Below are 144179 nucleotides of genomic sequence, written 5' to 3'. Positions count from 1 at the left end.
TAGTGCACTTGTTACTACATTTTTGTTTATACTCCTCGTTCCACTTGTGTTCTAAGGAGTTTTTAATTTCTCTTAAGGCTTCTTTCACACTAAATTGAATGTAAATGGTTTCCCCTTCTCGTATGGCGTCTTTTGCTGCCATATCAGCCTTTTCGTTTATCGTTACCCCTTTGTGCCCTGGAATCCATAGAATATCCAGTTTTTGCATGTCTGATGTGTCGATAATATTGTGAATGTCTCTTACTATGTATGAGTCTGTTTGTTTATTGTTTACTAGTTTTATCGCTCCTAGACCATCACAACAAATAACAGCTTTCTTATATCCATTATTGGCACATATCTCACTCGCTTTTTTAATACCTATCAGTTCGGCCCCTACAGATGAAAGCCTGTTTACTGTTCTATATTTATATATATTTCCACTGGGTAACTCTACAATTCCTATACCACACCTGTCCTGCATGACCGATGCATCTGTGGACAGAATATTCCAGCCTTCTTTTGAATATTTTTCCAAGATTTCAGAGAATCTGGCTCTGATTTCCTCCCCCGAGTATTCTTCTTTGTTCTTTGTCATTTCTTTTTCTCTTACATTAATCTTTTTACAGTGTTTATAATTATCACAGCTTTGTGAATTGTCGAAGAAAGTTTTAAATTCTTCTAAGGTACAAGTGTAACTCGTCTTTGCTTTTGATAGTCTTATGTTATCGAACATCCTGGGATTCAGCTTCTTGACCTTGAAAAGTTCTTTGGCTGTAAGCCACTTAGCCCTGAAACTTGGAGGCATTATTCCCGCCAACACAAAGATTTCGTGCTTGCTTGTATCAGGAGGCACGCCTACACATCTTCTCAGCACTCCTGCCTGTGCAATTTCCATGTCTTTATTGGACCCAACTCCCATGTCAGAGAAGCTGGTAATTGCATATTCTTGCTTGCTTCTTATAAACGATTTGAAGATATTAACGCTAGTCTTAGGTATCAGTCCCGACTTGATAGTTGTCGCTAATTGTATAAGCCTACTGCTTTTCCTAGTTACTTCTTTTACCATTTTTATATGACTGGTATTGGACATGTTAGAACTTATAAGCCTGCCTAAAAACAAAAAGCTTTTTTTCACTGGTATTAGAACATTTTTAACTTCTATGTTCAGAGACCTTCCACCTTCCCTTCCCATGTTCATAATCACAGATTTGCTAGGATTGAAACTGAAACCCAGATCGCCACATAATAGGCTAAAATCGTTTAATTTGTTTTTCAGATTTGCAACTACAGCCGCATAGTTATACCCATGTGACACCAATATAAAGTCGTCGGCAAATTGCATGATTTGTGTGTTGCAGTCCCCTACCTGATGTAGTCTTTTGGTGTAGATATTAAAAAGTAGTGGTGAAAGACATGATCCCTGGGGTAATCCTCCTTGCACCACTTCTACTGCATCTCCCAGTCTTAGCAACCTAATGGACATGAAACTTATAATCCAGTCCACATACATTTTCGGAAAACTTTCATTTTCCATTAACATCTTTAAAAAATTCAAGTTTACACAGTTGTAAGCGTTGTTTAGGTCAACAGCCGCTACTATCACATGCTCCTTGCTTTTTTTCCTTGCAGCTACCTCATTGATCACATCATTAATGCACATTGCAGCTGACTTATACTTCTGATACGCATAAGACCTATAGGGTAGAATTTCGTTGTCCTATATATATTTTTCAAGCTTGATTTTGATAATACTGTTAACTGTTTTGGCCAGGACCGATATTAAGGATATTGGTCGAAAATTTTTTATGTCTGATAGATCTTTATTTTTTTTTGGGATTGGCGTGATTTTAATTCTAATTCTGCCTTAGTGTCCCTGTTTAATGCGTTGAGCATCTCATAAGTGATCTTGTCAAAGCCTCCTGATGTTTTTTTGTTTCGACCTAGGACCATTTCTAGATCTTCAAGAGCAAATATCGGATTCTCGTTTTCTTTTGATGCATGCAATGTGGCATCAATGCTTCTGGCTTCAGCAGGTACTTGTTCTTTTAGCCATTCTAAGTACGACCCAGCTTTCTTTCTATTTTTTTCTTCACACCTAACCTCAAAATTTTTTGTTTCTTGTTCAACATAATTATTTTTTCCAGATTCCTGTTTTGATCCAGTCGTATCGGCCTCAGTCACTTCCATTTCTTCATATTCGCTACTGAACTCACTGTGATCATCAGAGTTTCCTCTTTTAGAAGTTAATCTTGCTTTTTTCGCTTTTGCATATTTTGAATCCGTGGCCAGGAGTTTCTCATTGGCCAGGGAGGCCATCTTGAGTTTTGGTTTGTAACTTATGTTATATTTGTTGATTGTTATCACTTTAAAAAATAAATATTTGCCAAAAATAAATTTATTCTATATTCAGAACCAGAAAAATATTTGACGCACCAGACTGTTCACCTTGAAGGTTTGATTCCGACTCTTACTTAATTTTATTTTTTATATTTTCGCCTACTCTAAAATCGCTCTATCAATACATTCTCTCTCTGTAAAGCAACATTTCCTTGACGAACTGGCGTTCGTGCCAGCCCGTTCCGTTGAGCAGGGCAGTCAAGCCCTGCCTGACAGTCCTTAGAGATGAACTACCTCAGTATTTTACCCTAATCTCCTTTAGGATGGGACATGTCTCCAGAAAGTGCATCGTATCCTCCGGTGCGCGCATATTGCACAGCGTGCACTCTGCTGCAGCGGGACTTCTGTATGGGGACGCGTTAAGTGGTAGAGTTTCTGTGCGCTTCGCTTCCCAACTCGCGATGAAATCGGTTTTGTTGTTTGTCACATATTAAAGTACCTTTTTTGGGAGTCGATCGTCAGGCATATCCATTACTTTAGATGCATAGCTGAAATGTTTTTGCAGCGTATATATAAATACTACAAAGAGACCAGTTTCCAGATGGATTGCGTACGTCGGCGGGAGTGGGAGTCAAAAGATTTTTGTAATATAAAATCGCAGGAGTTTTTCTGCTGCTTCATAGCGCTCGTGTCGCCACACCTCCGCTGCATAACAGCTTGCGCTTTTGCCATATATAGTGTATATTTTATGCTCGGAGAAACCTTACTTTTGCCAAGAAGCTTGTAATGTTCTATCTCAGGCTGAGGTATGCTTCAGTCTGTCCAGGGTTCTGAATTACAAGTTATTTATAATTCGCAGGACTTTATTTGGAAAACCAGAAACTTTGCCAGCAACTGAAAGTGGGTTAGCAAAATCACAGCACTCTTAATTACTTGACTTTTAAAAGATATCTTTATTCTTCCGTATTATTATGCTACCCGGTTATGTTATATATTATGTTATTTTTATTTGTCTACGATGGCTGGTGGACTGCCTGCCTGCGATGGCTGATTGACTGCCTTTTTCTTCATGCAAGGCAGTCCCTTTTATAGATCGGCCGGCCTTCGATTTTCCCATGAATGTCTTACAGATATCTTAGTTCTACTTCAGGGGAAGGGTTCTTACATAAATATATATTGCCGAATTATAGTCTGCGCGTGCAGACGGGCTGATCGGTAACAGAAGGTTACCTAATCATTAGCCCTGCAGTTAGTGTCCAATATTCCCGGTAAGGAAAGTCGGAGACTACTGACTGGCTCGCGCATGTGGGGGGTTTGCCCGGTAATCGAAGGTTACCTAAGCAATCGCCTCCCAATAAGTGTCCAATGTCCCAGGTAAGGTGATCGGTGTGCACCGGTACCGTGGGAAAGGAATTTCGTTGGCACTTCGGGAATATATATGTAAAGTGGTAGTATTGGCGTGAGTCGATAGTCCTCACTCTGATCGCCCACCACCAAGGATTGGGCCATCTCAAAGTCGTCGTGGTTGGTATGTCAGTAGTGGAGTTGGTCGGCAGATGTCAGAAAGTAAAGTTGAATAAGTTGTTTCTAAAGTCGTCAAAATCAGCAGTTCTGTTAATTACATATAATCAAAACCTTTAAACATTATACATTCATATATCCTACTTGTGTACAATACTCAATAAAATAGAGAGGCTGATGAAGGAAGAGTAAAAACGGACGAAGAGAAGACACCAGAGGCGAAAACAGGAGAAGCTGTCAAAATGGACATAAACAAAACTTTTTTTGTCCCATTTGACGAAATAGAAGAACCAGAAGAAAAAACAGAGAGCGAACAACATGTTGGGCTTCGTGGCGCACCAACAGAAGTCACGATCCACCACGACGCAAAATACTCAAATATCAGCGCGGAGATGAGCAACAACAACGAATTGAGTGAGGTGCTCAAACTGCTGGCAACAAAAATTACACAAAACGATTCCAGTAAAAATAATATCCCAATCGAGAGCTTTTCTAAGGTTGTTCCTGAGTTTGATGGAGTGTCAATTCCAATTAAGCAGTGGATAAAATGTTTTGATGAAAATGCCGACGCCTACGAATTGACTGACAAGCAGAAATATGTGAACGCTCGTATAAAAATTAAGGGAACAGCAAAGTTATTCCTGGAGACCACCACTGTGTCGGATTATCATACGTTGATTGGATTGCTGTTGGATGAATTTGACAAGACCCTGACCAGCGCTGAGGTACATAAGCAGCTAAGCGAACGAAAGAAACACGAAAACGAGAATTTTCACGAATACGTCTTAAATATGCGAAAGATAGCTGCTCTTGGATGTGTAGATGATGAGTCGGTGATCCGTTATATAGCCGAGGGAGTAAAGCTGCGTGACGATCTAAAATATCCCTTATACAGTGCTTCAACATTCAAGGAACTACGAAGCCGATTCGAAACAATCGAAATTATGACAAAATCAGCAGTGGACCGCAAACAAGCAGCGAAAAAGTATGACGTCGGTAAAGCAGGAACTCTGGGAAAACGATTTGACCAGAATCAAAGGCATTGTTTCAACTGTGGATCAACGCAACATATGAGAGCCGAATGCAAGGAAGATACTAAGTGCTTTAAATGCAACGGCAGTGGACATACATCCCGTGATTGTCTGGGCTTAAAACCAAGCGTCAATATAATCAGCGAGACAAGGGAAAAGGTGCTGTTCATCAATAATAAAACTGTGTCATGTCTAGTCGATACAGGAGCTGACGTGTCTCTTATGCGAATGAAAATATACAAGGAGAAATTTGCTGAATATCCACTGCAGAAAAGTTTTGCTAAATTGTACGGCCTAGGAAACATTGTCACATCTGTGCTGGGTGCGTTAGATGTGCAAGTGCTGGTTGATGGAATTCGTACGGAACATAAATTTCTCATCGTTCCCGATACAAAACTCAATGTCAACATAATTATTGGCTACGACTTTCTCAAAAAATTTATTGTTGTTTTGGAAAATGGAAAGTATGCTTTTACAGAAGGAGATAGCGGCGTTTTCGGGCAGGACGGTAGACGTTCCTCAAAAATACCAAGCAGCAGTCAAGCAGTTAATTGATAATTACAAGCCGTCTAAAGTTGAGCGAACCTGTCCTATAAAGATGACAATTATCCCTAATTGTAAGAATATGGCATTCAGAGAGCAACCAAGTCGATATGCAGCAGCAGAGAGAGAGATAATTCGCAACCAAGTAGAGGAATGGTTGGAACAGGGCATTATACGAGAATCCTACTCTGACGTGGCGAGTAAAGTTGTTTTAACCAAAAAGAAAGATAAAACGTTGAGGCTATGCATAGACTACCGTGTCTTAAATACGATGGTACTGAAAGATCGATTTCCGGTCCCACTTATAGACGAAATTCTCGATAAGATGCAAAGCGCGAAATATTTTTCTGTCTTCGACTTGAGGAATGGATTTTTTCATGTCGAAATCGATGAGCCCAGCCGCAAATATACAGCTTTCGTGACAAAAGAGGGACTGTTCGAATTTAATAGAGCTCCATTTGGCTATTGTAATTCGCCTGCAGTATTCGTAAGGTTTGTCACATATATTTTCCAACAGCTGATAAATGAAGGTATTATGGAAATGTATATCGACGACATAGTTGTTTTTGGGCGAACAGCCGAAGAGTGTCTAAGCAACATCCAGCGCGTATTGAAACAGGCGCAGCAGTATGGACTCGACATAAAATGGTCAAAATGTCACTTTTTGAAGGAGCGTATCACTTTCCTTGGTTACGAGATAGAAAATGGGAAGATATGGCCTGGGAAAGAAAAGGTAAAAGCTGTAAAAAAACTTCCGATGCCAATTAATATCAGAGGTATTCAGGCGTTTCTTGGACTTACTGGCTATTTTCGCAAATTCGTAAAAGACTACGCTTTTATTGCCAAGCCATTAACGGAACTGCTGAAGAAAGATGCCGTTTTTAAGATAGAAGGAGCACAAAAACAAGCAGTAGAACAACTAAAATCAGCACTAATAGAAGAGCCAGTGTTGAAGATTTGGAGTCAAAGCGCCAAAACACAGTTGCATGTGGATGCATCAAAACATGGCTTTGGTGGAACATTGCTGCAGCAGCACGATGGTAAATGGCACCCCGTTTTCTACTGGAGTAAGAAAACAACACCACAAGAGGAAAAACTTACCAGCTATGTACTTGAGGTAAAGGCAGCATACCTAGCAACAAAGAGACTCCGCCATTACCTGTTAGGAATAGAGTTCGACTTGGTAACAGATTGTGCGGCTTTTAAACAAACGATCTCCAAAAGAGATATTCCCCGAGAAGTAACGCCGTGGCTGATGTACTTGCAGGATTTCACCTTTAAAGCAGAGCATCGTGCTGGAAGCAGAATGCAGCATGTTGACAGCCTGAGTCGTTTTCCGGTGATGATCGTGACTTCCGAAGTTAATGCACGGATCAAAAGAGCACAACAGAGTGATGAACACTTAATGGCAGTTAGCGAAATTCTAAAGCAGAGACCCTATGCAGATTATGTTCTCAGAAATAACCTTATCTTTAAGCAGGTAAAGGGCCAAGATCTGTTGGCAGTACCAAAATGTATGGAAAAGGAGATAATAACAAACTCACACAATTTTGGCCACATGGGAGCGCAGAAAACAATTCACGCAATTCAGCAGGACTTTCATATACCACACTTGGAGAAGAAAACTAAGCAGGTAATTTCCAATTGTATCGAGTGTATCACCCATAATCAGAAATTGGGGAAACAAGAGGATTATTTGCACGCTATCGACAAAGGCGACACACCCCTCTCAACGTTGCATGTGGATCATTTGAGTTCATTGGACAATACATCGAAGAACTACAAGTATATATTTGCTGTCGTAGATGGTTTTTCAAAATATACTTGGCTATTTCCTACAAAGTCGACAAATGCGGAAGAAGCTATCAAACACCTGGAATCATGGGTTTCAATATTTGGCAGCCCGCAGAGAATTATCAGCGATAAGGGAGCGGCGTTCACATCGCATTCATTCAAGGAATTTTGCGCAACGAACAATATTGATCACGTCGAAACAACAGCTGGCGTACCAAGGGGTAACGGACAGATTGAACGGGTTAACAGGGTTATCATTTCAGTACTCTCAAAAATGTCAGCAGCGGAACCAGCAAAATGGTATAAATACACATCGCAGGTGCAACAGGCCATAAACTCTCACATACATGCATCAACTAGATACACGCCGTTCGAAGTCATGTTTGGTGTACGTATGAGAAACAACTCCAGTGCTGAGCTTCTGAGGATCCTTCAAGAGGAGATGCTGTCGAACCTGCAAGAAGAACGTAAGGAAATTTGGCAAGAAACCAGGCGCCAAATCGAAAAAGCCCAAGCTGCTTACAAGGAGAGTCACGACAAGAAGAGAAAGGGGCATCATGGTTATCAGCTAGGCGACCTAGTAGCCATTAAGGTGACGCAGTTTATAACTGGAAGGAAGTTATCCAACAAATATATCGGCCCGTATGAAGTCATTCGAGTGAAACGGAACGGCAGATATGATGTTAAGAAGGCAGCTGAATTTGAGGGTGTACTACAGACCTCTACAAGCGCTGACTTTATGAAGCTGTGGCGCTATGCTTACTGCGAGGAAGAAAATGAAGAGCAGAGTGAAGAGGAGGAGACATCTGGGACAGATGTTTTGCAGGATGGCCGAATGTAAAGTGGTAGTATTGGCGTGAGTCGATAGTCCTCACTCTGATCGCCCACCACCAAGGATTGGGCCATCTCAAAGTCGTCGTGGTTGGTATGTCAGTAGTGGAGTTGGTCGGCAGATGTCAGAAAGTAAAGTTGAATAAGTTGTTTCTAAAGTCGTCAAAATCAGCAGTTCTGTTAATTACATATAATCAAAACCTTTAAACATTATACATTCATATATCCTACTTGTGTACAATACTCAATAAAACACTGATAATATAAAATTATCTTACATATATTGTTAGGAATATTTATTTATTTAATATTATTTTAAGTACTTATTGCGTAAGCCCCTTGTGCTGGTCTCCTGTCTTTTGGCGTGTGCTGAGTTTGCATTTTTGCTGGGTGTTGATCGCTTCACCTGGGAGTAGCGTTGGCTGCGTTGTCTCCTTTGACGAACCATGGGATCCATGGTTCGTTACACCCCCCCATTCTTCGGGGTGGGTGATGGAGAGATTTGTGGCGTCGCTTGGCGGGTGCTGAGGTTCGCCTTTTTCCGGATTATCCTGTCCTTTTGCTTGTGCCGAGTCTCCGGATTCGTCGCTGTTAATCTCGTCACTTTAGCGTGGCGTCGGTAACGTTATATTTTCTACTGCTGCTGTGATCGTGGCCTTTCTGCTGTTCTGGGTGCTTTGTAGTTGGTGTCTGCTTGGTGGGTCGATTATCCCATATGACGATGGTTTTCTCGGCAGTTTTCTTTGGTAGTTATTTGTCCAGGCATTCTCGAATCTGCGGTGCTATGTCGGGTGGCCAAGGATCCGTCGGTAGTTCTGGGTCGTCTTCGGTGGGTTCGGTGGCTCCGGGGTCAAAGGTTTGATTCGGGTCTTTCGGAAGGATGAGTTGGTCGAGTGTGCTGGACGGTTCGATCCTCCGTTGGTAGTCGCTTATGTGGGCGACGATCGGGGTGGTGTTGGCCGTGGGTAGATATGTTTCATATCTCTGATGCAATACTTAGGTGGTATTGGCGGTCGTTTGGCGCATGAACAGGTGAGTCTAGGTGATGCCTCTTGTGTCGGACCAACAGCTAGTTCGGGCGACGAAGGTCTCGGACCTGGCTCTAGGCATGGCTCGGTGCATGGCACTAGCAGTCAAGTCGGTACGCTGAAGGTACTCCATTGTGTTGGCGAGGATCGGTGTGGCGTCGGCCGTGGGTACGACAGGGCGGCGGTCGGTGCATTGTGGGGGTATCGTCCTGGTTTCCGGGCCCGCGTTGAGGGGCTCTGTGGATATCAGTTCGATTATGGGCCCCGACCAGCGTGGGGTTAGCGTGGCTGTTTCCCGTGTTGCTGGGCTGTCGGATGGTGGCTTCCGTTGTTTTTCTTCGATGCTGGTCGGCTTTGAGGGTGTCCGTGTGTTCAATTCTTCCGTTACGGATTCTGTGCGTGCTTGTTCTGTTGCTTGTCTTGGATCTGGGCATCCTGTGTCGAGTGCAGGGTCCAAGTGTGTTTGTCTCGTGTGGAAGACCTTCGTTTGGTTTATTTGGGAGGCGTGTTCCCTGTTCTTGGCCTAGGACGCGGTTGCTCCGTAGTGGCCGTGGGACTCGTTCTCCCGATTGCTTGCTTGCGGTTTGCTGGTGTTGGCTTTGGATTCGTGTTCTCCGTTGCGGGCCGGCGTTTTGTTTAGATGCCATTGGTTTGGGTGTCAAGTGCTGCGTTGCGTTATTGGGTGTCGTGAGCGTTGTGGTAGGTCGTGGACGTAGGTTCGTTGCGATTTGTTGGGGTTTCTGGTATCGAGGTCGGCGTCTTGTACGTAGATGGTTGTAAACATGGGTTCAGTGGGCATGGGGCGATGGTCTCGTAGCTGTAACAGCATGGAGCCGCATTGGATCGTCGTTTCGGTGGCACCTAGGAAGTCCATGCCGACAATGACTTGTCCCAACATGTTTGGCAGGACCAGGAGCGGGATTTGAACCTCTCGTTGATCCAGCTTGATGTGCGTGAACTTGTGAGATCTCTCTGACCGAGCCATCGGCCAGGCGTATGCATCTTGCAGGTTGGTGTTGTTGTCTAGTTGTCGTGCGAGGTTTGCGCTGATGAGGCTTTTGGATGCCCCTGTGTCGACGGTGGCTTCCGTTGCCTGTCCTCCTATGGTTACCATTGCCACTATCCGGTTCTCGTTCATGTGTGGCGGGGTTTTTATTCGTGGGTCGGGCAGACGTCGTTCCCGGCTGATCCCGTGTTAGTCGAGGACGCGAGTCGTTTCCCAACGTGTTCTGGCGACAGCAATCGATGGTCCGGGTGCTGCGCTTGCCACATTCCCAGCAGAATAGGATCGAGGGATTTTGGCATTCGTATGCCACATGCCCTGCTTCACCACACCGGCGACAGGCTGCGCGTGGGTTGGCGATGGGGGTCGTGATCATGCGATGTGCTACCTCGGGCTTTGCCGTACTCACTGGGTTGGATGGCTGTCTCCTTGGTGAGTCTGCCGAGTCCCAATGCGGCTTCCGGAATGGTGTCCGATTGGCGTCGCCGCTTCTCTGTTCTGTAGCCGGCCGTGCGTATCTGGGCGTGTGTCGTTGGGGTGCGAGAGTGCTCGGAGTGGTCCGCTCTTGAAAACTCTCAAACTCCGTGGCCAGCAGTGTTAGCTGTGACAAGTCTCGCAGTTCGTGGCGGCGTACGTACATCTGGTATGCTGGGAGGGCGTTGTCGTAGATCCTGGTTAGCTCCTTGGTTGCGTCGTACCCAGCGTGGTGCATGAGTAGACGTATCTCGATGAGGAAATATTTGAACAGTTCCCCGCCACTTGCTTGCGGGCTCGGATCCGGTCTTCCAATTGTTCAAAATACCGTGGTGGCAAGAAGAACGTTAAGAATTCCTGGCGGAAATTTTCCCATGAGGAATTTTGTAGGCGGCTGGTGCGGAACCAACGACTGGCACGGTCTGTGAGAAGTTCGGCCATGGCCCGCGGCAGCTGGTTTGTGTCCACCCCATACGAAAGCGCGCGTTCTTCGAGCAGTTCGATGAATGATAGAGGGTCATCTTGGCTGTCAAACTGGATTCCCCACTTTCGGATGCGTTCCGCCATTGGTGCAGCGTGGTTGTAGTGGTGCCCTTCCATGGGTCGGTCGATCGCTGGCAAGACCCTCGGTACGGGCGCTGGGTGAGTCTCTGCAGCTAGGGGCCTTGGAAACGGGGCTGCAGGAGTGCGGTATTCGGTGGCTGCGGGGACTCGTAATCCGGTCTTAGGATCCATTTGGCGAGTGTCGGATGGTCCAGGAGTAGTGGGCAGTGGTGACTTGGAACGAGAGCGTGAGGCTGGTTTGGCATAGTGCCTCTCGAACTCTCCTAGGCGGACCCAGGCTTCTTGCGCGAGTGGCCCGGCGACTAGAGCGGCAAATTTCCTTCGGCGTTCATCGACCGTTCCTTCGCTGCCGAATCCGAATTCTTCGGCGAGGACTTCTAGTTCGTCCCGACGGAGTTTGTGGATCCAGCCGGTGCTGACCCCTGAATTGGAAAAGTGTCCCGCAGGGTATGCCTCCTCTGGTTGTTCATCGTCGTGATGTTCCATGTTGATTTCTGTTGATTTTTGGCACTGAGTCACTGTTGAACGGCACTTTAAGGATCGGCACTGCGTATACTTTCGCGTTTGTTTTTGCGCCCGGATTATGTAAGTGCGCGGACTCTGGCTGCAGGGCTAATGATAAGGTAACCTTCTGTTACCGATCAGCACGTCTGCACGCGCAGACTATAATTCGGCAATATATATTTATGTAAGAACCCTTCTCCTGAAGTAGAACTAAGATATCTGTAAGACATTCATGGGAAAATCGAAGGCCGGCCGATCTATAAAAGGCACTGCCTTGCATGAAGAAAAAGGCAGTCAATCAGCCATCGCAGGCAGGCAGTCCACCAGCCATCGTAGGCGGAGAGTCAACCAGCCGTAGCAGTCAGGAAAATAACAAACACGCAAGTAAAACCAACATACGCGTCGTAGAACAAATAAAAATAACATAATATATAACATAACCGGGTAGCATAATAATACGGAAGAATAAAGATATCTTTTAAAAGTCAAGTAACCAAGAGTGTTGTGATTTTGGAAACTCATTTTCAGTTGCTGGCAAAGTTTCTGGTTTTCCAAATAAAGTCCTGCGAATTATAAATAACTTGTAATTCAGGACCCTGGACAGACTGAAGCATACCTCAGCCTGAGATAGGACATTACAAGCTGTTTCCATGTGCAATTTAAAGCCACCTTTGCGTCCGCTAGCTTTTTTTGCACATGCTTCTCAAAGCTCTTAGATTGAGTTAGCGTGACTCCAAGGTACTTAAACTCACGGACCGTTTCTCTCCATTAAGCGTCCACGTTTTGTTCTGTAACCTACGCCCCCTGCCATCTTTTATCACCATGACTTTTGTTTTTTCGGCGTTAATTCTTAGGCCCCAAGCTTGGCAATAATTTTGCATGGTATCGATCATCCAGCTCTTACTGCGTTCGGACGTGTTTTCGCTATGTCGCTTTATCACTGTTCAGAATGCAATTCGGACGTCACTGCCGCTCAGCTTTGTTGCTTTGAAGCTGTTCGGTGTTATTCTATATGCCGCCGTGCGTTTCATTTGACGTGCATTGCTCTGCACTAAGATGTGGTAAAACTGTTAACAGATCTGCCTAACCTGTAATGACTCGCATTCGAAAATCGATGGAATTAATGATAAGGTTCTGAAGCATGAAAGCATTAATCGGGATTTTAAGTCGGACTTACAGGGCCTTTCCGTCAATCCTAAGCGGGTGAAGGAGGAACTAGGAAGAAGGCTAATAAGCCCATGCCAGCGGCTGATTTAATGTCTTCGCAACTAGTGGCCGCAATTGCATTTTCTAATTAAAAAATACCGATAAAACTGTTGGTGGCGTTTAAAGTTTATTAAAAGGCGGGACGAAAATAAATTATGTGTGCGCTCGATCAAATTCCAATTTTACGATTAAATTCTAGCACTTCATACAAATTGTTCTAGGCCTAGCTAACCTACGGTGGCAAAGCGGGGCGAATTCGCCTTGAGCGAAAGAGCAAGCTTTTATTGCGCTCCCGCCGTGCCCTAACCTACTTACTTCTAGACTTCAAACAATTCAAAATATTCTTAACATACAACATTTACTCCGACGATGACATGACGAAACACCAGCCCCGTTGAAGGCCTGCTCGGCTTCAACACATGGGTAGCGGGTAGTGGCCCGCCGAAAAACACCCCCATGCCGTCCTCTCCGGCGTGCGTGGCGGTGACTCTCGCGAGGAGCCACTCCTGTGGAGGCAAGTTGTCCTCGGCCACGAGGACGAGGTCTCCCTCCTGGACGTCGGGCTTCCTCTGGTGGCACTTGCCCCGAATTTGCAGTCCCAGGACATTGTCTCGGTATCATCGCCGCCAGAACGCTTGCCTAACTAACGAGGCAAGTCGCCATCGCCGCAAGCAGCTGAGACCCTCCTGGTCCAGAGTCCGCATTGCTGGGGGGGGCGATGAGGGACCCGCCTATCAGCAGGTGCCCGGGCGTGAGCGCCTCGCCGTCACTGGGGTCCTGGCTGAGGGCTCCCAGCGGCTTGGAGTTCAGGACGGCTTCGATCCCGACGAGGACTGTAGCGAGCTCTTCGGCGGTCAATAGCGCGCTGCCTACCGCCCCTAGGAGTAGGTTCTTCGCAGACTTAACACCTGCCTCCCAGAATCCTCCCTCGTGGCGGTATGAACGCAAATTCGCATCCGCTTTTTGACGCGAATCCGCGAACTGCGACCGCCCCGTCCTCGAGCGCCTTCTGCAGAGCGCTGAGGTGGCGGCTCGCTCCGACGAAGTTCGTCGAGTTGTCGCAATGGACGATCTGGGGATATCCTCAGCGCCCAACGAACCTTTGGAAAGCCAATAAAAGAGAGTCAGTAGTCAGGTCAGATACAAGTTCTAAGTGAACTGCTTTGGACGCAAAACAAACAAAAAGCGCGATATGGGACTTGTATGGCGGCCTTACTCGAATTTTCAATGTCTTCGAGACGGGTCCACAAAAAGCCGGTCTGCATGTAAATTTCCCATATGTTGCGTCAGCAGTCGAGGCTTACATATAAAGCAGCGGTTACACGATCGAACTGTCTGACTGTAGACCTCCTGAGCGTTTACGATCCAAACATTCTGTCGAAGGATGCTCACAAGTGCTCGTGGGCCGACATGAAAATTAGTTTGGTGCAGATGACGAACATAGCTCCGCACGAATTGTGAGCGCTTCGTCAAAAGCAACGGAAACTTGGAAACTTATGATATAGAAGCTTTAGCTAGTTGCCCCCTACTCTCAACAACGAAAAAGTACCAAGTACCAGTGTCTTCACGGATAAATGGGTTCAACCGCTGAAGACTAGGACCAACTCTGGATCCTTTCCGAACTTTTTCGATTTCCCTTGATACTCGTGATGTTGGACAATTTCAACAACTTTGCGAAAGGCTTCATCATACTCGGTCGGTGAGACCGTTTTTTCAAACGTTATGCTCGGGCTCTTACATTTTCTTATAAAGCGGAACATATAACAAAACACTCTAAGCAGCTTGAGGTGTGACCAGAATCCCTCGATGACATCCACCAAATCCGAAATTTCCACCGCAGCAGTCAGCCCGACCGCGTTCTTCCCCTTCTCCAGCTCAACATCTTCTGAAGGCTCGAAATGAGGGTTTTTAGGCCAGTTTTCTTCTTCATCCTTTAGAAATGCGGGTCCTTCAAACCAGATTGACTGGACAAATTCCTTGACGTCACAACCTCTTGACACAATATCTGCTGAGTTTTGTTTTGTAGGGACATGCCGCCACGTAGCTTCATCTGACCACTCCTGAATCTCAGCCACCCTATTCGAACGAACGTCGACAACGAAGATGGATGCGACCGAATCCAGTGAAGAGTTACTTGAGAGTCTGACCAATAAACAGCTCGTTCGATAGGAACCTTTAATAGGGGCTTGATTCTGTGACAGAGATCCGCGAGAAGGTGAGCGGCACATAACTCAAGCCGTGGGAGCGTTTTGGTTTTGAGCGGCGCTACTTTGGACTTTGAAGTCAACAATGATATTTTTAAACCTTCTACAGTTCTGCTACGGACATAGGCGCACGCTCCATAAGCTCTCATGGAGGCGTCAGCGAAGGCATGTATCTGGACCGGTGACATCGGATCGGAATACACAAACCGAGGTATGGAGATCTCTTCCAATTGAGACAGTGTATTTTTCAACATATTCCATGCTGTTTCCAAATGCATCGGAATCGACTCATCCCAATCAAGTTTGTTAAGCCAAAGTTCCTGCAATAGGATCATGACCTTTATGACGATAGGACTTAACAATCCAAGGGGGTCGAACAGCTTCGATGTCACCGACAGTATGGTCCGTTTTGTCGCTTGGAGACCCATGACTTCATTGTCAATTTCTAACTGAAAGGCATCTTCCTTGGGCAACCATGATATTCCTAACGCCTTAGTCGATTCTGAGTCCGAGATCGTTATGGGCTTTGCTGTGCTCGCAGATGCGGTGATCTCAGGTGAGTTCAAAAACCACTTCGCTACCTCAAACCCTCCGGTCTGAAGAACCTGAGATACTTCGGACTTAATTGCCCTTAGCTCCTCTACGCATGCAGCACCAGTCAACATGTCATCAACGTAAAAGTCGGACCCAATAACGTGAGCAGCTTTAGGGAATGATAGTTTCACAGACTCACTCAACCTTTTTAAACACCGGATAGCCAAAAAAGGGGCTGGTCCAGTCCCATAAGTTACGGTGCTAAGCTTGTATAATCTCAAGGACTCAGATGGGTCTCTTCTCCACACTATCATATGAAACTGCCTATCCGCTTCATTCACCATCACTTGGCGATACATCTTTTTTACATCGGCAGTTAGGGCGAACCTGTGCAGACGGAAGCGGAGCAGCGTTGAGTATAACTCTTCTTGAATAGTCGGTCCGACCATCAGAATGTCATTCAAGGCCACCTGAGAGGACGTCCTCGACGACGCATCGAACACGACGCGAAGCCTTGTGGACATACTTTGGGGCCGAAGGACACACTGATGTGGAATTACGTAGTGTGGAGTAGAAGGAACCGTATTGTCAGTCGGCGACATATGACCTAAGGAGAGGTACTCTTCCATGAATTCCAAGTACATTTTCTTCAACTCAGGGTCACGAGACAATCTTCTTCTCCTCAAAGGAGTTGCCCAAACAATTTGGATCTGATTTAAACGGCAGCCTTACTTCAAACCGACCTGATGGCAATGCCTGAGTATTCTTCCGAAAGTGCTTTTCACATAACGTGTGCTCAGGCGAAATAATTTGCTTTGGAGATGGCATTTCTTCCAGTGACCAGAATTTTTGCAAGGTCCTATCAATGGAAACTAACAAACTTCACAAACTTCACTGCAACTAAAACTGCTTGCAGTTTGGGGGGTAGAACTTTTGGAAACATATTTTCCCGAAACAACCCAGACAAGAAGGGTCTTCTGAAGAGTTGGAAAGTCAGGACCTTGCTTTATTTGACCAACAGCTAATAACTCAAAGAACGATTCAGCTCCAATCAGCATGTCTATTCTTTGTGGCTCGTATAAATAGGGATCTGCCAGTGGTAGGTTCTCTGGGATTTTCCAATCAGTTACATTAACTGACTGGTCAGGGTGATAGCCTGCAATTGATTTCAGGATCCAAAAATCAAAAGAGAATTCACTACCATTTATGCGCGACTTCACCACAGTGTGTATTTTATTCTTAACTCGAGAATTGGATTCACCAATACCAAGCAAGGAAATACACGACTCTCTACGGATCTGTAAGCGGTGGGCGAGGTCTTCCGTGATGAAGCTTGTTTGGGATCCAGAGTCCAGGAGACCTCTGGCCGTTTTTTGTTCTGACGCTTACGATCGACGTAGCCAAAATCACCCTGTCCAACGAAGTCGCATGCAGAGCATGAGAGGTGGAAGGGTAATCCTGATTTAAAGGAGGAGACGAACTCTCTAGGGGTGGCGGCAACGCGAGACTATTATCAGTCACTGTGTTTTGATGCAACAATGTGTGATGTGAGCGGCCACAAACTCGACATATGGCGATCTTGCATCTTACTACAGTGTGACCCTTTTGCAGATAATTAATACATAAAGACGCAGACTTGGTGAACTCGAACCTTTGCATAACCGAGAGACGTGAAAATGGCGTGCAGTTGGCCACTACATGGTCTCCCGAATTGCAATAGCTGCATGTTCGCTGAGCTCTACTGTTGGGGGGAGTGGAAGAACAAGCAAATGAACTGCGATTGTGCGACTTGCTTGGCATGACTTTTTCGTGCCTTAGCTTTGTCGACTCTTCCGCAGGCAAATGCTGGTATCGACGATTTAAAACCTTTTTAAAGTCGGACCAAAGCGGCAACTTTTCGAAGTCAAGCTGTTCTTCCCACTTCTGTCTTAGTCACTGGGTCGACTCTGTTCAAAACGAGATGAATGAGCATTGCATTCGAAATCTTCGTATCGTCTCCTATCGATAGTAATGAACCATAGATCGATGACACTGTATCGATCAGGCTCCTTAGGGACGATGCGGACTGTTGTGAGATTTTTGGCAGATTAAACAGTGCGGAGACTTGGTTCGAAAATATTATACACTCATTGTCGTATACTCGCTTTAGGCTGGCCATGGCCTTTGCATAATTGTCCTCGGTGACTTGGAACGCCTTTATTGTTCCTAATGCTTCATTAGAGAGGCATGAAATTAAATGATTAAATTTTTCAATCACCGGTATACTATCATCATTATGAACAAGAGTCTCAAAAAGGCTAATAAAATTTGTAAACTCCAAATATTTACCACTAAATTTTGGTAGGGACAATTTCGGAAGTCGAGCACGAGTTGGGGCCGTAGAAGCTGATACCGAGGGCTGCGTATCGCTTGTTAGCTTCAAGGCATCGATAAGCGACATTATCTTTGCCTTGGTTACAATGGCCATTTCTTCCAGCTCGGCTCCAAATTCATCGTTGCTATCAATTTCTTATATTTGCTCCTGCAATAGGTTGGCCTTGTTAATAGCAGTATTCAGAACATCGAGTCTGCATTGTAGCAATGGAATCGACACACCCTCTAATCGATCCTCTAAGCGACGAATGCTTTTGACTCGGTTCTTGAGCTTACTTTTTAAGTCATCGAAAACAGACTTATTTTCTTGTGCCATTTTACTATTTATAATCTACGCGACGACAACCAATATTTTTGAGTAGATAAATAAATAATAAATGTTCAACAAGAACGAAAATAATTGAATGTCGAGGTACGAGGTGTTTAGTTGGTTGCAAGTGACAGCCAAAAACGATATACCCTACCACTGTAGGGTAGCGCGTCACTTTCCAAGTGAGAGACGAAAACAATATACCCTAAGAATATAGGGTAACGCGTAACTTGCAAAGTCAGTGCCGAAACAATATTAAAACTGGGTAGCGCACTTGGCGCTCCTTTTGATCAAGCGCGCAACGAAACTCCCACCAAATACACACAAGCAACGGCGGATAAGCGGCGAGAGCAGAAGCACCGAGCGCAAGGGATGGAAGTAAGTTATACACCGCGGTGGAGAACCAAGGAAACGAGGGGGGGGGACGGATGGAACGAAGGCGGCAAAGGGCAAATAAGTATGGGTTGTAGTGTTATGTGGGTTATATATGTATGTATGTGCTAATAATAAAAGCAAACAAACCACTAACAACGACGCCTAAAGCAGGGCAATTTCCAGCACAAAACAATTTATATATGTATTTATGTATGTCTTCGGCTCTAGCTTTCAATTTTTTGCACAAATACCTCAGGCTCTGCGTTTGGATCTTTAAGTGCAGCTTCCACTTTCCTCTTGCAGTCCGTGCAATCACAAGGGGCCATTCGTCTTCTAGGTTGCAGCAACGGGGTCTGTTCGGGAAGCAGCTGGTAACCAGTAACCAGCAACTGTGAAGCATCAAGTATATCGGCAGGGCAACAGCAACGGTGAAGCAGTAGGTATGGCGGCAGGGTAGCAGCCACGATCAGCAACAGGCGGTGAGGGTATTGCGCGGCCGACACGATGGTTTTGGCAAGGCTTTTATATTTGGATACACAAACACGACACTTTTATTCTATAATAGAATAAACTAGTTATATTTATTATAACTTTCTGTATGTATTTTTGTTACACTCTTTAGGCAAACTGTGTCACTGTCACTTTTATTTGTTGCCTTTTTAATTTATTCTTTACGTCCACCCGGGGGCGCCATGAAAATTTAGAATAGTTTTTCCAAATGCGAAAGACCTTGGGGGGCGTAAAGTTTTATTAAAAAATGCGGGACGAACGAAGTTCTCTCAAGGATTATATTCTAAAATTCATTACAATTCGTTCTATGCCTAGCTAACCTACGTTGGCAAAGCGGGGCGAATTCGCCTTGCGCTCCCGCCTTGCCCTAACCTACTTATACTAGACTTCAAGAATTCAAAAATAATCTTAACATAAAACATTGACTAAGACGATGACATAAACAGATCTCTTTCCTCATGAAGTCGTACATTAGCGCAAATCAGCATGGTTTTATGCCGGGTAAATCAACGACCACTAATTTGATTGCCTTCAGTAATTTTTGCACACAGGCCTTTGAAGGGCACTCTCAGATCGATGTGGTGTACACTGACTTTACTAAGGCTTTTGACAAAGTCTCCCACTGTGCCTTAGTAGCCAAGCAGCATCGGTTGGGGATTCATTCAAGCCTGCTTAGTTGGTTCATGTCATATCTTGAGCAGCGAGAGTATGTTGTTTTGGTAAACGGAAAGCAGTCGGACCCATATTTGGCTACTTCCGGCCTTCCACAGGGAAGCGCTTTTGGGCAGTTGCTGTTTGCTATTTTCATCAATGACATATGTCTCAGCATTTAAGCTTCTGAATATTTGCTTTATGCTGATGATCTGAAAATCTTCCGTCCTATCAAAACTTTAGGCGACATTATCCGTCTTCAGCGAGACCTGGATGCAGTCGTTCGTTGGTGCACACGTAATTATAATTTAGTAAGTGTATATTCAATGTTCAGGTTCATATTCGATAGATGGCCTTCCGCTCTTGAAGCAGACGGAGACACTCGACCTAGGGGTCTTGTTCGATTCTAAATTTCTTTTTATCGAGCATTTTAACTTCATTTTGCCAAAAGCCTATGCTATGTTCGGATTTGTTACGCATAATTCATCCCGGCTTTGGGACCCATATACGAGGCTAAGTCTTTATTTATTTCTAGTGCGCTCGCTCCTTGAGTATGCTTCAGTGGTTTGGAACCCCACTGGGGTTGTTAAAATTGCGCGTACCGAGAGATTGCTAAGGAAACTGTTGTCCTATGAGTGCAGATGTCGCCTCGTGCATCTCTCCTCTCTCGAGGATCGAAGGACCATTGCAGCTCAGGTATTTTTGTACAATATATTGGCGGGTAACATCGATTGCCCTGTCCTGCTTGCAAGGAGTGGCTTCAACACGCCTGCCAGGAGCCTTAGGGACCAATTACGGAAGTAATGAGCCAATATGTAGGGCTCTTCGGCAGTATAATTCGCTGCCTGCTGGGATGCGATTTGACTTTTGCCTTGGGAAAGGAGCCGTCAGACGGTTTCTTTCTGATTTTTTCTTGTTTAATGTTGTAAGGAAGCGATCTAGGCCGGGGTACAACTCTCAGTCACGCCAGGGTCGAAATTACAGAAATATTTATAATTTGCCGGGACTCCGAGTCTTGAGCCACCAATGGGGCGGAGAGTGGGTCTCGTGGCGGGGAATCGTGGAATTGTTCCCAGGAGCCACCTGGGCAGTCGCCGGGCGGCACCTCTGGGAAGCTACGGGCGGGAAATCGGGAAAATTATTCCCAGAAGGCACCTGGGCAGTCGCCGGGCGGCACCTCTGGGAAGCTACGGGCGGGAATCAGGAACATTATTCCCAGAAGGCACCTGGGCAGTCGCCGGGCGGCCCCTCTGGGAAACTACGGGCGGGCTACGGGGAACATTATTCCCAGAGGGCACCTGGGCAGTCGCCGGGCGGCACCTCTGGGAAGCTACAGGCGGGAAATCGGGAAAATTATTCCCAGAAGGCACCTGGGCAGTCGCCGGGCGGCACCTCTGGGAAGCTACGGGCGGGAAATCGGGAAAATTATTCCCAGAAGGCACCTGGGCAGTCGCCGGGCGGCGCCTCTGGGAACTCGGGGGGCCGGAAACTACGGGCGGATACGGGGAACATTATTCCTAGAGGACACCTGGGCAGTCGCCGGGCGGCCCCCTCTGGGAAACTACGAACGGGAAATCAGGAGCGGGGGGGGGGGGGGGGGGGACTTATTCCCAGAGGACACCTGGGCAGTCGCCGGGCGGCACCTCTGGGAAGCTACGGGGCGGCGGGAACGGGTTATTCCCAGAAGGCACCTGGGCAGTCGCCGGGCGGCACCTCTGGGAAACTACGGGAAACTGGGAAAATTATTCCCAGAAGGCACCTGGGCAGTCGCCGGGCGGCACCTCTGGGAAGCTACGGGCGGGAACATTATTCCTAGAGGACACCTGGGCAGTCGCCGGGCGTCACCTCTGGGAAGCTACGGGCGGGAATCAGGAACATTATTCCCAGAAGGCACCTGGGCAGTCGCCGGGCGGCCCCTCTGGGAAACTACGGGCGGACTACGGGGAACATTATTCCTAGAAGGCACCTGGGCAGTCGCCGGGCGGCCCCCTCTGGGAAACTACGAACGGGAAATAGGGAACTTTATTCCCAGAGGACACCTGGGCAGTCGCCGGGCGGCACCTCTGGGAAGCTACGGGCGGGAAATCGGGAAAATTATTCCCAGAAGGCACCTGGGCAGTCGCCGGGCGGCACCTCTGGGAAACTACGAACGGGAAAGAGGGAACATTATTCCTAGAGGGCACCTGGGCAGTCGCCGGGCGGCCCCTCTGCGAAACTACGAGCGGGAAATGTGGAGGAACCATCTGTTGCGCGTATTCCCTGCTTGCTCAACAGAAATCCCACACGACTTCACAAAATAATCCCACAAAAGAAGTCAAGACGGCGATTTTGACGTTTGATTAATCCTTTATTCCTGGCCTTTTCCTGGCTCGTGGACCCTGCCTACCGCACCGCTCAGCTGCCCGCCTACTCACGACGGTGAGACTCGCTTACCCTCAATCCTTGCGTTCGAGTTCTTCCTTGTTGTGTCCCCGGGCGGGAGATCGTCGTCCTCTCCTCTGGCCGATGCACGCGTGGAGCCGTGCGTGTCGCCGTTTGCCTTCCGTGCGCGCCGTTTTTTTCCTTGCGCTAACTTTTCGCGCACGTCTGCCCTGTTTTGCACTCTAACACCGACTCTCCCACGATCTCTTACGCTCGCCATCTCGAACCTCGTTGCCGGTCTCTCGACTTCGTTTTCCTCTTCGCTATACGCCCACGCTCTCTCTCTCTGTGGGGCTCGTCGCTGATATTTGTTGCGGCCGCCGTTGTTCTCACGCTCTCTTGTCGTTTTACGTTGGTATTGGTGGCCGAGCTTTGGTTTCGTCTGCTTCGTTCGGGCTCTCTCTCTCTTGTGGGCTCGTTGCTGATATTCGTTGCGGCTGCTGTTTTCTCGCGCTCTCTTGTCGGTTTCACGTTGGTATGGGTGGCCGAGCTTTGGTTTTCGTCTGCTTCGTTCGGGCTCTCTCTCTCTCTGTGGGCTCGTTGCTGATATTCGTTGCGGCTGCTGTTTTCTCGCGCTCTCTTGTCGGTTCCACGTTGGTATGGGTGGCCGAGCTTTGCCCTCTCTGCTGTTGGAGCTTTTGGTTCGCGGCTTGGCTTACCTCGGTTGTGGGAGCTTTCCGTTGATGACGCGTTTTAGAGATGCCGTCCGATCACGGTTCCCCCCCCTTTCCTGAAATCACGAGAATGCAGGTGCTTATGGGCCCTTAGGGTCATATAATTAAATTTAAATTGCGGAGTCCCTCCTGGGGTGTCTCCTTGTAGGAACAGAATGTTGTCCCTCCAGTGGGAATGGCAAGAAAGTAAGTCCGTCTGTGGTTCCCTTCATGGGAGAAAATTGTGATGGAGCCGTTTGCTCCTTCACACGCCCTCCTGACTTCGGGGGGTCCGAAGAGTTACCGTGACTGCTCGGCTTCGCGTGATTTTAATGCGAAAGCATCGTCCATCATGTATTTCCAACCGCCTTACCCCTGGTCGGGCCATCTCTTGGCAGGGGTAGACCGTGATTTTGCTTATCAGGTCGATGGGCAGCTGACGGTCAGGCCAGTCCTGCGAAATGGATTCCGCCGTTGACCAATGGCCGCGTCGGCCAATGGTAATAGCTTGTAGCCCATTCGGGGGGTTTGTTCCGGGTAGTTCCTCTCGATCTGTCCGTCATGGGCTGGTGCAATGCTGGTGTCTTAATGTGCTCTCGGCGTTGTCCGGGTAGAGCAGCTGGGTCTTTCGTCGTCGGGGCTTGAGTGCGTTGTCCTGGTAGAGCAGCTGGGTTTTCCGTCGTCGGGGCGTGAATGGGTTGTCCTGGTCGAGTGGCTGGATCTTTCGTCGTCGGGGCTTGATGGTATGATTCCTGGGGCGTTGCTGCAGAGTCTGTTATGGTTGAGGCTGGTATGCGTTGTCCGGGTAGGGTCACTTTGCGTTGCCTTCAGTGTAGGTCGACTGGCCCTGGTAGTATCCAGCGGTGTCGCAGCCTCCTTCACTGAAGTTTCGGGGTTCCTGGCGTTGTCTAAGTTGGACTGGCGAGGGCATTAACTGGCTCTGGGGGTATCCAGCGGTGTCGCAGTTGCCTTCGCCGTAGTCCCGTTGCTTCTGTGTGCGTCCGGCGTTGAGTCGTCGGCAGACGGACTGGCCCTGGGTGCATCCAGCGGTGTCGCAGTCGTCTCCGTCGAGGTTCCATTGCTGTCGTTGGCGTCTGGCGTTGAGTTGTCGATAGAAAGACTGGCCCTGGGTGTATCCAGCGGTGTCGCAGTCGTCTCCGTCGAGGTTCCATTGCTGTCGTTGGCGTCTGGCGTTGAGTTGTCGATAGAAAGACTGGCCCTGGGTGTATCCAGCGGTGTCGCAGTCGTCTCCGTCGAGGTTCCATTGCTGTCGTTGGTGTGATCGTGTCCTGATGTCATGATGGCCGTGCTTCGGGGTCTGGCTCGTTCGTGGTTTCAATTCGTTGTTCCGTGGGCGGCGTTGGGTCTAGCTGGGTCCAATCGTGTCGTAAGTGTTGTCGTAGTGGTTGCCGTTGGGTCGGTTCGGTAGTCGTTATCCGGGTATTTGCGTGGGGAAGGGTCTTCACGGAAGGTCACTGTGCGAGGCGTCGTCAGCATGAACGGGCTGATTTCCCGGGTCAGCTGCAGGTACGCTCGTCCGCATTGAATTATGGCTTTGATGCCGCATAGGAAGTCAAGTCCGAGGATGACATCGTCGACCACCATAGGTAGCACTAACAATGTTACCTGCGTTTCTTGTTGGTCTAGTCTTACCTGGACTGTTACTGCTTGGGTCACCTCCTTCATAGTTCCGTCTGCCAGGCGGACCCGCGTCCTTACGTTCCGTAATTTTCTTTCCGTGCTGAGAATCGGCACTGTCCGCTGGCTGATGAATGAGCGAGTCGCCCCTGTGTCGAGGGTCGCTGACAATGGTATCCCAGCCATGGTTACCCGTGCGGCGATCCTACCCCCCTCCAAGCTTAGCGGGTGCGTTACTCCTGGGGTTCCTGGATGGGTGGATGGGTGACTCAGTCCGTTTCCCGACCCAGATTGGCGGCAGCAGTCCATTGTCCGGATACTGCGGCGGCCGCACTCCCAGCAAAACACGACTCGTCGGTTCCTGCAGGCGCTGCTGAAATGGCCTTCCACAGTTCCGGCAGGCTCGGCGTACGTCCACCAGCTTGTCTCCATCTTGGGTGGTCACGCGGTTGGCTGTCTCAGCTTTTCGGGCGGGTCCTATTTCGTCTGAAGAGGTGCGATTCGGGGCCGGGGATCCGTGTCCCTGGTGGTTGCTAGCCGGTTGGGTTTGTTTGCGGTCCCGCGTCGTCTCATATGCCACTATCAACTGCGAGAGCTCCTCCAGGGTCTCGAACTCGTGTCTCCGGGTGAAGAGTTGATATTCGGGGTTAAGGTTTTCGTATATCCTGTCCAGCTCCCTGTCCAGAGTATATTGGGCTCGTTGCATCATGAGTCGAAGGTCGATCATGTAATCCTGGAATGTCTCATTGGGTCTTTGGTACCTGCTTCGAATCGTATCTTCTAGTCGCTGAAAATACCTAGGGGGCAAAAAGAAATCGAGAAACTCCTTTCGGAATTCGTTCCAGGGTTTTCCTTGCATCTGGAAGGTTCTAAACCATCCTTCCGCCTTGTGGGTTAGCAATCCGGAGATGGCTCGAGGCAGCTTTTCCGGGCTCCCTCCATACGATTCCACGCGTTCCTCTAGCCGTTCAATAAAGGCTAATGCGTCCGAATGTCAGTCGAATTTCAGTCCCCAGCTGCGCAGTTTGTCGGCCAACATGACGTAGGAGATTTCTTCCCTTCCGGGTCGCGAATCTCGGAATCCTTGGGCCGAGTGCTGCTCGTAGTTGTCGGCCCTGGGGCGTCGTTCGGCCGTGGCTTCTGGGTGGTTCGAATCCTTCGGTCCGGGTCCTCGGGTTACTTTGGGCAACTCTGGGATGAGTATTTGTAAGGGCTGCTGCAGATGGGCTCCCTCCTTCTCTTCTCGGCCGCTTGGTCCGGGTGACGAGGTAGGAGTCCTCTGAGTCCTTGGACTGGGTGCACTGTTGTATCTGGTTCCTAGCTCCTCTATCCGCTGTTTGACCGTCGCCGAGTGTTCACCGCGCGAGATAAAAGTCGAGATCCGACTACGTAACTCCTCTACGGTGCCGTTTTCTACGAGGCCCAGATCGATGGCAATGGCCTGCAGCTCGTCCTTTCGCCGATACGAAACCCACTGTACACCCATAGGATATCGAGGGGACTATCACTTGGGGAAACTGGGTCACTACACTGGACACGAAGGGCACTACGGATTAGTCCAATTCGGGGTCGCGACTGATAGGCAGGAATTTCAGTTGGATTCACGATCCTCAGCTCGTTTGGTTATTCCGGTTGGTCGTTGATCCCTGGGGTCGGTGCTGCTGGGTATCCTGGTCGTTGGTCCTTGCGATCGTTGATCCTTGGGGTCGGTGCTGCTGGTTATCCTGGTCGTTGGTCCTTGCGATCGTTGATCCTTGGGGTCGGTGCTGCTGGTTATCCTGGTCGTTGGTCCTTGCGATCGTTGATCCTTGGGGTCGGTGCTGCTGGTTATCCTGGTCGTTGGTCCTTGCGATCGTTGATCCTTGGGGTCGGTGCTGCTGGTTATCCTGGTCGTTGGTCCTTGCGATCGTTGATCCTTGGGGTCGGTGCTGCTGGTTATCCTGGTCGTTGGTCCTTAGTCGTTGGCGTGGTGTCTGCGTGTTCACTGTCCCGGTTTTAAGCTGAATGCCTACTGTCTTGGTTCGGAGCTGAGTGCATACTGTCTTGGTTCGGAGCTGAGTGCATTCTCTCTTGGTTCGGAGCTGAGTGCATTCTGTCTTGGTTCGGAGCTGAGTGCATACTGTCTTGGTTCGGAGCTGAGTGCATACTGTCTTGGTTCGGAGCTGAGTGCATACTGTCCTCCTTCTGGCTCGGGGTCGGAAATTTATAGTCCCAGCGTCTGATGCCGCTCCTGCCGGCTGCGTCTCTGCTACGGCCTGCGTCTCTGCTGCTACTGCCTCTCTTCTGATCGCTGCTTCCCTGCTGCGTCTCTGCTGCTGCTGACGGCATCTCTGCTGCTGCTGCGTCTCTGCTGCTGCTGATTCCCTGCTGCGTCTCTGCTGCTGCCGGCTGTGTCTCTGCTGCTGCCGACGGCGTCTCTGCTGCTGCCGGCGGCGTCTCTGCTGCTGCTGACGGCGTCTCTGCTGCTGCTGACGGCGTCTCTGCTGCTGCTTTTTATTGCTAGGGAGGTTAGGGAAGCCAGCCTCGGCTGTACGTGAAAATTGGGCGACTTTGCGTGCGGTTTGCAAAATCAATTCACCGTTACTCCTACTGCTGCTGACCGACCACGACTATGCGCGGGTGGGTACAGTCCCGCCGCACGCTGCTGCGTTATGCTTTTGGTCTCCCTAACAATGCTGCATGCCTGCATGTTATTTCTTTTTTTTTCTATCACTGCCACGTGGGCCACTGGGAAGATTTTTGGGTCAATCCTGGCCGTAAACTATGTTTTCGCACTTCTTCTCCCCATGATTTTCACTAAACGCCCCCCCGGGCCACTCAAACTATATCGGAATCTCGGAGTCCCTGCTCGGGCGCCATCTGTAAGGAAGCGATCTAGGCCGGGGTACAACTCTCAGTCACGCCAGGGTCGAAATTACAGAAATATTTATAATTTGCCGGGACTCCGAGTCTTGAGCCACCAATGGGGCGGAGAGTGGGTCTCGTGGCGGGGAATCGTGGAATTGTTCCCAGGAGCCACCTGGGCAGTCGCCGGGCGGCACCTCTGGGAAGCTACGGGCGGGAAATCGGGAAAATTATTCCCAGAAGGCACCTGGGCAGCGCCGGGCGGCACCCGGGCGGGCCCGGGGCGGGGGCACTCTGGGAAACTACGAACGGGAAAGAGGGAACATTATTCCTAGAGGGTACCTGGGCAGTCGCCGGGCGGCCCCTCTGCGAAACTACGAGCGGGAAATGTGGAGGAACCATCTGTTGCGCGTATTCCCTGCTTGCTCAACAGAAATCCCACACGACTTCACAAAATAATCCCACAAAAGAAGTCAAGACGGCGATTTTGACGTTTGATTAATCCTTTATTCCTGGCCTTTTCCTGGCTCGTGGACCCTGCCTACCGCACCGCTCAGCTGCCCGCCTACTCACGACGGTGAGACTCGCTTACCCTCAATCCTTGCGTTCGAGTTCTTCCTTGTTGTGTCCCCGGGCGGGAGATCGTCGTCCTCTCCTCTGGCCGATGCACGCGTGGAGCCGTGCGTGTTTGCCGTTTGCCTTCGTGCGCGCCGTTTTTTTCCTTGCGCTAACTTTTCGCGCACGTCTGCCCTGTTTTGCACTCTAACACCGACTCTCCCACGATCTCTTACGCTCGCCATCTCGAACCTCGTTGCCGGTCTCTCGACTTCGTTTTCCTCTTCGCTATACGCCCACGCTCTCTCTCTCTCTGTGGGCTCGTCGCTGATATTTGTTGCGGCCGCCGTTGTTCTCACGCTCTCTTGTCGTTTTACGTTGGTATTGGTGGCCGAGCTTTGGTTTCGTCTGCTTCGTTCGGGCTCTCTCTCTCTCTGTGGGCTCGTTGCTGATATTCGTTGCGGCTGCTGTTTTCTCGCGCTCTCTTGTCGGTTTCACGTTGGTATGGGTGGCCGAGCTTTGGTTTTCGTCTGCTTCGTTCGGGCTCTCTCTCTCTCTGTGGGCTCGTTGCTGATATTCGTTGCGGCTGCTGTTTTCTCGCGCTCTCTTGTCGGTTCCACGTTGGTATGGGTGGCCGAGCTTTGCCCTCTCTGCTGTTGGAGCTTTTGGTTCGCGGCTTGGCTTACCTCGGTTGTGGGAGCTTTCCGTTGATGACGCGTTTTAGAGATGCCGTCCGATCACGGTTCCCCCCCCCTTTCCTGAAATCACGAGAATGCAGGTGCTTATGGGCCCTTAGGGTCGTATAATTAAATTTAAATTGCGGAGTCCCTCCTGGGGTGTCTCCTTGTAGGAACAGAATGTTGTCCCTCCAGTGGGAATGGCAAGAAAGTAAGTCCGTCTGTGGTTCCCTTCATGGGAGAAAATTGTGATGGAGCCGTTTGCTCCTTCACAATGTTTAGTTTGCATTCTTGTTTATTGTTTATTTTTTAAGATAGAAATAAGTTAGTTTAGCGAGGTTTATCCGTTGGCGAATAAATAAATAAATAATGCTTTGCCGAAAACTTTCTGGGAAATTTTCTGTATTCCAAATTGCATTGAATACCTTCGTAAGCCAACAAATAGAATTTTCTGGTGCGTTTTTTAGGAATGCTGTTGGTACCCGGTCGATTCCGAGGGGCTTTACAGTTTTTGCTCTTGTTCAGTGCTGCCTTGACTTCCCACTGCGATATTTCCTGGTTTAGCTCTCTATTTACGGTGTATGACAAAGCAAAATAGTGCTGTATCGCTTGGCTGTCCTGCAGGAGTAGATGTTTAAAATGCTGCGCTATGCTGTCCGATTAAACTCTCATTTGCATGCTCCTGTTGGTCCCATTCAACCTCCTGACAAACTCCAAGAATCCCTTGATATCTTTAATATTATTGACTTGAGCTTGAAGTATCCTGAATTTTCCTGTAGTGGTCGTATTTTTTTTTCCTGCACATTGTTTTGAAGGCTGTGTTGGCGTCTTGGTACTCCCGCTTCTCATCCCCATTGCCTATGTGAAGTGACCGCTTCAATGTGATCATTGATTTTTGTCTCGCCCGATGGCATTCAGAGTTGAACCATGGCTGTTTTCCTGTATGTTGGGCGGGTTTTTGCATGCAGGCTGTCGCTATCTTTATCCAGTTTGTTAGGGTCTCAATATTAGGTGCTTCGGGTTGGCAGTCTTGCCATTCGCTTTTCTGCTCGAGTTGGGCTCTGTACTGCTGGCGGTACCTATCTTTCCATTTTAAGTTCTGGCAGCAGGTTGTTGTCGTGTGGATTGGGTTGTGCGCGAAGGTCGATTTGTATCGCTGCGGTAAGTGGTCCGAGAAAGTTTACGGCACTACTTGCATATCTTCAATGCGATTATGCCAAATGCCTTTTATAAGACAGTAGTCGATTGTGGACACCTATGAAGGTGTAACTTTCGTCCCCGTCGCTTTGCGTTCTGTCGTTAATGACCGTGAAGCTGTTGTCCTCGCACATCTCTATTACTTTCTTGACATTGGTGTCTACTTTAAGTTCCTTTGCTGCCCTGATTAGTGTTTCGAATTGTCCTGCGTGACCTTTACTCACAGGGGAGCACTACTCCTATTCTAGCAGTAATGTCTCCCAGGACCATTACACTAGAACTCGTGGACTCTTGGATCATATCGCTTAGTTGATCATAATATCCGTTTTAGCCATTGCAGTTGAAGTAGGTTGGGATTACTATGAGATGTTCGTAATCGTTTACGATTAGGTATTATGGATTCTGCGCCACCGATGCACAGTGGTCGATTCTGACAATCTGGCAGGCAATAATTAATAACTCAAAAAATAAATGAGTAACATTTTTAAAAATATTTTTGTATTTTGGAATATAAATCCGCGGAGTATTTAAATAAATTTTTAATTTTTATTTTTTAGCTTAAAAACTTAAAAAAAAAAAATCATTTTTTTTGTATTTCAAAATATTATAAAATGTTTTTATAAGCACTTTATATTAATACAAAAAAGGTATAAGTCAAAATTAAAATTTTTGGTCTCTTATTTGAAGTATTTTAAATTTCTGCTGTACACTTCACTCAGAGGCAAAATTACTTAATTTTTTTTTTTATTCGCTAGCAATCATTTTCGCTGCGTTTGTTTTTATCAATTACCTACTCAACACGATTTTTCCTCAAGGAACAAGACCAACTCTTTTTAAGCTTTGGGCTTAGAAATGCTTTGATGATATTTTTTTTCTTCAATGGCAAAAACTTTTTTTTGACACTGTAAATCTGGTATTTTTTTTTTAGCTTTTTTCAGAGGTAGCGATAGTTTTTTTCACATACTTTAGTATCTTACATAAGGTTCAAAAAAGACTGGATTCATTAAAACAGAGAAGATTGAAGGCCAAATTGGGGATGTACACTGGGAAATATTATCATTGAAGTGCAAGAATGATATTTTTAGCACACTAAAGGAAATGTTAAGTTCGACAACGATTTAGCACAGGAACAACACATATATTTTTTATTGAATACTTACCAACTATGATCAAAATGGATGGTAATTTAGTATACTCATCGCAAAACATTAAGATTAATTTTGCTTACAAAGCCATAAAAAGGCGTAAAATGTGGAAAAAATGGACAGAAAAGTTTTTTGAAGGCAACGGGCCCATACTGCACTATCGATAGGAACAAACATACAAAGGTATCGTCAATAAATATCAGATGGGATGCTTACTTCCCAAAAGTTGGACGTTAACAAGATTCGACATTTTAATTTTTCATTTATTGCCTGCCAGATTGGCAGAATCGACCACTGTGAGATGTCGTGAAAGCTGTAACATCCAGATGCGACTAAGTTTTGTTTCGATGCCTCTATGTTGGCCAGCACTTGCTCTTCCTCTTGCTGCTGTTTTATACGGCTGGTTCCCATGACAAAGATTTGGGAAGTATGGTTCGTACTGCTGCATGATTTTCGTATGGAAAAAATTTGATAAGTAAAAAGTAAACTTTGAAAATTCTTCAAAAAAATCTGCCTAAAAAAAAACCATTTGCTTTAAAAAAATTTTAAATACCCCATATCTATCAGAAAAAGTCGGTTTTGAGTGCTTAAAAAAAAATTCCGTTTATGTCGTTGATATCACTAGTTTGAGTGAAAACATGGATCCAACTCGGTTTAGCTTTTTTTCCTTACTCCCGAACATCGCAAAAGCGTGCTTTTTGACCTGCAATTTTCCCTATAGAATCAAATAAATTAACGTGTTGCACGTAGTTGCAATTTGTTTCAGCACAGAAGATTCAAAAAAGACTGGATTCATTAAGAGAAAAAGATTGAAGGCGAATGGGGGCGGATGTCAAAATATCTATTCCATGCAAGTGTCGGGTATGATATTAATAGCACACTAAAGGAAATGTTAAGTTCTACAACGATTTAAGCACAGGACCAACACATATATTTTTTATTGAATACTTACCAACTATGATCAAAATGGATGGTAATTTATATACAAATCGCAAAACATTAAGATTAATTTTGCTTTACCAAAGCCATAAAAAGGCGATAAAATGTACTTAGGTATGGACAGAAAAGTTTTCTGCGATTCAACCGCGTGCAGATACTGGACTATCGATAGGAAAAATATATAAATATCGCAATAAATATCAGTGGGATGTTTACTTTCCAAAAAGTAAAAAAAATTAACAAGATTCGACATTTTAATTTTTCATTTATTGCCTGCCAGATTGGCAGAATCGACCACTGTGAGATGTCGTGAAAGCTGTAACATCCAGATGCGACTAAGTCTGTGTGGATGCCTCTATGTTGGCCAGCACTTGATCTTCCTCTAGCTGCCGTTCTTACGGCTGGTTCCCATAACAGAATATGATTTGGGAAGTATGGTTCGTACTGCTGCATGTTTTGGTCGACAAATTTTTCGTATAGGAAAAATATTTGATAAGTATTTATAAATTAAAAAAATTGACTAAAGATTAGCTTATTTGCTTAACCTGCAATGTTGTATGACAATATATTAATGTGTATGCTGTTTTGAGTGCGTATTTGCCGTTCTAATTTTTTGATTCCCTGGCTTTGGTGAGAAGTCGCGTGTGAGTAAGGTTGGTTTCATCCAATGCAGCGCAATAGAGTTCCTTTAATATCGGGTTAGCTGGCTTTCCTTTGCAAGTGAGCTTATGAGCATTGTTAAAGGACACTTATTTGCCCTCTACACAGATCTGGTCATTTTTGACGAATGACTTATAGTTCTTTTTTATGGATACCAGCTCCTTTTTCAACTGCATTAGGGCCAGCTTGTTTTTTAATACATCATTTATGGTCAAAGCATTCTCCATTTCTCTCCATTAGCAATCCCATCTTATTTTTTCGTTGGTAGAGCACTCGGGTTTCTCGTACTGATGCGTTCGGGATCGCCATTTTACCCCGTAGCAATTTTTCCACTCCCTCCTTTGTGGCATCTTCCTTTTCTAGGCTTTTGAAAATAAGGTTCCGGGCCTTGCTGCTTTGCTCCAGTCTGCTAAGCTCCGTTCGGTCCTGCTCTCTGTTGCTTTTTAATTGCTGGAAATCGCGCTTTAAAGTCACATTCTCCGCTTTAAGAGTTTCGATCTGGTCGGACACGGCGTCTAATTGGGACTTTAACATCCCTATATCCTCCTTTGTTGCCAATTTCTCGAACCGTTGGCCCATTTGGTTGATGGCCTGCATCACGTCTCCCAGCGATATATCGGGTGATAGCGCACGCCTCTTTCCTGCCGTCCTGCTACATTAAGAGGCGTACCTGAGGGCATATTATGAAGTGCGGTACTTATTTGCGTCTGCCTTGCACCTGAAGAAGTCCAGTTTAGTGACATTTTTGTGGTTTCTACTCTTTTTTATATGATAAGCTTTTATATTTTCACAATTTATTATTTTGTTGACGCCTGAAAATATGCTGTGTATAGTTTCGCTCGTTACGGCATGCAGGTTCCGATCCGTATTGTGTTGAAGCTTTGACAAGCAGTTGGTGCAGTTGCGTTGCGTGTCTGGTCCACTCACGTCGCTGTAGCAGCTGATCAGTCTCACCTCTGACTTTTTTTTGGTTGCTGACTTGTGTTTTCTCCCGTGTCAATTTTCACTCACGAGGCACTTTTACCCACATTCCACGAGAATTTCCAGTTTTTAGCGTTTGCAACCTGTGTTTTTTTTCTGATATACCGCCATGGCCCTTCCGTATCGGTCTGGTATCAAATGCCTGGTTAGTGAGCCTCTTTCTTTATCTGTTGCGTATCAGCTGGCGTTCCATATTGTTGCAGGTGTCTCACAATCTGATCATGGGCCGGAGCACGTCACGAAGCACGTCTGAACGGTAGGCGGTACGTATATATTTTATAAATATTTTTCTTAACTCGTGTCACTGTAAATTTCTACTTATTAATTTGCTAGTCCACCATGAAATCTTAGAAAAGTTTTTCTACATTAAATAAACAACGAAAAAACGAGTTTGTTGGCTGCAAATTGGTATATAAGTTAACACTCGGTAGCGGAGATGTGCAACTGGGCGCTGGGTTCTTGCAATTAGGCAAGAACTTATTCAGCTGACTAACTTCGTCGCCACCGAGAGACGATCGCGCCGCTGCCGCCGGGCTAGTAGGCTGGGCCAAAATTGGACCAAACAATTTTTATTTTTTCAAGGGGACACCACCGAACTCTGTTCTTTGTTATTCAATAAAATTATACAATTTTTTTCAAATTTTTAGTTTAATGTTTGGGGGTTGCTACCATGAAAAGAAAATACACTTTTTTGGTTAAATATACATTAAAAAAATTTAATTCGTCGGTTTTTTCAAATAACATTGAAACTATTTCATATTGATAATAAGGTACTTTTATTTTTTTTTTTAGTTACTGTTAAAAAATTAACGATTGGTGAAAATCAAGAAGTTCAGATGAGGTTGATATATTTAGTTAACTAGATCGCAAAAACTTGAGCAGGTTTTTTACTGCTAACAACTGATTAATGATGATATATGTAAATGGTATCAATATACATGCATATATGTATATATGCATATAGATTTCACCAATTCATTCAGCAAAAAAATGTTGTTTGAATTTTCTTGATACAAATTTTTTTTAAGATTCGGTAGCAACCTCTAAAAAATTAAAAACAAAATAAAAATGAAAATATGTAAATTACTATTAAATCTAAGGTAACAAAACTAGGGGGTGTCCCGTTGGAATTAAAAAAAAAAAATGTTTGGCCCAGCCTACTGGATAGTAAGTTTTAGGGCTTAGCTTGATCTTTCTGATATTAAGTATTTTAGTCTTAACAGATCTTACGAACCAACGTCGAATAAATGACTAAGCTCCGGCCATAGCCGTAAATAACTGTTTGTTTTATTGTTGAGCTGATCGGCCAACAACAATTCATTAATGGAAAGCTCGTCATATTACGTCTCTCCTACTTCGCCTATCGACGAATACCTTATGGCATAATTCGTCGTGGTCCTATCTCTAAGCCCCCACTGGAACACTTGCTATTACTTATATATTACGACGAAAATTGTTGATAAATAATGGGGACTTCTTTTCCTCTTCGTTATAATATCTTCTTCAGCCTAACTAATCTAGGGCGGCGAAGCGGGTCGAATTCGCCAAGAGCGAGAGAGAGCTTTATTACGCTCTCGCTGCGCTCTAATCTATCTAACACTAAACTTTAAAAAGTAACAAAATAAATAAACTAGCGTGACTCGACAATAACAATAGAACATAAATAGCGGTTGTGGTTCCTCTTTTTATACCCTTACTCAAAAAAGAGTTAAGGGGTATTTTGTATTTGTGGTAAAAGTGTATGTGTGCAACGATTCTTGATCAGCATCAATAGCCGAGTCGATATAGCCATGTCCGTCTGTCCGTCCGTCTGCCCGTCGTGATAAGCGCCTAGATCTCAGAGACTATAAGAGCTAGGGCAACCAAATTTAGTTTCCAGACTCAGTGTGATATCACACTGATACAAGTGTATTTCAAAAATTCGCCCGGCTCCCTTCCGCCATCACAAAATACGAAAATCTGTGGCATGCACAATTATAAAGGTACGATAAAACTAAAAACGCAGTATCGTAGAGAATGCCCATACCTACCAGATTGCCGAATATGAACTATATCGGATCATAATTATAGCCAGAATGAAGAAATAATTTTCTGTTGATTCCCCCTCCTTCTTCAGCGCTGCTGACGCTATTGATTCTCTTTCTCGCTCGCACACTCTGCCGCGTTCAGTGCGCGAGCAACCCCTAGCGGAGGAGATGTAGATTATAAATGGTACATCTATAATCTACATTTTAGACGTAAAATATACATTGTAGATGTAGATAACAGATTTAGCAATGTAATGTAAAATGTAAAATTTTTTTTTAATTTTAAAATTCTACAAAATTATGCTCAAAAATGTATATACTGACTGATTACGGGTATAAGTATTGTCGCGTCCCCAGAAGCGACTCACACGTTCCTTCTCCTTGTTTCTATGTTTTTCTCATTTTCACCCATCGAAGCAATTCGTCTCTTTTGCGAACAGCAATATCAAAAAAGCAAGCCTTTCGTGACAAGCAAGCCGGTCGTGTTTCTGCATCGCTCTCGCCTTTTTCGCCTAATCAAAAAAAGAAACTTATAAACTGTAATTAATTCAATTTGGTTTTAAGTATCGGAGGTGCACACATATTCATATTTTATAAAGCTTGTGTATACTCAGTGTTTTAAATTGATTTATTACTTTTAATTTTTCTGTGGCTGCCGAACAAACATACATACATACATACATCTAACAGTGGATCGTTGCATTGCATTGTTTTTGTTTAGACAATTGTTATTGCTATTCGATCGGTTGCTTTGCTTTGCTTTGACTCATCGACTCATTGCTCTTTGGCACTCACCGTTCTCGCGATAATCCGTTGCACTGCCTACTCACTCTCTGGATTTCACGCGAGCTGCACTCTGGCTCTCACTCTTACCATACGACGCCTGCATTCTTCGTTTATGGTCTAATATCTCGGCGCCTCTGCTTTGCTTTATTGGAGTTCGTCGTTAGCTTTCGTCACTTCGCTGCGCCGTCTGCCCTGTATATATGTACATACATAGGGACATACATAACTGCTGATCATCGTGCTCTTTCTGCTGCTGCTGCTGCTGCCTGGTCTCTCATCTAGCTTGTCCTCTCAGTGCGTCTTTTTTCTCGCTGTGCACAGTGACCCAACAGCTGTTGAACATGGCTCTTATCTGCAGTGCAAAGAAATGCGAATTTGGTGGCACCATTAATGGTGATTCCTACCTCAATTTCCAAATTATTTATTTGAAATTAAAATCAGTTGGGAGCGGCGCAAGATCAAGCAACGAAGACGGATTGCCAATACGCACAGGCATCCCATGCGTAAAAACAGGTAAATTCGAGATTAGTCCCACAGACTTTTAACGATAGCCGGGCATCACGCAAGAGGATATACTCGTTTGATCGTAACTTCGACTGACTGAAACGAATGAAATTGAGAATTGAGAAATTTAGCCATCCTATCCACGACTGGACATCAGTGGGTCTTGAAGTGAATAATTTGACCGATGAGTCTCGTACTCTCGTGGTAATTTGCCACAATCCCGACGATTGAGAAAAATACCGCGTGATTCCACGTTCTCGCCAACAATTACTACTGCGACTTCATTGATAGCACTACCCTACACTATTTTTCTATCAAAAAACGTTGGTTTAGTTCGAAGCGGATTTACAATGTTCAATTTTGTCGAGTAGTGTTATTAAAGACAAATACGTGCAGAGTTCTCTGTACAAAGCAAACAAACATTTAGTCACACTTTCGATAAAATTTTTGGAAAGTACCGTTAAAATCTAAGCAAAATCAGTATGGCATTATAAAGTTAGATATTGTTTCAAAATTTTGCACTGATCGTATTGTCCTCCATTAAAAAAAAAACGAACAAAAGTGCAAAAATGTAGCGTTTACTTTAAACAGCTTAAGCTGTCCTCCGCAAACTTTTTTTAATAAGGTGTTTTCCCAAGCTCCACGGGAATATAAACTTACGATCTCATTTTTGTCTGGACTACAAGGTCCTACTCTACAACTCGATTTCAATCTCAATTTTAACTCAATCTAGACTGTCTCCCAGCCAAAGGTAACGCGAACAGCAGTAACATTGGCATCGTAAAGCGAGCCGCTCGGTACGTTCGAAAGGAGGAACATTAACAGAGATCTAAGCATCTAAGCACAATCCAAACATGAGATAGCACCACAAAAAGCGAACTAACCCATAATGCTGTCTTTGTCGTAACGTTTTCCAGCCTAGCCAATCACCATTAGAGCCATGTAGGAGGATTCCAGTACATATTAATGTATTGCTTTCATCTCAGCACCTTTTACCAAACTGGCCAGTGCACTCACTTAATGATTCCTTAGACTCAATAGCCTGACTTTAAATATCATTGAGAATATTAGAATATTGTTAATATTGGATCAGAACATTATAAAACGTAAAAAAGACTTAAAAACAGCATTCACAGAGGGGTGGGGGAAAATTACTCTATAGATCACAGTAATATTGGTCGAATCGATACAAAAACGAGAAGGAACGTGTGAGTCGCTTCTGGGGACGCGAATCTACTTATACCCGTTATACCCGTTATACTCAGTCAGTATATACATTTTTGAGCATATGATTTTTTAGAATTTAAGAATAAAAAAAAATGTACACTTACATTTGTACCACATTTGAGTGTACCACTTTTAAGTTTTTCTGGTTGTCTGGTTCATTTAAGCTGTAAGCCACTGTAGTTTCTTCATAGATAGGTAAAAAAAAGGTAAAAGTAAACATACATATGTTTGTACCATAGAAAATATAGATCTAGCAGGGTATTTCTTCCAGATGTAAAAACAAATACATGTACATCGTACAGACATCTAGAAAACGAGATTTATTTTTCCCCTTAAAAATTATCGTAAATCTGTTGGGCAGCGAATGTGTTAAAATTGGTACACATGGTGGGTTGCAGCATGGAAATAACGTCCATATATTTATATATATATGTATGTGTCCTCGTAACAATGTAAACCACCCTTTTATTCAAAGAAAGAGCATGCTCCAAGTAGACGAGAAAATCAGAATGTGTCACAGAATAAGTTGACAGTTGTATAGTTTTTTATTTTAGTATGAAATAAAATAAAGCACAAAAATATCACATGTGCATTTTAAAAGTTTAATTATAACTGAATCCGTACAAAAACAAATTAAAAACACGGGAAAAAAATTGTAATTTGGCACCCCTATTTCCATGTTAATACCAATTTACATACATATGTATGTTAATGTGTGTGAAAATAAATTACTGCTGCTTAAAAGTCCACGCAATCACTGGTCAACTATTTTTATTTTTTTCCAACAATTAATATACTGTTATTTAGACCACTTATCAAAAAGACATAAATAAAAAATGAGAGCCTGAGGTATTAATCATATGTACATATGTATCTTACTAAAAAATTTACCCGTATTTATGTATATATGTATAAAGTTAATGTGATGATAAAATATTTTGGAAAACCAAAAAATGTGAAAAAGGAAATAAAGTAAATTCAACTAAAAAATTAATAATATATGAACATATGTATGTACATATTTTCAGATATATGTAAGAGTACGATTTATTTGTATAACTTGTTAAAGAACACATATTTAATTAAATTTTCGGATTAAGAAGTGATTTTCGTCTTCCTAAAATAAATGTACATGCATATGTACACTTTACAATTGCGTACTCCTCTGTTTGGTCAATGGTGTTTGTGCAGTGTTTAACGCGAATATCACCTAGAATACTTCAACTTGGTTGCATATGTACACATATGTACGCATACGATCTACATGCATATAAATACATTAAAAGTAAGTATGCGCATTTATTTGATATACATTTACTATGGTTTTAAGATAAATGTATTCATAATGTACAAAAAGAAGACATTTTTATAGTAATGCATACATGCATATATATTACTTTTCGGGTATACTAAATGTATAAATAAGTATCACGAAATTTGTGGCAAAATCATAATGTAAATGGGCAGTTTTTATACCCATATTAAAAAAGAGTTAAGCATAGTACCGCACCGCGGAAATGCCCCGTAAAACTTCATATAAAAAAACTGCCAGGATTTTTTCTTTTTCGTTTTCCTGGAGTGTGTATCCAGCAACACGAGCGGAATCCACAGATTTATATCGATAGTTGCCTATCGGGATCAGTCCTCGTGGACTGAGAGAAGCAGCTGACACCCAGCTCAGGAATACATGTTCAACAATTATTCCTGAAGTGAATGGTGCAAGATGTAGGCAAAAACTGTCCGCAAAACGAAAAAGAGAGATGCAAATTATTCTTTTTTGTTTTGCAACAATACACCAACACAATCACTTCATCATCAGAGTGCATTTTTTTCCTTTTTTAATTTTAGCAGAACTTAACAGTTGGCACTGTTTACAAAACACAGCTGATTCATCAACCCTGTTTAAGCTATGTTCCACACCCTCACGGAATAACAAGCAAATTCATGGCAGGAATTTTCCGTGGTGCTGGAGACAGGCCTTTAAGGGGTATATTGTATTTGTGGTAAAAGTGGATGTGTGCAACGCAGAGAAGGAAACGTTTCCTAACCCATAAAGTACATATATTCTTGATCGGATCATAAATAGATCTACCTGATTGCCAAATTTGTATCGGATCGTATTATTATTATAGCCAGAATGAAGAAGATGTTCAGTGTCTAACCAAACCCCTTCCAGTGCTGCCGCCGCTACTTATGCTTTTTCTCGCTCGAACACTCTACTTCGTTCAATGTGCGTGCGCCCCCAACCGGAGGACATGTAGAATCTACATATGAAGAAGACCACTCTCACCTCCCTCCACCCATGGGGGACGTACCCAGTGAGGAGGCATCCTTCGAAAATTTTCTTCAGCCATGGTAGTAGCTGCCGGCATGCTACTTGTAGCATGGCTGGTCGGATATCAATCGGTCCCGGTGACTTCTAGGGACTGAATGATTTAATGGCCCAGATAATCTCGTCGGGCAGGATTTGAGAAACGCCATCTGTAGAGCATTAGTAACGTTCTGCGTAGCTTCCTCTAGTGCTCCCGTTTGAAGTATGTCCCCTTCCGGTGGGTCGGGCAGCAGATTTGTGGACAGAATGTACTCGAACAGCGACTCTCTTTTAGAATTTGTTCCCGTACTTCCCCAGAGGGAGTGATGGGTATTCGCGTCTCAGCCTAAGACAATGTCGAGGCCCTCACTCCGCGCTTGGTATATCAGGGCCCTGACATCCTCCGAGGGTGGGTCTCCAGTCTCCAGTCTCCAGTCTGTGCCTTGATCAGAACGAATTTGTCCTCATCCGCCTTGATCTGGGGAGTAACACCTTCATGATCGTTCTCCCGGGAATCTGATCCGTGGGGACCACGCAGAGTGCCGCTCCTGGCCAAAGTTCACCAAAACCTTGGACTGGGGCTTTGAGAAACTCAACAGTTTCTGCATTGCAACAGGCCACTGCCTTTGGCTCCATTATGACACTTGATATCCTTGAACTCGCAAACAAACGGTTTATCTGCGCGCACAATGGCATCCTTCATGGCGGTCAAGATCTCCGATTCTTCCTTCAGCCAACTGGCGTCCGATATCTTCGCCTCTGGGTGACTTCTGTCGATGATGGCTACCTGCAGCTCGGCCGGCGATCCAAGGCTTGCCACAATGTCTTCTGCTTTCGCCTTCTTCGGCTTGGAAGCTTTTGTGGAGTCGTCCGTCCCCTGCCGCTGGAACCTTGGCTCTCGACCAGTCGGTTCCACCGGTGCCCTCTTCATCGGAGGTGTGGTCCTCCCCCTCTGCTTCCCGGACACCTTTTTCCCCTTTCTCCCTCGCGTGTTCGCAGACGATGCCGTTGAGGGTTGGTCCACCTTCGCCTTCGTGCCAGCTGATGCTGACGCTGAAGTCGATGGTTTGGGGTCCCCAGTCGCCGCGTCTGCCCTTGAGAGGGCTTGGTCTCTGCTGGTAGGAGCGACTCCGCTAAACCGCTCGTACCTTCGCTCCTTTTGCTCGTGCTTCTTTTTGAGGCTCCTTTCCCTCGCGGTCAGCATATCGGTGGGTCGTTGGCTAATACCACGAAGGTATTTTGCCGATGCCCTTTATAACGACAGCCGCTTGCGTAGGGTCTCAGCCTGCGTCTTCTCGTCCGTCACGGGTAGTGGACCCGAGTCGACCTGGATGTTGGGAGCCGTGAATTGTGGCTCCGCCTCCTGCGGTTCCTCGTTATATCCGAGTCGAGAGAAAGCCGTAGCCAACTCTGCCTCCGACACTGAGGGACAAGTAAAGACGAAGCTTCCATCTGTGGTTCCCGGTTCCAGATCTCCTATCGTCCCTTTCTGTCTGTGGATCTTTCTGTTGCTTGTGGCATTAAACGATTTGGTAGCCAAGCACTCCACTGCCATATCGGGTTTCCTGCAGTTACAGGATATCGACGCCGGGGGACCTGCGCTCGCACCCCCAATCAACGCCGGTAATGGGTCTCCGACTCCCTGCACCTTAACTGTTAAATCGTTAACTGACATTTCCCCCATAACGGATGCGTCTTATCCCTACCGCCACAGTGAACTACTTTTGTCTTCGGCGCTCCCCCATGACCTGCCCGGCTTGGGTGGCCCTTCTGGCAGCATACGCTACCGCCGGTATAGGGTTCCTTACGCTTACTAGGCCCCTAATCGCGGCAAGATGGTAGTTCTCTATTCTCTATGTTTTCTGAGAAGCGGTTTGGGACATTTTGGGAGAAAGATGTACCCGAAAACAACGAGGCGTTTTTTAAGGAATTTTTTCTATAGCCATAGCATTGTATACTTTGGGCTCTTTTTCTCAGTACAGAATAGTCGGAAGGCTGTCAGCCAAAAGCGAGTGCAATATCCTGCATGAGTTTTGCAGAGCATTCATAAAAGAATTCCCAGAGTCCACAAACCGAGTTTTTGTGCCTGAGACAATTCTGACATATCAGATTTTCTGTTCTTGTTTTTACCATTTTCATGTCTGTCATTGTTTACATTTTCGTAGTGACTTGCACTTTTTTGTTGTTAATTTGAAATATTTAAGGTTGCATTTGAAAATGATAGAAACAATTCCGTGCGAATAAGGAACATCCCAGATGGATGGTGGAATAACTGTGAAATTTTCGAAACGGCAAAACCTTACGGACCATCCCCGAAATGGATGGTGGATGGTCGCCAGTGTGAAAAGGCTCTTACTAAAGCAAATCAGGCACAGAGAGTGCTTTTTTACTTTCTGGTACCCTTGTACCAGTGATAATTCTTTCTACTTTGGACACCCTTTTAATCCATGAGTCCCACGACAAACGTTGCCATTGCTGCTGTCCATTGATGCAGCTAAACTTGCCTTCTTAACCTTACTTCTACCACTGGGTCTGGCTACATTGACTCGTCGAATCTCCTTATTTGCTAAATTGGTTTCTCTGTTTATCAAAAACTGCGATAACAATGACCATGACGGTCCATCGTCACTTCATCAAGCTTTGTACGAATTAAATTAAAAATTATTGCACCCAGAATCTCCTTGTCTTCGCTTAACGACTTGAGCGCTATTGGGAGTTCACATTGTCTACCATTGTCAACCCTTCTGAATCTGGATGCTTCAGACGCTTCACATTAATTAGCTCGTTTATATATGATTGCACAATAATTGACTTATTTTCATAACGATCTTTCAATAATCATATTGCCTTGCGATAGTTGGGACCTGATAATTCCAAACACTCAATCGTACTCAAAGGCGCAGCTCCCAACGATGATATCAAATTAATCAATATTGACAAATCATCCAGTTCCGAATCGGAGTCTATTAGCGTAATTAAAGCATTGTACCAGCTAGTCCATTCGTCCTCGCTGTCGTGCTTAATTTTATCTTGAATATTAAAGAACTGATTAAAGTTTGTCCCAATTAGACTTAACCTGGCTTCTAGCTGCCCAGCTGCCATGCAGTCTCTATTTTCCTCGACATAACTTTTATTTCGGCTAAAGAAATTCACTAACACAGCACAAGATGCGGGGCTTCCGCGTCTTTATTCTTTTTTGGTGGCATTATAGCACCTTCCATTCAACACTTGCTGCCCTTGTAAATTTACAAAAATGGGACCTTAAGCTGAAACCCCAGCTGCGCCACTTTCGTTGTATGAACTGGCACATCTGTATACAGTATGGTTAGTGCTTCTTCTATCCACAGTAGACCTGCAAAAACATCGAGAGACTATCGATAGTATCGATGGCAAAATCACTGATTCGCCTATCGAGGTTTTTGTTTCCGATAGTTCGATACTGGTAAAAGTGAGAAACGCAAGGCTTTAGATGCAAAGCATGCCGACATTCAAAATTTTTACCAAAGAACGAATGGATTTTTTATATATAAGCCACATAATGCATTTTTAAAGCAAAAATATGAAATATTGCTGATATTTTTTTTATATAACCGTACTCGAAGAGTTAATGGGCCCATTACCGGTATATCAGATTTGTGGTAAAAGTAGATGTGTGCATCGCAAAGAAGGAAACGTTCTCCGACCCCATAAAGTATATATATTCTTGATCAGCATCAATAGCCGAGTCGATATAGCCATATCTGTCTGTCCGTCCGCCTAGATCTCAGAGACTATAACAGCTAAAGCAACCAAATTTTGTTAACATACTCATGTGATATCACACTCTGAGATATATTTGTGTGGCCTAACCGAAGCCTAATTAATTTTGTTTGGTCGAGCCTGCTAAGCATTTGTTGGCAGGAACCTAAATAATCGCCAATGTGTGACTGATTCGAATTTATATTTTGGTATCATTGACTACAGAGTATAAGCTTCTGTTTCTGTCTTGTCGTGAACTCTGCTTTTAGGTATTTATTTATGTCTGTCGAACATATGTTTGGTGTAAAAATAAGAGCATTTTTTTTTGTTGATTTTGCTGTTTCATCGGCTTACTCATTTCCTGTTTTTCCTGCATGGCCAGGAATCCACATTATTTTTATTTTAGGAGCTAAGTGGGTTATTAGTGATTGTGTTTTTTATGGAATCTTTTGCTGCTAGGAGTCAGAACAAATGACAAATTTGGCTCGTTTGTTTTTTAAGTGTTCGATCGCTTCTAGGATTGCTATAGTTTCGGCAGAAAGTACTGATGAGTAGGGGGGGCAGAATGCCATATTTTATTATGTGCGTTTCTGTTGTGATGGCGTATGATATAGTGTATTTTGTTTTTGACCCGTCTGTGTATGTTTTTAATTTGTCTTTTTTGCCTTTGTACAGTTTTCGATATGTTTTTGGAAGTGTGATTTGTTTCTTATGAGTACGTAGCGTTTTGTCGACAAGTTTGGGGAGGTCCCAGGGAGTTTTGTATTTAATTAGCTTTTGTGGTTTGTAGGGCAAATTAAGCCCCTTGCATATTGCTATTGTGCGATCTATGATGGGTGGAGTTTTCTTTTCCAGTTTGCATTGTTTAATAAATTTGTGTAATGGTGTGTTTTTTTAATTAATAAGGTGTTTTCAGAGTTTTGCTGTTTGTAAATCTCGTTTTAGTTCAAAGGGGGTAATGTTAGCCTCGTAAAGCAAGTTACTATTGGGGGTGAAGCGGTAGGCTCCAAGAGCTAGACGTATTGCAGTGTTAAATGGAGTTTTTAATTTGTTTAGTATGCTTTTGGGTGAGTATCCGTAAAGCCTAGTACTCAGATCGAAAAACTGTTTGCCAGCAAACGAATGTCATATATTCTTCGAGCAGCCAGTGTGTGACCAGAGGTGTGCACTGCATTCTGAACGGTTACTCTGCTCAGACAGCTGCTTGGTTTTGTTTAAAGTTAATAAAATTCACTTCTTCGGCTAGGGCCGCTAATCCCCAGCCATATCCTGGGCTCCCCAATATTTTATTGGCAAGGTAATGTGTCTGACTATCAGCAGCAGCAAATGGCGACGCATCCCGTGTCGGACACCGATAAAAATAAATGTTTTGAAAACAATGTATGTTTTATATTTATGAAAATTAATAAAAATAATAAATTTTAATATCCATATAATTGTCATTCATATAATACTGCATTAGCTAGATTCTATTTTTCTTCATTATTAAAATATTTCATTTGGTTTTTTTTGTTCTCTTATTGCAATGTTTGCTTCGTGTTTGCTGGCAAATTATATCAAATTGATATATTTTTCGAGGTGGGTCGAAACAAAAAAAAAACAAGTTTCGGATACTTTTCCAGTATATACCGACCTTTTTGTTTTTTGATCTGAGTACAGCCTTCCGTACAGAGCCTAGAAAACAGTTTTAGCCGTAAAACATTTCTTATCGGTTTCATACGAATATCAACCCTGATTCTGTTCGCGAGGTGTTTTTTTCGATCTGAGTACTAGGCTTAAAGGAATAAACCGTATTCTATTTTGGTTATGACGGTTGCTTTCTCAACGTTGAGTAATGTGTTTGTGTCGCAATTGAATTTCAGGCTAAACATTTTATTATGTTTAGTTTTTGGTGAAGTGATGGTATAAGTGTGTTTATGTGTGTATTCGATTTGTATTTGTTGTTTATGGTTACTCCTAAAATTTTCTATGTGGTAACAGTAGGAATTTCGATGTTATTGCAGCTTATGGTGCAAGAGCAATTGTGCTTGTTGCAGATATGAAGATGGTATTTTGGTAGTGATACGGAGGAGGCCCCTGTTGTCTATGTCTATGTTGTTTAGTAGGTTTTCTAGATTGTTATTTTTGTTTTTATTTCTGTTGAAGCTAATTTTCAGGAAGAAGTCGTCGGCATAAGCGTTAAACTTGATTTCTTTATGTAAAGTTATTATGTCTGATAGCTTATTGTAAGAAATGAGGAATAGAATGACAGATATAGGTGACCCCTGGGGGATTCCGTTGGGTAAAGGAAGAGAATTTGATGTGTGCGGACCGACGCGGACGAATATTTTCCAATTGAGCATAAATTTCTTAGCGTAATCTATTATTTTAGGACCTGTTTTCCATTGCTGGAGCTGGTCGATTATGGTATGCACGTCAAGTCGATCAAAAGCTCTCGAAAAGTTAAGAGTGATGAGTGAAGTGTGTCGGTGAGATTTCGCTGTAAGATAGTCTACGTATAGTAGACTGTCCGAAGTCGATTTGCCTTTTTTAAAGCCGAATTGGTAAATATGTTTAAATTTTGTTTAGATTGAATATTAATTGCTAGAGCTTGTAGATCCTTTGGGAGGCTGATGTTAGTGTACTGTATTGACTTATGTACTAAAAGTGCAGCGCCGCCAAATCTGTTGGTGGCAATATGTAGCTGATTGGGACTGGTATGTTGTTGGTGTATTGTATATGTGTTTCTTGGAGTGAAAGAAGTTGGTTATAGTTATATACCTTTGACATTCCATTGTAGTATTGTAAGAGATACTTAAATTAAAATTCGGATTAAAAGGATTCTCTGTCGCTATTGCTAGTGCGTTTGTTTTTGTTTGAGGGCTTGGCTTATTTTTAGGTCTTCAGTGCGTTGCGATCCATATGTTTGTAACGAACCATGGCTCTAGCCATATCTCGTTACAAACAGCTCGGGAACAACAGTCAAACTGATAGCCGCAGAGACACCGAACCCTGGCTCTGGCCACGTCTCTCCTCACAAATAGCGGTGCGTCAGCACCCCGGAAATAAAATCGTCTTAAGCACACAATTAATTAAGAACTCTCGATCAACAACACCCCACCTCTTGGGACATTGCGCAATCGACTTACCACTCAACTTCCGCAATGCAGAGTTAGCAAAAACTCATTTTTTTTAAACCAAATACCCCAATTCCCAACTGCACCTTCCGGGATGCAGCATCAGCAAAACCACCCTGACCCACTAAAAATTGTCAACGAAGCACCAAGCTTCGACCTAGTTACCACACCCTACAATTATTATTATCCAATAACCTTAAGTCAGCCAGAATTAATTATTTCCGGGTCTCAGGTGCGATCGCCAGCTGCATAAAAGGGCCAAGATCGGCCGAAAGAGGCAGGCAGTCCATCAGCCCGAATACAAGACACAGGCAGTCCATCAGCCCAAACACAAGACACTGCACAAGGCAGTCCCTCAGTCACACACCCAAGACACTGCACTAGGCAGTCCATCAGCCCGAACACGAGACACTGACTAAGCAGTCCACCGGCTCACAGGCCAAGTAACAAGATCCGCGAGTCGATGGATTACTCGCGGATCTTGTTACTTGGCCAAACCCACAAAGAATTAAGTCATAAAAATAATAAACACCAGCAAAACCACAAACCACGATTTTCTTGAAGTATTTTTGTCAGCAACACAACGCTCCGCCTGTCACCTACCTGTCTTTCGGTCTTTTGATGCAGAATGTTGTTGTTGAGGGATGGGTCTTGTGTTTGTTGGTTTTTGTGTGTTTGGTGTTTGAAGGGTTGTAATTGTGTTCTGAGGTGTGGCGTTTGTAAGTGTTTTAGAGTAGGACATTTTTTTTTGGTAACCGTGGCGATTGAAATAAATTCCCATAGAAGTTTTATGGTCAACTTTTTCTGTTGTTTTTATGGCTATCAGTTCTTGTTGCTTGAGAAATGTGAGACATTTTCGGTCAAGAGGGCTGTGTTTTGAGTCAGCTTCTGGGTTGTTTTTGCAGTTTAGGCAGTTTTTGTCGTTTTTGCATGATTCTTCTTCATTAGTGTGTTTAACTTCAGAGAAATATAGAACATATTTCTGTACTCTCGCAGACAGGAGCTGGGTGTCCAAAGTGGAAGCATTTTCTACACCGAAGTGGCAGAGGAATGTATGGGCGCACGCGTACCGATTCGTAGCCAATTTTTGAATTTTTCGGGTAATTTTTGAGTTGCAAAAGTTATTGTAATAAGTCCAGTTTCGATCAGTGTGGTGTGGTTATCTTCGGTGTTGGTTGCTTGTTTTTTCATTATTTTGTTAACTTCAGTTACATTTTGTGTTTTTAGTTCATTAAGGATTATTTCTTCTCCAATATATCGCAAATCGTTGGAATAAATTAGTCCTTTTGAGAAGTTAAGTGTTCTATGTTCGGTTGATGTTACTTCCATTTCTGCAATTCGGGTTAGTTTTAGTAATTTCGTAGCTTGTAGATTAGTTTTAGTTTTCACCAAAAGGGTGCCGTCGCTGGTCCTTCCAAGCTTGTTGCTGAGGAGTTCCCGATCTTCCTGAAATTTTGGACATTCGATGAAATAATGTTCCGCGTCTTCGGTTACCCCTGTGCAGAGCACACAGAAGGGGTCATCCTCGTGCTTAAATCTATGCAGGTAGGATTTAAAGCATCCATGTTCTGTCACCAATTGGGTGAGGTGATACTCCACTTGTCCATGGCTACGGCTCAGACAACTCTGTAGGTCCGGTATTAGCCTATGTGTCCAACGCCCTTTGCTGCTGGAGTCCCAGGCGCTTTGCCATTGCCGTCTTGTGCGCTGCCTTGCGTCACCTCTGGTATCCTGGTCACTAGTCCGTAGGTCACGTTCTTTCCTTATTCCTGCGGCTTCTGTTGCCAACAGGTGAATAGGGATCATTCCTGCTACCACTAGTGCGGCGTCTTGCGATACCGTTCTGAATGCACACCATACTCTCAAGGCGTACACTCTCTGGACTGCGCTGCATTCTCGGGCATACGTTTTCTGTTTTAATGCATCGGCCCATACTGGGGCCGCATAAATTAGCGTCGAACTGACCACGCTCGCTAGGAGCTTCAGCCTCGGCTGTTTCGGCCCTCGCGTGTTTGCCACTGCGAGATAGGGCAACTGCCGTCTTGCCAGCTTTGCTGCATACTCCATGTGGTGCTTAAAACTGAGCCTATGCTCAATCATGACACCCAGGTACTTCAGGCTTGGACTGGAGCTAATAGTGACCACCGCCTCTTTCTAACGTTGCTGTCTAATGGTGGATAATGCTAGGCTCGCTCTACGGCGTCATTGCACATTCTTTCTGCCTCTTCTTTATATTTTGCCACTGCGACTATTGCTACGTCGTCGGCAAAACCTATCATCGTGGCACCCATTGGCATATTCATCTTTAGGATTCCATCATAAATGATGTTCCACTGCAGCGGTCCGAGTACCGATCCTTGGGGAATGGATTATGGATTATGCGCTCGAGAATCTTACTCACTGTGTCTAGCATGCAGGGTGGTCTGTAGGATGATGGCTCGTCGGTTGGCTTGTTTCCTTTGGGTATAAGGACAAGCCGTTGTCGCTTCCATGGTCTGGGGAATATTCCTTCGGACATGCACGCGTTGGAGAGTCCCACATATATTTGTGGATTTGTCTCCATCGCAGTGCGGAGTACGGAATTTGGGGCCCACCAGTACTGGTGCTTTGTCGTCCTGGGTCCGAGTTAGAGCTTCGAGGATTTCTGCTTCTGTAGTGGGTTCTATTTCAAGTGGAGGAATTCCTTCCATCACCATCTGGGCTGATGGTTCGTTGGCACTCCCGCCTGGCACTGGCTATATTTGCAGTCCACCAGTATGTTGGGATACGATTGCCAGCGCTCGGCCTTTTCCTTAGCATGGAGGCGTCAGCTAAAATTTCTCGCTGGCATACTTCGCCAAACTACGTTGAAATCCAAGAAATTAACCCACTTCCACCCAGTGGTCGAAAAATCGATCTATGACTTGTAAGGCAACACCTGTAGCATGAGTACCATTATCCATCCCATAGAACCCTTATTGATACCCCAATACCCCGATATGACTTTTTTGCGATAGTCTTATGCGACAGGTCTTATGTGATAGTCTTATGCGATAAGTCTTATGGATATGATCAATAGGAGGAGGCGATAACAGCGAGACGATGGAATTCACGAATTCAAGAGGACGTGCAAATAACAATAAAGAAAAGATAGATATTAAAAGAACAAAAACTTGTGTCACAACTTCAGAAGTGGGATACGCAATCCAAAGCCACTTAAAAACGCCTACGTTTATTCATCTTTTAAGTAAAACCATAATTTATCACGTTGCCATGAAGAAGTAGCAGCTGGCAGACTGGCTGGACATGCAGAATATTGCGCACTCGAGCAATGCAACTTTGCGGCAGCTGCAGAAACTCGTTTACGAGAATGGCTATGTTCCTGTTCATCCAACCAGCCCTGTTGTTCCGACCAAATCTGACGCTTATGGCGACTCCGACATTCCGGTCGACCTTAACCTCAACTTGAAAAGCGGCTCCGACACGCTGGCGCGAACAATTGACGAGGCGCGCACACAAAACGACGCATACCAAAACACGCGTGAAGAAGAGGAGATGATCGACGCCGCCATTAGTTTTATAAAAAAAGTCTTTGCTCACAATTTCTCCGTTCTCGAACCCGAGAGACCAAGATGCTAGATTGTGCATCAACAAATTAGAGCGTGCTTGTTCCACTGTTGATGATGGAGACGCCTAAAAGCTACGATGTGCACGCTTATTAATGGCACCAAATTCAGAGGAAGATACTTTCATGCGGCTCGACATTTCAGAAAATTACGACCAATTTAAAAAATTGTTTTTGAAAATATTGATAAGGCATGTTCGCCAACCGAATTAGTGATCCAACTTCAGAAAACATTATATATTCCGGCAAAAACTTCCTTTATGGGATACATTCTGCAAATGCAAGAGTTGGCGTTGCGTGCAAGAGTAGGTGAGATTGAAGCAGTCCACTTCATCATCGATGGTTTCCGTGACTCTTCGCCAGCCATTGCCATGTTGTACGGAGCGAAAACTTTTAACGAACTTAAGGAATTGTCTCACCGTTATGCTGCCTTACGAGCAAAAAACAAACCAAAATGGAACTCATCGACTGTCTCTTCAGCTTCAACTTCAACAAAATCTTCAATAACCTCCCATGGTGAGATGCGATGCTAAAAGTGTTAGTTGTTTGGACACTACGCTTCAGACTGTAAGGCTCCCAAACGTGAGAAGGGGTCCTGCTTCCGTTGCGGCTCTCTTGGATACACTATAAAGACGTGTCTGGAGAAACCACAAATGTACACCAAATCAGCAATGGAACCAAAAACTCTCCGAGGGGATGAGGACAGCGACGAATACCCATTTGTTCCGATATTTGACCAGGTAGGAGTATATTTTTACACTGATCCAATACGCAAAACTTATAAAAATATTCTTTCCGCTATGTTCGACACGGGCAGCGCCGTTAATATTTTGAAAGCTTCAACATTACCGTTCAAAAACATTAAAAAAAATTCTCTTTTTACCATCGAAGCTGCGTAGTGTCATCGGTTCTCTTCTTTTTACTTACGGGAAAATTTACTTACACATAACCTATCATGACATTGAGATTATGATTTTGTTTTATATTATGCCAGAAGAATACATGTCAGAAGACTTGCTGTTGGGTCGACCTTTCTTGAAGAAATATATGTTAAAATTGTCATTTTATAAACATTACAAACATGAAGATAATAAAATTGAAAATTTGATTTTCAAATTTAGTGATCGGAAAATCAGTGTGCCTAATGTGAATGTTGCAGCCGACATAGATTTAGATCTACATACATTGGCCTACCGATTCTGCTAATACCGCTAACAGTGATGAACCTCTAAGGAACTTAAGACATCAATTGACATTTCAGAAATATTAGACCATAGATTGGACAAAAATGAGAATGATGAAACAAATTCAGATAGCATTGAACAAAATCTTCCGACTAGCAGTGAACTTCCTATAAATGATTCGGTATACGATATAGTTGAGCAAACCTACGATATTCAGAACACTTACAATATAAATAAAATTGATATTGAAGATTATACTATTGATTAAACACTTAGTGAAAACATACGTAGTGAAATCCGAACATTAATTGAATTATATTACTTAGATTTGCCCACATAGCAGTCATTGAACATATGTATGAAATGAAGATAAAAATAATGTCGCAAGCCCCAATATATTCAACCCCAAGGAAGGTGTCATATCACGACAAAAGATTAGTGGACAAATTTATTGAAGAATTGCTATCTGAAGGCCATATTAGACCGAGTGATTCCCCATATACATCTGCAATTGTACTTGTTAAGAAAAAGTTACACTACTCGACACGAGTTTTCCTCAAGGAACAAAACCAACTTTTTCTTAAAGACTTAAGGCTTAGAAATGGTTTAATGATAATTTTTTTTTTCTATGGCAGAAGAGAATTTTTCAAGAATTTTTGAATTCTGGTATTTTTTAAGCTTTTTTCAGAGGTAGCGCTTCTCTTTCACATAACTCTAGTATATTACGTCTGGTTGTAAAGAACTTTGCTATTTTGCAAAGATAATTAAAGCATCCAGAAGCCTAAACGCTTTGTGATTTCAGCTTACCGTCTGGGAAATATAAAGCATAAAAATGCAAAAATTATGATTTTTGTGTGGTATTTTTTACGAAATTTTGACTTTAAAAACTCAGGAAAAGTCGAAAAAAATTATCTTGTGTGTTTTCTATTTTTTTGTGTATAGGTACATTAATTAGACGTCGTTTAAGCTTTAGGCTGTGCATATATGAATAAACAGACATTTCTCTTTCCAAATTTCATTTTTTACAGAGCCAAACATTCACTGAACTACTCAAAATGGGCAAAATTTCCGAAGACGTGTAAAAAAAACAACTGAATAATAACCGTAGTTCGGTGTCGCTTTTTTATTTACATATACCCAGATGTTAAGCATAGTGTATGTGATTATGTAAACCATTCCCTTCTGGCACAATAACTTGACCTTTTAGGGTTTCCGCCTAATCTTTTGAGATGGATTTCTAGCTATCTTCGTTCTGGGTCTCAAAGAGTCTTCTTCAAAAACTCCTTCTCTTCACCTGTTAAGGTTACTTCTGGAGTACCACAGGGCAGCCATCTAGGCCCCCTACTATTTACACTCTTTATTAATGATCTGCCTTCAGTATTAACAAACTTTCGAGTACTCATGTATGCGGATGATGTTAAACTCTGTGTCCAGTATAAGGACATTTCATTTCATTTTCGCTTGTAGTCCGATCTTTTAGTCATGGTGTTGTGCAAATATGTTACACCTAAATTCCTCGAAATGCAAATTAATGACATTTTATCGCTCCAGCCCTTTTTTGCCTCCTCATTAGAGGTGGAGAAACATCGATGTTCGTGGACATCAATATTTTTTCGATGTTTTCAAAATAAACATCGATGTTTTAAAAAATAGAATCAAAATTTTTTTTCTGTAAATTAAATTATTTTAATTGAAAAGATTTGGTTAATTTTATAACAAAATAAAATGCTTTATTCGTAAAAGCAAGAAAAAAAAACAAATTCAATGAGATCAAAATACAAATCTTATTCTATAAGTTTAACAGAAAAAGGTTTGGTTCTTATTGATACATGAGTTTAGCTACGACATCAACTTTAAGTCTGGTGCGACGGTCCGATATGATCTGTCCAGCCATGTTGAAAGACCTTTCGGACTCGCACGATGTTTCCACACATCCACCGACGTTGCCTACACCACAAGTTGAATACCTGAAAACATCTAAATACAGTTAATAATTCAATTTATATATGTATATATTTTTACACATACCTTCTGCGCTTCCCTTACTTTACTTACCTTGCAAAAACATCGATAGTCGCCACAAAACATCGATGTTTCCAAAAAATTTAAAAATATCGATGCATCGATGTTTCTCCACCTCTACTCCTCATAGCCTCAGCGGTGGTTCTCTTAAGAGAATTACCTTGGTTGATGTTATGTAACGATATTCCTAAAATTACCTAACGCATTATTCATATTGTTATAATCTGGCAACTCTATATAATAAATGGTCAGTCTATATCAGGGCTCGGCACGTCCCTTTTTGGCTCCTCAAATTCAACATTATTGGCTGCCGGTACACCGACAAAAAAAAAAGGAGCGTGCGCTTCGTATGGCTTCGGCAATGCGACTGTCAGCATTCATTTTTGAGCTTATGATTACCAGATTTAGAACAAAAAAAAAATCAGTTGCATTTTTTTGCTACATCCGTCATCCAATGTATATTACACCTAACGCAACTATTATAAATGTACCACTTAGACAAAAACATCTTCGCATGGGAATTGGGCAAAACAAATCGTTGGCCAAAATGTGGATGGCGAATAGCAATCAGCAGCGCTTGAGATTAGAGGGTACCAACAGTAAATTTCTTATGTCTTGAGACATTACAATTATAAACCATATTAGATTAGAACTGTAGATAAGGGGGATTGATCATGTCCAAAAAGTTTTCTTAAATTGTGCCGGCCAAATATTTTCTATTCTTTGAGTGGGCGGAAGGGAATGACAGCCTAGCTTTTAAAAAAAGCCTCTTTTACAATTCACACTAGCTTTAAACCAAATTTGGTTTCTCCCTTCACCGATGGGATAGTTTTTAAAAACCATATGTGTGATGTTCTAAGACTCTTTTGGAACTGAAAGCAATGCACTTTTAAAACTTTCGGGAACCTTTCCTTATCTCCACGAACCATCACACGTTTAGCACAAATATAAGATACCCCTATCTTTTTTGAGCTACGGGTACAATTAAATTTAGCCATAAAAAAAATCAATTTTTCTGTCGTGCGCGAGTCGTTGATAGTCAAGATACCAATAGATGACAGCGTAATCGCATCATTGCATCAAAACAGTAGACAGCAATTTGAAGTGTTTTGAAGAAGTTTTTGATGTGGTATCTCTTCACGACCATGTTACGGGGCAGGTTTTGTTTGAAACGCTAGTGTCAAACGTTTTTTCTGTAGTTGGTAAAAATAAACTGAGCTCAATATGCACGGATGGAGCAAAGGTAATGACGGGGAAACACAAAGGCCTTGTAGGTGTTTTTGCGAATAACTTAATATGTTGCCCGGCATTTCACTGCGTTATCCATCAGGAAGCACTATTTGCAAAAGAGCTGAAGATGGTTACCGTTATGAATACATCTATTAAGATCATTAATAAAATAAGAGGTGGTCACAACGCTCTAACGCACCGAAAGTTTAAAGAATTCGTTAAAGAACTAAATGCAGAGCATGGAGATTTGATAATGTACACGGAAGTGCGTTGGCTTAGTAGGGGCAAATGTTTAGAGCGCTTATTTAATTTGCGGAACGAGGTTCTCATCTTCTTAAGAAGTATGGACAAAAACACAGAGGATCTTGTTTTGGCTCTAGAAAACCCCGATTTTTCAGCGGACCTGGCTTTTCTTTGTGACATGACTGCCATTTTAAATGATCTCAATCTCTGCCTACAAGGAAAAAATAAAAAAATTTTTGAGTTAATGAGATCAATTCATCATTTTGACAGGAAACTCTCCATTCTGACCAGACAATTAGAAAATAAAATATTCGTTAATTTAGAAAAAACATCCATTATATTTACGGAATATGAAATTGATCGCTCTGAAAAAATAGAACAATTCACAGCTATTGTAAAGTCGCTGCATGACAACATGGGCAAAAGGTTTGAGGATTTAAAATTGATTAGAAATATGGTTGAGGTACACGATTATCCACTTATTTGTGAATTGCAAGATCTGGATGTTCCGATACGCCAAGAGCTCATAATATTACGGGATGATCTGGAAATTCCTTTAGAAAGTGGAGAAAAGTTTTGGGCGCGCATTGATGACAGAAAATATCCAAACCTGAAAGATGAAATGTACAAGTTGTATTCTATGTTCGGAACGACTTATAATTGCGAAGTGGCGTTTTCAAGCATGAACATAATATTAACAAAGCTACGTAATTCTACATCTGATCAGCATTTAGCCGACCTTTTGCGCATCAAAGAATACAATGGATGCATAGATTTGGACATTATCACAAAAACGTTTTTATAAGAAAACATTTCCCCATGTTTCCACTCGCGTCGTTCGATTCGGAGGAAGTTGCAATGGCTGCATGTTGGTAAAAGAGTATTAATTTTTATAATAATATTTTATTATTATTTTGTTATGGTTTTGTTATTATTTTATTATTATTTTTTATTCACGTTCTTTTTTTATAATTTTTACTCAATTTTTTGTATTATTTTGCTTTAAACTTTTGTTTTCCTTGAAAGTTTCAACACGAAAATAATTGCAGCATCAACCACAAATAGATTCGTGCAGTGTAAAGCAAGGAAACCGGTTTCGGCGTAGGCACTTCGTGTTTAGCTACGCACACAAGCGCACTTCACTGTACCGAGCCCTGGTCTATATCAAGCACTTAATTGGAATGTTCCTTTTTGGCTCCTCAAATTCAACATTATTGGCGACGAGACAAAAAAAAAACGAGAAGGAACGTGTGAGTCGCTTCTGGGGACGCGACTCTACTTATACCCGTACTCAGTCAGTATATACATTTTTGAGCTTATGATTATTTAGAATTTGAGAACAAAAAAAAAAATTTTTCATATTACATTTTTTTGCTACATCTGTTATCTCTACATCTACAATGTATATTTTACATCTAACATGTAGATTATACATGTACCATTTAGATTCTACATCATCTTCGCTAGGGGTTGCTCGCGCACTGAACGTGGCAGAGTGTGCGAGCGAGAAAGAGAATCAGTAGCGTCAGCAGCGCTGGAGAAGGAGAGGGAACCAACAGAAAATTTCTTCATTCTGGCTATAATTATGACCCGATCTAGTTCAGATTCGGCAATCTGGTAGATATGGGCATTCTCTACGATACTGCGTTTTTAGTTTTATCGTATCTTTAAAATTGTGCCTGCCACAGATTTTCGTTCTTTGAGTGGGCGGAAGGGGGCGGGGCGAAATTTTGAAATACACTTGTAGCAGTGTGATATCACATGAGTCTGGAAACCAAATTTGGTTTCTCTGGCTCTTATAGTCTCTAAGATCCAGGCGCTCATCGAGACGGACAGACGGACGGACGGACAGACGGACATGGCTATATCGACTCGGCTATTGATGCTGATCAAGAATATATATACTTTATGGGGTCGGAAACGTTTCCTTCTCTGCGTTGCACACATCCACTTTTACCACAAATCTAATATACCCCTTAACTCTTTTTTGAGTACGGGTATAATTAAATTTAGCCATAAAAAAAATCAATTTTTATGTAAAGTCGTGTCGCGTAGTCGTTGATAGTCAAGATGCCGACAGATGAAAGCGTGATCGCATCATTGCTCACTCAACAGCAGAAACTTACACAAGACATTTTGGAACAGCAACGAAAGTGGATGCAAAAAATTCTAGAACAATCTACATCTGGTGCTACCAATTCAAGCCAAGCGGGTGAATTGGCTATGTGTCCTGCATTTCACAAGTTCGACAAAGACAACCAGAATTGGGAGTCATATTTGGAAGAATTATCGCAGCACTTCAACGCATATTCGGTCAGTGCAGACCAAAAGCAAAAAGCCTGTTTTCTTTCGTTGTGTGGTGTAAATATATTCGAGCTACTAAAAAACCTCTTCGGGAGTAATAATTTAAACAACTACTCAAAGAGCTCACAGACAAGCTCACAACAAAACGTAATTTTGTGGCCACTCGCTACAAACCACAAGAGAGAGATGAAGTACGGACAAACACATAGAGAGTGGGTAGCCGACTTGCGCGGAATCGCTCGTGAATGCCAATTCGTGTGTAATGCAGCAGCTCTTCAAAAGTCCCAACCAACTCTTGAAGATGTCCTCATAGTTGCAGAAACGTATGAGACGACCACAAAAACCGTAGCGACACTCAAAGACAACATGGAGAAGCAAATTCCAGTCAACGCAATCCACACCTATACCAATAAAAAAAGTGATGCCAAAGCCTGCAAAAATGAACTAAAATCGTTTTCGGGTTGTGGCGTCTCTCACGCAAGAGAGAGCCGCAAGTGCGGTAGAAGGGACATATATCTGTCGTATGTATGTCAAAGCAAGACAAACGTAAATGGCAAGGCCAAAAAGAAAAAAAGAAAACAAGCAAACGAAAAAGACACCATTGAAGCAGTGCACAGCGTCACGGGCCTAGTAAAAAGTGAACTAAATAAAAAAAATATTTTATCTCGAAATTCGAAATACAGTGATTTCATTTCAAATGGAGCGACAGCCTCCGTGATCAACAAGAATACATACTCGTTGTTAAATAAGCCGCAATTGCACAAGTGCTCCCGAGTTTTACATGCGTTTGGACACACAACAATACCATTTCTAGGGGAGCTGCACACTGTGGCAAAGTGTGGTCAAAAAGAGAAAGAAGTGGTAATCATTGTAGCAAACATGCAAACGTCAACGAATCTTTTCGACATGGATTTATTTATTACATTCGGGTTCGATATGCAAGTAGCAAAATACGTGACATTTCTAATAAATATAACGAAGTGTTCGAGATTTTAAAGCCACTATATTTTTAAAATCTTCGGCAATACAAAAGTTTTATAAAAGCCGTAAAATTTCGTTCGCGCAAATGGACCAATTTAGAGCCGAAGCAAACAGATTAACACAGGCCGGAATTGGGAAGCCGATCAAGTTCAGCAATTGGCATCCCCCATTGTGATTGCACCTAAGCCAGGTGGAGCTATTCGGAATTGTGGTGATTTTAAGCAAGCAGTCAACGCACAAATCGATATAGAGCAGTATCCATTGCCTACAAAAGAAGCTCTTTTTCACATCATTTGTCACGGTAAGCAATTCAGCAAAATAGACGTAAAGGATGCATGTCTTCAAATGTCTACCTCGAGCAACTTCTAAAAGGGATAGAAGGTTGTGGGAACTATTTAGATGACGTCATCATCTCAGCTCAGACAAGCTAAGAACATCTGAACCGCATCAACCAAGTTCTCAACATTTTTCAGGAGAACGGCATCAAATGCAAGAAGGAAAAATGCTTATTTTTCAAAGATCAAATTGAATATTTGGGTCGCAGAATCAGCCAAAAGGGGATTCTTCCAGACCACTCTGGTATAGAGGCTGTAAAACTCTTGAAATGCCTTCTAGCTTACAACAATTAGAAGCTTTTATTGGTAAAGTAAATTAATATTGCAACTTTATTCCAAACTACTCTCAGCTGGCTTTGCCTCTGAACCAGCTTCGCAGAAAAAACGTTCAATACCGTTTTGGTCCGCAACAGCAGCAAGCTTTCACATCTTTGAAGTCTCACATCATTAAAAAAAAAAAAACAAATTCAATGAGATCAAAATACAAATCTTATTCTATAAGTTTAACAGAAAAAGGTTTGGTTCTTATTGATACATGAGTTTAGCTACGACATCAACTTTAAGTCTGGTGCGACGGTCCGATATGATCTGTCCAGCCATGTTGAAAGACCTTTCGGACTCGCACTATGTTTCCACACATCCACCGACGCCCACCACAAGGCCCTAAATACAGTTAATAATTCAATTTATATATGTATATATTTTTACACATACCTTCTGCGCTTCCCTTACTTTACTTACCTTGCAAAAACATCGATAGTCGCCACAAAACATCGATGTTTCCAAAAAATTTAAAAATATCGATGCATCGATGTTTCTCCACCTCTACTCCTCATAGCCTCAGCGGTGGTTCTCTTAAGAGAATTACCTTGGTTGATGTTATGTAACGATATTCCTAAAATTACCTAACGCATTATTCATATTGTTATAATCTGGCAACTCTATATAATAAATGGTCAGTCTATATAAAGCACTTAATTGGAATGTTCTTATTTGGCTCCTCAACTACAACATTATTGGCGACGAGGCAAAAAAAAAATTAAATTTAGCCATACAAAAAATCAATTTTTATGTAAAGTCGTGTCGCGTAGTCGTTGATAGTCAAGATGCCGACAGATGAAAGCGTGATCGCATCATTGCTCACTCAACAGCAGAAATTTACACAAGACATTTTGGAACAGCAACGAAAGTGGATGCAAGAAATTCTAGAAAAATCTACATCTGGTGCTACCAATTCAAGCCAAGCGGGTGAATTGGCTATGTGTCCTGCATTTCACAAGTTCGACAAAGACAACCAGAATTGGGAGTCATATTTGGAACAATTATCGCAGCACTTCAACGCATATTCGGTCAGTGCAGACCAAAAGCAAAAAGCCTGTTTTCTTTCGTTGTGTGGTGTAAATATATTCGAGCTACTAAAAAACCTCTTCGGGAGTAATAATTTAAACAACTACTCAAAGAGCTCACAGACAAGCTCACAGTGCATTTCACAATAAAACGTAATTTTGTGGCCGCTCGCTACAAACCACAAGAGAGAGATGAAGTACGGACAAACACATAGAGAGTGGGTAGCCGACTTGCGCGGAATCGCTCGTGAATGCCAATTCGTGTGTAATGCGTGGTTGCCACGGCACCCCGCGGGAGCAGCTCTTCAAAAGTCCCAACCAACTCTTGAAGATGTCCTCATAGTTGCAGAAACGTATGAGACGACCACAAAAACCGTAGCGACACTCAAAGACAACATGGAGAAGCAAATTCCAGTCAACGCAATCCACACCTATACCAATAAAAAAAAGTGATGCCAAAGCCTGCAAAAATGAACTAAAATCGTTTTCGGGTTGTGGCGTCTCTCACGCAAGAGAGAGCCGCAAGTGCGGTAGAAGGGACATATATCTGTCGTATGTATGTCAAAGCAAGACAAACGTAAATGGCAAGGCCAAAAAGAAAAAAAAAAAACAAGCAAACGAAAAAGACACCATTGAAGCAGTGCACAGCGTCACGGGCCTAGTAAAAAGTGAACTAAATAAAAAAAATATTTTATCTCGAAATTCGAAATACAGTGATTTCATTTCAAATGGAGCGACAGCCTCCGTGATCAACAAGAATACATACTCGTTGTTAAATAAGCCGCAATTGCACAAGTGCTCCCGAGTTTTACATGCGTTTGGAAACACAACAATACCATTTCTAGGGGAGCTGCACACTGTGGCAAAGTGTGGTCAGTAAGAGAAAGAAGTGGTAGTCATTGTAGCAAACATGCAAACGTCAACGAATCTTTTCGACATGGATTTATTTATTACATTCGGGTTCGATATGCAAGTAGCAAACATTTATGAGGCGAACAGTGACAAAATACGTGACATTTCTAATAAATATAACGAAGTGTTCGAGATTTTAAAGCCACTATATTTTTAAAATCTTCGGCAATACAAAAGTTTTATAAAAGCCGTAAAATTTCGTTCGCGCAAATGGACCAATTTAGAGCCGAAGCAAACAGATTAACACAGGCCGGAATTGGGAAGCCGATCAAGTTCAGCAATTGGCATCCCCCATTGTGATTGCACCTAAGCCAGGTGGAGCTATTCGGAATTGTGGTGATTTTAAGCAAGCAGTCAACGCACAAATCGATATAGAGCAGTATCCATTGCCTACAAAAGAAGCTCTTTTTCACATCATTCGTCACGGTAAGCAATTCAGCAAAATAGACGTAAAGGATGCATGTCTTCAAATGGAATTGCGATCTTCCAAAGATACCTCGAGCAACTTCTAAAAGGGATAGAAGGTTGTGGGAACTATTTAGATGACGTCATCATCTCAGCTCAGACAAGCTAAGAACATCTGAACCGCATCGACCAAGTTCTCAACATTTTTCAGGAGAACGGCATCAAATGCAAGAAGGAAAAATGCTTATTTTTCAAAGATCAAATTGAATATTTGGGTCGCAGAATCAGCCAAAAGGGGATTCTTCCAGACCACTCTGGTATAGAGGCTGTAAAACTCTTGAAATGCCTTCTAGCTTACAACAATTAGAAGCTTTTATTGGTAAAGTAAATTACTATTGCAACTTTATTCCAAACTACTCTCAGCTGGCTTTGCCTCTGAACCAGCTTCGCAGAAAAAACGTTCAATACCGTTTTGATCCGCAACAGCAGCAAGCCTTCACATCTTTGAAGTCTCACATCATTAATGCGATGCAGCTAGCTCACTTCGATGAAAGTCTACCTCTTTTACTAGCAACCGATGCCTCTTCATTTGGTATTGGGGTAGTCCTTTCTTCAGAACGATGGAACAGAGAGACCCATTGTTTTTGCATCAAAAACACTTGACAAGCATCAAGTAAGGTACAGCCAAATCGAAAAAGAGTGCCTGTCCATAATATTCGGAGTAAAACATTTTCACCAATATCTTTATGAAAGGAAGTTCACACTAATTACCGATCATAAGCCGCTTGTAACCCAGGCAAGCATCTACCATTGATGACTTCAAACAGGCTACAACGCTGGGCTATCATACTCATGGCCTACAATTTCGGTATTTAGTATCGATCCACATTTGCCCATGGCAATGCAGAGGCCCTTTCACGACTTCCAGTGGGTACAGATCCAGAATTCGACAAATAAGAGGAAGCTTGCCACACTATAGAGGAATTTAAACCACCGATTAATTCAGAAACCATACTCAAACACATGCACAACGACAAATCTCTCAAGAAAGTCATGCACTATGTATCTGTAGGATGGCCAGAAAAACTTGAAGCTGGTAATGAATTGCCTTACTTCAATCGTAAGTTTGCTCTAACCATCAACCAGCAATTTCTGTGCCTTCTAACATCGACGAAGACATCAAAAACCTTGCTCAATCATGCAGTATCTGCAAATTTAATAACCCTGCACCACCAAAAGAGTACCATAGTTGGCCTGCAGCAACAACACCTTGCGAGCAAATCTATATTGACTTCGCTGGTCCCATATTTGATGCTATGAGGCTAATTTGTGTAAATGCCTTTTCACAGTTTCCATTCGTTATTCAAATGTCGTCTACAACAACTCCAAATACGATCTCTGCATTATCCTCCATTTTCGCAATCGAAGGAAATCCCAAAACCATGGTCAGTGACAACGGGTCGCAGCTTACGGCTGACTCCTTCAAAGATTTTTGCAAGCTACATGGCATCAAGCTCATAACTACAGCACCGTTTCACCCAGCAACCAATGGATTAGCAGAACGCTTTGTTCAATCGTTCAAATTCTCTGTCAAAAAGAATCTGCAAGATGGACTTCCAGTTCGAGCAGCAGTAACGAAGTATCTCGCTTCCTTTAGGTTCACACCCAACACACAAGGAAAAACTCCAGCTGAGTTAATTCACGGTCGTCCAGTTCGCACAGTTTTAAGCCAACTTTTCGAAAAACCCGTCGAGGCAAAGCAGCAAGTCTCAAAGTACGTTCCGAACCAGAGGGTCTTCACTCGTAACTATTCGAGGGGAGAAAAGTGTACATTATTCGCACAACAAATGGCTATGTCAAGCGCCATTTTAATCAGCTGAAACCAAAGTAGTCGACAAATACCTCCAACGGCAGTTCTGCAAAGTTTTTATATTTGCCCGAAACCCCACAACCAGATTCTTGTCAACAACCACAGCGCCAAGATGAACTGCTAGTTCCACCACCTTTGCTGCATCCGGATCCTGATCCTGGTTACTCCTGGTCAGTCTATATCTAGCACTCAATTGGAATGTTCTTATTTGGCTCCCCAAATACGACAGTTGATGATCTTGGTGTTAAACTAGACCCAAAGTTAAAGTTTTCTGAACACATTTGTACCATGGTAAATAAGGCCATGGGCGTGCTTGGGTTTATAAAGAGGTGGTCAAAGGAATTTGACGACCCCTATATAACGAATACTCTCTATATCTACGGCTCTTGTGTATGGTGCCCCCAGTACAAAATACACCAGGACCGTATAGAATCAGTCCAAAAAAACTTTTTGCTCTGCGTGGCCTTAACTGGGATGCAGGTGTGAGACTGCCATCTTACCCTCGTAGATTGCTTTTAATAAAACTTCCAACCTTAGTTAGTCGTAGAAAAATGCTTGGTTTGATTTTTATGCACAACCCGATCAAGGGTGACGTAGATAGCACTTGACTTGTTGAGCCGCATAAACTTTACGATTCCTATTAGATCTACTAGAAACTTCATTCCTTTGTTCCTTCCGCTTTGTAGATCGAATTATTCCTTGCACGAACCATTTAGGGTCCTATGCTCGGACTTCAATTCCCTCTACCATATAATACATACCTTTCCCGTGATTAGTACAATTTCTTAGCTATCTTTGCATGTTTAGCTCTTTGACTTGTGGTTAGCTCTAATTTTCCTTCAACTTTAGTCTAACACCTGTGTTTCCTGCATGCTCGCGATCGGTTCGGTAACACGCGTCGCGCGTCATGCGGCAGCGCCCCTCGGTCGGTTGGTCGGGAGGAGGGGCTGCGTTTCTGCCTGGGTTCCGCGCGTAACAGGCTTCGGCTTGGTGTCGCATGGCTACTTGATGGTGCAGTCATTGCATATCAACGTCCAGACATAATTAAAACGCAAAACGAACTTTGCAAAATGATTTGTCTAGTTAAAGTAACGACTATTTGAAAGTAGCCGTTTTTCTGTACTCGCTTGGGTACAATGGCTAGGAATGGGTTAACTTTAACAGGTGAACATTCAGAAATTTTTGATTTTCAGCCCACTCCAGTATCCATACCTCGGATTTGGTATAACGAATAAAAGTAACTGTGAACAACATTTAATGCAAAAAAACATGATCAAGTACATCCTTAGGTTATATACCCATACCTAAGATTCGGTAAAACAAAAATTACAAATCAGTTTCGTTGCTTTGTCCCCATCTTGACAGTTGTGCCAGCACCGCTTCAAACTGTATTTAACGGAATAAGAGTCACAGAATATACTTTTTTATACCCGTACTCAAAAAAAGTTACGGGGTATATTAGATATGTGATAAAAGTGGATGTGTGTAAGTAACGCTGACCCAATAAAGTATATATATATATTGTTGATCAGCATCAATAGCCGAGTCGATATAGCCATGTATGTCTGTCCGTCCGTCCGTCGTTTAAAATTCTACATTAATCATAAGGTCACAAATTTATATACTGAGTGAGTACGGGTATAAAAGAAGAGTCGCTGCCAAAGAAGTGACTCACTCACTTTCTTGTCGTTTAACTTTTCATAAGCTTTAATTATAATTAGAAAAGAAAAATAATGAGAAAATGGACTAAAAAGACTTACAGAAGGGATCTAATATTAAACGAGAAGGAACGTGTGAGTCGTTTCTGGGGACACGACTCTACTTATACCCGTACTCAGTCAGTATATACATACACTTTTGAGCTTATGATTTTTTAGAATTTTAGAAAAAAAAAAAAAATTTACATTTTACATTTTTTTGCTACATATGCTATCTACATCTACATAAAAAATGTGTATTATACATCTAACATGTAGATTGTACATGTTCCATTCATATTCTACATCTCCTCCGCTAGGGGTTGCTCGCGCACTGAACGCGGCAGAGTGTGCGAGCGAGAAGGAAAATGAGTTGTGTTGTCTCGGCGGGAGGGGGAGGGGAAGCAACTGAAAATTAATTTCTTCATTCTGGCTATAATTATGATCCGATCTGATTCAGATTCGGCAGTCTGGTAGATATGGTCATTCTCTACGATACTGTTTTAGTTTTTAGTTTTATCGTATCTTTAAAATTGTGCCTGCCACAGATTTTCGTCCTTTGTGGGGCTGAAGGAGGCGGGGCGAAATTTTGAAATACACTTGTAGCAGTGTGATATCACATGAGTCTGGAAACCAAATTTGGTTGCCCTAGCTCTTATAGTCTCTGAGATCTAGGCGCTCAACAAGACGGACAGACAGACAGACAGACAGACAGACAGACGGACAGACGGATAGACAGACATGGCTATATCGACTCGGCTATTGATGCTGATCAGGAATATATATACTTTATGGGGTCGGAAACGTTTCCTTCTCTGCGTTACACACATCCACTTTTACCACAAATCTAATATACCCCTTAACTCTTTTTTGAGTACGGGTATAAAAACTGCATATTTTAGAGAGCTGACCCACAAACTAATATGTATACAATAACTGACAGCTATTTTGTTAAAGGAGTGTGCAACGCAACGGATAAGATTTTGCTGATGGATAGTGCGATTGCCAAAAGGTTTGTGAGGTGGTTGGTGCACGTGTTGTCGTGCAGGTGTGTATGTACAGTTGTGTTCAATGAAATAGTAGTGCCGCACCTCACTACATTCAAAATTATTTTTAAGACATTTCTAGTCTTTCAAATTGAACAGTGATACCTTTACGGAAAGCCTGGAATGTAAGCATTAGAAATTCGAAGAAACCCCGTTACATTTAATTCCATCTTCTTGTTTTTTATGACTTTAGACTACCCATGATATCTGCTGTTCAATAAAAAAAGTAGTGCTGGGTTTAATTAATTTTTAAATATGAAAAAACAAAACAAATTAATTTAAATAAGGCAACACCCGAATTAAGATATCGAATAATTTGATAAAAGTAAGTTTTGGACATAGCGGTACTTTTGATTTTGGGGCGTTGAAGAAATCATTGCTTAGTCCAGAAGAGGACACCTAAGAGTAAGACTAAAAACTTAAGGCAGGAGGGGATTGGGATTGACAACTAGGTTGTATGCACTTTCACTATTATATTTAACCCAATTAACTATAAGAAGTTGACTGAAAATCGATAATGCTTATATATTTTATATTTTTATACCCTTACTCAAAAAAAGTTAAGGGGTACATTGTATTTGTGGTAAAAGTGGATGTCTGTCTGTCCGTCTGTCTGTCTGTCTTGATGAGCGCCTAGATTTCAGAGACTACAATATCTAAAACAACCAAATTTGGCTTCCAGACTCATGTGATATAACACTGCTACAAGTGTATTTCAAAATTTCACCCCGCCCCCTTTCGCCGCTACAAGGGTGGAAAATCTGTGACATCCACAATTTTAAAGATACGATACAACTTAAAACGCAGTATCTTAGAGAATGACCATATCTGCCAGATTCAGAATCTGAATCAGATCGGATCATAATTAAAGCCAGAATGAAGAAACTAATTTTCAATTGTTTCCCCCGCCACCACCGGCAAGAGACCATTAGCTACTCATTCTCTTTCTCGCTCGCACACTCAGCACTTTATGTACGCGTGCGGAGGAGATGTAGAATCTAAATGGTACATATAGAATCTACATGTAATATGTATAATATACATTGTAGATGTAGATGTAATATGTATAATATACATTGTAGATGTAGTAAAAAAATGTAAAATGTAACATTTTTTTTTAATTTTAAAATTTTATAAATTCAAATCAAAACTGACTTAGTACGGGTATAAGTAGAGTCGCGTCCCCAGAAGCGACTCGCACGTTCCTTCTGGTTAGTTTAACGTTTGGGGGTTGCTACCACGAAAGGAAAATACAAATTTTTGGGTAAATATACATTAAAAAAAATTTGAATTCGTCGGTCTTTTCTAATAATATATGAAACTTAGAAACTAGTTCATATTAATAAAAGGGTATTTTTTTTTTTAGTTACTGTTAAAAAATGAACGATTGGTGAAAATCAAAAAGTTCAGTTGAGGTTGATATTGTAGTGAACCCATGCATGTACATATGTAACACTCTGTTATATATATAAATACATATATAAGCGCGTATATATGAGCAGTGACATAAACAACTTATGTTTATGTTACGCATTCCTTTTGCACAGCAACGATCTACGACTTGAACGCAGATCGGTCAGCTTCCAAAACTGCTGAGCATGCATTTACCCGAACTCAGGCAGAACCCAAACGCCCTTACACTGAAGCGATGGGTCTCCCTCTCAAAATGCCCTTAATGCTGATCATGCATTTCCATTAGACTCAGGCAGAGACCACGGGCACTAATACTTATGCGGTGGTACTCTTTTCATATAATGCGTGGGAGACCTCTCGCTCTCCGTTATACATAAGAACGATTGTACCCTAGGATAAGAACCAAAAGATATTCAATGAACTGTAATGTCCTATTTCAGGCTGAGGTATGCATCAGCCTGTCCAGGGTCCTGAATTACAAGATATTTCTAATTCACGAGGACTTTATCGGGAAAACCAGGAACTTTGCCAGAAACTGAATAGAAATCACAAATCTTTTTGGTTCTTTTAATTTTAATGGTTTTCTTTATTCTTCCGTATTCTTCCGTATGATTATTCTACCCGGTTATGTTATGTTTTAATTGTGCTACGACGCGTATGGTAGTTTGATTCGACTGCCGCCCGCGACGGCTGATTGACTGCCTCCCCCGATGGCTGGTGGACTGCCTTTTTATAGATCGGCCGGCCTTCCATGAATGTCTTATAGATATCTTATTTCTACTCCAGACCGTGGGAAGGGTTCTTACATAAATATCTATGGTCGAGGTATAGTCTGCGCGTGTAGACAGGCTGATCGGTAACAGAAGGTTACCTAATCATTTGCCCTGCAGTCAATGTCCGAGTTGGAGACTGCTGACTGGCTTGCGCATGTGGGGGGTTTTGCTTGGTAGTCGAGAGTTACCTAAGCAATCGCCTCCCAATAGGTGTCCAATGTCCCCGGTGAGGTGATCGATATGCACCGGTACCGTGGGAAAGGAATGTAACTTTAGGGAAATTTGAGATTCTTACTTGGCTTTTATTTATATGGTTATACATTTAAAGATATTTAAAGAGGTTTTACTTAGTGTTCAGTTATGCGATTATACATGTAGAGATATTTAAAGAGGTTTTACTTAGTATTCAGTTATGCGATTATACTTGTAGAGATATTTAAAGAGGTTTTACTTAGTTGAGACTTACACCCCCCCCTTTCTTCCGGTAGGAGGTGGTGTTGTAGGGCGCCGCGTTTAATCGTAGCGGCGCCTTTTCCGGCTGGGGCCGGGACTTTTACCTTCCTCCTCCGACTCTGTCCCAAATTGTTTCCGGTACAGCCCGCAGTACTTCTTTGCACTCTGTCCTGGGGGGACGAGTACATCCACCGCAGTGAGGTGTATCCGGGTCATTCGGATGCCCCAGGACGTCCTGGTGTATTGGTAGTTTTCCACTTCCTTGTAGACGCGGCGGGCGTATGGTTCCTCGTCACCGGTTGGCTCCGTTTCGGGGCTCCTCTTGGGCTCAGCTGGTCGGGGCGGCGTGCGGGGGTCGCCTTGGTAGCGATGTCCCGCCGGTCTACGGGTGAATAGCGGAGGGCTCTTCCGCCCGGGTGGTGCTGTCTCCGTTGGCGGGGCTGCTGGCCACTCCTCGGCGTCGTACGGCCTTGGCGAGTATGAAGGCGTGGTCGGCCTTGGGGAGCGGTTGGCGGTTGGTGTCCTCGGTCGTGGTGGGGGGACCATAGATTCTCCCGTCGGAATCTATGGTACTGGTTTTCCTCGGTGCTGGGGTTGGAGGCTTCTGATTCCTCGTCAGAGGAGATGACGATAATATCGTCGTTGTTGCTGTTATTGTTGTTCATCGTTTCTCTTTTTTTTTTTTCTTCCTTCTTTGTAGACTTTGCGTCGCAGTTTTTTTTTTTTTTTTGGACTTACTTGGGGGGTTTTTGCTTAATGACTTCTTGATCGGTGGCGTACGGTTGTACTGATGGGCACTACCGTTTTGCCTACCGACGTTACCTCGGTCTTATGTCTGCCGGCCGTTGACCGGTGGGCAGAAGTCATGGTCAGCATATTTTGTCGTTGTTTTCACTGTTGGGACACGGGCGTTATCCACGTTCCCTGGCCCGGGGGTCGTGGGGCTGGACCTACTCGGGTGGCCGCGAATGGGGGTCTTCGAGTTTCAGGGGGCTTGTCAGTTCCCGCGGCGTTGTTGGGTACCTGGTTGGTGTCGGGTTCCTGGCCTGCGGTCGGTGGGTCGGTGGGTCTCGTGTTGCATCGGTTTTTTGTATTCAATCGGCGAAGTAATACCCAGATGATGATGCATAGTGGAATTGCGATGCTCGCCGCGAAAATATACGCGGTGGTGTTCCTCACCGTCAGCACTTCTTGTAGGTGACCGATGTGCTTCAGGTTTTTCAGGCTGAGTTCCCTCAAGAAGGGTAGACTCAGCCGTTCTCGATGGGACGTCACATTTACCTGGGTCATCGCGGACACCACGGCTTTTCGTCTGGAGTCTCCTAGGTGATTTACATACCAGGTCCCATTGAGCGAGATCCGGTTGGAATATGTCACCAGATAGGTCCCAGAGATGTTCTGTTTAGCTCCGGTCTCCTCCAGAATGGTCACTTGTGCGTCGTTTACTATGATAGTTCCATGATCTACGTGGCTGATCGCTTCGAGATGTCCGGGCAGCGTTGCGCAGTGGGCGACCGACCCTGCTACCATCTGCTGGGCGCAGGTGGTCCCTTGATGTTGTCGGCAAAATGTCGCGCCGACGGTAGCCTCGCAGTTGCCAACATTGACGGATTTCCCTCGCCGAAGTCCAGTATCTTCCGGTGGTGTTGTACTGGGAATATCAGTAGTTTTCGGCACGATCGTTTTGATCTATTTTTAGAAAGGATTATCTCCACCAGTTGGTTCCTCTCGGCGTCGTCGGATTTGCTTATGGTGTTCATATAATGCGTCAGTTCGTTTAGCCGTCCCTGGATCTTGGTGTTGATCTCCATTTGGTTCGCTTCTGCTTCCACCAGTTGGCCTTGTTTAAAGCGTACTTGCTCCCAATCGTTGAAGTCAGGCGTGCCGGCGATGACTTTAAGGGCCGTCCCAAGTAGATTGATGCTTCGTCTTTCCCGATGGTGGATTTTCAGGGTAGCTATCAAGTTGCGAATGTGGCCTAAGTCTGTGGTGATTACCTCGGCCATCCGGTCAACGGCGAATAGTTCGGCGGCCTGCTCCGTCTGAACCACATACTCCTCGTTAGATGTTATGTTTGTTGTGTGGCGCAGGTATCCGTAGCTGTCCCAGATGACGGCTTCTCCATCCACGAGGGGAATGTAGTCGGCGTTCGTATAGTCGTGTAACTTGACTAGTGCCTGGGCCGTCGTGATCATGGTGAAAAGGATCAATGTAGTGTCCATACTGTTTTGGCTTGTTGATGGTGCTCGTTGAATTTAGATGGTGGGTGATTAACTCGAATAATAACTTTCACTCAAATCAAGAAGCGAACTGATTTAGTAACTGGAGAACCCAGCTATATATAGCGTTTTCCCTTTCTTGATAGGGCCGTTGCGGCCGTACGTAGCCGCTTTTCTTTGAACAGGGCTCAGGTTTCGTCTTAGCGGGTTGAGCGACACTTTTCCAGGTTATTGGTGGTATTTCGCTGCGGGGGGTGATCGCCGTTCGATGTCACGTGTGCTGAGTCCTCGACTTTTTCTGTCTGTTGGCCGCGCGTGTGCTGAGGTTGATATTTCTTTTTCTTTGTCTTGTCTCTTGCTGTGGATTTTGGTGGCGCATGTGCTGAGTTTTCATTTCTTTGGGTGTTGAACTCGTCATTTGAGAGCGTTCGTTACTTCCGTTGTAGTGGGGGTTGGTTACATATTCTGAGCCCGCGGGTTTTTGGTTCTTGGCTGCGCGTGTGCTGCGTTCTCGTCTTTAGGTTCGTTGGCTTTGGCTGGTCAGCTGCCGATATATGGAAACCAAAGTCGGGGCTAGGGGGATTGCGGGGGTGGCATCCCTGTCCTCGTGGAATTCCTTCAGGTCGTTGATGTTAGCAACCTTCGCTTTTCGGCTGCCCGGATGCTGTAGTTTTACAATGTTCGGTGATGCAAAACCTTTGACTCGGTATGGTCCATCGTATTTCGGTGCCAGCTTAGCGGCGAATCCGTCGGCCGCGTTGGAGAGATGGTGCTGTCGTAGGAGTACTTGGGATCCAATAGTGGGGCGCCATTGCCGGCGGCGGAAATTGTAATGCCTTCCTTGTTCCTGGCTTGCCCTCTGGATGTTATTTCTGACTATTGTGAATACTTCGCTGAGTTTGGTTGCCTTGCCGAGAGCGGTCTCTGGGGGGCTTCCGGTGCCTGTCGTGACTTCGTCAGGCAAACGGGGCTCTCTTCCATGCAGTAGGAAAGCTGGGCTGAATCCCGTTGTCTCCGAGACGCTGGAATTTATTGCGAGGGATATTTCCGGTAGTAGCTCATCCCAGGTATTTTGACGATCCCCTACGAATTGGGCAATCATGGTCTTGACCGTCCGATTTGCCCGTTCCGTTGGATTTTCCTGGGGGCAGTAGGGTGCGGTATGTTGCAGTTCTACTCCTGCTGTCTGTAGAAATGACCGAAACGATCGACTTGTGAATTGCGTGCCGTTGTCGCACACAAAGCGTTTGGGTATGCCGAAATGGCTCAGGATTCGTTCTCGGAAAGCCAGTTCCAGGGTAGCGGTGGTGGCCTTTTTGAGTGGTACCAATTCGACCCATTTCGTGAAAGTGTCAAAGAAGACGAGCAGCATCGTGTTTCCTTTCTTTGATCGAGGTAGTGGTCCAACGAAGTCAGCGCAGAGTGTAGCGAATGGCTCTTCGGCTTTGCGAGTGAGCATCTGGCCCACCGGCTTGCGTTGTTGAGCTTTGAACTTCTGGCAGCTTACGCAGCCACGGACATATTTCCTCACGTCTCGGTAGAAACCTGGCCAATAGTACAGTTGGGATATTCGGGTGACGGTTTTCCTGACCCTTAGGTGGCCGGCTGTGGGTTGGTCGTGGCATTCGTGAAGTATTCTGGCTCGTTGATCTTTTGCTACGCAGAGTTTCCATGCTATATGGTCGTCGTCGTCGGCGCCATGGCCCAGATGTCGATATAGTTCCCCGTTAGCATAGGTGTAGTCGGGGTATTTCTGAGGCTCGTCCTGGACTTGTTTTATCCGGTGCTGGAGCCAGGGGCAGGCTGTCTTCTCCTCTTCGATCCGTGCGAGTGTTCCTAATGGCTGCCTGGATAGTGCATCTGCGACTACGTTCTGTTTGCCCGCTCGATAATGCACGTCATATTGGTATTGCTGAAGTTAGAGGGCCCATCTCGCCACTCTACCGTATGGGCTGTCAAGCGTATTTAGCCATTTTAGCGCCAGATGATCGGTGATTACATCGAATCGGTACCCTTCCAGGTAGCAGCGTAGTTTTCGAATGGCCCAAATGACCGCTAGGCACTCCTTGTCAGTAGCGGAGTAGTTTTCTTCCGCCTGGTTCAGTCGTCGGCTGACATATGCTATGACTCGTTCTTTGCCTTCGATTTCTTGGGTGAGAACTGCGCCAACTCCTAGATTGCTCGCATCTGTTTGCAGCGAGAACTTGACGTTGAAATCGGGGCACGCAAGGACGGGGGCGGTCGTGAGAAGTGTCTTCAGTAGGTCAAAAGCAGCCTGTTGTGCTTCGGACCATACCCATGGTTGGTCCTTCTTGAGTAGGCGAGACATCGGTTGGACGACCGTCGCGAAGTTTGGTACAAATCTTCGGTACCAGGACGCCATCCCGATGCATTGACGAAGCTCTTTTAGGTTGGTGGGCGGCCGGAGTTCTTTGACGGCGGCAATTTTGTCGGGGTCGGTGTGGATTCCCTCATTGCTGATCATATGGCCGAGATACTTGATTTGGGTTTGAAAGAACGCGCATTTTTCCGCATTTATCCTTAGGTTCGCTTTCCGGAGTCGGGACAAAACCACTTTCAAGTTGCGTAGATGTTCGTTGAAATCTCGCCCCACGATGACAATGTCATCTAGGTACGCGAATGCATATGGCTCCATGTCTGTACCAATCACGGTGTCGAGAGCCCGCTGAAATGTTGCCGGTGCCGAGTGCAGTCCAAAGGGCATAACCTTCCATTGGTAGAGGCCCCGGCCCGGTACGGTGAAAGCTGTTGCTTCTCTACTTCCGTCGGCCATGGGGATCTGCCAGTATCCGTTTTTCAGGTCGAGGGTGGTGATGAACCGCGCGTTTTGTAACCGTTCCAGAATATAGTTGATCCTCGGCAGCGGGTATGCGTCGGGGATGGAATGCGTGTTGAGTTGCCGGTAGTCCACGCACATGCGCCATTTTCCATTCTTTTTACGGACGAGTACAATTGGGGCGCTGTGGGGGCTCCGGGAGGGCTCGATGAGGCCTTCCGAAATCAATTGGTCCACTTGTTCATCAGTTATTCGCATCATTGCTGGGTTCTTAGGATAGTACCGCTGTTTTATGGGCTGGTTATCCCTCATGACAATAGTGTGCTTGGCGATGTCCGACGTCCCGTGGAGGCCATCAAATTTTGGTAGCTCCTCGTCTAGAAATGCTTGGATCTGCGGGGCTAAGTCTGGCGGCCACGGCTCCGGGACTGGTTCAGGCTCATGTTCTGTTGGGTCGGCGGCTTCGGAGTCAAGTGGTTGGCGTGGGTCTTCGGTAAGAGGGGTTGTATCGAAGGCGCTGGGCGGTTCGATCCTCCGTTGGTAGTCGCTTATGTGGGCGACGATGGGTGTGGTGTCGACCATGGGTATGATGTTTTGGTACGCCGGGTGTAGTACTCGTGTTATACTACAGCCAGACTGGTACGTGAACAGGTGAGTCGCGATGACGCCTCTGGTATCACAACAACGACTTGTATGGGCGACGAAGATCTCGGACATGGCTCTAGGCATGGCTCGGTGCATGACGCTAAAAATCATGTCAGTACGCGGAAGGTACTCCACTGTGTGGGCGAGGATCGGTGTGGCGTCGGCCGTGGGTACGACAGGGCTGCGGTCGGTGTATCGTGGGGCCATCGTACTGGTTTCCGGGCCCGCGTTGAGGGGCTCTGTGGATATCAGTTCAATTATGGGCCCCGACCAGGGTGGGGCCAGCGTGGCTGTTTCCCTTGTTGCTGGGCTGTTGATCTGTTGCTGCCGTTGTCGGTGTCGATGTTGTTGTCTTGGTTCAGGGCTGATTGTCGTCTCTGAGGGTGTTTCTATGTTCACTCTCTCCTGGGAGGAGAGGGTACTTACATGCTCTGTTGCTGGACTTGGACCTGGGCTTCCTGTGTCGAGCGCCGGGTTCCAGTGCGTTAGTGCTTGTCTCGTGGGTGAGATTCTCGTAGTTTCTTTGGGGTATGTGTCCCCTGTGGTTGGCCTAGGACGCGGTTGCTCCGTAGTGACCGTGGGACTCGTTTCCCCAGTTGCTTGATTGTTGTTTCGTGTTGTTGGCTTCGGCTTCATGTTCGTGGGCCGGCGCTTTGCCTCTGCTGGGGCTGGGGCTGGGCTGGGTGTCGTATTCTTTGTGGCGATCTGGGTCGTTTTGTTCATTGGGTGGGGTAGGTCGTGGTCGTGAGTTCGCTGAGGTTTGTATGGGTGTCATGTTGGCGTGGCTGGGTGCCGAAATTGTTGGGATAGGTTGCGGACGTATGACGGCCGCCGTTGGCTTCAGTTTCTGGTGTCGGCGGGGTTCGTTGCCTTGTACTCTGTTGGTCGGAACGGTGTGGATATGTGGTGTGTGGCACTGATCTCGTAATTGTAGAAGTGTGGTACCGCACTGGATCGTTGTTTCAATGGCGCATAGAAAGTCCATGCCGACGATAACTTGATCCAACATGTTTGGTAGGACCAGGAGGGGTATTTGAACTTCTCTTTGATCCAGTCTGATATGCGCCAGTAGAATCTGGGTGATCTCTCTGACCGAGCCGTCGGCCAGGCGTATGCGGACGCATGCATCTTGTAGGTTGGTGTTGTTGTCTAGTTGTCGGGCGAGGTTTGCACTGATAAAGCTTCGGGATGCCCCTGTGTCGACGGTGGCTTCCGTTGCCTGTCCTCCTATGGTTACCATTGCCACTATCCGGTTCTCGTTCATGTGTGGCGGGGTTTTTATTCGTGGGTCGGGGCAGACGTCGTTCCCGGCTGATCCCGTGTCAGTCGAGGACGCGAGTCGTTTCCCGACGTGTTCTGGCGACAGCAATCGATGGTCCGGGTGCCGCGCTTGCCACATGCCCAACAGAACAGGATCGAGGGATTTTGGCATTCATATGCCGCATGCCCTGCTTCGCCACACCGGCGACAGGCTGCGCGTGGGTTGGCGATGGGGGTCGTGATCATGCGATGTGCTACCTCGGGCTTTGTCGTACTCACTGGGTTGGATGGCTGTCTTCTTGGTGAGTCTGCCGAGTCCCAATGAGGCTTCCGGAATGGTGTCCGATTGGAATCGTCGCTCCATTTGGCGAGTGTCGGATGGTCCAGGAGTAGTGGGCAGTGGTGACCTGGAACGAGAGCGTGAGGCTGGCTTGGCATAGTGCCTCTCAACTCTCTAGGCGACCCAGGCTTCTTGCGCGAGTGGCCCGGCGACTAGAGCGGCAAATTTCCTTCGGCGTTCATCGACCGTTCCTTCGCTGCCGAATCCGAATTCTTCGGCGAGGACTTCTAGTTCGTCCCGACGGAGTTTGTGGATCCAGCCGGTGCTGACCCCTGGATTGGAAAAGTGTCCCGCAGGTATGCCTCCTCTGGTTGTTCATCGTCGTGATGTTCCATGTTGATTTCTGTTGATTTTTGGCAATGCACTGTTAAACGGCACTTTTAGGATCGGCACTGCGTATACTTTCGCGTTTGTTTTCGCGCCCGGATTATGTAAGTGCGCGGACTTGTTATCGAATCAATTTTCTTTTTGATGGCAGTGGGTCTTTAATCCACGAAGTCCCTGATTTCGGTTTTCTTGAGGTTTCCACGAAAAATCCTTTAAAGTCCCTGCTCGGGCGCCACTTGTAATGTCCTATTTCAGGCTGAGGTATGCATCAGCCTGTCCAGGGTCCTGAATTACAAGATATTTCTAATTCACGAGGACTTTATCGGGAAAACCAGGAACTTTGCCAGAAACTGAATACAAATCTTTTTGGTTCTTTTAATTTTAATGGTTTTCTTTATTCTTCCGTATTCTTCCATATGATTATTCTACCCGGTTATGTTATGTTTTAATTGTGCTACGACGCGTATGGTAGTTTGATTCGACTGCCGCCCGCGATGGCTGATTGACTGCCTCCCCCGATGGCTGGTGGACTGCCTTTTTATAGATCGGCCGGCCTTCCATGAATGTCTTATAGATATCTTATTTCTACTCCAGACCGTGGGAAGGGTTCTTACATAAATATCTATGGTCGAGGTATAGTCTGCGCGTGTAGACGGGCTGATCGGTAACAGAAGGTTACCTAATCATTTGCCCTGCAGTCAATGTCCGAGTTGGAGACTGCTGACTGGCTTGCACATGTGGGGGGTTTTGCTTGGTAGTCGAGAGTTACCTAAGCAATCGCCTCCCAATAGGTGTCCAATGTCCCCGGTGAGGTGATCGATATGCACCGGGGGTAATTGGTATTTGGGAATTTTGTTAGCGATTAGGTGCAGTTAGGTAACTGAGGTAGGTTTCTTAGTGTGACGAACCATGGGGAACCATGGTTCGTTACAAAACATTCTGAATTAAGCCACCAAGCTGAGCGGTCTTGTTTCACTAAGTATTTGTAACTTAACAATATATTTAGTTAGCAAAAACTTGTGCAGGTTTTTTACTGCCAATAACTGATTAATGACGATATGAATGTCTCTAAATATATATGCAATAGATATCACCAATTATCCAACTCTTTCAGCAAAATAATTTTTTTTAATTTTCTTGATTACAATTTTTTTTAAATTAGGTAAAAAAAGATTCTACATCTCCTCCGCTAGGGGTTGCTCGCGCACTGAACGCGGCAGAGTTTGCAAGCGAGAAGGAAAATGTGTTTCATGGTCGTTGGCAGGAGGGGGCAGGGGAAGCAACTGAAAATTAATTTCTTCATTCTTTCAAAATTTATGATCCGATCTGATTCAGATTCGGCAGTCTGGTAGATATGGTCATTCTCTACGATAATGCGTTTGCCCCAATAGTCTCTGAGATCTAGGCGCTCATCGAGACAGACAGACAGACAGACAGACATGGCTATATAGACTCGGCTTTTGATGCTGATCAAGAATATATATACTTTATGGGGTCGGAAACGTTTCCTTCTCTGCGTTACACACATACACTTTTACCACAAATCTAATATACCCCTTAACTCTTTTTTGAGTACGGGTATAAAAAACTAGGGGGTGTTTGAATTTCGAAAAAAAAATTGTTTGGCCCAGCCTAATATATATAGATAAAATATAAAGTATAGAATAAAACGAGAAGGAACGTGTGAGTCGCTTATGGGGACGTTTGCTTCATCTGTTATCTACATCTACAATGTATCTTCTACATGTACCATTTAGATTTTACATCTCCTCCGCTAGAGGGCGCTCGCGTACATAACGAGGCAGATTGTTAGAGCGAGAAAAAATTTTTGAAATGCACTTGTAGCAGTGTGATATCACAGCAGTCTGGATACAAAATTTGGTTGCTCTAGCTCTTATAGTCTCTGAGATCTAGGCGCTCATCACGATAGACAGACAGACATGGCTATATCGACTTGGCTATTGATGCTGATCATGAATATATATACTTTATGGGGTCGGAAAGGTTTCCTTATCTGCGTTACTGACATCCTCTTTTACCAAAAATACAATATACACCTGAGCTCTTTTTGAGTACGTGTATAAAAAATCCAGAAAAATAAAATAAAAATAAGCATCGAAAAATTTTGAAATCCAATAGATATCAAGATATATAGATAGATATATCCGTCTATCCGTCTCGATGAGCGCCTAATTTTCAGTTGCTTCTCCCGCCTCTTACAGCAAGAGACCCGCTACTCATTCTGTTTCTCGCTCGCACACTCTGCCTCGTTATGTAAGCGAGCATCTATATTGTAAATGTAGATAACAGATGTAGCAAAAAAGTTTAACATGTACAATTTTTTAAAATTCTACCTAAATCATAAGCTCAAAAATTTATATACTGACTGAGTACGGGTATTAAAGTAAAGTCGCGATCCAGAAGCGACTCACACGTTTCTTCTCGTTTTAGTTCCGAAAGTGGTAGTTTTGCTGTCCCACGATCGTTAAGTCCTGTTAAACCGGTTAAACTCCCTTCTAATATCTTATGACAAGCGTTTACGAATACGATCCTACTTTGAAGGACCTTTTGTGTGGTCTTCCTCTTACTTCCTGAGGAGGGTGGTCGTTATACCGTACAACATTTTTTCGAAATCTTTTAGAAAATTGTGTTTTGAGGACTCACTCGTACGAAATTTGTTGCTAATACACTAATATTATTTGACTTCAAAGTCAAAAGAATGCCTTTTCATTTTCAATATTTTTCAATATTTAAAATTTCAATATCTATGGCTCTTTTCGATACGATGGAGGCTGCTCCTATGGTTATCCTCGCCGTCTCTACCTGTTTCCTGCTCCTGATTAGGATCTCTTCCGTCTTGTGGTCGACAAGTTCAAGTCCTGCCAGGTTTAGCCAACCACTTTTGATTCTGACGGCCTCGTTCATTGTGCTTTCTGCTTCTGCGATTGTTTTCTTGACGACCGTGACATCATCAGCGATGCCCACAAAGTCCAGGCGCAAGATTCCATCATGCATGGTATTTCACAGCAAAGGTTCCAGTACGGATCCCTGTGGGATCCCACACGTGATTGATTATGTTCGGGGATTCCAGGTAATCGCTGACCACAGCATGCAGGTTTCTTGGAATGACGAGTCTTCTAAAGGATGACAGTATCTAGCCCAGGTCTTTCAGCTTCGCTCTTACGTAACATTTCGCGCCTCTTACTCCATCTAGACTGACAAATGCTCATTTTTCATGAGTGACGTCACTTTTCTCGGACATAAATGTACCGATAAAAGTATACTGCCTGATGACACAAAATACGATGCTATTGGGAAATACCCAGTCCCTACGGACGCAGATAGGGCTAGAGGATTTGTTGCATTTTGTAACTATTATAGACGTTTTATTAAAAATATTGCCGACTATTCTCGCCACATAACAAGGTTATGTAAACAGAATGTAAAATTCGAATGGACATCTGATTGCCAGCATGCCTTCGAATATCTCAAAACAACATTAATGAATCCCAACTTTACTACAATACCCCAATTTTAGCAAAGAATTTTGCATAATTACCGATGATAGTAAAGCAGCATGAGGAGCAGTTTTAACACAAAACTATAACAACCTTCAATTTCCTGCGCAGGTTCAAACACAACACACACAAAGCCCAATATATACAACGTCTTACAAAATGATGATGTTAAAAAAGTAGTGACCTTACATTTATCTTCGACTAAATGTTTCTTTAAACATGGGAAAAAGATATTTGTAAGAATTAAAGTTAGCGACCTTTATACTAATGGAACCTTCGACTTAGGTCAATTTTTCCAAAGGCTTGAAAAAGAAGCCGGTATAAATAACATCAGCCAACTTAAAATGGCACCGAGCGAAGAAATCTTTGGGAACATTTCAATAGATTCTTTCAAGAACAAGGGCAATAAAATATGACCACAATAAAAGAAAATAAAGAAAAAGAAGAGATACTGTCTACATTCCATGACGACCTCATTCAAGGAGGTCATACAGGTATAGCTAAAACATTAGCGAAAATAAGAAGGCATTATTATTGGAAAAACATGACACGCAAAATTTCATGTAAGAAAGTGTCCAAAATGCCAAAAATTCAAAACTACCAAGCATACCAAGACCCCATTGACTATTACCGAAACACCAAAAATGGCGTTTGATAGGATTATTGTGGATACGATCGGTCCACTTCCTAAATCAGACCAAGGAAACGAATATGCAGTCACTTTAATCTGTGACTTGACAAAATACCTTGTTGCCATCCCAATCACGAACAAAAGTGCAAAAACAGTACCTAAGGCTATATTCGGAGATTTTATTCTAAAGTACGGTCCAATGAAGACGTTCATTACGGACATGGGAACAGAATATAAAAATTCAATAATCAATAATTTGTATATTATATATTATATATTTATTTATATACATTTTCATCTACATCTCAAATGTATATTCTACATCTAACATTTAGATTATAGATGTACCATTTAGATTTTACATCTCCTCCGCTAGAGGACGCTCGCGTACATAACGAGGCAGAGTATGGGAGCGAGAAAGAGAAGAAGTACCGTGTATCTGGCTGTGGAGGTGGGGAAAGCAACTGAAAATTAAATTTCTTCATTCAGGCTATAATTATTAACCGATCTGATTCAGATTCGGCAATCTGGTAGATATGGTCACTATCTACGATACAGTGTTTGCCACAGATTTTCGTCCTTTGTGGTGGCGGAAGGGGGCGGGGCGAAATTTTTAAATACACTTGTAGCAGTGTGATATCACATGAGTCCGGAAACCAAATTTGGTTTTTCTAGCTCTTATAGTCTCTGAGATCCAGGCGTTCATCGAGACGGACAGACGGACGGACATGGCTATATCGGCTCGGCTATTGATGCTAATCAAGAATATATTTACTTTATGGGGTCGGAAACGTTTCCTTCTCTGCGTTACACACATCCACTTTTACCACAAATCTAATATACCCCTTAACTCTTTTTTGAGCACGGGTATAAAAAACAGGAGATCAGGTTTTATTGAAAAATGAAACAGGTCATAAGTTAGATTTTAAATATACTGGACCATAGGGGGTAGATAGTACAGAAGAAAACGATAATATAACAATTACAAATATAAACGACAAAAAACAAAAAGTACATAAGGATAGATTAAAACTTTTTATTTCATAATCATTTAATTTTACCCTGACATAGACATGACATAGACATAGGCGTACGTAAAAAAATTATCATGATACATAGTTCATCGGAAATAAAAATCATTAAATAAAAAAAAAATTTCAATAAATAATTAACAAAAGAAAACGAAAAAAAAAAATTATGCATATATATATAAATAAACATACATTTTAGTTCACAAATTTCAAATATTGTTTTAAATAACTTCATATATTACGTTATTTTTTTAAAAAGGGAGGTGTAGTCAACTTATGCTTGTACATATGTAACAGTCTGTTATATATTTATATATATAAATACATATATAAGTGCTTACATATACGCAGTGACATAAACAACTAATGTTTATGTTACATTTTGCACAGCAACTGTCTTCTCGTCTTCGACCCGTACGAGTGTTCCTAATGGTTGCCTGGAGATTGCATCTGCAACTACGTTCTGTTTGCCCGCTCGATAATGCACGTCATATTGGTATTGCTGAAGCTCGAGGGCCCATCTCGCCACTCTACCGTATGGGCTGTCAAGCGCATGGCCCAAATAACCGCCAGGCACTCCTTGTCGGTAGCGGAATAGTTTTCTTCCGCCTGGTTCAGTCGTCGGCTGACATATGCTATGACTCGTTTTTTGCCTTCGATTTCTTGGGTGAAAACTGCGCAAAATCCTAGTTTGCCCGCATCTGTTTGCAGCGAGAACTTGACGTTGAAATCGGTGCACGCAAGGACGGGGGCGGTCGTGAGAAGTTTCTTCAGTAGGTCAAAAGCAGCCTGTTGTGCTTCGGTCCATATCCATGGTTTTCCCTTCTTGAGTAGGCAGGACATCGGTTCGACGACTGTCGCGAAGTTTGGTACAAATCTCCGGTACCAGGATGCCATCCCGATGCATTGACAAAGTTCTTTCAGGTTTGTAGGAGGCCTGAGTTCTTTGACGGCGGCAATTTTGTCGAGGTCGTTATGGATGCCTTTTTCGCTGATCATGTGGCCCAGATATTTGATCCTGCTTTGAAAGAAACTGCATTTTTCCGAATTTATGCGTAGATTTGCTCTTCGTAGTCGAAAAAAAAACACTTCTAGATTGTGTAGGTGTTCATTAAAATCTCGCCCAATGACGATATCATCTAGGTAAACGAATGCGTAGGGTTCCATATCGGCGCCAATTACTGTGTCGAGGGCCCGCTGAAACGTTGCCGGCGCTGAATGTTGTCCAAAAGGCATCACTTTCCATTGATAGAGGCCTCGGCCTTGTACTGTGAAACTGTATTGTACTGTACTTCCGTTTGTCATTGGTATCTGCCAGTATCCATTCTTAAGATCGAGAGTGGTGATAAATCGTGCGTTTTGTAGACGTTCCAAGATGTAGTTGATTCTGGGCAATGGGTACGCGTCCGGGATGGAATGTTCGTTGAGCTGTCGAAAATCCACGCACATGCGCCATTTCCCATTCTTATTACGCACGAGTACGATTGGCGCGCTGTGAGGGCTTCGGGAGGGCTCGATGAGACCTTCCGTTATCAATTGGTCTACTTGTTCGTCGATGATTTGCATCATGGCCGGGTTTTTAGGATAGTATCGGTGCTTGATGGGTCGATTATCCCTAATGACGATGGTATGCTCGGCGATGTCTGAGGTGCCATGGAGAGTAGCGAACTTTGGTAGCTCCTCGTCCAGAAATGCTTGAATTTGTGGTACGCGGAAGGTACTCCAATGGGTTGGCGAAGATCTGCGTGGCGTCGGCCGTGGGTACGACAGGGCGGCGGTCGGTGTATCGTGGGGTCATCGTCCTGGTTTCCGGGCCCGCGTTGAGGGGCTCTGTGGATATCAGTTCAATTATGGGCCCCGATCAGTGTGGGGTCAGCGTAGCTGTTTTCCTTGTTGCTGGGCTGGGTGCCGAAATCGTTGGGATAGGTTGCGGACGTATGATGGCTGCCGTTGGCTTCGTTTTCTGGTGTCGGGGTTCGTTGCCTTGTACGCTGTTGGTTGGAAAGGTGTGGATAGGTGGTGTGGGGCGCTGATCTCGTAATTGTAGAAATTTGGTACCGCGTGAGAGCGCGCGTTCTTCGAGCAGTTCAATGAATGATAGAGGGTCATCTTGGCCGTCAAACTGGATTCCCCATTTTCGGATTCGTTCCGCCATTGGTGCGGCGTGGTTGTAGTGGTGCCCTTGCATGGGTCGGTCGATCGCTGGCAAGACCCTCGGTACGGGCGCTGGGTGAGTCTCTGTAGCTAGGGGCCTTGGAAACGGGGCTGCAGGAGTGCGGTATTCGGTGGCTGCGGGGACTCGTAGTCCGGTCTTAGGATCCATTTGGCGAGTGTCGGATGGTCCAGCAGTAGTGGGTTGTAGTGACTTGGAGCGTGAATGTGAGGCTGGTTTGGAATAGTATCTCTCGAACTCTCCTAAGCGAACCCAGGCTTCTTGCGCGAGTGGCCCGTCGACTTTCTTTCGGCGTTCATCGACCGTTCCTTCGCTGCCAAATCTGAATTCTTCGGCGAGGACTTCTAGCTCGTCCCGACGGAGTTTGTGGATACAGCCGATTCTGACCCCTGGATTGGAAAAGTGTCCTGCAGGGTATGCCTCCTCTGGTTGTTCCTCGTCGTGATATTCCATGGTGGTTTTTCTGTTGATTTTGGCACTGAGTCAATGTTAAACTGCACTTTTAGGATCGACACTTCGTATACTTTCGCGAATGTTTTCGCGCCCGGATTACGTTAGTGAATTATTGTTGAGTTTATTCAATTTTCTTTTGATGGCAGTGGGTCTGTAACCCACGAAGTCCCTGATTTTGGTTTTCTTGAAGTTTTCCTTCAAAATCCTTTAAAGTCCCTGGTCGGGCGCCACTTGTGAGGACCTATCTCAGGCTGAGGTATGCATGCCTGGACGGACTCCAGGGTCCAGGGAACTGAAAGAGAACGTTTAGCTATTCACAATACTTTTTGGTTCTTTTAGAGTTTTAAATAGTTTGTTTATTTGTGTCGGGGTATTATTATTGCTACTTGGTTAGTGTTCGGTCTCCCAGCCGAGCATTAGTTAGTATGTTTAGTCAGTGGTGCAGCTTTAAAGTAATTCCTGTTATTTGTTCGTTATTTGTACTGCCCACTGTACCTAATTGTAATCGGCATGTATCTACACCCGCCCTCTCACTGTAATAGCCGTTTTAACCGTTCTTTCGTCTCTTCGTCTCGCGCCTTTCTCTTTTCTATCATTCTCGCTCTTTCGTTCTATCGATCATTTTAGCTCTCTCGTTCTCTCGAACACTCTCTCGCTCTCTATTTCGTAGCATCGCGTAGAGCACGGGAAATTCGGTCCGTCTGCCCTAACATGCCTTCGCAATGGTCATTATCTGGTCTAGCATTTGCATGCCTTTGCAATCTCTCGCACTAAACACCAGTCGCGGTTTATATATGCATCTAGCTTTCTTCTTTCTTTCGCCTTCGCTATCGCTCTCTTCATCTATCTTTCTCTCGCTTGTAGTTTGGTTGTTGGGCCGCGGCGTGTAGGTTACTTCTTGATTCTCGATGGACTGCCTTGCGTGTTTGTTATTTGCCTGTCTGCTATTGCTGATGGACTGCCGATCGACTATGGCTGATGGACTGCCTATCGACTCGAAAGCGAACTCAAAGCGAACTCAAAGCGAACTCCTAGCGAACTGCTAGCGAACTCCCGATTTGCGAACTGATGGCCAACTGCCCTAGTACAGGGAGAACTCAGATATATATAGCGTTTTTCCTTTCTTGATAGGGCCAGTGCTGCTATGTATGGGACATTGCTCCGAGCTGGGCTGGGTTTTCGCTTTAGCTTGTTGATCGGCACTTTTCCATGCTTTTGGTTGTATTTTGCTGCGTGGGATGATCGCATTGCCTTGACGTTCGATGGCCCGTGTGCCGAGTCCTTGGTTTTCCTGTCTGCCGGCCGCGCGTGTGCTGAGGTTGGTAATTAATTTTCGTTATTTTGTCTATTGCTGTTCCAATTTTCGTGGATTTTGGTGGCGCGTGTGCTGAGTTTTCATTTTGTTGGGTGGTGACCTCGTCACTTGAGAGCTTTGGCTACTTGGTTTTGCTGTGCAGGGGGTTGGTTATATATTCTTGGCCCACGGGTCGGTTCAAGACGGTGTCGGATTAAATAGCTCGATTCCAAGACAATGTGCAAGTGATTGCAAGACCAAGACGGTAGAACGTGAGTGCAATAAATTTGACGATCAATTAAAGACTAAAAGTGGGCAGACGGACGGCGAAACGGGTAGAGAACGAAGGAAGCGATAGAAGCTCTGGCTGCTTCTGAGATGATAGATAGATAGAGAGAATGGGAGAGAACAGCATAGATGCTGCAGTTGCAGTAGCAAAATGAAGAGGGAGATATAAAGAGGCGAAAGAACGGCCGCTGCCGTGAGTAATTATACAATATTTACACAATACAATATAATTAAATGCAGTCGGCAATGCAAATAGCAAACAAATGTGGAATTACGTTATTTTGCGCCACTGGCTATTATTTAGGAACTTGTTGGGGAATTTCAGGCTGGCTATTATTTAGGAACTTGTTGGGGAATTTCAGGCTTGGAAACCAGACAATATTTGTGTATGATTTTTTAATTTGTAGCTCCCGGTTCCAGGTTACGTAATGGAAAAATGGTTCCAAAATTGATGCGCGACTCATTCTAGTGTCATACTCGGGCATCATAAAAGTTCATACGAAATTAGTCTATACAGGTAGGATCTGCAGTTCGAAAAGTCACTTTTCACTCGTGATTCATTCGGTGAATCACTCATGGCATGTCCTAAGCCACTGGTGAAACTGCAGATGAAATTTGTATCGGCATGTCCGCTTTTGTCACTTCATATGAAATTTTCACTGAATTTTCTAGTGATTTCACCGGTGGCATATACGTATAAGCCATGAGTGAAATCACTCGAGACATGCCACGAGTGAAAACACTCGGGACACTTCCGAAAATGTCCTATATGAAATCACCTGTGAAACCTCTCATGAAATTAAAATGAATTTCTCGGATAATTTCATATGAAAAAGCCATCCACAAATTTTTTTCAAATAAAAGCAAATATATTTATTTTACGCAGATTTTCTAGGTTTTTTGTTGATTTAAATATTTTTAATTATCTGTAGGGCCTTCCTTAACCGACGCGATCGGGTTAATAAGAACCAATGCTCCTGAAATGAAATAGTCCGGCGAGGCATTTTAAACATTTTTTGCCGCAAATCCCGATTGGGTTGTACTCATGGGCTACTGTTTCGTCCAGCACACTTTTGAGGCACCTAGACAACGGGTCCTTCTCCAACAGCTTCCGAACTTTTTGTTGATCTGCAAATAAATAAGTCAAATTGCACATACATTTAAAAAAATTATAATCCAGTATTTACAGTTACATGGGTTTCCTCGAGCAAAAAGAAACACGCGCAGCGACACACTCGGTTAACCACGCGGCTAGAATGTTTTAGAATCTGGACATAATTTTCTAGCGAAACCCATGTAACAATTTAATTTAACTAACAACGCACACTGTAATCACTGAATCCACTTACCTGACTTTAGAAACACTAAAAAACTTCTTTTATAAGAAATAAACATCTAAATAGATGCACAACAACAAAAAATCACAGGCGCTCGCAACAAAAGACTGCACCAATTGATCGGTTTCTCTCCCATCATCCCTTTGAGGAGACGAAATGAGCCAGAGTAGAAGAGTTAGGGTCGAATGCAGGTAAAGAAAACTAGAAATATGAGACAGAGGGAAATCTATGGATATCTGCTCCTCTTTCTTATGTGTCCTCTTCGATCTGCAGCAGTTGAAGCTGGACAGAATTTCATGCTGACGTCGAAGTCGCTGCCTTTGTCGACGTCGAGCCCAAACAATTTTTCCTTTGACACTTTCATGCCGTGACAGCCAGAACTGCAGGGTAGTGTCATACTAATACATACATATGAAATTAGTCTTAACAGATCCTAGTGTCATACTCGCGCATCATCACCCTCGTATCTCGGTCTGTATAGTATTAAGTTACAGAAAATTTATATTTTGCTGAAACTCAGCAATCGATCTGTTGCGATACCGAATAAGTCGATTTATTGCGAGAGTTATGAACGCTCCATCACAAAACAAAAGAAACTTGAATATGTATTGTAAACAAGGCCATAAAATAGTTCCGAATGGCATATTAATGTGTATGAAAAATGTGGTATAGATTAAAATACTCAATCACTCAATACTTGGTCATAATTGACTGACTTGACTTTAAACATTTTTGTTATTCAATTTAGGATGGATTCCACAGCTGTATTATGATGTTGTAGATTCCGTGGATATTTCTATGGAACTAAGCTGTAAACATGACGGGATTCTTGGAAAAATATATTCAAAATCACAGTTAACACAGGCAAGAAAAATGTTGTTAAGTTGATCGAATACTAATTATATTTTGAAAAGGTGCCAAAATGTAATCTCCAATGTTCCAATGTACGAAAGCTGCGTTTTATAGTATAGAGCCCTTTAAAATTTTGTAATCTTTTGTCCAAATTATGCTCAAGGTGCCTTGCCATTATACTTTCCTAACGAACTAGCTGCAAAAATACCACCATTTGAAATTTGTATATCTACGGTCGCGTTGTATATAATTTTACGATACACAAAAAATTCATCTTTGGAGAAAAATTTAATAATCACATGACAATTTCCGTATGATAATTTTCTCCGATTGTTGAAGCACCATATATTGCCACTACAAAAAACTGGCAAAACAATTTCAGTAGTGTACGTCCGTCGCTGCAAAAGGTAAGGGTCATTTAAAGAGGTTGTGTACCGGAAAAAATGGTTTCTGAGTGGGATTGGCTAACGCAATATTGTGATATGATAAACCATAATATAAAGTCATCTTTGAGCATTAAAGCGACCAAGATAAATTTAATATTGCATGAACTTATCGTGAGATACAGCATGACACTCGACCGAGTGAAAACAAAAAAATTGCGAAAATAGGTTAAATCGTTTCAAAATGGAGTTTCAGCTTCCTTAATAATATTATGGTTGGTCCGTTAATATAAGGCTACGGAATTAAAAGGCAGCGTACGCATTTAAAAGGGCAACAATCAAAGCTATGTTTTTGGACAGTGTTGCAGTTCGATGGAACAACTTCATCTTTTCTTGACTTGCCATCAGGTTACGTTGCAATAAAGGGCGATTCATACATTTTTATAAATTGTATTTAATGATTAGGTATTGAAATGAAATGATCGATATCAAACCAAGGAACGTCCGTTTCTGTAAAATGATTCTCTCTAAATCCTTGATGGATTCCTTTGCAAGAGTTTCTTAAGCGATACAAAAGGTAGGTTTTCGAAGAGCGCGAGAGTTTGGCGACATAAGAGTGTATGTGCCGACCGTGCAAACATGTTTTTCTGTATTTTAATTTAAGTCTGTTTTAGCTAGCAGGAGGGCGTCTCAGGGGGGTCCCACAGATCAGAAGCCCAAGATAAAAGAATACAGGGTCCAAGTTCTTCGATATATATATTTCAGTTGATTTCGATCGCGTGCAAGAAGCCGGCCGTTTGCTTTTGCGTGTAGAAACGAATTAAAAGTGATGTACGCTATAGCCGTCGGTGGCTGTCGGCATCGAGAGCAGGAGCGGGAGCGTGGTGTGAGAGCGTCGGGTCATCTCGTTTACAAGTTAAGCTAAGCCGCTTGGGAGCCGTTTGGATCATTAGAGCGCTGTCAGAGAGCGCTAACAGAATTCTTGACGCTACAGACTGTTAGCCGAGAGCGGACACAGGCTGTTACTCTGGGATGTCAACAGCGCTGCTGCTCTGTCAGCGTTGCTGCCCAAACAAAGTCAATTGTTCTTTCTCACTTGCTGCCTATTTTTATTTCTATTTTTATTGAAGCACTTTGATGGATTTTCCAAGTTTAGATCACAAACAGTCAAGTATTGGCCTTGTGATTTGTTAATAATCATGACGAAGGCAAGACGAATCGGGAACTGAATTCGTTTAAACTCAATAGGTATATCCGTTTGGATCATTGGAATCCTCGGAATTAGGACTAACTCATCTTTAAATTTTCCTTTGAGTATCGTCGCATGAATCACATTACTCATCAGTTTTCTTATCACCAAGCGCGTTCCATTGCATAGTTTTGGTGGGTTTAGATTTCGAAGCATGATGACTACCGAGCCCACCTTCAGTTCTTAATTGTGCGGTGGTAAACCAGGCACATCCAAGGAGTTTAAAAATTCGTTTGTTACAAAGTCAGTACCAACTATTTAATTCTGAATTTTAATGTTGAAATCACTCACATCCGTATTCTTAGCCTCCAACATTGCACGCTTGATTAACCATTTGTTATTATTGTGGTTAGCAATGATGTTTGGGAATACTTTGCTGATAAGCTCGTCTTTTGACGAGACGAAATTACAAAAATTCGAAGGATATGTAATCAATCTTCTCGATTCGTCGACAGGAACACGGCCATTACCGATAGTCAGCAATTGCTTGAAATCTTAAGCAGATGGGTCGTTCAACAATGCAACTCTAATGTTTGCTACCAGTTGAAATTTCTTTACATAGAACCACAGATTTGGTGATTAGAGCCATGCGTTTATTTCATCTGCAGCAGTCGACTTTGGAATGACTGGCAGTGTTTGGCGAAAATCTCCGGATCGTAAAATCAATGCGCCTCTGAACTCTGAACTTTTAAGGTTCTATCATGACCTTCCAATGCGCGTTTGTGCGCCATTGTGCATAAATCGCAGATGATGATTTTTGCCGCTACTAAAACTTTTGCCGTTGCAGAGTAGTTTGCAATGTTACATGCCGGTTGTTCAGTAGTTTGGAGATTTAATGGCAATTTGAACGCTGAATGAGCCGTACGGCATCTTTCTAACAACGTAGCCGCTATTCTAGAACAAGCAAATGCTACCGCAATTTCTGATCTCACACGAACCGTGGCCAAAATCAATGACATAAGAAATGTCTTTCCAGTTCCATCAGATGTATCCAGGAAAAATAAGCCACCATTTCCATCATTAATTGCATTCATTAATCTATAATAGACTTCCTTCTGTTTTGGGTTCAACAGAGATACATTCGTTTGAACTGATTGCTCTAATTCATATCGATCATGTTCACGTTCACGTTCCAAATCTCTGTTAAATGTGTTATTCATTCCTCGATCTGGCGCTGGCATTTCTAACCTGACTAACAAACTACCGCACATGAAGTAACGCAAATATTCGATAAAGAGCAAAGCCTGGCTATGCATCTCTTCATTCGCCTCAAGGTCAATATTTCTTGAACAGACACGAATTCGGTGTCAAATGTCTTCTGACATATTATCTTTGTATATGTTCCACAGGTCACGTGGATTAGATGGTTATGCATCTCTTCATTCGCCTCAAGGTCAGGATTTCTTGAACAGACACGAATTCGATTGGAGGTATTTAGGAGACTAAAAGTACTTATCACCTTAGACGAGAATATACGAGAATATATATATATATACAGTATAGGCTGCGCCAAAATTGATGTCCTGGACATCGATGTTTTTTACCGTATCAAAAAAAAGATCGATGAAACACGATGTTTTAAATAAATAGAAACAATTTTTTTTTTGCTCTAAATTCAACGTTTACGACCAAAATTAAATTGATTTAATTGAAAAGATTTGGTTCATTTCATAACAAAATGTACAAGCTTTATTCGTATAAGCAAAAAAAATTCAAAACTTTTTCTATAAGTTAAACTAATGGTTTGGTTCTTATTGTTAACATACTCGACACTTCGCAACACAAACGCATTCAAACTTCGTTGGTCCGGCCCCTTTGTCTGTTGTTGCTTCTTTGGATGAAAACTCTGTGCATGGCACATTTAAGTTGGTAGTGTCCACCTGCTAAAGCATTTTCCGCAGTAAGAATGCCCATATTATTATCGGCCGTTTTCTTGAAATGCTGCCACATCAGAGGTCTCGCGCTTCCTCTTCGTAGCCAGAAGAATCGAAATTAATTCCTTCAGTTGTTCCTACCATTTGCCCAACGTATGTGGCTCATAAGTTGTCATGTGTATTACTTCTATGATCTTACACTCTAGGAAGTTTTCCATTGCCACACATCCACCACGTTGCCTACACCACCAATTGAATATCTGAAGAACATCTAATACAGTAAATAGTTCAATTTATAATATATATTTTACACATACCTTCTGCGTTTCCTTTACTTTAGTGTCGCAAAAAAATGTAAAATGTAAATGGTTTCTTCTTTTCTAAAATTCTAAAAAATCATAAGCTCAAAAGTGTGATATATGTTTTCTGAGTTTCGTATACGTTAGATACGGTAGGCTGCGCCAAAATTTGACCAACTATTTTTTTTTGTTTTTTCACGGGGACACCCCCTAATTCTGTTCTTTGTTATTCATTAAAATTATACAATTTTTATACCCGTACTCAAAAAAGAGTTAAGGGGTATATTAGATTTGTGGTAAAAGTGGATGTGTGTAACGCAGAGAAGGAAACGTTTCCGACCCCATAAAGTATATATATTCTTGATCAGCATCAATAGCCGAGTCGATATAGCCATGTTTGTCTGTCCGTCTGTCTGTCTGTCCGTATGTCTGTCTGTCTGTCTGTCAGTCTTGTTGAGCGCCTAGATCTCAGAGACTATAAGAGCTAGGGCAACCAAATTTGGTTTCCACACTCATGTGATATCCCACTGCTACATTTGAAAATTATGTATTTGAAAATTTCGCCCCGCCCACTTCCGCCCACACAAAGGACGAAAATCTGTGGCAGGCACATTTTTAAAGATACGATAAAACTTAAAATGTAGAGAATCGTAGAGAATGCCAATATCTACCAGATTGCCGAATCTGAATCAGATCAGATCATAATTGTAGCCAGAATGAAGAAATTAATTTTCAGTTGCTTCACCCGTCTCCCCCTGAATGAAACACGCTACTGATTCTCTTTCTCGCTCGCACACTCTGCCTCGTTCAGTGCGCGAGCAACCCCTAGCGGAGGAGATGTAGAATCTAAATGGTACATGTACAATCTTCATGTAAGATGTATAATATACATTGTATATGTAGATGTAGATAACAGATGTAGCAAAAAAATGTAAAATGTAAAATTTTAAAAAATCATATGCTCAAAAATGTTTATACTGACTGAGTACGGGTATACGTAGAGTCGCGTCCCCAGAAGCGACTCGCACGTTCCTTCTCGTTTTTTTTTAATTTTTAGTTTAATGTTTAGGGGTTGCTACCACGAAAAGAAAATACAAATTTTTGGGTAAATATAAATTTAAAAAAAATTGAATTCGTCGGTTTTTTAAAATGATATTGAAACTTAGAAACTAGTTCATATTGATAACAATATGTTTTTTTTAGTTACTGTTAAAAAATTGACGATTGGTGAAAATTAAGAAGTTCAGCTGAGGTTGATATATTTAGTTAACTAGTTCGCAAAAACTTGTGCAGATTTTTTACTGCCAATAACTGATTAGATTTCAAACATTATACCATAAGGCAATCTGCTACTCCAGCTGAACGTTAAATGATAAACATGAGATCATCTATTCCGCCATCGAGAAAGAATTGTTACCGATTCTCTGGGCAACCATGTATGTCCAATCATACTTGTTCGGAAGAACATTTGAAATACTTAGTGACCATAAACCTGTAGTATAGTTAATCAACCTCAAAGAGCCCAACATGAAACTACAAAGGTGGAAGATCAAATTGAACGAATTTGACTTTAAAATCTAATATCTACCTGGTAAAGAAAACCATCTAGCGGAGGCACTCTCCCGGGTCAAAGTTAACGAAAAGCTACACGGAGAGGTTTCTGACAATGCAGGCGCCACAATACACAGCACGCAAGAAGACAATCTCAATCCCATTCCCATTACTGAACGACCAATCAACTATTTCAATCGTCAGATTGAATTGATAAAGGTATATGAGGATAAAGTAGTTACAAACTATTATTTCCATAAAATAATTATAGAAATTACATACAAGGAAATTACTTAAATATTGGCCAAAGAACTTATTAAGGAATATCTATGTACTAAAAAAATGCTTTATATTTCCATAATGAGACAGATTTCCCAACTTTCCAAAAAGCGTATTTAGCAATTATCAGTCCAAAAATTTCACAAAAGTTCTGAAATCTAGTACAAAACTCATAGATATACCAAATTACGCGGAATTTAAAGAAATAATAGTCAAAACACATAAAGAACTACTACATCCTGGAATTGAGAAAACCTTTAATTGGTTTAAAGGAAAATATTGCTACCCAGACCATCAAAGACTAATACAGAATATAATAAACGAATGCACAACTTGTAATAATGTCAAAACTGTGAGTTCTCAAGCTGATGTCTCATCCAAGCCGACGCATCTCTCAAGCCTCCCACACATAGGCCAACGCTTCGCTTATCAGCCGCTCTCACCAAAACAACGCCTCTCGGACCAAAGCTTCGACTCTCGAAGCCATCACTGCTCACAAAGACGAAGACGAAATATCAGCCGAAGCCGAAAGCTTAAGAAGATAAGCTTTAAGCATCCCAACAAAGATCAGTAGCTCGAGAATAAGCAGAGAGTGCCGTTTCCAAAGACAGACAGACCCTTCTTTTATTTTTGGACATTTCGTTTTGAACCATTCGCTTTTGAGAGGGGAAAAGAGAATGGTAACCCCGCGGCTCTTTGGTCGCTAATGCAAAATCTTGGTATTGAAAAGTCTTTGATATTATATATAAACTAGCAGGCCCGCGCGCTTCGCTGCATACTAATGTAATGTTTAGGAATCCATTGAAATTAAACAATGATAATTTTTATTTAATAACACGTTTTATTTATTGCAATGCTTTGTGATAAACAATATTCTTTGTTTTGCGGTCTGTTAAGCAATTAAGCGTTTTTAATGGCTACTGAGTTTGGATTTCAATAAAAGGGCCGAGAAGATTTAATACAAATAATATTTTATTGGCATGTAGTAGCGGCAGTACGCGTCTGTATATTTATTGGTACCAGTATAGAGACCGAAGGTTACGAAGATCATCCTTAACAAGGACCACATCTGCGACTGCCGAACTAGGCTTCGACGCCAGGCTTGCGCCACTTTGAGCGCTGTTGCAGTGAAGTGATGTATTCTTCCTTCCATCGGGACCAGAAGATCTGCTGCAAATATGAAACGCGCTGCCATCTGTTCAGTCTTCGGGTTCAGCGAACGAAGCAGGAGGTTGGCCATTCAAGAAATGAGCTGGAGCTAAAACGTCCAAATCGGCAGGATTCTCTGAAATAGACACTAAGGGTCTTGAATTAATAACTGCCGTGATGTGGAATAACAGCGGGGAGCGTGGCGGTATGAAGTGCCTGTCAATAGCCTCAACAAAACAAAATTCCAGGAACGCCTTTGGATGGTCGTCGCTGCGTTATCTAACCAAAGTTGTCGCGGCTTTTGTCTGATGCATATGAACCGCTTTAGGCCGTGAAGAAAAGAGACTGTAGATACTGCACGCAAAAAGCTCGGCATGATCATACCGTTGTTCACGCTCCAGTTCTTTGTATTTCACGATTAGGCGCTGTCATACCTAATTGAGCTAATGCTTTGCTTGCCATCATCAAACAAAGGTTTTCAATAGCGATCAATGCTTTGTTGTAAATTTCCGGCGTATATTCCATGTTTATGTCACCCGTTTGACGGCGCAATCGATGTAAAAAATCCTCTGATAAATGATTGATTCTGTTATTTTGCGACAATTCCGTTGGCTTTGATGGACTGCACGTGGCTATAATAATTGCGATAAATGTCCGAATTTGATATGGCCTTGATGACTTGATGCATCTTCAAGTGTAAGATCACAATGCATGTCATTCTCAAGCCAATTAAATAGTTCTCATGCTTCGCGTTACGTCCTACATAATTTTCCATCAATAGTTCGCAAAGATTCAAATGATGTTGGTCCACGAATATTTATAAGCAACAATCGGAAATAATAACACTCTTGATTGTTGGGATGAACTGTATAAATATGATCTGATCCGTCCTATCTGATCTGAGTGAAACAATACTGTAAGGAAGCGATCTAGGCTGGGGTACAATTCTCAGTCAAGCCAGGGCCGAAATTACAGCCATATTTATAATTTGGCGGGACTCCGAGTCCTGAGTGGCAATGGGACGGTGATTTCGCCTCGAGGGTGCCAAGGCCAAGGGAAACATGCGAAGGGGGTTGAAGGTGCCTGTGGCACCTTTGAGAAGTCACAAGGGGCGAGTGGCCGGGTGAAACGGCCGAGAACTTCCACAGAATGCCTGGGCAGGCGCCGGGCGGCACCAAGGGGAATCTACTAGGCAAGGGGGTGGGGAACAGTATGGATCGACAGAAGAGGCCGGGACAATCGCCGGGCGGCCCCTCTGGGAAACCACAGGTCAAGGGGGAAGGTGAGTAGGTGCAGAGACCCCCCCCAAAGATACCTGGGCAAGCGCCGGGTGACACTTCTGGAAGGCATGGGTCTGCGGGGGAAGGGAAATGGGCATTGATCGCCAGAGGATGCCTGGGCAGTCGCCGGGCGGCACCTCTGGGAAACTACAGGGCAAGGGGAGGGAGAGTAGGTGCAGAGACTCGAAATTTTGTTTTTTTACCCTAAAAACCATCATAAAAAATATAAATAAAATTGAACAACATACAAATATATTTTTGTACAACAAATCTTAGTTTTAGATAAATTTCTACTAGTAAAATTAAAAAAAAAATTGTTGAGCTAGCGAGCTTTTTCACTTGCTGTTGAATTTAGATTCAATGTGTGTACAGTTTATTTGTTAAGTAGGCGAAATATGGAGTGTGTGTGTGTGTAGCGATGAAAATTAAAGACGCAGGGTCTGTTCAATATGCGAGAGAAGTGAGTGATTGATCAAGACCGTATAACGTGAGTGCGATAATGATGACGATCAGCTGCAGCTGCAGTAGTAAATGAAGAAGGAGATACAAAGAGGCGAAAGAACGGCCGCTGCCGTGCATAGACATAGGCTAATTAACAATATTTATATGCAGTGGGCAATGCAAATGGCAAACAAACTTAGAATTACGTTTATTTGCTCCACTGGTTATTTTGAGGAATTTCTTGGGGAATATCAGGCTGGGAAACCAGACGAAATTTTTTTTTAAATTATTTATTTTGCACTTTCTGAGCTGATAGCACGAAGAGTAAACGTCCAAAAAACGTCAAGTAAAAATATTGAACAATCGATTTGTTTTGGTTTTTGAATCATGAAATAGAGATGTTTTTCGAAACTGCGAAAGAAAAGCTTTCCCAGCAAATGGCTAACACCCATAGTTCATAAAAAAAAAGCGATAAAAGGAAGATTTGTTCAACTTACTGTTAGCTTCCCGGATGAGAGCCGTTCCGGACTTAAAATAAGTATATTCCTCTGAAATGGTTGTCTGTTTGGAAATAAGGAAAATTGCTTCGCTATATCTTCAGATTCAGGTTTTTATTACAAATTATGAAAGGGACCAAAACGTTGGGCCAGCAATGTCTCAAGCGGTAAAATATGATTTTCGGAGGGTTGGTCAACCAATTTTAGCTCAGCCATTTCTCCATAGATTTTAATAAACAATACTTTAAGCGACGCTTTATTAATACATAATATAATATAAGAACTCGGGACACCGTTGAACCTGGCTAGGTATAAGTCTGAAATTTAATACATATATTTGCAATACTTAAAATAATTTTTTTAAAGAAAAATTAAAGTAGGCGTATCACTGGAAGGGGCGTAATTAACGGTCAAACTCGAAATTTCGTTTTTTTACCCTAAAAACCATCATAAAAAATATAAATAAAATTGAACAACATACAAATATATTTTTGTACAAAAAAATCTTAGTTTTAGATAAATTGATACTAGTAAAATTAAAAAAAAAAATTGTTGAGCTAGCGAGCTTTTTCACTTGCTGTTGAATTTAGATTAAATGTGTGTACAGTTTATTTGTTAAGTAGGCAAAATATGGGGTGTGTAGGTGTAGCGATGAAAATTAAAGACGCAGGGTCTGTTCAATATGCGAGAGAAGTGAGTGATTGATCAAGACAGTATAACGTGAGTGCGATAATGATGACGATCAATTAAAGACTGTCAAGAGGGCAGGCGGACCGTGCCCTAATGCAAGCGAGAGAGAGAACGAAAGAAGCGATAGAAGCTGTACCAAGCACGAGCGATAGATAGAAAGAGAGAGAATGCGAGAGAATGGTATAGATGCTGCAGCTGCAGTAGTAAATAAAGAAGGAGATATAAAGAGGCGAAAGAACGGCCGCTGCCGTGCATAGACATAGGCTAATTAACAATATTTATATGCAGTGGGCAATGCAAATAGCAAACAAACTTAGAATTATGTTAATTTGCTCCAATGGCTATTTTGAGGAATTTCTTGGGGAATATCAGGCTGGGAAACCAGAAAAAAAAATTTTTTTAATTATTTATTTTGCTCTTTCTGAGCTGAAAGCACGAAAAGTTAACGTCCAAAAAACGTCAGGTAAAAATATTGAACAATCGATTTGTTTAGGTTTTTGAATCATGAAATAGAGATGTTTTTCGAAACTGCGAAAGAAAAGCTTTCCCAGAAAATGCTTTTAATAAACCCTCCAACCTTAGTTAGTCGTAGAAAAATGCTTGGTGTGATTTTTATGCACAACCTGATCCAGGGTGACGTAGATAGCCCTGACTTGTTGAGCCGCATAAACTTTACGATTCGTTGTAGATCGAATTATTCCTTGCACGAACCATTTAGGGTCCTTTGCTCGGACTTCAATTCCCTCTACCACATAATATCCACAACTTATTCCCTTCCTCTTCTTAAATCACTAATACCTTTCCTGTAATTAGTTCTATTTCTTAGCTATCTTTGCATGTTTAGCTCTAATTTTCCTCGAATTTTAGTCTAACACCTATCTTTCCTACATGCTCGCGATCGGTTCGGTGACACGCGTCGCGCGTCATGAGGCAGCGCCCCTCGGTAGGTTGGGCGGTAGGAGGGCTGCGTTTCTGCCTGGGGTCCGCGCGTAACAGGCTTCGGCTTGGTGTCGCATGGGCCACTTGATGGTGCAGTCATTGCATATCAACGTCCAGACATAAAAAATAAAAAAAAATGGCTTACACCTATAGTTCATAAAAAAAGCGACAAAAGGAAGATTTGTTCAACTTACTGTTAGCTTCCCGGATGAGAACCGTTCCGGACTTAAAATAAGTATATTCCTCTGAAATGGTTGCCCTTTTGGAAACAAGGAAAATTAGGCTGGGCTAAAAATTTTTTTGGTCAAATTTTGGTCCATAAGCATACATATATGTATTTCGCAAGGGGGCGTGGCTTGGCTAATCTAAAATTTACGCATTTATACCATATGAAAGAGTTTGGTAATTGTAAGCTAGTAAGAATTTGAAACAAAGAATATATTGTGATGTTGCTGCGTTCTCTAATGTCCGACTACGTGGGTTTAAATGGAAAATAATTAATATCTCCTAAAAGGTGCAATTGTGGTTATGGTTTTTTCTTTTGTTTGTTTGATGAATATCACCACTATTTTTTCGTGCAGTCCAATGATCGGCCAAATATGTCCTTTTTTTATATTCCGCTAAAAATTTAAAATAGTGAAAAAAATGGCGTTTCTTAAAAAATCTAATAAAATATAATCGCAAAAAATAATTCCTTTTTTGTCTAAATTCATATTTTAGATTTTGAGTACTTTTTGAGAAAAATGCATTAACCTTTGCCTTTTAAGCACGGTTTTCTTCATTTTTTCAAAAACATAAAAATGGTCCAACTTTGAACAAAGATTATAAATCTTTAAAAAATTTTGTAAACTATAAAAGTTTGGTTTTGAATAGCTGAATCAATTCCTAATTGAACTGTAACAAAAGTTTTCCCAAATTCAACAACGCGATATCCGACTTTTGCAACGAGTTTTCGGAAAACGAAGCACTGTGCGTCGTTTAAGGTATCGCTCATTAAAATCTATGGAGAAACTTTGGAGCTAACATTCGTTAACCGAACATAAAAAATGAAAAAAAAAAATAAACAAAAAATACCTTTTCGAAGGTTGCGGGCTCAACTGCTAATTGGGAATTGGGATCGCGATCAGGTACCAAATGTACAACCCTTTTTCGTTTGCTTTGTTCCCAATTGGCAGTTGGGCCCGCAACCTTCAAAAGATTTTTTTTTTTTACATTTTTTTCATTTTTTAGGTTCATTTGCTTCCCCTGTCTCCTTCCTTCTCGCTCGCAAACTCTGCCTCATTATGTACTCGAGCTCCTTCTAGCGGAGGAGACGTAGAATCTAAATTGTACATGTACAATCTACATGTTAGATGTAGAATATAAATTGCAGATGTAGATATAGATAACAGATATAGCAAACAAATGTAAAATGTAAAATTTTTTTTTTTAATTCTAAAATTCTAAAAAATCATAAGCTCAAAAATGTATATACTAATATACTGATATAATGGAAATTGTAAATATGTACATATATAAATCTATGTAGTAAGTCATCGAATAATCCATAATTTTTCGATTTTTTGATTAACAGATCTGTATTTCTGAAGACTTTCCTGCCCAAAATCGAGTTTATAAAACACCGTCACTAAAGATCTGACTTTTTATTTAAAAAATGCACACAAATGTCACTTCAGATCGTGGAGGAGGGGGTGGATCATGGAGATTACCACCAGATGAAACATTACAGGTGCAAGATCCGAAGCAGAAAGATCAAGACATAGATCTGGATGAAGGACATAACTGGCGGAGTATAATATTTTCATTGCTCGTGATTAGTTTTGTAATAGCTGGTATTATTACTGCAATATATTTATTGGGGTGAGTTTTAATGTTTAATTTTTACTAGTATGAATCAGTCTATTTCGACTGGTTTTTGTTTTGTTTTTCTAGATATGTGGATGAACTCTTATATTGGTCAGGCCGCAGAATGATTTTAGATGAATACTTACAAGGAGAATTGACACCAACTAGATTACAGCCGTCATGGGTAACACCTCAAAAGTATGTATTTCAAGCTGATGATGGAGGGCTTGCCATTTTGGATACAACAACGAACTTAATAAACATCTTAGTAACAAATCACACTCTTCGACAATTGAATGTACGTGGATATCAATGCTCCCATGATCTTAAATATGTGTTATTTAAACATAATGTAAAGAAAGTAAGCAATTAATTTCAAATGATTACATTGTTACGCCTATAATTAAATATAAATTGGATTTAGACTTTTCAGAAGTCGTTTACTGCATTTTACACAATTTATGATGTTGAAAACGATCATCACATGCCAGTCAAATTAAAAGACTCATTGAAGGTTCAAAGAACGCGCCTTCAATATGCAGCATGGCTCGGTAATACGACAACAATAATATTTGTAGCAGCCAATGATATATTTTTACGACAATCCCCATTAACTGAAGAGGATATTAGAATAACGACATCAGGATGTGAAAACAATATCTATAATGGTGTTCCTGATTGGCTTTACCAAGGTATTTATTGAATATTTTTTATTTGATAATTCCGTGACAGGGTAATCAGTTTGAAAAACTTTCCATGTTACATCTGGGTGTAATAAACTTTTCAATTCTGAAAAGCGGAGCCGAAAATTGTTTGATGTTATTGAAAAACAACACAACCTCTAAAAACATAAACAAGATGAATTTTTCAAATTAAAAAACCTTGCCGCTTTACAGATTCATTTTAAGGAGTCCGCAAAGTCGATTGGAGCTCGGGTGGGGTTATAATATACACCTGGCCCTCGCTTAACACGGGGTTTACGTTCCTGAAAAATCTCGTGTTAAGCGAAGCGTGTTAAACGGATATATGGATTCAGTACAAAATAAGGGGTTACGTTCCTAAAATTCAGGCATGTAGGCAAACAAATTGTTTTATTATTCAAATTCATTTTTAATTAGTCAACATGTTTTTTTGTGATGGCTCTTTTGGTTTATTATAGAAATCGGTAATTTTAGATTGTTTAGTGACTCTTTATAAGATAAAAGTATTTTTTCCAACTCACTTACTGTAAGTCGTCTTTCGATGAGCGGATAGAAAAAAACACAAAAACTATTCGGTAGAACCAAAATTGCAAGTCCGTTTTGTTTGCTTTGATCCTATTTCGGACGTTGGGCCGAAGCCGAAACTAAAGGTTCAGTTAAAAAATGAAAATAAACCATGACAAAAAAAACCATAATTCCTTAAAAATTTTTAAGGCCCCAAATCTATTAGAAAAATTGGTTTTGGTTCATAGCGGAAAAAATAATTAAATTTTGTTGCCTAGTGTTTTGTTACCAGAAGTGAGCGATGACAAATGTCTACTACGCGTCATTCAGGATTTGTTTCTCTGCCGCTGCGGCAGCTGAGCAGAATATGAAATCGACCAAACCAAATATTTTTTTCTATCTGTTGCTTTCTTTTCTTTCTGTTTCAACGCGTGTCGTAACAGAATTCGGTGGTGCCGTCGGCGTCGACAACGTTGTTAGAATCGTGCGGTGAAATGTGATATGCAGGTTTTGTTATTTTGGGCAAAATTATTATCAGGTAAGTGCAGTGTATCATTAAAAAAAATACGTCTATTGTGCGTTGAAAAAAATAAAGAAAATGTGAAATTGCGAAATTATATGCGTTTTGCACGAAATTTTTCATTTCCAACAACCCTAAATTCGTGGCTCGAGTCGAGCATATACATATTTTGGCGGGTGTTTTGTTTTTGGTGCAAATGCACTGCTGATCTACCATAGGTGATCTACTGAGATCACATTAACAAACTGAACAGATTTTAGAAATTTCGAATAGAAATATTTTAACCCATCTTATTTCAGAGGCGATTCAGTTGAAGTGCCCGGAATGATCACGACGGCCTTAAGAACATGAGCACATCTACAAAACAAAAAGGTTCTGTGGATAAAAAGAACACACAGAACAAAAATGTCAATCTACATTTTTATATGAAAACAATAAACAAAAGAAATTTAATATTTTAAAACAGAATTTACCCACGATTAGGCCTTACTTTATTGGGGAAACTCATCACTTATTAAGGCCTTACCTTCGGTTGATGCTCGCTTACTATGTCATCGCTTATATTGTATCTGGACGTTGATATGCAATGACTGCACCATCAAGTGGCCCATGCGACACCAAGCCGAAGCCTGTTACGCGCGGAACCCAGGCAGAAACGCAGCCCTCCTCCCGCCCAACCGACCGAGGGGCGCTGCCGCATGACGCGCGACGCGTGTTACCGAACCGATCGCGAGCATGCTGGAAAGATAGGTGTTAGACTAAAATTCGAGGAAAATTAGAGCTAAACACAACTCAAAGAGCTAAGCATGCAAAGATAGCTAAAAAATATAACTAATTACGGGAAAGGTATGTTAGTATTAGTGATTTAAGAAGAGGAAGGGAATTAGTAGTTGATATTATGTGGTAAAGGGAATTGAAGTCCGAGCAAAGTACCCTAAATGGTTCGTGCAAGGAATAATTCGATCTACAAAGCGGAAGGAAAAGAGGAATGAAGTTTCTAGTAGATCTAATAGGAATCGTAAAGTTTATGCGCCTCAACAAGTCAGGGCTATCTACATCACCCTTGATCAGGTTGTGCATAAAAATCACACCAAGCATTTTTCTACGACTAACTAAGGTTGGAAGGTTTATTAAAAGCAATCTACGAGGATAAGATGGCAGTCTCACACCTGCATCCCAGTTAAGGCCACGCAGAGCAAAAAGTAAAAAGTTTTTCTGGACTGATTCTATACGGTCCTGGTGTACTTTGTACTGGGGGCACCATACACAAGAGCCGTATTCAAAAATCGGACGAACAAGCGAGATATAGAGAGTATTCGTTATATCGGGGTCGTCAAATTCCTTTGACCACCTCTTTATAAACCCAAGCACACCCATGGCCTTATTTACCATGGTAGAAATGTGTTCAGAAAACTTCAACTTTGGGTCTAATTTAACACCAAGATCATCAACCAAGGTAATTCTCTCAAGAGAACCACCGCAGAGGCTATAAGGAGCCAATAGGGGGCTGGAGCGATGAAATGTCATTACTTTGCATTTCGAGGCATTTAGGTGTAACATATTTGCACAACACCATGATTGAAAGTTATTGAGATCGGATTGCAAGCGAGAGTGAAATAAAATGTCCTTATACTGGACACAAAGTTTAACATCATCCGCATACATGAGTACTCGAGAGTTTGTTAATACTGAAGGCAGATCATTAATAAAGATGTGAATAGTAGGGGGCCTAGATGGCTGCCCTGTGGTACTCCAGAAGTAACCTTAACAGGTGAAGAGAAGGAGTTTTTGAAGAGGACTCTTTGAGACCTAGAACAAAGGTAGCTAGAAATCCATCTCAAAAGATTAGGCGGAAACCCTAAAAGGTCAAGTTTTTGTGCTAAAAGGGAATGGTTTACAGAATCAAATGCTTTACTAAAATCAGTGTAAATGACATCCGTCTGCAAGTTACCTTGAAAGCCTTTAATGATAAAAGAGGTAAACTCTAATAAATTTGTGGTTGTTGATCGTCGCCTTATAAATCCGTGCTGGGACGGAGATATAAGTGATTTGCAGAGATGTTGCAAGTGCGGAGTTAAAATGTTTTCAAACATTTTAGGAATAGCGGATAACTTAGATATACCCCTATAATTATTTGCATCAGACTTGCTACCTTTCTTATGGAGCGGAATAATAAAAGATTCCTTCCAGATGGGGGGGAAGCATGAAGAGTTAATAGATAGGGTGAATAGTTTAAGCAAGGGTCCACACAGAGCGTCGGAACAGTACCTGAGTACACAGCCGGGAACTCCGTCGGGACCTGGTGAAAACACCGGCTTAACTAGTCGAAGATCATGAAGCAGTGAGCTTTCATTTAACAAGGGCTGAAGATGCCATTCGACCTTGGTAAACTGTATGGATACGGCTGACCAGAGTAGCTTTCATGAGAATAGGTTGTTTGGAAAAATTTGGCAATTGCCTGATCATTGTTTGCTGACATATTGAGAAAAGATAACGAGGATGGATGTACGGACGTTCTACGCTTACTATTTACGAAGCTGTAAAACTGTTTAGGGTCCTGTGAAAATCGTATCCTGCATCGAGATAGGTAGTTCTTATAGCATTGAGCGTTAAGAACGGAGAAATTTGACCGAGCTATTACATAGTGAGAAGAGAAGAGGGAGAACCAACTTCTCGAAATTTTTTATAAAGTCTTGATTTTAAATTTTTTAGACTGGATAACTCCTTGGTAAACCAAGTAGGCTTTCCAGATCTAACCGGACAAGAAAGTGGGACACAAGAATCAAAAAATGTGTCAAGTACATTGTAAAAAATGTGTGTGCCTTTCATAACGTCAGTGCACAAGTACAGAGCGGACCAATCAAAATCCCTAATAAGGTTATTAAGCTTCGTAAACTCGGCTTTACGAAAGCAGCGGACACGTTCGGATAGCCTACTCATTCGATCCAATACAGTAGGGCCAATATCGACTGACACTTCGAATGTAGGATGGTAGGAGTCTTCAGGTATACTGAGCGGAAGGGCTCGGGTTAACAACGCTATGGTCGGATCCGAGACAAAGCACAGATCAAGCAATCGACCCAAGGAATTTTTCACATGGTTGACTTGAGACAGGGATAGGTCTAGCAAGCCGTCGATAAAGTCATGTCGTGACATGGGCACAAGGTTATTAGACTCGTTTACCGAAGACCAAACAGCACCTGGCAAATTAAAATCACCAAGAACTATCATATGGTCTTTATCTGATAGCGAGGAAGAAACAGTTTTTAAAGCGGTCAGGTGATGCTCGTATATTAAGATATCCGAGGAAGGTGGAATATACGAGCAAGTAATGAAATGGAAAAGCCTGGGAGAATCAGTTTTACGCACAGGAATTCCAGGTCTTGTTGAACCTGGACCATGAAATGTTCCGACGTGAAATTTGAGTCCACTGCAATAAGGACCCCACCTCCACGTCGAGACGAACGGTCATTTCTAAAAATTGTGTACCGACCTGCCAAAACTTCGGAACTAAGGATGTCCGGCTTTAACCAGGTCTCGGTGAACACAATAACGTGGGATGAGAATGCGAGACTCTCAAGGAAAAGAGTGCTGAGCTTACTACGCAAGCCTCTAGCATTCTGGTAGGTAACTACAAGAGAGGAAGTTAGTTTTTTGGATGGGTGGAAGTAGAGGTGGAAGATGAGGATAGAGATGGAGCACTGGTCTGAATGCTAGGAAGAGTAATGGGGGGCCTATTCTTTTTCTTAGCCTTAAACTCTTTAACCACCAAATGCTCTGGCCAAAACTTGGCGGAACAAATGGTTTCAAATTGAGTTTGGGAGACGCTTATCTTGAAGGAAGATATCTCCCTGGCGTAAGAAAAGTTAAATTTTTCCACCTTTAAGCCGACGGCTTTTATTTTGCTTTGTATAAAAGCGGTCACATCATTGGATGTGAGGTCAGGGGCTAGCCGCGAGACAAAAACTTGTCGCTTTGGTGGGACTCCCACCAGTGGTTTTGGCACCACAGGCCTAGTACCTGTGATGGCAGTATCCGGTGGTCCTGGACATCTATTAGCTGGTGGGAGCAAAACTGAGGGGATAGTTAAGGGGTTGGGTGCGGACTCGATGGACACGGACTCTACAGACATTTCTAACTGCATACTCTCCGAAGTGACGCATTCGGCTCCCGAATCTGCATCACCAGCAGCGATCGTTGCCCTTGGAGTAGCAAACGTAATCAACTGCTGCACTAAGGGAGTGGTCGGAGTAAGTTTTTCGGATGCCGGCGGACATGAGGCAGTCGGCACTTGCAAGTCCCGCGGAGTAGACTGAGTAGCTGTAAACTGCTGAACTGAGTGTTCATGGCCAAGAGCCGATCGTACTGCTGTTTAAAGCCTACGATCAGCTCTTTGAAGCCACTCCGCGTCTGCCTCATGAACGAACGCATGTCGTTTTCCACAGCACGGCATTCCTCACAACTATAATGTAGGCCGTTGTTTTGGGAAATGGCGTCTCCTACACGGCCCGAGATCCCTACACATTTTGCGTGCACTACGCTTTCGCAAAGCCAGCAGGGGATATTGGGCTGGTCATGGGTGATCTGCTTCTTGCAGGTTTTTTTGGCACAGACGACAGAAAATTCCATATTTATGTCTTTTATTTTTTTTTACTTCGGGAAAAAAAAAGTTCAAAACAAATAGCAATCAGACCACTGTGCAGAGCAAATGCTTAGAGCAATGCTTAAAGCGAAATCGGAAAAAAAGAGAGAGAGAAGTGGTTGCAGCAACAGCTTATAAGTGAGAGCGTTACTGCACAAAAGGTTACAAGAGCGAGAGCGAAAGAACAGTTATTGAGAGTTAGGTGATAGAGAGAGTGATAGAAGGCAATAACTACGACAAAGAGCGGCTAAATGTAATGAGAGGGCGTACTTACGAAAAGCAACAACACAAACACACGACTAACCGACGCACAAAATTTATTAAATAAGTTGTGTTTTTACACAATTAACAGGCATGCACCCGCGGTAAAAGAATGATTTTAATGTATGTTAGTAAGATAAAAAGTAGATAAAAAACACCGGCTGTTTAAGTTAAACAAAAGGAAAATGCGGAGCGCAAAACAAAAACACGTCTGGTCACTACGAAAGAGAACGAACGATCCAACGATGTCCTATTCCTAGGACATCCCTGTGTTAAAATAAACAGTCCATCGTATGGCAGGTCAGCGCTTATGTCATCGAGCTGCATGACGTTGCCATCGATGAGTGGTTGCTTATACATCGCTGACCCGTACTTGCAGGGCTTTTACTATGCGCACGCTATGCGTAGTGATGCATACAAAAACACACTAAGGAATAATTGACAAAAAAAAATTAATTTCGGTATTTTGCAATCGTGTAAGAACGAACTTTTGAGCGTCTTAAAATGGAAAAATGAGAAAATTTATAGCCGTGTGACTGAGTTCGTATTAAAAGAGTGCGCGTTGAGAGAGGGCCAGTTGTATAAAAAAAAGTTTTGTAAGTTTTTTAATGCTTTTTCACAGGTAGCGCTTCTTTTTTCACATAACTTAAGTATCTTACATCTGGTTGCCGTTCTGAAAAGCTCATAAATGCAGCTATTAGGCGACGTTTAAATTATTGCTTATACAAATCTATGGATAAAAGGTAAAGCTATAATTGTTTGAACCACCCTCTGAAAATCACATTTTACCGTTTTAACTTTTTCTGGCAAAACTGCCCTAAATCTATTAGAGGTTCCTTGACGAAAAATCGTGTTGAGTTGTGCTATTGAACTCCCCGCCTCAATATTAGATAGTCTCAAACGAAACTGATCTATTCTCCTCGAGCTATCGATCGCTGACAAATTTTTCGGAAGCTTAAAGCCTGTGTTCCAAAGCATTCGGCTTATGCTAAAGTTTTGTCTTCGGCTCTGATCGGTGATGGCTTCGACTGAAAGAGGCGATGCTTCGGCTGCAAGAGGCGACTGTGGGAGGCTTGGGCGAATGCAGCTAGGTATAGGCTTCGTCTGAGAAACGCACTTGCTTACAAAGTACTTTTGTTTTATTGAAGGGTGCGAACGATTCTGGATTGGTCATCCGATGGAGGCGGAGAACGATCCGATAACGAACTGGTCAGAGACGTTCGGTTGAATTGTTTATTTGAGAGGTTTGGGTTTCATAAGACTTCCTATTGAGCTCGATTTTACCGACTCATCCATTTGTGTAAGGAGGTGTCGGGGTATCTTATTATAAGTTTATCACATAGATACGGGTACATAGGTGTAAGGGCTCGCGCACACACTAGCTGAAAGCGGAGCCGAAAAAATCAAACACACTGCCCCAGTGCAAGTCCGCACATTGCTGCTTAGTTGATCGGAAAACTCGCCTATCGATCAATCATGTTTGTTCCCACGCTCATCCTTGATAATGACAAGTCTGTATGACTGTGTGACAAGTGTGTCGACAGATTCGGGCTTGACGAGACGTAAATGATTTTATTGTCGAACCGCTTCTAAATCTAGGTGTCCTTTTTCTCAAGTAGCCTCCTTCATGTGGACTGTATTAAACTACTAGACAACATTGAACTTTTTTTCCGCTTCGAACCAAACCGACTTTTTCTGAAAGATTTGGAGCTTTAAATTTGTTTAGAGAATTATGGTTTTTTTTTTCTATGGCAGAACTTTTTTTTAAAGAATTTTGATATAACTGGGAACTTAAGACATAACTTAAGTATATAACATTTGGTTGTAGTGGGCGGCGTTGACAGTATCACAAATCAAATTGACTCAATGTAATTCTAGTGCATTTCTAATTTTTTTTGAGGAAAGCGATGTTCCAGAAGTTTTGTCATCTATTGAAAAGCTAAGAAAGGCTGCTATAAATTGGACACTTTGTGATTTCAGCTTACTGTTTGGGAAATATTAAGTTATCAAATGCAAAAACTATGATTTTTGTACGGAATTTTTTTTTAAAATTTTTACTTTTACAACTCAGAAAAAGTTCGAATAAAATTATATCCTTGGTTTTTTTTTTATTATTTTTTGTATAGGTGCATTAATTCGGCGTCGTTTAAGGTATTGCTTATTAAAATCTATGGAGCGACGGCGGATCTTGAAATGTTTCTGCCCCAACGTTTTGGGCCATTTCATCATTTTTACTCAAAATCTGAAGTTCAAATATCAACAAAAACATAACGTTGTACCACCTTTCACAGGATTTATGATTCGTGGTAATAGAATAGATATACATTAAGATAAAGCGAATCAAAGTGAATATTTTCTAACAATTGTTAAGTGTCTGCAAATTTTGACTTTAAAAAATAAAAATTTTCGCGGCATCTATTTTTAACGAAATAAGCTACTTATAAGTAAAATTGATCAAGGAAATGGAGTTCGCATATTCCGCATCGAGCTCCCCCTCGACACCACATCCATGCTGTTTGGGGTAATTACACTTGGAGTTTTCTTCTCTCCGCCCGACTACAACTAGCCAGCATCCGTGGCAGAGACTTGACCGTACCAGAACCTGTTACCAGCCGCCCTCATGAGGAGACCATAGTCGCACTTCCACCGCTGTGTACAATTACAGCAGGTGACGGTTCGCTGGTGATCCCCCGTATCCTAGGACCAGGAACAAGGCCGCATTGGATCAGGGCAAGCCCTAGACCGAGGCACCTTTACCCCCAAAAGGTAGCAGTACCAACAACAACTGCAGCACTGCAAGGGAATAAGGAGAGAGCACGCTCTCTCCCCTCTGAATTACAAATTGGGTCATGGAGTGCTCAGTGCCCATCCCCCAAATCTTACGCGCTTACGAATGATTAGCTAACAACAACAACAACTAGTACAATGCCCTGGCTCAAAACTGTATCTTTAACCACAACAAACACAACAACAACAACAATTGCTCAGCGCCCGGTACTGACGACCCGCTGCGACAAACCCCACCTCTCCCAACCGATAAGTTCGAAAAACGCTAAAGGATCGTTAATTAAGACTGGGCATCTCTATGTGCAAAAAAAAAGAAAATTGAGCCCACAAGCTACAAAGAATACTAATGCACTCAAAATAACTGAAAACACTGTGCCAAATAAGACAAAATTGAACTTTTTCTTTCCGCTGTTGACCAAAATGACTTTTTCTGATCGATTTCGGGATTTACAAATTTTTTTAGTACTTTGTTTTTATTATGGTTTAATTTTTTTTTTAAGAATTTTTAAAATCTGGTAAATTTTCATGTTTTTTTTCAGAGGTAGTGCTTCTATTTTTCACATAACTTAAGTATCTTATATCTGGTTATATATAACTTTGCAGTACTAAAATCTGACAAATTCAGCTATAAATCCGACCCAGACACTTTGTAGCTGCAGCTTAGGTTAGGTTAGGTCAGGTTGAGGCGGTTGTTGGGATCGCCAGGAACCCGACACTCTTGGGCCGGTTACGGCCCGTTGTGATACCGCGTGGATCATGTCCTCTTCCCTTGTGAGACACTATGTCAGCAGTTGTCCCATTCGGATGCACTTATGAAGTTTGCGATCCTTCTTGGACTCATAGTAGACATGTCTGATAAGTCGTTCATGAAAGGCAGTCCCAGGTATTGTAGCCTCCTTCTACTGAGAGCCGGACAGGAGCAGAATAGGTGTTCCACCGTTTCTTCCTCGTCCTCATCTCTACTAGGCTTTTTTTTTGTGATACTAGGACATGTTTGCCGAGTTATGCGACATTGCGGTACAGTTTGCCACCTATTGTCTGTTAGTAGCTTGAAGTGCTCTTTTATAATGTGCTTACAAGTGGCCATTGGCATATAAATGTCCTCCTTATCTTGGAGAAGGGGGATTGTAGTACCAGTTCATTGATCGATATGACTTCCGCTTGGAAGACACTGCAGTAATCTGGGAGCCTGAAAGAGTGTCTTATGTTTAGCTGTTCGGAGTAGATTTTCCCTCCGATCTTATTGTCCAGTTTCGAGCCATCTGTGAATATTTGTATGGCTCCGTCTGGACCACCTGGCTCCCTCAAGCCATTTCTGCCTGCTCCCTGCCTGCAAGGTCTAGGCTCATTTGGTGTGGTGCGTAGGGCTGATGCATAGGGCGGCAGTTCGTTGTACCTTGTCCAGTTGTTTAGTGATGGTCTTTTTTGATAGTGCAGGCCACCACACTGCGACTCCGTAGAGTAGTATTGGCCTAACTATTGCTAGGTATATCCATTTGACTATGCTTGGGTTCATGCCCCATTTCAAGCCAATGGCCTTTTTGCAAGTGTAGAGGGCTATCGTGGCCTTCTTCACTCTGTCTTTGATATTCAGGTTCCAGCACAGCTTCTTGTCAATTACCAACCCTAAGTATCTGGCATTGTCGCTGAAGGAGAGCCTGGGGGGTTAAGAGGAGGAACTTTTGTATTTGGTGGTGAACAATACAAGTTCCGTTTTCGATCGATTGACTCCCAGTCCTCGTGACTTTGTCAATTCAGACAATCGCGTGAGCTTTGCAGTCATTAGATCGCAAAGTGTTTGAGGGAATTTTCCCTAGAAGATGATGGCAACATCGTCCGCGTATGCCACCACCACTAGAGTTAGTCCACGTATCATCCATTCTTTTGAGGTACCCCACCGAGGGGGTTGTTTTTGAGAGGATCTTATGGAGCCTTGTGGCTTCCGACGTCTCCTCAATGTCAGAGCAGAATTTTTGCCAAGAGCCTCTTTTTGCTCTCCTAGTTTCCCTCTTATATAGGGCTAGCCTACTCTTGTAGTGTGCCCATTGTTCCTCCTCGTTTTGGCTTTTGGCTCTATTGAAAAGAGTCCTGCAGCTTTTACGTAGGATATCTATTTATTTTGACCACCAGGGGGGTTTCTTTTTCCCCCTTGGTTTGGTTGAGGGGCATGCTGCCGTGAAGGCCTTATCGCATGCTTTCGTGCAATTGTCCACTAGACGATTAAAATCATCTTGAGTGTGCGGGCTTTTTGGTGCTAAGGGGGGGAGTAGTTCCTACATTTTTGTGATATATATATCCCAGTTGGCTTTCCTGTGGTTTATGTAAATAATGGGTTTAGGGTTTTCGAGAGAAAGGACTGTCTCGATATACCTATGATCAGAGAAGGAGTGGTCCACTAGGACTTTCCAACTCTTAATTCTGTCTGACAGTTTGTGAGACACTAAAGTGAGGTCGATAACCTCCTGCCGGTTATTTATAATGAAGGTGGGATCGCTTCCCCGATTACAAATAACCAAATTCGAGTTAAGGATGAAGCTGAAAAGTGATTCACCCCTTACAATTGTGTCCGAGCTCCCCCATTGAGTGTGGTGAGCGTTGGCATTGCAGCCCATTATGAGGCCTGTATTCGACCTCTCGCTGTCGCTGGCTATATTGCGAACGAGGTCACTTGGAGGATCGATTTCCTCGTGGGCCATCTAGGACGACACCATCCTTGGGTGTGTCCCCTGTATCTCTAGGCTAGCCGCCGTGTTGTCGCCGTTGCTAAAATTGTGGAGCAGAAAGATATTTAGGTGTCATTTTGCAATTATGCAGGTACGAGTTTTACCTTCTGTTTGGGCTACGGTACTCTTGTAGTCCTTCGTCGCTAATCCACAGACCTTGCCTCCTAGCACCCAAGGCTCCTGGATTAGGACTACGTCGGCACCGCTTGAAACCAAGCGGAGCATGAGAGCAGCAGCAACATCTTGAGGATGCGCTCCGGCTTCTTCATTGAGCCGGGCACCCAAATTCTGGCCCTCTGTCTACTGGTCACTTCGCGCCAGTCTACCGCGACGAGCTTCGCCCCTGGGTAGACCTCTCCGACTTGCGCTACCGCTGCTTTATACAGCTGTAAGGAGCGCTCGTCTTCGCAGGCTACATCTTGGTGTTGCCCTGGATGGTCTCAGGTTCCCATGTCCTTACAGACGGGGGGTGGCTCAGGGTCCTTCTCCAGCAGCTTTTAGGCTGAGAAACCTCCCTTGGTGGCTTCATGCTAAAGTCTGGGAGCACCGCCGTGGCCCACTCCACCTTCTTTAGCCAGTCGGCCGACGGGCTGGTCTCAGTACTCGCATTCTGCCGACGGAGTATGTGGCCTGCACTCCTCTTTTCGGCATATGTGTATTTGGCTTGGGCGACGGAAATCGTCTCCCTCCACTTTACCAGAAGGTCGGGCAGCCGCAGTATTGCTTAGCTACCTCTCCAAGGTTTCGGTTTTGGTTTTTAAAGTGCCCACCGAGTTCGTACCGGTACCTTCCACCGAGCAGGATTTTCCTGCCTTCCCCTGTTTGGGATTGCTCCCTGTTGGCATTTGGGGAGTGCCAGACTCATTTATTTTTTTTGTTTTTATTGTTTTTTTTTTTTGTTGTTTGTTGCTTTTTATTCATAATTTTTGCAGAGAAGGGGAACAGTCAGCCTGGGCAGAAATCCACGTTGCCCAGGTAAGGCATAATTAGAACTGGGGACTGCCAAGTCCCTGAGCTCTCCGTTCGCGACTGGGTTAGTTTTTATACCGGGCCCCAAGACAGGCTGACTCTCGGCACCGGTCGAATGGGATGCACGCTTATTCACAGCTTACCAACCCACCAGAGTAGGCCGTGTGCTATCCGCAACCTGCGACCCGTCCGGTGGCCTCAGCTAGGCGCCCCCTGAGCCACTTCTAAGCCCAATATGTTCATCGGAAGCTGCAGCTTAACGCCTGGAAGATATGAAAGCTGTTGAGCTACTGAGCTTCTTCAATATCGAAGGTTTGCGATATGTTTATTAACGAGACGATGGTTATTCAGATTAAATATGGTTTATTGGTGTAAACAGTATAGAAGGCGATACAGAGTCAAAGGGATACCGAAAGGTTCGAGTTAGGTTGATGACGAGTCGGTTGGAGAGTTAGCTGGATTCAAGACGGGGTCAGATTGTAGACTCGGGTGTCGGTACAAGACGGTGTCGGATTGAATAGCTCGATTCCAAGACGATGTGCAGTGGTTGCTAGGTCCAGACTGAATCAAAGGGCAGGCGGCCGAATTGCCCGTGCCCTAATGCTATAAATTTGTCCACTTTTTGGCTGTGTAACCAAAGATAACCGTAATATCTTCCAGGCGATAAGCTGCAGCTGTCTGGGTCGGATTTAGAGCTGCATTTGTCAGCTTTTCAGTGCTGCAACCAGATATAAGATACTTAAGTTATGTAAAAAATAGAAGCACTATCTCTGAAAAAAAAACATTAAAAAAATACCAGATTTAAAAAAAAACGAGAAGGAACGTGCGAGTCGCTTCTGGGGACGCGACTCTACTTATACCCGTACTCAGTCAGTATATACATTTTTGAGCATATGATTTTTTAGAATTTAAAATTAAAAAAAAAAATTTTACATTTTACATTTTTTTGCTACATCTGTTATCTACATCTACATATATTATGTATATTCTACATCTAACATGTAGATTAAACATTTACCATTTAGATTCTACATCTCCTCCGCTAGGGGTTGCTCGCGCACTGAACGCGACAGAGTGTGCGAGCGAGAAGGAAACTGAGTTGCATGGTCGTCGGCTGGAGGGGGAAGGGGAAACAACTGAAAATTAATTTCTTCATTCTGGCTATAATTATGATCCGATCTAATTCAGATTCGGCAATCTGGTAGATATGGGCATTCTCTAAGATACTGCGTTTTTAGTTTTATCGTATCTTTAAAAATGTGCTTGCCACAGATTTTCGTCCTTTGTGTGGGCGGAAGGGGGCGGGGCGAAATTTTGAAATACACTTGTAGCAGTGTGATACCACATGAGTGTGGAAACCAAATTTGGTTGCCCTATCTCTTATAGTCTCTGAGATCTAGGCGCTCAACAAGACGGACAGACAGACAGACAGACAGACAGACGGACAGACGGACAGACAGACATGGCTATATCGACTCGGCTATTGATGCTGATCAAGAATATATATACTTTATGGGGTCGGAAACGTTTCCTTCTCTGCGTTACACACATCCACTTTTACCACAAATCTAATATACCCCTTAACTCTTTTTTGAGTACGGGTATAAAAACCATGATTCGTTAAAACATATAAAACCCCGAAATCTTTAAGAAAAAGTAATTTTGGTTCATATCCCAGCCTGAGATAGGTTCTTACAATCATAGTTCTTATAGATACGAGTACATAGTACACGAGTACACCCTTAAACCTGAGTGCTGGGCATATGCATAATGTGTTGTAAAGAACCATGGTTCTAGGCATGGCTCGTCACAAACGGCGGAGTGTCAGCGCATCCACGCTGGTCGGCAACAATAATCAAACTGATTCAGACACACAGAGCCAACGAACCACGGTTCTCCACAAATAGCGGTGCGTCAGCACATCCGGAAAATAAAATAGTCTTAAGCAACGCACGCAATTACTAAAATTAAGAATTCTCGATCAACAACTCTACCCATTCTGCATTATTTCGCAATCAGCGAAAACAGCACGAAATTCTCGGTCACCCACTTCTCATCGACCTACCACTCAGCTATCCCCTTCTGCGGTGCAGAGTTGGCAAAACCTCATTTCTAAACCCAAGCCCCAGCTGCAGCCCACACCTACCCAAACCCACTGACCCACTAACAATTGTCAACAAAGCACCAAGCTTCGACCCACTTACCACGCCCCACAATTATTGTTACCCAATAATCATAAGTTAGCAATAAGCAATTATTTCCGGGTGTCAGGTGCGATCGCCAGCTGCATAAAAGGGCCAAGATTGGCCGAAAGATGAGGCAGTCCATCAGCCCGAACACAAGACACAGGCAGTCCATCAGCCCGAACACAAAAGAGGACAAAAACACAAGTATAAGTCCAGTATAAGGACATTTCATTTCACTCTCGCTTGCAATCCGATCTCAATAACTTTCAATCATGGTGTTGTGCAAATATGTTACACCTAAATGCCTCGAAATGCAAAGTAATGACATTTCATCGCTCCAGCCCCCTTTTGGCTCCTTATAGCCTCTGCGGTGGTTCTCTAGAGAGAATTACCTTGGTTGATGATCTTGGTGTTAAATTAGACCCAAAGTTAAAGTTTTCTGAACACATTTCTACCATGGTAAATAAGGATATGGGCGTGCTTGGGTTTATAAAGAGGCAGGCAAAGGAGTTTGACGACCCCTATATAAGGAAGACTCTCTATATCTCGCTTCTTCGTCCGATTTTAGAGTACGGCTCTTGTGTTTGGGGCCCCAGTACAAAGTACACCAGGACCGTATAGAATCAGAACAGAAAAACTTTACTTTTTGCTGTGCGTGGCCTTAACTGGGATGCAGGTGTCAGACTGCCATCTTACCCTTGTAGGTTGCTTTTAATAAACCTTCCAACCTTAGTTAGTCGTAGAAAAATGCTTGGTGTGATTTTTATGCACAACCTGATCAACGGTGACGTAGATAGCCCTGACTTTGTTGAGCCGCATAAACTTTTCGATTCCTATTAGATCTACTAGAAACTTTAGTCCTTTGTTCCTTCCGCTTTGTAGATCGAATTATTCCTTGCACGAACCATTTAGGGTCCTATGCTCGGACTTCAATTCCCTCTACCATATAATATCCACTACTAATTTCCTTCCTCTTCTTAAATCACTAATACTAACCTTTCCCGTAATTAGCACTATTTCTTAGCTATCTTTGCATGTTTAGCTCTTTGAGTTGTGTTTAGCTCTAATATTCCTCGAATTTTAGTCTAACACCTATCTTTCCTGCATGCTCGCGATCGGTTCGGTAACAAGCGTCGCGCGTCATGCGGCAGCGCCCCTCGGTCGGTTGGTCGGGAGGAGGGCTGCGTTTCTGCCTGGGTTCCGCGCGTAACAGGCTTCGGCTTGGTGTCGCATGGGCCACTTGATGGTGCAGTCATTGCATATCAAGGTCCAGACAATAAAAGACACTGCACTAGGCAGTCACAAACGCAAAACACCACACTACGCAGTCCACCAGCGCACCATACAACTACAAGCCAGAGTAACAACGTAAAGAACTAAGTGAATGAAAAAATACTGAACAAACCAAGAACAACCGAAACCCAAACTCTCGCGTCATAATTTCTCCCTTGCCTACTGCATTTCAAGCCAGCCCGACACCTGAAGTCACCTGCAATCTACAAATTTTCTTGAAGCGGACCCTGGACAGACTGAGCAGGGACCTTTTGGGGACTTTAAGGCGACTAACACCTTAATACGGAGCTTTGTGGAGTAAAGTCCCACGGCCACTGAAAGAGACTAGGCTAGCAAGGATCAATAACCGTCAAGCACAAAACCCCGCCCACGCTAAATCCGGTCGCGAACAAGTAGTACCGCAGAGCCGATCCTACGAGTATCGAACGAAAGTGCTACCGTACGGAAGTGCCACCACCCAAACGTAAGTCAGTGCCACTAACCGCAGAAACACACCATGGAAGCCCACGGAGACGGTCAACCCGACGAATTTTACCCTGAGGGACACCATACCAATCCAGGGGTCACCACCGGCTGGATTTACAAACTCCGGCGGGACGAGCTGGAAGCCCTTGCAGAGGAATTCGGATTTGGCAACGAAGGAACAGTCGAGGAACGACGAAAGAGATTCGCCGCATTAGTCGCCGGGACACTCTCGCAGGACGCCTGGGTTCGACTAGGAGACCTCGAACGGCAATACGCCAAACCAGCAGGACGCTCCAGATCACCCATGCCCACCACTCCTGGCACATCTGACCAGCGGAAAACCTACCCAAAAGCCGGGTTACAAGTCCCCACCGCGGCCGAATACAGCACACCTGGCCCACCACGCATCGTAACGCCAGCTGATTTGCCCAGACCTCCAGTTACGGAGACCAGCCGCTCGCCCACACAGAGGATCGTGCCAGTCATGGACCCTCCCATAGATGGACGACACAACAGCCACGCCTCCCACATCGCGGAACAGATTCGGAAATGGGGAATCAGGTTCGACGGACAGGACGACCCACTTGCATTTCTGGAACTACTCGAAGAACGTGCGCTCTCATATGGTGTGGACACAAATCAGCTACTTCGGGCCATAACAGAGCTTCTCACCGATCGGGCCAGTCGCTGGTACCGCACCAGCCAACTACAAGGCAGCTCATGGGCATATTTCCGCCAAGAATTCTTGACTCTCTTCTTGCCGCCACGGTATTTTGAACAATTGGAAGACCGAATCCGGGCCCGCAAGCAAGCGGTAGGAGAATTGTTCAAGGATTACCTCATCGAGATATAGACGTATCTCATGCACCACGCCAGGTACGACGCAGCCAAGGAACTGAACAGGATCTACGACAACGCCCTGCCAGCATACCAGATGTACGTGCGGCGACACGAACTACAAAGCTTAGCACAGCTCTCAATGTTGGCCACCGAGTTCGAGAGCATCCAAGAGCGGACCATCCCGACCACTTTCGCAACCCGCGGAACACTCCAAGATACGCAAGGCCGGCTTCAGAGCAGAGGAATTGCGACTCGCACCAGACGCCATTTCTGAGTCCCCATTGGGAATCGACAGAAACACCAGGGAGACCACCAGCTCATCCAAACAGTACGGCGAATCCCGACGTAGCCCATCACATGATCACGACCCCCATCACCAACCCACGCGCAGCCTGTCGCCGGTGCGGTGAAGCGGGGCATGCGGCATATGACTGCCATAATCCCTCCATCCTATTCTGCTGGGAATGTGGCAAACGCGGCACACGGACCGTAAATTGCTGCCGCCAGAACATGTCGGGAAACGACATGCGTCCCCAACTGACACCGGATCAGTCGGAAACGACGACTCCTCCAACCCGCGACTAAATAACTCTCTACACGTAAGCAACGGCTGGATAGTGGCGATGGTGACCATAGGAGGACATGCAACGGAAGCCACAATCGACACCAGGGCATCCAGAAGCTTCATCAGCGCAAACCTCGCCCGAAAACTAGAAAACAACACCAACCTGCAAGATGCATGCGTCCGCATACGCCTGGCCGATGGCTCGGTCAGAGGGATCTCACAAGTTCTACGGGCGCACATCAAGCTGGATCAACGAGGGGTTCAAATCCCATTCCTGGTGCTGCCAAACATGTTGGGACAAGTCATTGTCGGCATTGACTTCCTAGGTGCCACCGAAACGACGATCCAATTCCGCTCCACGCTGCTACAGCTACGAGACCGTCACCCCATGCCCACTGAACCCGTGCTTACAACCATACACGTACAAGACGCCGAACCTCGATACCAGAAACTTCAACAAATCGCAACGAACCCACGTCCACGACCTACCACAACGCTCACGGCACCCAATAACGCAACGCAGCACTTGACACCCAAACCAATCGCAACGAATACGAAGCAACGGCACATTACGGAGAACACGAATCCAAGGTCAACACCAGCAAACCGCAATCAAGCAATCGGGAAAACGAGTCCCACGGTCACTACGGAGCAACCGCGTCCTAGGCCCACAACAGGGAACACGCATCCCAAACAAACCACGAGGATCTCACACACGAGACAAACACACTTGAACCCGGCGCTCGCAACAGGAAGCCCAGGTCCAAGACAAGCAACAGAGCAAGCACGCACAGAATCCGCAACGGAAGAAATGAACACACGGACACCCTTAAAGCCGACCACCAGCATCGAACAAGGACAACGGCAGCCACCATCCGAAAGCCCAGCAACACGGGAAATAGCCACGCTAACCCCACGCTGGTCGGGGCCCATAATTGAACTGATATCCACAGAGCCCCTCAACGCGGGCCCGGAAACCAGGGCCCGACCGCCGCCCTGACGTACCCACGGCCGACACCACCCCGATCCTCGCCAACACACTGAAAGATACTCCCGCGTACCGATATGATTCTTAGCGCCATGCACCCAGCCATGCCTAGAGCCATTTCCGAGATCTTCGTCGCCCAAACAAGTCGTTGCTGCGATACCAGAGGCGTCATCGCGACTCACCTGTTCACGTACCAGTCTGGTTGTAGTATAAAACGAGTACTACACCCGGCATATCAAAATATCGTACCCATCAAACTGATATCCACAGAGCCCCTCAACGCGGGCCCGGAAACCAGGACGATAACCCCACCATATATTGACCGCCGCCATTTCGGACCCACGGCCGACGCTACACAGATCCTCGCAAAGACATTGGAGTACCTTCCGCGTACCGACATAACTTCTAGCCCTATGCACCGAGCCATGCCTAGTGCCATGTCCGAAATCTTCGTCGCCCAAACAAGCCATTGGTCCAACAAAAGATACATCGTCGAGACCAGCCAGTTCATGCACCAGTCTGGAGACAATACCACCCAAGTGTTCCACCAGAGCTACAAAACTAGTCTACCCACGGCCAACGCCACCCCGATCGTCGAATAAAACCTTTGACCCCGGAGCCACCGAAGACGATCCAGAGCTGCCAACGGATCCTCGGCCACCCGACATAGCACCGCCGATTCAAGAATGCCTGGACAAAGAACCACCAAAGAAAACCGCCGAGAAAACCATCGTCATATGGGATAATCGACCCACCAAGCAGACACCAACTACAAAGCACCCAGAACAGCAGAAAGGCCACGATCACAGCAGCAGTAGAAAATATAACGTTACCGACGCCACGCTAAAGTGACTAGATTAACACAGACGAATCCAAAGACTCGGCACAAGCCAAAGGACAGGAGAACCCGGAAAAAGGCGAACCTCAGCACCCGCCAAGCGATGCTACTAACCTCTCCATCACCCACCCGGAAGAAAGGTGGGTGGGGGGGGGGGCATGGTTAGGCATGGCTCGTCACAAACGGCGAAGTGTCAGCGCATCCACGCTGGTCGGCAACAATAATCAAACTGATACAGACACACAGAGCCAACGAACCACGGTTCTCCACAAATAGCGGTGCGTCAGCACATCCGGAAAATAAAATAGTCTTAAGCAACGCACGCAATTACTAAAATTAAGAATTCTCGATCAACAACTCTACCCATTCTGCATTATTTCGCAATCAGCGAAAACAGCACGAAATTCTCGGTCACCCACTTCTCATCGACCTACCACTCAGCTATCCCCTTCTGCGGTGCAGAGTTGGCAAAACCTCATTTCTAAACCCAAGCCCCAGCTGCAGCCCACACCTACCCAAATCCACTGACCCACTAACAATTGTCAACAAAGCACCAAGCTTCGACCCACTTACCACGCCCCACAATTATTGTTACCGAATAATCATAAGTTAGCAATAAGCAATTATTTCCGGGTCTCAGGTGCGATCGTCAGCTGCATAATAGGGCCAAGATCGGCCGAAAGATGAGGCAGTCCATCAGCCCGAACACAAGACACAGGCAGTCCATCAGCCCAAACACAAGACACTGCTCTAGGCAGTCCATCAGCCCGAACACAAAAGAAGCCAATAACACAAGACACTGCACTAGGCAATCACAAACGCAAAACACCACACTACGCAGTCCACCAGCGCACCATACAACTACAAGCCAGAGTAACAACGTAAAGAACTAAGTGAATGAAAAAATACTGAATAAACCAAGAACCAAAGTGCTGATGGATATTTTACTATATATGTACATGTGCTCTATGAAACTCGTATTCAAAAATATTTTCTCCTCCCTTTGAGACATCAGACTTTGGATTATCTTTTTTTTTTACTTTCTATATATAATACCCAAATATATATTTAGAATTAAAACAACTATACGTAACTGAAATTAATAAAAAATTATTGTATTTCAATATTTTTCATTATAGAAGAAATATTTACGATTCCGGAAGCCATTTGGTCGTCCGCTGATGGAACCCATTTCGTGTTTGCTTTATTTAATGACACACAAGTTGGAATGATGACGTATCCCTGGCTATCATCTGGAGCCTTGTTTGCTGGATCCGGTTTTTCTTCAGGAAGCTATTTTCCAGAAACCAAAAATGTTAGGTATCCAACGCCAGGCACTGTCAATCCAGAAGTGCAGTTATGGGTGGTGGACATTACCAATTTTGATTCCATAGAACAAGTTGAATTGAGTCCACCACAATCTCTTAATGGACAGTAAGCTTGCAAATTAAGTAATCTTTATTTTATCATTGACAAATATCACTATTTTTTCTAATAAAAGGGACTATTACCTAACATCAGCAGGTTGGGTATCTGATAGCAACCGCCAGGTGTCTGTGGTCTACATGGGACGGTCTCAAAATTATAGTGTGATTACAACATGTTCTAAACTACAAAATTGGAATTGTTTAGAAGTAAGTAACCTATTTATAAATTAAGATCTTAAAAAACATGTAATGTATAACGCAAATATTAAGATTCACTCTGAACGTGCTCCCGAAGATGAATGGTTAGATATATTTCCTCACCCGATTTTTTCGTCGGATGGCAACAGCTTTTTATTACTCGCGAGTATACAAGAGTCTGGGCATGATCATTTTACGCATATAAAACATATAACAATATCGCAACAAAGAATTTCTGTTATCTCTCATGGTCGATATGAGGTATAGTATATAGGCCATGTACACACAAAAGTTTCCTAATTTATTTATACATTTTATTTCAGGTAATAAAAATACTGTGTTGGGATACAATAAATCATATAGTATACTATTTGGCTACTCAAGATAAGAAACCGGGTCAAAGACATTTATATACTGTTAAAGATCCAATACATGATGATACAAGAAAGTATGAAAGCTGTTTATCAAAACGTTATTTTACTTTTACAACATTTTTCATCAACAGAACCGAGCCACAATGTATTACTTGTGATTTAGGCGAGGCCCTCTGGAGTAGTCGGTATTACTATATAAACTGTTCACATTTTGACGCCTTTATTACGCCGTCACTAGGCGTGGCAACAAGCTATGGAATTGAGTTCTACATTTTGGAATGCCAAGGTCCTGGACTACCAGTATCAGGAGTTCACATGCACAAAACTCACAGTTTAGTCAAAATTTTATATGACACGCGGCCTTTTTACACAGAGAAACTTCAAAAACTCGCATTACCAATCCAACGATCTTTTGAAATCCCCTTGCCACATGGAAGCCGAGCTCAGGTTCAATTACTGCTACCACCCAGCTGGAGAGAAGAGCTACGGGACGCTGCATTTCCTGTTGTTGTCGAAGTGTAGGCAATTTGAAAATTTTATTTAAGGAATCGAATATATTTAAATCTCATATATGTAGAGATTTTAAGCCTGTATCGGTATAGATGTCAATCGGCGTTACAGCATCTCCAGAAATTTTATTTTCAAACTCCTGGTTCCAAATGATGAATGGCAGTTAGCAGGCCTTAAATATATATTTATTTTTGTATAGAGGGATGGTGTTTTATCTACGGCTATTTTCCAGGAGTAAGGAGCTCCTTTCCGGTACATATTTGTTTTAATATTTTAGATTGAAATGTTTTGGTCCCATGAGTAGGCGGGAAGGGTCCGAGATCACAGGGCGCTTACCATCCGCGATTACGCTTTGCTTGGCAGCCACCCCGATAACCGATTTGCCCCCGTTGCCCCTCGACGTGGATGGGCCGGATTGGCTTATCGGAGCCCTACTCGCATCGGTTATTGCTTGAAGACAGTGGACCGACTTAGTCTTCTTCCCCGTCTTCACAGGCCCTAATTTCCCAGGCGTTGATGTAGAAGGATTCGCTTTCCCCTCCGGTACTTTAGAAGGAGCACCGAGCTCCTTTCCGGTTGTTGTTTTTGAATTTTGAGTATTTGACAAATTTGGTCCGAGGCACGCTGGCCCGGAAAGCCTAAGTTAAACTGGTGTTCGGCAGGTATCCAGAGTTCGCATACTAGCAACCGACCACCCCCTCGGCCATGCATCCCAGAGTTTTCTTCGCTCGGCCCGACTCCAATTAGCCAGCATCCATGGTAGAGACTTTACCATATCAAGACCTGTTCCAGCCGCACTAACGTGGATAGTATAGTCGCACTTCCACCGGGATGTACATTTACGATGGTGACGGCTGCGTCCGTTCAGACCAAGCCCTATCCTGAATCATCCTTACTCTAGCCCGAGTGTACAGTTATGGCGAGACAGCCCGTCATCCGTTTGTCCCCCTGTATCATCCGATGGCAGACGGCCAATAAAATAGGTTAGAAACTTAAAAAGTACACAAATAAGCATCTACAATATACATATTGTTACGGGTTTACTATACGTATTTTCGAATTGAGGATTAATAGCAGAGAGTTACTTTTATTGGGGATTAAATTTTAGATATGAATTTTCTTGCTGTTCTAAATCACAGCACATCTATGAGGAACGGTGGGAATTTTTGACAGATGTGAAACTCCGATTCCCACAGGAGGATTCCATCCTCCATCCATGAAAAATAGATGATGTACACAATTTGGTGCGGCGGAAAATTGTTTTCTTTTATAATTTTAATGGATTCAGCTCCAAAATATATTCTTCCACAATCTTATCATGTTGCTGGACATGGATGATGATAATAAGGCCAACATTTGACGAGGAGAATTTATTAGAGTGGATATCTGTTTTGAAAACACTGAAACGTGGTCATTTGTGACTGCTTCTACTTAATCCAATCAATGTTTTAAATACAAATACATATTCTATGTTTTCTGAGAAGCGGTTTGGGAGAAAGATATACCCGAAAACAACGAGGCGTTTCTTAAAGAAAGTTTTCTATAGCCATAGCATTGTATACTTTGGGCTCTTTTTCTGAGTACAGAATAGTCGGAAGGTTGTCAGCCAAAAGCCAGTGCAATATCCTGCATGAGTTTTGCAGAGTATTCATAAAAGAATTCCCAGAGGATAATCCCCAAACCGAGTTTTTGTGCCTGAGACAATTCTGACATATCAGATGTTTTTAAACATTTTCCTATCTGTCATTTTTTAAATTTCCGTAGTGAATTCCTATTTTTTGTTATGAATTTCAAATATTTATGGTTGTAGTTGACAATTATCGAAAAAATACCGCACAGAAACGTGCGAATTAGGAACATCCCAGATGGATGGTGGAATAACTGGGAAATTTTCGAAACGGTAGAACCTTATAGCTTTTCACACTGGCGACCATCCGCCATCCATTTCTAGAATGGTCCGTAAGATTCTCCGACTACTTGAGTGGAGCGATCCGGAGAATAGTTCCTGAAAATTCTCTCCAGGTTCTTGTGCATTCACCAGTTGGGCGGGTTGACGAAAGACCCTGTACTCAAAAAGAGTTAATTGGTATATCGTATTTGTGGTAAAATCATCATTTTTGCATTTCAATGCTTTATATTTCCCAGACGGTATGCTGTAATCACAAAGTGTTTTCTAGCTGTTTTAATTATCTTTTCAAAATAGCAAAGTTCTTTACAACAAGACGTAAGATACTAGAGTTATGTGAAAAAAACAAGCGCTACCTCTGAAAAAAGCTTTAAAAAAAATACCAGTTTTCAAAAATTCTTTAAAAAAAAGTTCTGCCATAGAAAAAAAACCATAGTTCTTTAAAAAATTTTAAATCTCCATATTTATCAGAAAAAGTCGGTTTGGATCCTTGAGGAAAAAAAAGTTCGATTTTGTCGAGTAGTGTCATTAGTTCACAATTTATATACTGACTGAGTACGGGTATAAGACGTTCCTTCTCGTTTTTTTTGCTGCAGAGAGTTTATTCCTCGCTAGCGTCATCCGCCTCACTGGTCTTGCGCGTGAAGTTATGATACAGCACCTTTAACTCCGAGTCGATGAGAGACTGCCGCATCAGTCTCAGAGTCCAGCATGTTACCTATCACCCTATTGATCCCTGAAACGGTAAAAATGTGATCGAAGGATAATTCTTTTACCACAATAGCATGGAGGGCAGCTTTCTCTTTGGAAGCAAGCAGAATCTCGATCTTGACAACCGCGTTGATAATTTTCTTTGAAATTTCCGCAGATAAAGCACTTTCTGTTGAGTACTCCATTTATCGGTTCATTGTTAAATTATCATCATTTATCTCAACATATAGACGGCATATCAACTAAGCATCCTTCTCTGCCTCAAAAACATGGGACGGCGAAAATCGATTTTCGGTTGATAGTTACGTGATAGTTACTCGTATATCTGTTAAAAACTCTTAAACTCTCTGTAAAGTTATACCCTCCCCTTTTGCTCCAGGAGATGTGGCCACCTTCATGCTCTAGGGCACGAGTATTAACATCGTAATTGATAGTGCTTTCAGCTTCCGTGCAATCATTCTCCAATGCTGACATTTCAATTAGTCATGCAAAGCCAAATCATCATTATGTTTTATGCGTGTTCAGTTCTGTGTTCGACGTCGCAAAGTGGGACAATCAGCCGTTTCAGCTTTCTAAATGAATAACTTCTGAGCGAAGTAAGATATCTTCACAAAATTAACAGCATTTAAAAGGAATATTTTTTAAATTTATTCTGTACTGTTTAGAAGCTTGTTAATAAATAAGCAAAGTTTAACTTTGATTCCTGTGCATATTTGCCTATTTTCAATGCTAAACTTTTATGTTTGTGGATCGATAAGGAACGTTTAATGGTATTTTTCACTACACACTATAATTTTAAATTTAAGACAATTTAAACTTTTTTCGTAAGAGGTTGCGTCAGGTAAATTGAGTATTGATAACAATGAAAAAACCTAACAAAATATACCAAAACAGAATCATACGCAACATACCTTATTATACCCGTACTCGAAGAGTTAAGGGGCATAAAAGACTTTTGGTAAAAGTGGATGTGTGCAACGCAATGAGGGAAACGTTTCTGACCCCCTAAGTATATATATTCTTGATCAGCATCAATAACCAAGTCGATTTGGCCATGTCTGTCTGTCCGTCGGTCTTGATGAGTGCCTAGTTCTCAGAGACTATGAAAGCTAGAGCAAACAAATTTGTGTTTCCAGACTCATGTGATATCACACTGCTACAAATGTATTTCAAAATTTCGCCCCGCCCCAACAAAATCTGCGGCATCCACAATTTTAAAGAAACGAGAAAACGGAGGAAATATCGTAGAGAATGGAGGTGGGTGAAAAAAATATTTGAGGTCATATTATTTTTACATAAATAATAACCAAAATAAATTTCAAAGTCCTACATATCCTGGTTTTTCCTTAGAGAAATGTTGGACCTGAATGGTATGTTTTCTTAAGTATACGTCAAGTTAAGTATATGTTATTCAGGAAGTAAATTTTGATAGATCCTGTTTAATTTATAGTGCATTCATTAAAATTCTTCAAATTCATTAAAATTCTTAGATTTTGTTTTTACTGCGAAACTTAAAATGCATGCAACTTTTTTGATGATTTGAGCAAGGGTAGACGGCACACATAGAACATTTAGAGCGAGGATATCCTGTCTTGAATAGTCTGCATCTATCTTTTGAGCACCATTGCATCCAATATGCGATCTGGTCATAACTAATAGCTATAGAAGGACATGTGGACTTTCCGAGTCGTATATAGCTGGGGATGTTAGAGCTGGTGACCATTCGAAGTACAGGTATTTTGACTACACGTACATTAAATTCCCATGGTTTCGGCACAGATTTGTTTGCACAAATTTCTCATCGAAGTATATATAAAAGTATGATATTTTTTCCTTTGGTCACTGAACAGTTAATGTATCTTTGTCAGGAATTTGTTGCTTCTGTTTCATTTGAAATATTTATTCTCCATCTCAAAGTCTCCTGATTTATATTCTGGAAAATATCCTGCGTAGTTTTAGTTGCGTTTCGTTACTACTCGTAAATCTGCGATCATTGTCTTCACCCTCACTCCTCTTCAGCAATGCATCTTCAATAGTGTTTCCTTTGGCAACAACATGTTGCATTGTGTTTTCTATAAAATTTTCCAATGTCTCAAGTGAGTCCTTATCCTCTTCAATTTCTCCGTAATTTTCATCTTCGGAATCATCCCACTCAAATTGACAAATACGAATGGGATGATATGAATACCACTCAGGACCAATGTTGTCTATAGGCAAAATTGTGTTTGCAAAAATCCAAAGACGAAACTAAATACGTTTCGGTCACAAATTTGTTTCATACTTATTCATACCTTATTTAATCCACCAAAAACAATTTAGTTTATTATAAAATCTGTACAAATGACTTTAGTTCACAATCACTTTTTCATCAATTTTTTCGGTATCTGTTCTCGCCCCGCAAGTGACACTAATACTTAGAACTCACAACTTCTAACTGCGCAATTCCTACTCAGGGATAAGCAGAACAGAACCGCCAATTATACGAAAAAAAAATATCAAAAAGAATATCTGTATTGGCTGTTTTGTCATTTGAAAATAATGTTTCCTATAGGCAACACTGGTCCTGAAAGGGTTAATTAATTTTCAGTTTTTTACCCCTTCACCTCTCAGAACAGCAAAAGATACTTATTCTCTTTCTCGCTCGCACACACTCTGCCTTGTGCAGTACGCGACCTTTCGCGTAGAAGATGTAGAATCTACATTGTAGATGTAGAATATACATGGTAGATGTATAATCTTCATTTAAGATGTAGAATATATATTTTAGATGTAGATGACAGACGTAGCAAAAAAAATTAAAAATATAAAATAATTTAAAAAATTATATGTATATACTGACTGACTACGGGTATAAAAGTAGAGTCGCGTCTACAGAAGCGACTCACAACGTTCCTTCTCGTTTTTTATTTAACCTGTAAGATGCAGTATGTTAACAAAAGTTGAATTAATTTTTTCAGTAATTGGACCCGACTGACTACGCGTGTACAAAACGTATTTTTATCGAGTGTATTTCACAACGTTCCTTCTCGTTTTTTATTTAACCTGTAACATGCAGTATGTTAACAAAAGTTGAATTAATTTTTTCAGTAATTGGACCCGACTGACTACGCGTGTACAAAACGTATTTTTATCGAGTGTATTTGCCAAAACATTACAGTCTGTAAGCAACTTAATATGTAGACCTAGTAAATATCTACCAAATTTTCCAAAGGAAACTATGACTGAAAAGATTTTGGTTTTACCAAAACACCTGCGCCAAATCCGTCAATTGAGGCGCCTGTATGCAGTGCTATGTTGTTGGTGGAAAATTTTTAATATTGTCTTTTTATTGTATAAGAGAGTGTTTTCGCGATATTATAGTCCGAGTATAAGATAGACACTTTCTCAAATAGGGAGCATATTGAAGGGTTAAAATATGGATTAGAACGAAATTGTTCGTTTATACTCGATAATGTGGCATACATTCATGATTACCATCAGCCCATATTCTTCACGTCCTAGACCCTCCATTATATTAGCCACAGCCTCGTCATACGATATGATAGTGTTATCTTTGTCCGATAATGCACGTGAAATATCTATATATGGAATTTTCATGACGTTTGAACACGCTTGTATAGTTTGACTATTTAGGACTTTCTTTATCTATGCCAAAATTAAGCTATCCGTTCTTCGTGTCTATTTACCACGTCTAAAAATTTCCACATTTTGAAGTCGATTATTTTTTAATGATTGTTTTCAATGCAAATCATTTTTTTAAACTTAAAAAAATGGCTTTTTTAATATTTTTCTTAGAGGTAGCGCTTCTCTATTTACATAACTTAAGTATCTTACATCCGGTTGTAATAAACATTCTGAAAAACTGATAAATGATCGGGGAAATATCAAACTTTTTATACCAGTACTCAAAAAAGAGTTAAGGGGTATATTAGATTTGTGGTAAAAGTGGATGTGTGTAACGCAGAGAAGGAAACGTTTCCGACCCCATAAAGTATATATATTCTTGATCAGCATCAATAGCCGAGTCGATATAGCCATGTCTGTCTGTCCGTCTGTCTGTCTGTCTGTCTGTCTGTCTGTCTGTCCGTCTCGATGAGCGCCTAGATCTCACAGACTATAAGAGCTAGAGAAACCAAATTTGGTTTCCAGACTCATGTGATATCACACTGCCACAAGTGTATTTCAAAATTTCGCCCCGCCCCCTTCCGACGCAACAAAATACGAAAATCTGTGGCAGGCACATTTTTAAAGATACGATAAAACTTAAAATGTAGAGAATCGTAGAGAATGCCAATATCTACCAGATTGCCGAATCTGAATCAGATCAGATCATAATTGTAGCCAGAATGAAGAAATTCATTTTCAGTTGCTTCACCCGTCTCCCCCTGAATGAAACACGCTACTGATTCTCTTTCTCGCTCGCACACTCTGCCTCGTTCAGTGCGCGAGCAACCCCTTGCGGAGAAGAAGTAGAATCTAAATGGAACATGTACAATATACATGTTAGATGTATGTAGTATATACATTGTATATGTAGATGTAGATATCAGATGTAGCAAAAAAATTTAAAATGTAAAATTTTTTTTAAATTTTAAAATTCTAAAAAATCATATGCTCTAAAATGTATATACTGACTGAGTGCGTAGAGTAGTAGGTAGACTAAGTAGAGTCGCGTCCCCAGAAGCGACTCGCACGTTCCTTCTCGTTAAATTTAAAACATCTTTTTTTTTTTGTATATTCTTAAAAAAATGTATTTTCACAAACTCTGGAAAAATTAAAAATAAAACTATATCTTGCGTTTTTTTATTTTATTAACTAGGCGTCGTTTAAGTTATCGTTCAGATCAGAAAATCAAAACAAAAAATATACCGATCGGAACGGTATCAAAGCAAACGCAAACGACATGTAATTTTGGTTTTACCGAATCTTAGGTATGGATTAAAGATGGGCTTGGACTGCAATTTTCCGACATGACCCAACTCGGCACGTTAATGAAAATGTCCAACACGCACGGCTAAAAATTTTACGAACACGGTCCAACGCGAAGTATACAGGCATGACGATATTTTTATTTTCATTGCAAAAGTAAACTCTTAACAAAGGCTAGTTTTGCTTCTACAGCTCAAAAGCAGCCCCCCGGCCACCCAACCGACCGAGGGGCGCTGCCGCATGACGCGCTATGCATGTTACCGAACCGATCGCGAACATGCAGGAAAGATAGAGGTTAGACTAATATTCGAGGAAAATTAGAGCTAAACACAGCTGAAAGAGCTAAACATGCAAAGATAGCTAAAAAATATAACTAATTACGGGAAAGGTATGTTAGTATTAGTGATTTAAGAAGAGGAAGGAAATTAGTAGTTGATATTATGTGGTAGAGGGAATTGAAGTCCGAGCAAAGTACCCTAAATGGTTCGTGCAAGGAATAATTCGATCTACAAAGCGGAAGGAACAAAGGAATGAAGTTTCTAGTAGATCTAATGGGAATCGTAAAGTTTATGCGGCTCAACAAGTCAGGGCTATCTACGTCACCCTTGATCAGGTTGTGCATAAAAATCACACCAAGCATTTTTCTACGACTAACTAAGGTTGGAAGGTTTATTAAAAGCAGTCCCACACATCCCAGTTAAGGCCACGCAGAGCAGAAAGGAAAAAGTTTTTCTGGACTGATTTTATGCGGTCCTGGTGTACTTTGTACTGGGTGCAGCATACACAAGAGCCGTGCTCTAAAATCGGACGAACAAGAGAGATGTAGAGAGTCTTCGATGTATAGGGGTCGTTAAATTCCTTTGACCGCATCTTTATAAACCCAAGCACGCCCATGGCCTTATTTACCATGGTAGAAATGTGTTCAGAAAACTTCAACTTTGGGTCTAGTGTAACACCAATATCATCAACCAAGGTAATTCTCTCAAGTGAACCACCGCAGAGGCTATAAGGAGCCAAAAAGGGGCTGGAGCAATTGCCTGATCATTGTTTGCTGACAGATTGAGAAATGATAGCGAGGATGGATGTGCGGACGTTCTAAGCTTACTATTTAGGAAGCTGTAAAACTGTTTTGTGAAAATCGTATCCTGCACCGAGATAGGTAGTTTTTATAGCATTGAGCGTTAAGAACGGAGAACATTGACCGAGCTATTACATGCGAGAATGAGAAGAGAGAGAGAACCAAAATCTCGAAATTTGTTATAAAGTCTTGATTTTAAGTGTTTTAGACTGGATAACTCTTTGGTAAACCAAGGAGGCTTTCCAGATCTAACCGGACAAGAAAGTGGGACACAAGAATCAAAAAATGTGTCAAGTACATTGTAAACGAGAAGGAAAGTGTGAGTCGCTTCTGGGGACGCGACTCTACTTATACCCGTACTCAGTCAGTATATACATTTTTCATTTTGATTTGATATTTTTGAATTTTTTTTGCTACATCTGCTATCTACATCTACAATGTATATTCTACATCTAACCTGTAGATTCTATATGTACTGTTTAAATTCTGTATCTCCTCTGCTCGAGAGCGCTCGCGCACTGAACACGGCAGAGTGTGCGAGCGAGAAAGCGAATGAGTAACGGGTCTCTATCTGAAGAAAGCGGGAGAAACAACTGAAAATTAATTTATTCATTCTGGCTATAATTATAATCCGATCTGATTCAGATTCGGCAATCTGGTAGATATAGTCATTCTCGATACTGCGTTTTTAGTTTTATCGTATCTTTAAAATTGTGCCTGCCACAGATTTTCGTCCCTTTTGGCGGCCGGGCGAAATTTTGAAATACACTTATAGCAGTGTGATATCACATGAGTGTGGAAACCAAATTTGGTTTCTCTAGCTCTTATAGTCTCTGAGATCTAGGCGCTCATCGAGACGGACGGACGGACAGAAGGACAGACGCACGGACAGACGGACATGGCTATATCGACTCGGTTATCGATGCTGATCAAGAATATATATACTTTATGGGGTCGGAAACGTTTCCTTCTATACGTTGCACACGTCCACTTTTACCACAAATACCCTTTAACTCTTTTTGGAGTACGGATATAAAAATGTGTGTTCCTTTCATAACTTCAGTGCACAAGTAAAGAGTGGACCTATCAAAATCTCTTATGAGGCTATTATGCTTCGTAAACTCGGCATTACGAAAGCAGCGGACACGTTCACGTTCAGATAGTCTACCCATTCCATCCAATACAGTAAGCCCAATATCGAGTGGGTCATTTCTAAAAATGGTGTACCGACCTTAGCCTTAAACTCTTTAACCAGCAAATGCTCCGGCTAAAACTTGGCGGAACAAATGCTTTCAAATTGAGTCGGGGAGACGCTTATCTTGAAGGAAGATATCTCCCTGGCGTAAGAAAAGTGAAAGTTTCCACCCTTAAGCCGACGGATTTTATTTAGCTTTGTATAAAAAAGACATATAAGACAAAAAACTTGTCGCTTTGGTGGGACTCCCACTAGGTCTAGTACCTATGATGGCAATATCCGGTAGCCCTGGATGTCTATGGGAGCGAAACTGATGAGATAGTTAAGGAGTTGGGTGCGGACTCGACGGACACGGACGCTACAGACATTTCTAACTGCATACTCTCCGAAGTGATGGATTCGGCTCCAGAATCTGCATCACCAGTAGCGTTCGTTGCCCTTGGAGTAGCAAACGTAATCAACGGCTGAACTGAGTCTCCATATCCAAGAGGCGATTGTTGCTGTTTAGATCCCAAGATCAGTTCTTTGAAGCCACTCCGCGTCTGCCTCATTAACGAACGCATATTGTTTTCCACAGCACGGCATTCCTCACAACTATAATGCAGGCCGTTGCTTTGGGATATGGCATCTCCTACACGACCCGAGATCCCTACACATTTTGCCACATTTTGCATAGCCAGCAAGGGAAATTGGGTGATCTGCTTCTTGCGGGTTTTTTTTTGGCACAGACGACAGCAAAATCCATAATGATGTGTTTTATTTTTTTTTTTATTTCGAGAAAAAAAGTTCAAAACAAATAACAATCAGACCAATGTGCAGAGAAAATGCTTAGAGCGATACTTAAAGCGAAATCGGTAAAAATAAAATGAGAAAGGAGAGAGAGAGTGGTGGCAGCAACAGTTTATAAGTGTGAGCGTTACTGCACAGAAAGTTACGAGAGCGAGAGGGAAAGAACAGTTGTTGAGAGTTAGGTGATAGAGAGAGAGTGATAGACGGCAATAACTACGACAAAGAGCGGCTAAGTGTAATGAGATTGCGAACTTACGAACAGCAACTACCCAAACACACGACTACCCGACGCACAAAATTAATTAAACAAGTCGTGCTTAACAAAATTATCAGGAATGCACCCTCGGTTAAGGAAAGATTTTAAGTTAAAGATTAGGGAGTTAATTTGAAAATAAAACATCAACTATTTAAGTAAAATAAAAGGAAATTGCATATCGCAAAATAAATACAGGTCATTTCTCTATGAAAAAGAACTTTTGTTTTCAACCAGGTCGAAATAAGTACACAATTGTTGTTTGGTTCTATTTTATGTGATTGTTTAATTCTTGTCGTTTAGTATTTTACACACATTATTTTTTTTTAATTATGATTTTTTTTCAATTTCAGAACTGAAGAATTTTTTGTAAAATTATTATTTCATTCTTTTTTCAGAGGTGGACCTTCTTTTTTCACATTACTTAAATATCTTACATTTGGTTTTAATGAACTTTGCCATTCTCTAAAGCTAAGAAATGCAGCTATAAAAATAACTTTGTAGCTTCACCTTACCGTCTGGGAAATATTAAGCTTTCAAAAGCAAAATTAAGGATTTTTGTAAGGAATTTTTTTCAAAATTTTTACTTTTAAATCTCAGGAAAATTCGACAAAAAATTATATTTTGTGTCTTTATATTTTTTGTGTATAAGTTTATTAATAAGGCGTCGTTTAAAGTATTGTTTATTAAAATCTGTGGAGAAACAGCTGAGCTAAAATTGGTGGACCAACCCTGTGAAAATCACATTTTACCGATTGAAATGTTGGTGGCCCAACGCTTTGTATTGTATTGTTTGTTTATTGTATTTCCTAGTGCAACAAGCAAGGGGCTTATAATTAGAGCACTAGTCACTAGGTGTCACATTAGTTTTTTATTAAACTTAGAGCTAAATGAATCTTTTAATATGACATTAGGCTGTGCCAAAATTTGACCAACAAATTTTTTTATTTTTTTCAAGGTGACACCCCCCAATTCTGTTCTTTGTTATTTAATAAAATTATACATTTTTTTCAAATTTTTAGTTTAATGTTTGGGGGTTGCTACCACGAAAAGAAAATACAGCTTTTTGGTTAAGCCTAGTACTCAGATCGAAAAAAACACCTAGCAAACATAATCAGGGTTTATATATTATATATTATAATATTATATTTTTATTAATTTTCATAAATATAAAACAAATATTGCTTTCAAATTAGTTTGTCTTCTTGGTGGTCGGCACGGGAGGCGTCGCCATCTGCTGCTGCTGATAGTCAGACACATTACCTTGCCAATAAAATATTGGGGAGCCCAGGATATGCCTGGGGAAGAGCGGCCCCAGCCGAAGAAGTGCATTTTTAACTTTAAACAAAACCAAGCAGCGGTCTGAGCAGTGTAACCGTTCGGAATGCAGTGCACACCTCTGGTCACACCACTGGTCGTTCGAAAAATATATGACATCTGTTTGTTAGCAAACAGTTTTTCGATCTGAGTACTAGGCTTTATATATACATTGTCACGGAACGGTTTAGCTTTAACGATCGATAGTATTCGCATCTAGTATTTCTGAAGAGATTAGGTATTTGGGTGACCTGCGGTCACATTAAAGTTAAGAAGTCAAGCCATGCTTCCCGCTTCGGGTTATTCCGATTGACGAGACCAAGAGAGTAGGAGGAAAGACTGCGGTATGTAGTAACTAAATAGTTGAGGTTAGACCTAAGCCAATGTATTTCACCCCTACAGAATAAAACACACACGCACATATCATTTACGCTACGAGATCTGGTATTCTTGTTTCGGTGTCGATATATTGAAGTGTTGAAAGCAAATCCTACGCGGTCATCGTCGGTCGGCGTCATTTCTTTTATTCGCACTTCCATCGCACTCCTTTATTTGCGTGCTTCTTGGGATCGCACATTAGCATGTCGACCACACACTCGCCCAGGCGGAGCCCTTGAATTGGAAAGAGCGGGGCTACCGCAGCTACGACGACCACAGCCGCATCAACTGACGGCCCGATCGCCATCGTGAGTACGGCTGGTGGATCGAAGCAGCGGCCACAGACTCCTAAGGGAGTGGGACACAAGGAAAGAATCCGAGTGGTGCTGTACAGCCTGACGGATCAGGCCAGAGCACAAATCCCACCAACGTCCAAGTTGCTGCACTGACGCAGAGGATCGCCATCTTGGAGAAGGAGCTGGAAAAGGCAAGGGCAAGTAAAAGGCAAGAGGCAGCCGCAAGGAAACCCGTTGGAAACGGAGTTAGTGTTTGGGTGAAGAGCGGCAGATACTGAGTGCAAATCTACCGCAATGTTCGAGTGAGAATCTGATGCCAGATTTATCCGAGAGAGTGACGCCATCTTTAGATGCACAGTTGCCGTTCCAATTGAGTGGAAGTTTGCCGCCACAATTGAGTGGAAATTTGGCTATAAGGCGACAAGTCACACTGAGCACAAATTGTACAACGATGAGCTACTCCACGCCATATTGTGTTACGGCCACGGTGCTGCCAGAACAAAGTTACGTGCAGGCACTACGGGAGCCACAACACAACTTTATGATGCCCACAAATCCGCTTGGGTCATATGGAGCACCATCGCCTACCTTGTCAAATGGATGAACGCCGCGTCGATTGCCTGATCTTCCTGAGTTTGAAGGTCAGCCAGAGGAATGGCCTATATTCCAATGCGCGTTCATGGAGACAACGGCAGCGTACCACTGTATAGCTCTGGAGAACAACCAAAGGCTAGTGAAGGCTCTGAATGGTGAAGCGCGATAGTCAGTTAAATCGCTGCTCATAGCAGCTGAAATTCCGATATGGACGTCCAGAGCAACTGATACGTAGCCAGCTGGAGAGCGTGCGAGATGTACAAGCAATTCAGGAGCACAATCTAAGCAAGCTTGTGCCATTTGCTACAAGAGTCAGCAATCTCGCAGCGTTCCTACGGTCAACCACCGACGGAGTCCAGCACTAGAGTAATCCTACCCTGATGGAGGAGTTGATTGCTAAGTTGCCCCTGAGCAAAAGGTTGGACTGGGTTAGGTATGCTGCAGCAATAGGATCGTACCCAACGGTCTTGCACTTGAGCGAGTGGCTGAATGATCTCGCCAAACTGGTGTGTACGATCACGGATGTCGGGAGCAAGGATCCCAAACGACGGGTACTGCATGCTAGCACAATTCATATGGATCAGCAGTGGCACAACGACCGCACCAAATGTTTCCCAATATGTGAAGGGCAGCACACGATCTAGGACTGCAAGGATTTCATCCATGCTTCTCCAACATCCCGAGTTGAGTTGGTGAGGGAGCATCGGGTCTGTTTCTTATGCCTGGAAAGTGGACATATGGTCAGGTTCTGCAAAAGGGACAAGAAGAAGAAGATGCCAGAGAAATCATCATTACCTACTGCACGACGGATTGGACAATCCCAGACGGCCACTACACTCATACAATGGGCCACGGAGGAATCAACAAGGTAATCGCAAGCGATCACTGCATAACGGCGGTGGTCAACAGAGGGATGACCCACAAACATCGCAGCCATCGGATCCGACCCCGAGGAGGCCCCTAGACGAAAAGCAGGCGCCAAAGGACGGCCCTGAAGTCGCACACCGGAACCTAAGCTGTGTCGGTTCGGATGGAGGTCATCTACTATTCCGCATCTTGCCCGTGACTCTGTACGGGGAAAACAAGCAAATGGACACCTACGCCCTGTTCGACGAAGGCTCGTCCGTAACAATGATGGATGACAGACTCGCGCATAGCCTAGACCTGAAGGGCAAGAGTCGACAACTGAACATTCAATGGTTTGGCGGGAAGGGAACGCACAATGGGAACGCGAAGATGGTGAGCTTGCAGATTAGCGGAACTGGGAAACCAAAACGCCATGGGCTAAGGAATGTGTACGCGGTCTCGGATTTGAATCTACTGGTCAACATCGAGAGGAAACTGCGGCGTGATGCGAACTTCGCGCAGCCATACAATGGAATCATGGATGACTACGTCAAGAAGGAATACGCACGACGGCTAGAGCAGCAGGAAGTCACTTCAGTCAACAGTGACAAGGTCTGGTACCTGCCGCACTTCGGGGTCGAGAACCCAAACAAGCCCGGGTGTTTGGTGTTTGGTGTCTGGTGTTTGATGCGGCCGCCAAGGCTAGTGGCGTGTCCCTGAATTCAGCTCTGCTTAAAGGTCCACAGCAGTACAAATCGCTCCCAGCCGCGCTCTTCCACTTTCGGGAAGGAGCAGTGGGAGTATGCGCAGACTTCAAGGAGATGTTTCATCAGGTGTTGATACAGCCACAGGACAGTTGTGTCCAGAGATTCCTGTGGAGGAATGGAGACGACCGGCGGGATCCAGACCTGTACGAGATGGAGGTGATGACGTTCGGAGCCACATGTTCGCCGTGCTCAGCGCACTACGTCAAGACCCTAAATGCCTCAGGGTACCTCCGTACAGATCCCCGCGCGGTGCTGGCCATCAATGAGTACCACTATGTGGACGACTACGTGGATAGCTTTGCAGACCAGAAAGAAGCTATTGCTGTATCAACACGGGTAAGAGAAATTCATGCTAACGCTGGTTTCGATTTGTGCCGGTTCTCTTCCAGTTCGGAAAGTGTGGTCAAGGCTTTGAACCCACAAGGATCCAATATGAATGTTGAATGCACCGAAGCTGAGGAGAAGATACTGGGCATGTTCTGGCAGCCGGCTACAGATGACTTCAAATTCATTGTCAAGTACCATCGGGTGGCCAGCAGCGTGATGACAGGGAACGTGCCCCCACCAAAAGGGAGTTCCTAAGCCTCGTCATGTCTACCTTTGACCCGATCGGATTCTTGAGCTGCTACCTGGTGACCGCCAAAGTTCTGATGAGAGAGATTTGGCGGAGAGGAGTGGACTGGGACGAGCCGCTGCCAGCAGAATTGGCCACAGCGTTTGAGAGCTGGCGGCTAGGGATGAGCTACGTGAGAGGATTCCGATGTCCGCGCCACTACTTTGTCGTCGGATTCGTGCGGGATCTGTAGTTGCACGTCTTCGTGGACTCAAGCCAATCGGCGTTCGCTGCGGTGGCTTACTGGAGAGCCACATATGATTACGGCAATGTGCAGGCACATTTTGTATGTTCCAAAACGAAATGTGCCCCGATGAAGACCATGTCGATACCACGACTGGAACTTCAAGCAACCGTACTGGGAACGAGACTGATGGACACCGTAAAAAGGGAGCACGGTGTATCGATCAGCAGCTGCGTACTCTGGACCGACTCCAAAACGGTTCTGCACTGGATAAGCAGCACCCACCGGCGTTACAAGCGGTTCGTTGGAAACCGGGTGGCGGAGATCCTGGAGTCCACAGAAGTATCCCAATGGAGATGGATACTGTCCGCTGAAAACGTGGCAGACGATGCGACGCGGCCGCAAATCCACGTGGATCTGGATCAAGGATCACGTTGGCTAAGTGGGCCTCCCTTTCTACGGGAACCTGAGGAGGAGTGGCCGATTTCTTCTTCGGGTGATGGTGGCTACCCGCGAAACCGCGGATGAAGAAGAGATGCCATGTGAGTTTGCGCTGGTTATAGCAAACTCCTTTATATCTTTGCAGAGGTTCTCAAGCTACTACCGATTGGTCAGGGCCACTGCCTGGGTCCTCCGGCTTATGCGACGGTGTCGCGGACACCGTGAGAAGAGCGACGAATACGGGCTAACTGCGGCTAAGTGCGCCGAGGCAGAGCGCATGCTGATCCGGCTGGCGCAAAGTGAGGCGTTCGCTGAGGAAACGCAACGGAAGACTGTCACAAATGACAGCCAATTACGAGGGCTGTCGCCATACGTCGACGAAGATGGAGTCATACGTGCGTGTGGAAGGATCGATGCGGCCGCGTGCATGCCATTCAGTGCGCGGCGCCCGATCATACTGTCGCACAAACACGCACTGGCAGAGATGATCGTCGGTCATTACCACGATAAGATGCGGCATCAAAACCTGGATGCGACCATATGCGAGATCCGGAAGAGGTTCTGGATAACCAACTTGCGGAGGTTACTACGGAGGATAGTAACCAATTGCCACATCTGCAAACTACGAAGAGCACGACCAAGACAGCCAATGATGGGTCCCTTGCCAGAGGACCGGCTCGAGGCCAATGGATGGCCATTTAAGTATACCGGCCTGGACTATTTGGGGCCGCTGATGGTGACGTTTGGACGTCGAACGGAGAAGAGGTAGGTCGCACTATTCACCAGTCGTGGGCCATCCACTTGGAAATGGCACATGATTTGTCGACAGATTCGTGCATCATCGCGATAAGGAACTTCATGTGCTGCCGTGGACCTGTGGTCAGGATGAGAAGCGACAACGGAAAGAATTCGTCGGAGCTGACAGAGAGGCCAGGAAATTCGACGAAGTCTTCGAACCGGAGAAGATCCAGGGCGAACTGTCGTCCAGAGGAGTCGAATGGATCTTCAACTGTCCGGCAAACCCAGCTGAGGGAGGCGTCTGGGAGAGAATGGTCCAGTGCGTCAAGAAGGTGCTGGCGCATACTGTGAAGGAGGTGGCTCCTAAGGAGCACGTGCTGGCAAGCTTCCTGATTGAGGCGGAAAACATTGTCAACTCGCGTCCGCTCACACACTTGCCAGTCACGGTTGATCAGGAAGCCCCATTGACACCGAACGACCTGCTGAAAGGAGCAGCCGGCGTACCGGACCTTCCAGGAGAACGATGGTCAGTCGCCTAAGAAGTTCGCCACAAGGAAATAGTGGCGGATTGTCCGGATAATGAGAGATCGGTTCTGGAAACGCTGGGTACATGAGTACCTACCTACACTTGTACGCAGGGAGAAGTGGTGCGAGCACGTCGAGCCAATGCGTCGTGGAGATCTCGTATACGTATGCGATCCTGCCATACCAAGGAGAGAATGGAGGCGAGGCATCGTTGAGGAGGTGTATGCTGGAGTGGACGGAGTACCACGACGAGCGGCGGTGCGCGTGGCCAGCGACGATCGATCCAAGCTTATGATGCGTCCCGTCTCCAAGTTAGCTGTACTGTACGTGGTGAATGCAGCTGCGTCACGGGGATCGGGATGTCGCGGAACGGATTAGCTTTAACGATCGATAGTATTCGCATCTAGTATTTCTGAAGAAATTAGGTATCTGGGTGACCTGCGGTCACAATAAAGTTAACAAGTCAAGCCATGCTTCCCGCTTCGGGTTATTCCGATTGACGAGACCAAAAGAGTAGGAGGAAAGACTGCGGTATGTAGTAACTAAATAGTTGAGGTTAGACCTAAGCCAATGTATTTCACCCCTACAGAATAAAACACACACGCACATATCATTTACGCTACGAGATCTGGTATTCTTGTTTCTTGAACTGTTTTGCTGTCTCAGCTGTTCTACAAAATCAAGGATATATTCTCTGAACACAACATCACGTCATATTTTTGGAGCGACTCACAGCTCGTATTGCATTGGCTGCAACAACACTCAATCACGTTATCGACCTTTGTTGGGAATAGGGTTTCTGACATTCAGGAGATGACGTCTGGTGGGAACTGGCGCTACGTCCCAACATATCAAAATCCAGCTGATCTTCTGTCGCGAGGCTGCAACGTTAGCGAGCTTATCAAATCGACATGGTTTTCTGGTCCCTTATTTCTGCTGGAAGATTCGTTGAAATGGCCCACCAGCAGTAAACAGCTTGTCATTGACATGGACGTGGTCAACTCGGAGAAGCGAAAAAGCATGTTCACCGCGGTACAGGAGAGAAATTATATCCTCGAGATAGTCGATAATGTCAGCTCGTACAGTCATAGTCTTCGTCTCATTGCCTGGATGGTAAGGTTCATAAAGAGATGTCGGAAGCAATCGACGCCTACCACATCCTCACCGACACCAAATGAGCTTCGTTTTGCGTCGCACTGCCTTATTTGGAACATTCAACAAACTCATTTCACAGAAGATATTCGTTTACTTCAGAAGCAAAAACCATTAAAGAGTAGTTTGAAGTTTCTTACTCCCTTTTTAGAACTCGTAAATGGATTCGAGCTCGTCAAGGTTGGTGGACGATTGGAATATTCAGACCTACCAGACGGTCAAAAACATCCGTTGCTGCTGCCTAGCCAGTCTAAACTTGTTTGGAATTATATTCGTCACTTGCATATTCGCAACTATCACGCTGGCCCTAAGGCTTTAGTCGCTCTCATTCGTTTGGAATACTGGATCGTTAACGCCAGAGACTTGGCACGTCGAATTGTCCGCTCCTGTGTACACTGTGTTCGCTACAGACCAAAGCTGCTACACCAACTTATGGGCTCATTACCACCATCTCGACTCTCTCCTGCCTGACCGTTTGAACGCTGTGGAGTGGATTTTTGTGGACCCATTAATACCTATCTACGGATTCGAGGAAAGGGGCCTACAAAATCATACTTGGCCGTGTTCGTTTGCCTTCTCACCAAAGCCGTTCACATTGAAGTAGTTTCGGACTTATCAACGAAGGCGTTCTTGAATGCATTGAAGCGGATGGGAGGTCGTCGAAAATTTCCGGCAGACATTTTATGCGATAATGCCACTAATTTTGTTGGGGCATCAAATCAACTGCTTGAACTCAAAAGGTTTATGTTCAAAAAGGAGACCCAAGATGAAATTTATAGATTTTGCGCCACAGATTTTATTAATTTCCACTTTATTCCTCCCAGGGCACCTCACTTCGGAGGCCTTTGGGAAGCGGCCGTCAAGAGTGCGAAAGGGCTCTTGAATCGAACATTGGCAAACACAAGGTTTACGTTTGAAGAACTGAGCACCGTCGTAGTGGAGATAGAAGCCATCCTTAACTCGCGCCCGATATCACCACTCTCGTCAGACCCGAACGACTTCAACGCTCTTACGGCTGGTCACCTCTTGGTTGGCGAATCATTGCGTTCGTTGCCTGAGAGATCCCTCGAAAACGTCAAGTTGTCGAATTTGGACCGCTACGACATGATCACCGCCGTCAAGCAACGGTTTTGGCAGCAATGGTCGATGGATTACGTCAACGAATTGCGATCTCGCACGAAATGGACAGCACCCTCAACGAATCTCACTGAGGGCACAATGGTCATCATTCATGAGGACAACCTGCCCCCACTACGCTGGAAACTAGGCCGAGTGTAGTCTACAGTGCTCGGAAGGGATGGTCGTGTACGCGTGGTGCACCTCCGCACCGCGAATAGAACTTGCTGCAGGCCAGTACACAAGCTGGCAATTCTTCCGGTAGTTTGAAAGCAATCCTTTCAACGGGGCCGGGATGTTCGATCAAACTCTTAAGGCCATAATATAATATAATAATCACTTAAATGACCCTCGCCTTGTAGTACCTTACGCTCATGTTTTACTCTCTTTGTTACGCTCTTGCACTAAATTTGTAATTGAATTCACCACACAGAAGCCCGCTTATGCTCAGTGCTCATGCACTTAGAAACCAAATAAATAGTCATTGGCTAGCACTCAACTGAACCCCCTCGACTTTTCGGATTATTATTGGATTCCAGCAGATTTCTTCGCATCGAGTTAATTAGCTCACTTGGAGATTGACACACCCCCATCCTTGAACAACGATATTGAGGAAAACGCTCCTCGATCACACAGTATTGTTCTAGGAAGTTGGGTGGGTTGAAGGACTCCCGGTTTGGAATTGACCCTCGGCTTCAGACGTCATGTATGAAAGGTTTGGTTTTGTTAGATTACACTACTCGACAAAATCGAACTTTTTTTTTCCTCAAGGATCCAAACCGACTTTTTCTGATAGATATGGGGATTTAAAATTTTTTAAAGAATTATGGTTTTTTTTCTATGGCAGAACTTTTTTTTGAAGAATTTTTGAAGTCTGGTATTTTTTTTTTTAGCTTTTTTCAGAGGT

The 144179-nt window shown here is 43.3% G+C and overlaps 3 protein-coding genes and 1 long non-coding RNA gene across 9 annotated transcripts; 3 read left to right on the top strand and 1 right to left on the bottom strand.

Annotated features, from left to right (window-relative positions):
- Positions 1–4034: 4034 nt before the first annotated feature.
- On the top strand, positions 4035–5350 carry LOC121405311. Its single transcript, XM_041595948.1, has 2 exons — positions 4035–4665; positions 4782–5350. Exons 1-2 carry the CDS (start codon positions 4083–4085, stop codon positions 4829–4831), a joined length of 633 nt encoding a protein of 210 aa, XP_041451882.1. The 5' UTR covers positions 4035–4082; the 3' UTR covers positions 4832–5350.
- A 30979-nt stretch (positions 5351–36329) lies between these two features.
- On the bottom strand, positions 36330–38922 carry LOC121405305. Its single transcript, XR_005968521.1, has 3 exons — positions 38134–38922; positions 36703–36898; positions 36330–36650 (listed from the first exon to the last, which is right to left on the bottom strand). It is a non-coding gene; the product is annotated as an uncharacterized LOC121405305 (long non-coding RNA).
- On the top strand, positions 38441–123640 carry LOC111079773 (inactive dipeptidyl peptidase 10). Of its 6 annotated transcripts, XM_022375058.2 has the most exons (10): positions 38444–38878; positions 39058–39314; positions 100382–100668; positions 100741–101014; positions 101078–101345; positions 122075–122369; positions 122437–122569; positions 122633–122821; positions 122884–123008; positions 123066–123640. In XM_022375058.2, the coding sequence occupies exons 3-10, from the start codon at positions 100463–100465 to the stop codon at positions 123454–123456; spliced, it is 1881 nt and encodes a 626-aa protein (XP_022230750.2). In that variant the 5' UTR covers positions 38444–38878; positions 39058–39314; positions 100382–100462; the 3' UTR covers positions 123457–123640. The 6 variants fall into 6 exon arrangements, with proteins under 6 accessions (XP_041451871.1, XP_022230752.2, XP_022230750.2 ...); XM_022375060.2 differs by lacking the exon at positions 122633–122821 and having other exon boundaries at positions 38442–38878; XM_022375064.2 differs by lacking the exons at positions 122884–123008; positions 123066–123640 and having other exon boundaries at positions 122633–122827.
- Positions 123641–139835: 16195 nt separating this feature from the next.
- On the top strand, positions 139836–141382 carry LOC121405308. The gene is made up of 3 exons (XM_041595944.1): positions 139836–140506; positions 140571–141005; positions 141118–141382. The coding sequence occupies exons 1-3, from the start codon at positions 139836–139838 to the stop codon at positions 141380–141382; spliced, it is 1371 nt and encodes a 456-aa protein (XP_041451878.1).
- The last annotated feature ends 2797 nt before the right edge of the window (positions 141383–144179 follow it).

Source organism: Drosophila obscura, unplaced genomic scaffold, assembly GCF_018151105.1.
Source record: "Drosophila obscura isolate BZ-5 IFL unplaced genomic scaffold, ASM1815110v1 contig_138, whole genome shotgun sequence".
Classification (NCBI taxonomy): domain Eukaryota; kingdom Metazoa; phylum Arthropoda; class Insecta; order Diptera; family Drosophilidae; genus Drosophila; species Drosophila obscura.
The sequence above is the reverse complement of the archived record's forward strand: the minus strand, read 5'-3'. Positions and strand labels throughout refer to the sequence as shown.

Excerpts from the sequence above, each read along its gene's own strand:
- LOC121405311 (XM_041595948.1), top strand. The coding sequence starts at position 4,083 with ATGGACATAAACAAAACTTTTTTTGTCCCATTTGACGAAATAGAAGAA. Across the intron at positions 4,666-4,781 it reads TGCTCTTGGATGTGTAGATG|ATTATGACAAAATCAGCAGT; the intron begins ATGAGTCGGTGA and ends GAAACAATCGAA.
- LOC111079773 (XM_022375058.2), top strand. The coding sequence starts at position 100,463 with ATGCACACAAATGTCACTTCAGATCGTGGAGGAGGGGGTGGATCATGG. Across the intron at positions 101,346-122,074 it reads TCCTGATTGGCTTTACCAAG|AAGAAATATTTACGATTCCG; the intron begins GTATTTATTGAA and ends TTTTCATTATAG. Across the intron at positions 122,370-122,436 it reads CCACAATCTCTTAATGGACA|GGACTATTACCTAACATCAG; the intron begins GTAAGCTTGCAA and ends TTCTAATAAAAG.
- LOC121405308 (XM_041595944.1), top strand. The coding sequence starts at position 139,836 with ATGCCATGTGAGTTTGCGCTGGTTATAGCAAACTCCTTTATATCTTTG. Across the intron at positions 140,507-140,570 it reads GGACGTCGAACGGAGAAGAG|ATTCGTGCATCATCGCGATA; the intron begins GTAGGTCGCACT and ends ATTTGTCGACAG. Across the intron at positions 141,006-141,117 it reads GACCTTCCAGGAGAACGATG|GGAGAAGTGGTGCGAGCACG; the intron begins GTCAGTCGCCTA and ends ACTTGTACGCAG.